This window comes from Capra hircus, chromosome 4, assembly GCF_001704415.2.
Source record: "Capra hircus breed San Clemente chromosome 4, ASM170441v1, whole genome shotgun sequence".
Lineage (NCBI taxonomy): Eukaryota > Metazoa > Chordata > Mammalia > Artiodactyla > Bovidae > Capra > Capra hircus.
This window is the reverse complement of record NC_030811.1, coordinates 65,059,715-65,203,893: the sequence shown is the minus strand read 5'-3', so window position 1 is coordinate 65,203,893 and position 144,179 is coordinate 65,059,715. Positions and strand designations below refer to the sequence as shown.

General features: G+C 37.0%; 1 non-coding gene across 1 annotated transcript; it reads left to right on the top strand.

The window, feature by feature from the left end:
* TRNAG-CCC lies at positions 7,259-7,329 on the top strand. Its single transcript has one exon. It is a non-coding gene; the product is annotated as a tRNA-Gly (tRNA).

The window sequence follows — 144,179 nt, the reverse complement described above, 5'->3', positions numbered from 1 at the left end:
ATAACAGTATATATCTATCACACAGGATTGCAAAGTGGATTAAACCAGTCAATTTACATAAAGTTCTTAAAACAACACCACCCTGCACATAATAATGATTCAATAAATATTAATTATTATCTCAAAAAGCTAGTGGAGGTGATGGAATTCCAGCTGAGCTACTTAGAATCCTAAAAGATAATACCGTTAAAGTGCTGCACTCAATATGTCAGCAAATTTGGAAAAGTCTTTTGAGGTCAGTTTTCATTCCAGTCCCAAAGAAGGGCGATGCCTAAGAATGTTCACACTACAGTACAATTGTGTTCATTTCACATACTAGCAAGGTAACGCTCAAAATCCTTCCAGCTAGGCTTCAACAGTATGTGAACAAAGAACTTTCAGATGTACAAACTGGGTTTAGAAAAGGCAGAGGAACCAGAGATCAAAGGGCTAACATCTGCTGGATCATAGAGAAAGCAAAGGAATTCCACAAAAACATCTAATTCTGCTTCACTGATTACACAAAAGTCTTTGACTGTGTGGATCACAAGAAACTGGAAAATTCTTAAAGAAAGGAAATACCAGGGCAACTTACCTGTCTCCTTAAAAACCTGTATGCAAGTCAAGAAGCAACAATTAGAACTGGACATGGAAAAACTGACTGGTTCAAAATCAGAAAAGGAGTACACCAAGACTGTATCAACATGCTTATTTAACTTCTAAGGAGAGCACTGATACATCATGTGACATGCTGGGCTGCATGAATCACAAGCTGGGATCAAGATTGCTGGGAGAAATATAACAACCTCAGATATACAGATGATACCATTCTACTGGCAGAAAGAAAAAAAAAAAAAAAAAAAAACAAAGAGCCTCTTGCTGAGGGTGAAAGAGGAGAGTGAAAAAGCTGGCATGAAACTCAATATTCCAGAAGACTAAGATCACGGCATCTGGTTCCATTACTGCATGGCAAAAAGAGGGGGAAGAAGTAGAAATAGTGACAGATTTTATTTTGGGGGGCTCCAAAATCACTGTGGATAGTGATTGCAGCCATGAAATAAAAAGGTGCTTGTTCCTTGGAAGAAAAGCTATGACAAACCTATCGAGCATATTAAAAAAGCAGAGACATCACTTTCCTGACAAAGGTCCATATCATCAAAGCTATGGTTTTTCCAGTAGTCATGTACAGAAGTGAGCTGGCTCATAAAGAAGGTTGAGTGCTAAAGAACTGATGCTTTTAAACTGTGGTGCAGAGAAGACTCTTAAGAGTCCCTTGGACTACGAGGAGATCAAACAAGTCAATCCTAAAGGAAATCAACCCTGAATATTCATTGGAAGGACAGCTGCTGAAGCTGAAGCTCCAATACTTTGACCACTTGATGTGAACAGCCAACTCATTGGAAAAGAGCTGGCAAAGAGTCACTCATGCTGGTACAGACTGAAAGCAAAAGGAGAAGGGAGTGACAAAGAATGAAACAGTTAGATAGCATCGCGGACCCAGTGGACATGAATTTAAGCAAACTCCAGGAGATAGTGATAGATGAGGGAGCCTGGCATGCTGCAGTCCACGCGGTCGCAAAGAGTTGGACATGACTTAGTGACTCAACAAAAGCAACAAATTATCCCTAGGATTGTGTTTCTGTTTCTAGGAATATTCATTTATACTTTCAAAGACATTACTTTCCCAGATTTTTCAAGTGAAAATGCTCCTATGTTCATGTTTCAATTGCTCTGTGCTCCAGCAAAAGCATGAGTCCCTTTTTTCTCCAAATCACAATTATGTAAAAATGTAATTTTCAATTACTTCATGTGTAATTTCCTATGACCTCATGTACTTTAAAGTGTATATTATGCCTTCCTTCTTGTAAAATGTGAACCAAGAGGTGCTTTGGGCATAGAAGGCAAAGGTAGTTTTTACTTAAAGGCTTAGTCATTTTGTTTAACTCTAATTCAAATATGTCCTAGATTTGTATATAAATCCAGTGACACTACACAGAATTCTGGGAACCTTACAGCACTATTCTTTTTTTTTTTTTTTTTTTTTTTTTTTGAGTATTTGTTTCTTTCAACTAGAAGATAAGATTTCAACCTTCTATTTACATTGTTCTTCTGATATGTCTAATACCTCTTCATTATTGTTCAGAACACTAGTGATTACTACTGCACCCAAACATCAATTAATGCTTGATGATGATTATGATATTATGTAGCCAAAACAGAAAAGTCCTTGGTTATTCTTTGTCTCTGTGTCATATCTTCAGGGCATATATAAACAGAACACTAGATCATCCCTTCAGACTGATTTGCCTAATAATCAGTAAAATTGATTTTCTACCCTGAATTTACTGTAACTTTTTGTTTCACCTAGGAAGCACAGCCTAAAGGTCATGAAGTTCTAGCTTTCTCTCCTCCATATAAATTAATAACACTAGCATTACCCCCTTCTATTTATTTATATTTAAAATACCTGATATTGTTGTTTTTCAGTCACTAAGTCATGTCTGACTCTTTGTGACCCCATGGACTGCAGCATTCCAGGCTTCCCTCTCCATCACCTATTCCTGGAGCTTGTTCAAACTGAGGACCATTGAGTTGGTGATGCCATCCAACCATCTCATCCTCTGTTGTCCCCTTCTCCTCTTGCCCTCAATCTTTCCCAGCATCAGGGTCTTTTCCAATGAGTCAGCTCTTCATGTCAGGTGGCCAAAATATTTTGGCCAAAGTATATTTTCTTTTACCTGACATGAGAGCTAAGAAAATAGAGACAGATTTAAATCCTTACTCTCAACAGTTTACATTTCTTTATATTTACTTTTCTTTTCCCTTCTTTTTCTATTTTTACAGCAATCACTTTGTGGTTTTTATTCCTGGACATTGTTAATGGCTGAATTCTAATCACCTGTTTAGAACAATGGGGTTGATCACAGGTAAGGATGAGATCTACAGAGCCTGAAATCCTATCCTCAGAAATTTTTCCCTTGTCTCCTGGGATCCATTTTAAGACAGTCTCATTTTATATAGTGTCACGTAATTGTTAAATAACACCAGGAATATACACTCAAATTTTCAAAGAGCTAGAATGAATCTTCTATCCATATAGACATAATTAGAATGATACATTTTTATGTCTCCCCATTTCCCTTAGATATATTTGCCATATTTCCCAAAAGAAAAGGAAACAAATCCTATGAAATCTGTCAGGGGGTTCCCAAAGGATATTCGTTACTTGCTTTAAAAGCACCATACTTCAGAGAAGCCTGTAGCTGTCCATAACTCAAAGAATTCCTCACTCAAAGACTAATGTCTCTGCTGCTGCACATCATTGTGATTTTGCCCTTATAATAGAGGATTCAGAGGTATTAAAGGGGTCTCAGTAAATTAGCATTCTTTTATGATCAATTTTAATTAATCATTTGAGTAAGGCAGTGTGCCACTACATACATCATATGGAGGAATTTATCACAGTGTCACTTGCTTATTAAAAATTATTATTTAAAAATGACCCTTATTATCATATTGGCTCCTTAAGGTGGAGGAGGGAAAGATATGAGGTAGAATGGAGAAAAGAAAGGAAGTGAGATGAATAGAAAGAAAATAGACAATAAAGACAGGGATGCATTATAATATTTAAACGTTAACAGTTTGTCTTTCTTTGTCACTCTTCATGCTTGGCAGAGCAAATGAACAAAAAAGTGGAGAAAAGCACAGTATGTTAAATTATTATGGATACATCACATAAGCAGTTTGTCGGATGTTTCTATCTCTGCAGGAAGACTGGCTTAAAACTGTGTGACCTATTCTTCAGATGTCAAAGATAAACTTCAGCAATTGTGTGATTCCTCCCACTCTGATAGAGATAAATATGTTCATATTTTTCTGAGCTAATCCTCCTTGTTGAGTGATAACATAAGACGGCATCCATATGACATACAGAGATTCAAGATAGGTAGACAAGCATCCGGCCATCTGTAATGCTGTCTTGCTGACTAGGTCATCTCGTTATCAGGGTCCTTTCAGATTAAATAAATTTGCTGCAAGTTAATGCAAAAATAAATCCACAAATCTGATTCCTCTAAGGCAGTGGTACCAGTCCTTTATTGCACAAAAAAAACAACATGGGAACATTTTTTTAAATGCTGATATCCATGTACTTTTAAATATAATTTAAATCAGTCTCTCGGGGTTTGGGGTCTGGACATCAGTATCCTTTTTGTAAAAGCTTTGCAAGTAATTCTAAAAGTGCAACTAGATTTAAGAAACACTGTTTAAAGCCTTTGAGAATAGTAAGTGTACTCAAATCTTGTCAAATTTGAACCAAATTTGAAAAAAATGACAAGGCATTTTAAGTGGATCAGAGATTGAAATTAAAATATATGTGTTTAAAAGTGAGACATTAAAACCAAAAGTAAAGGAACTGTAGGAGAAAACAACTGTGAACTCGACTTTCAGCAAATGATTGTTTGAATACTCACTAAGTACAATGGGTTATATTTTGGTTAAATGATAAATGTAGGTAAATAAGGTAAATAAAAGATCTCACTAGATAGAGTTACTTTACCATGGATAGTGACCAATGTTTTTACAAACACTTCCTGAACAAAGGATGAAGTGAGCAGTGAGTGTTGTAGGAAATGTAGGCAAATGTTAGGAAAAACATTTTGGAAGCAAGAATCTTCAACACTTAAGTGGAAAAAATAATTCTAAAAATGGTGACTCTTGCACAGAATGTTTAAAAATCAAGTAGACTCACATCTGTCTGATGGAGTCATCATGTGTTATAGTTATAGCACCCTATGATTTTCAACTGGTTTCTGTTTCTGAGCTCCTCCAAGTTTCCCCAAATCTACCAATTATTTACATTATTGAGAAAAGAGGAAATTCTACTTGTTGGTCAAAATCAGAATTCTAGGTTATATCCTTCTCTCTACACTTCATATCATTACCCTCAGTATAAATTAGCCCTGAACTAGAGATAGTGAATTATTTTGGTTGTTGTTCTTCATATTTACTTAGAAGAATGTATAGAAATATAATGAAATAATAATTTTTAAGTTGCTTGAAAAACTTAACGTACAGTTTACTTCATCTACAAGTTAAAAGAGCTTCCATGATGTATGCTGGTGAAATTTTAATTGCAATTGAATTTGTTTTGTTTTGTTTTCTGTCTCCTCTTTTTAAAGAATTCTAAGTAACTTGTAGATGAATTAGTCCTTATGATGTATCCATATTGAAAGGAGTATAGGTAAAGAGTCTTCCTGTGATGCAGGAGACCAGGATTCGATCCTTGGATCAGGAAGATCTCCTGGAGAAGGGAATGGCAATCCACTCCAGTATTCTTGCCTGGAGAATTCCATGGACAGAGAAGTCTAGAGGGCTACAGTTAGTGGGGTTGCAAAGAGTCGGCCACTAACACATACACATAGATGCTCACTTGATCTTTCACTGGCTTTCTTCTCCTTATCCACTCATGCCAAAAAAAAAAAAAAAAATGGAGCTACTAATACATGCCAGAAACTGTGCTAGATGCTAAAAATGCATGCATGTGCTCAGCCATGTCTGACTCTTTGTGACCTCACAGACTGTAGCCTGCCAGGTTCCTCTGTCCATGGAATTATCCAGGCAAGAATACTGAAGTAGGTTGCCATTTCAGTGGGTCTTCCCAACCCAGGGGATCTCCCCAACCCAGGGACTGAACTCATGTCTCCTGCAGTTCCCACACTGCAGGCAGATTCTTTACTGCTAAGCCACTGGGGAAGATCCTGATGCTAAAAAAGTACCATAGAAAAAATATTCTAGTGAGAAGAGACAGACTATAAACACATAGATAAATAATGCCACTTGGAAATAAGCCTAATAATTAAAATTAAGTAGGGTACAGCAATGGAGTCAAGAGCTGTGATTTTAACTGAGATGAACAAAGAAGGCCTCTATAAAAATAAGACTTTGGGGCATTGTCCTGAAGAAGTGAAGAGGCAAATCAAACACTTCTGTCAGATATTTCAGAGGAATATCTACAGAAAACCGCAAATACAAAGACTTGAGGCAGAGGATTGCTCTGTGTATTGGAGAAAGAGTGAGGATGTAGGAAGGTTGGACAAGCAAGGGAGTGTACCTGGTAAAAAGGGCAGAATGATTCTCTACTCAAACATATTTACTTGTGATAAACTATTCCTCTCTTCTATGATCTTCATCTTGATCCCTGTCTCTATAAATGGGCATTTGAAAAAAGCTTAAGAGTTCCTGATTTTAGTTTGATATATTAATGATATGAAAAAGAAGGATAATTCACACATTAACAAGAAACAAGCACATTCAAGAAGGATTGCTAAGAGTACATATGTAAAGGAGTATTTATACAGGAGCGGGTATCCAGAAGCTAACAGTAAGAAGCCACCACCTGCAGTGTAAGGGGAGAAATGATGTTACAAGTCTAAAAACAGGAGCTGTAGCCATGAAAGAGGGGTTGCTCACTGCAAGTTATAGGTTAGGCAGCCTCTGCAGATTGGAGACCCAAAGGAGAGGAACCAGGGGAAGTTGATGCCCAGTCTCTCTCTTCTCACACCCATCAGTGCCTCCTATTGACCCACTTCGCCTGGAACTCTAAAGGCAAGGAGCCTTGGTAACTTTGCTACAGAATTCTGCAGTCTCAGGCATAAGGTAGAAAGAGAATTGGGGATAGGTAAGAAAGGCAAATAGAGAGAGATCATCACATGCTATATGCACATTCATATTTTATCAAGCTTTTAGTCCAGAAGCAGTTACAGCAGTAATAGTTAACAAGAATCAAATATGTAAATATGCATGACTTGCAAGGAGGCAATAAGATATTCTTCTACTTGTTAAAGTCTATGAAGCTTCAAAGAAATTTAGACATTTTTAATTTACCACCCCAAAGAGGAGTTTGTGTACATGTACAAACCATGTATTATTTTTAAGCACGTATGTATTATGTCTATTATATTGCCTTAAGTGAAAATGAAGTCGCTCAGTCGTGTCCAACTCTTTGCAACACCATGGATTATAGCCTACCAGGATCCTCAGTCAGTGGGATTTTCCAGGCAAGAATACTGGAGTGGGTTGTCATTTCCTTCTCCAGGGGATCTTCCCGACCTGGGGATCGAACCTGGGTCTCCCACATTGTAGGCAAACACTTTACCTTCTGAGCTACCAGGGAAGCCCCTAAGGATTGAAGAAATTGCTGTTCCATTCAACTGAGTCATCTCAGACATCACTTGTTATTCAGGACCTCAGGTGTGTTTTGGAGGGTCCCTCCATAGGGGCATTAGTGGTTCAGTGGTAGAATTCTTGCCTCCCATGCAGGAGACCCAGGTTCGATTCCCAGTCAATGCATCATATGATGGTCCTGTTTGTTTGCGCTTCCCTTGTGACCCAGCTGGTAAAAAATCCACCTGCAATGCAGGAGACCTGGGTTCAATCCCTGGGACCTGGGTTCTATCAATGGGTTGGGAAGATCCACTGGAGAAGGGAAAGGCTACCCACTCCAGTATCCATTATTAGCCACCTATAAGGATGATTCCCTAGTACTTCAGAGGGCCAGATGTATACAGTTGTGTCTCATTCTTGTTATCTAAAAAGAAACTATATATTCTGAATACCCTATGCCAGACATCTCTGCAAATTTCCCATTAGATATCAAAGTAGTTGTATTGCCACAGACTGTGTTTGGAGCTATCACAATTCTACTCTCAAAACTCTTTTTTGGAGGCTATTAAAATAAGACGTGATATCATACATTGACACATGTTCATACTTTTCATTAATATGGGCTCTGGTCGACAAGGATTTGAACTGAACTTATTGTATCTTAAGCCATGATTATATTTCATTCATTACTATTCTTTTATTATAAAAGTTTCAGGCATACAGCTTGTAGTTTAACATCTGTATACATTAGTGTGGTCACCACCACCAGTCTAGTTACATCTATCACCATACAGCTGACTCTCCTTCACCCATTTTGCATACCCTCTCTCACCTCCTGCCCCTGTGGTAATCAATAATCTCTTTTCTGAATCTACAAAATTGTTTCTGTGCTATTTTCTTTGTTGGTTGGCTTTGTTTTGTTGCTCTTTTCAGATTTCATTGTGGAATCTAAAAAGAGTATGAGTAAAATCATAAAGCATTTGTCTTTCTTCATCTGAATTATTTCACTTAACATATCTCTACACCTAGCAAGGTAGACTGATATCACAAAAACTGTTTCTGCCTATGTCTTAGACCCCAGGGAGAATGTCAACTAGTTCCTGCCTCTCTGCCAGATGCTTCAACATTAGTAAGTGGGTCCGCTTCACTGAGGGTCCAGGTGTTTTCAATCTGGTGTTTTGAGCAAGCTTTTGAGTCAAGTGAGTTTGCATATAAGCCCCTTAAGAGCAAGTTTTATATTTGCTATAGTTCTATAGTTTCTTATACATATCCCCGATTGGTTTTCAAACCTAGGTGCTTTCTGGATCCTTCTCTCCTATGCTGGATGTAAGGGTTGAGGTATCTGATGTAGAGGTCAGATCTCTCACTCATTGGGGATAATAACTGTACCTTTGTGATCCTTCCTATTGTGGATTACCACAGCTGGGATGTGTTATTTTTTCCCTTGGCATGGCCATCTCTCTGTTTTTCCTATTCATCTCAATACTCTCCTTTTACCCTTTGTTGAAGAAACTGTTCATCCAGTTTTCAGGTCCTCTTCAGAGAAAATTACTCCATATGTAGTTGTAGATTCACTGTGTGTGTGGGAAGAGGAGAGCTCAACATCTGCCTATGCTACCATCTTGAACCCCTTCCTCTTGTGGTTTGATTTTAACCAGACAGTTTAGAACTTGGCAGGAAATCATACAGAGGGTTTTCTATTCTCCTAAGAATATTCTTCTAATATTTTATGATCCTTTATGTGGATGCTAATTCAGATCAACAGCTATACTGCTTTCCATGAGTGTTCCCATTTGTGCATTATTTAATGATTATATAGGATAAAAAAAAAACCATGAATTGCTTTTTTGATAACTTTCCAGAGTTAAAGAACAGCTGAGATGAGATCCCTTGCCTCCTGCCTACTAATAGGGCCAATGTTATTGATAAACTCCAGGAAAAAGGAATTATCAATACATTCATGATCACAGTGCTTTAAGATATGGTCCTCTCCACTCCAGAGGGTGTACATTCAAAGGCAGAAGACAAGAACTAAGGAAGAAAATTAGAATTAAATGACACCTTAGTTATTATCAATCTGCTTCAAAGATCAAAGATGCTCAGAATACACAGGACATCTGGATCAGAAAAAAATTGCTGATAGAAAAGACCCAATACTTCTGCTTCCCCTGAAAAGAAAATTTTGGAGTTGGAAGGAAACAAAGTTATCATGAATCTTCTCATTTCACTAGTGAGAACACCAAGGCTAATAGAGATCAGGCACCTGCTATATACTCTAAAGCTAATTGGTAAGCTAGCCACATTCAGGTGGCCTTCCGAGGACCAAAGCCTTAGACAAAGTGTCAGGATGAATGAAGTTTACTGAGGGAGTGATCTCAGAAGATATTTGAAACTGAATGAGGGATGCAGGAAAGGGAAAAAGCCCAGCAAGGATAAATCAGAGGTAAGCCTAACCTTCTCCTGATCCATGATGGTGCTAGAGCAGTAAGCACTTTGCAGAACTGATCCCAACTCAGGCAAAGCAGCTGGAGTTTTGCATCCATTAGTCATTGGATGTAGGCTACCTAGAGGTAGGAAATAGGAATAACTTCCCAGGTGGACCATCTCTTGGAGGCATGCTGTGAGCTATGTGTATCCAACTCTGAAATTGACAGGTAGTGCACCAGTCCAGTAACAGAGTATTGAGTAGGGCATCAACAGCATCTTCTATGGAACCAAAACCCTAATTCAAGTCTCCAGACTGCTACATACCTTCTGTTCAGCATATATATAATGTTGTTCATAGCTTTTTTTTTTTCTACACAGTATACCTTAACTCAATCTCTTATGCTTTCTTTCCTCTCATTCTAATAGTAATCAAGATAAGTCAAAAAATTACTAAATTTATTTCCTCCTGCCCCTTTCTTGCTTCAACTGCTCCGAGTTGTAAGAACTGATGTGCTCAGTGTCCCTGATACTGTTCTGGCATACTGCATTTTGTTGTGTCCTTGAATTAGTATGGGTTTTTGTATTGTGCTAATTTGTTGTTCAGCCAACCAGTCATGTCTGATTCCTTGTGACCTCATGGACTGCAGCATGCCAGGCTTCCCTGTCCTTCACCACCTCCCAGAGCTTGCTCAAATTCATGTCTGTTGAGTCAGTGATGCTCTCCAACCATCTCATCCTCTGTTGTCCCCTTCTCCTGCCTTCAATCTTTCCCAGCATCAGGATCTTTTCTAATGAGTCAGCTCTTTGCATCAGGTAGCCAAAGTATTGGAGCTTCAGCATCAGTCCTTCCAATGAATATTCATGACTGATTTCCTTTAGGATTGACTGGTTTGATCTCCTTACAGTTTTTTTTTTTTTTTTTGGTGTCTCACTAATTTATTTTTTTATTTTTTTTAATTTATTTTTTAAATTTTAAAATCTTTAATTCTTATATGAGTTCCCAAACATGAACCCCCCTCCCACCTCCCTCCCCATAACATCTCTCTGGGTCATCCCCATGCACCAGCTCCAAGCATGCTGTATCCTGCATCAGACATAGACTGGCGATTCAATTCTTACATGATAGTATACATGTTGATCTCCTTACAGTTTAAGGGATTCTCAAGAGTCTTCTCTCATACCCCAGTTCTAAAGCCTTAATTCTTCAGTTGATGAGGAATGGTCTCACATACACACATGACTACGAGAAAAACCTTAGCTTTGATTATACAGACCACTGTCAGCAAACTAATGTCTTTTATTTTTAATATCCTGTCTAGGTTGGTCATAGCTTTTCTTCGAAGGAGCAAGTGTTTTTTAATTTCATGGATGCAGTCACTATCTGCAGTGATTTTGGAGACAAAGAAAATAAACTCTATCACTGTTTCCACTGTTTCCCCCTCTATTTGCCATGAAGTGATGGAACCAAATGCCATAATCTTTGTTTTTTTGGACACTAAGTTTTAAGCCAGCTTTTTCACTTTCACTGTCATCAAGAGGCTCTTTAGTTCCTCTTCACTCTCTGCCATAAGGGTGGTGTCTCTGCATATCTGAGGTTATTGGTATTTCTCCTGGCAATCTTGATTCCAGGTTGTGCTTCATCCAGCTAGGTATTTCAAATAATGTACTCTGCATATAAGTTAAATAAGCAGGGTGACAATACACAGCCTTGACGTACTCCATTCCCTATTTGGAACCAGTCCATTGTTCCATGTCCAGTTCTAACTGTTGCTTCTTGACCTTCATACAGGTTTCTCAGGAGGCAGGTAAGGTGGTCTGTTATTCCCATCTCTTTAAGAATTTTCATAGTTTGTTGTGATACACACAGTCAAAGGCTTTAGTGTACTCAATGAAGCAGAAATAGGTGTTTATCTGGAACTCTCTTGCTTTTTCTATGATCTAATGAATGTTGGCAATTTGTTCTCTGGTTCCTCTCCCTTTTATAAATCCAGCTTGAACATCTGGAAGTTCTCAGTTCACGTACTGTTGAAGCTTAGCTTGGAGAATTTTTACCATTACCTTGCTAGATTGTGAAATGAGTACATTTGTGCAGTAGTTTGAACATTCTTGACAAATTCAGACTTAAATGGAAGAAAGTGGGGAAAATACTAGACCATTCAGGTATAATCAAATCCTTTATGATTATACAGTGGAAGTGAGAAATAGACTTAAGGGACTAGATCTGATAGAGTGCCTGATGAATTATGGATGGAAGTTCATAACATTGTACAGGAGACAGGGAGCAAGACCATCCCCAAGAAAAACAAATGCAAAAAAGCAAAATGGCTGTCTGACAAGGCCTTACAAATAGCTATGAAAGAAGGCAAGCAAAAAAAAAAACAAAGGAGAAAAGGAAAGATATACCCATTTGAACGCAGAGTTCCAAAGAATAACAAGGAGAGATAAGAAACCCTTCTTAGGTGATCACTGAAAAGAAATAGAGGAAAATAATAGAATGGGAAAGACTAGAGATCTCTTTAAGAAAATTAGAGTTACCAAGGGAACATTTCATGCAAAGATGGGCTCAATAAAGGACAGAAATGGTATAGATCTAACAGAAGCAGAAGATATTAAGAAGAGGTGGCAAGAACACACAGAAGAACTATACAAAAGTGATTTTCATGACCCAGATAACCACGATGGTGTGATCACTCACTTAGAGCCAGACATCCTGGAATGTGAAGTCAAGTGGGCCTTAGGAAGCATCACTACAAACAAAGCTAGTGGAAGAGATGGGATTCTGCTGCTGATAAGTTGCTTCTGTGGTGTCCGACTCTGTGTGACCCCATCGACGGCAGCCCACGAGGCTCCCCCATCCCTGGGATTTCCCCGGGCAAGAACACTGGAGTGGGTTGCCATTTCCTTCTCCAATGCATGAAAGTGAAAAGTGAAAGTGAAGTCACTCAGTAACAACCGACTCTTTGCGACCCCATGGACTGCAGCCCACCAGGCTCCTCCATCCATGGGACTTCCCAGGCAAGAGTACTGGAGTGGGTTGCCATTGCCTTCTCTGATAGGGTTCTAGTTGAGCTATTTCAAATCCTAAAAGATGATGTTGTAAAAGTGCTGCACTCAATATGCCAACAAATTTGGAAAACTCATCAGTGGCCACAGGACTGGAAAAGGTCAGTTTTCATTCCAATCCCAAAGAAAGGCAATGCCAAAGAATGCTCAAACTACCGCACAATTGCACTCATCTCACATGCTAGTAAAGTAATGCTCAAAATTCTCCAAGCCAGACTTCAGCAATACGTGAACCGTGAACTTTCAGATGTTCAAGCTGGTTTTAGAAAAGCCAGAGGAACCAGAGATCAAATTGCCAACATCCACTGCACCATTGAAAAAGCAAGAGAGTTCCAGAAAAAACATCTATTTCTGCTTTATTGACTATGCCAAACCCTTTGACTGTGTGGATCACAATAAACTATGGAAAATTCTGAAAGAGATGGGAATACCAGACCACCTGACCTGCCTCTTGAAAAACCTATATGCAGGTCAGGAAGCAACAGTTAGAACTGGACATGGAACAATGGACTGGTTCAGAATTGGGAAAGGAGTATGTCAAAGGTGTATATTGTAACCCTGCTTATTTAACTTATACGCAGAGTACATCATGAGAAATGCTGGGCTGGATGAAGCACAAGTTGGAATCAAGTTTGCTGGAAGAAATACAAATAACCTCAGATAGGCAGATGACACTATCCTTATGGCAGAAAGTGAAGAAGAACTAAAGAGCCTCTTCATGAAAGTGAAAGAGGATGGTGAAAAAGTTGGCTTTAAGCTCAACATTCAGAAAACTAAGATCATGGCATCCGGTCCCATCACTTCATGGGAAATAGATGGGGAAACAGTGGAAAGAGTGGCTGACTTTAACTGGGGGGGTGGGAGGGAGGCTCCAAAATTACTGCAGATGGTGACTGCTGCCATGAGATTAAAAGACACTTGCTCCTTGGAAGAAAAGGTATGACCAACCTAGACAGCTTATTAAAAAGGAGAGACATTACTTTGCCAACAAAGTTCTGTCTAGTCAAAGCTATGGTTTTTCCAGTAGTCACGTATGGATATGAGAGTTGGACTTTAAACAAGTCTGAATGCTGAAGAATTGATGCTTTTGAACTGTGGTGTTGGAGAAGACTCTTGAGAGTCCCTTGGACTGCAAGGAGATCTAACCAGTCCATCCTAAAGGATATCAGTCCTGGTATTCATTGGAAGGACTGCTGTTGAAGTTGAAACTCCAATACTTTGGCTACCTGATGTGAAGAGCTGATTCATTTGTAAAGACCCTGATGCTGGGAAAGAATGAGGGCAGGAGGAGAAGGGGATGACAGAGGATGAGATAGTTGGATGGTATCACCGACTCATGGACATGAATTTGGGTAAACTCTGGGAGTTGGTGATGGACAGGGAGGCCTGGTGTGCTGCAGTCCATGGGGTCACAAAGAGTCGGACACAACTGAGCAACTGAACTCAACTGAACTTAAACATTCTTTAGCACTGCCTTTCCTTGGGATTGGAATGTAAACTGACCTTTTGCAGTCCTGTGGCCACTGCTGACTTTTCCAAATTTGCTAGCATATTGAGGGCAACACTTTCACAGCATCATCTTTTCGGTTTGAAATAGCTCAACTGGAATTCCATCACCTCCACTATCTTTGTTCATAGTGATATTTCTTAAGGTCCACTTAATTTCACACTCCAAGATGTCTTGCCCTAGGTGAGTGATCACACCATCACGGTTACCTGGGTCGTTAAGATCTTTTTTGTATAGTTCTTCTGTGTGTTCTTGCCACCTCTTTTTAATATCTTCTGCTTCTTTTAAGTCCATACCATTTCTGTCCTTGATTGTACCCATCTTTGCATGCAACGTTCCCTTGGTATCTCTAATTTTCTTGAAGAGATCTCTAGTCTTTCCCATTCTATTGTTTTCCTTTAGTTCTTTGCATTGTTCACTTGGGAAGGCTCTCTTATCTCTCATTGCTATTTTTTGGAACTCTGCATTCATATGGGTATATCTTTCTTTTTCTCCTTTAGTGATCATCTTAAATTCACTTTCACAGCCTAGGTACCCACTTTATCACTTCTTCCTTAAAGCTACTGAACAAAGTATTTAGAGCGAATAAATCCACTCAAAAAGGAAATACTGAAAATGTAAGGAAAAAATGTATAAAAAGCTGGACCACAGGAGAAGAGTCAAAGAATCACACATCTTAAATACTAGAAGTGTGTGAGTTCATGCTGGCATACTTAAGTAGGTCATCTAATCAGTTGTTTGCTGTGCTGTTGGATATGAAGCATGATAAAGTAAGCAGGGAAGAAAGTGTATATGCTCCATCTCCATAATACTAGAGAAGAGAACAATTACAAGAGATCCTGGCCAACCACCTCCACAAAAGCAGTTTTAACCTCAGACCAATGAGGAGTGACATAGCAAACTACTGCTGATGTCTGAATAGCACAGGGCATTGAGCCAGATAAAAACTTTCCCTTTTTTGATCCTTGGACAGATCTGCTGAACCAGCTGAAACCTTGAGAGGACTGAGCTAACCTCTTCAAGAATAACATACAACAACAGAATGAGTTTACAAATAATTTAATTGTAGTATATACATAGTAAAGATCAGACAGCAACATACACTAGTAAATTTTAAGAGACTGGTACATTGTGAGAACTTGTCTGTATTATGAAGGATGCATCTTGTCTCAGATATGGTACTGTAAATGATAACTTGTTCTTAAGGTCTAAATATTATTTTGAAATTAGCTTTTCTTTCTTTTCTCTACCTTAGTGAATCATTAAACCTGAAATTAAACCTACGAGCAACTCTATCTATAAATCATTCTAACACTGAATTCATTCATTCCCAGCTCCTAGAACATTATTCATGTCCTTCTATTCTTTGCAACATACATAATTAAATTAATAAATTATAATTTAGGTTAGCCTATTATAAACAGAGTCGATTTAATGAGATCAGTCTTTAGAAGAGACCTATTCCTAGTACCTTCTTTTGTCCTTTCAAGAACATCAAACCAGTATCTGAAGTGGGTTAGAGGAGAGCCTGTGACACTGGACTGAAAGCCCAGTCCAACTCACACCTATCATTTTGGATGAGCTCCCAAACCTCTCAAAGCACTAGCTTTCCTACCTCTGAAAGAGAGTCATAACAATAGTTACCTCAATGGGCATTAGTCAAAATCTAATGAATTAATGTGAGCAATGCCTTCTGCCCCATACCTGACAGAGTAAGTGTTCAATAAATGATTGCTTATTATCATGTTTGAAGAAGAAGTTATACAATAGCTTTACTATATACTGCTCTATTACAGAAATGTAACTGTATAGTTAAAGTTGAAAGGAAATGCTCCTATTAATGAAAATTTTACATTTCCAGAATATAAAGCTGATTCTACTTCCTTGCATAAGATCTTTCAGTGAGTCCCCATAATCTGGCTGACCATATGCAAATGCTTTGTCATGCTACACAAACTCTCTCATCATCTCCCTTCTTGCCCCACTACTCCCTGGCTTTACCTACTATCACTCTGACTTGAATAAATGCAACTGCCGTATTCACAGTCCCTGAATATTCCATGCTATTTGTGTCTCTGCACCTCTGTCTATACTGTTCCCTTTATGTGGAAGGCCTTCTCTTTTCCTTCCTTTAATCTCCTGCCACATGTGCTCCTCCTTCATTACCCAACTCATAAATCTTTCCTTCTGGATAGTCTTTGCTGATGTTTCCCACTTTCTAAGCAAGACGAATAACCCTTCCTTTCTATTAGAATCAATTATCTTACCAGGCATTAAAAGCATGTGTTCACCTGTTTGCTCCTATTAAGCCATGAGTTTACTGCTCTCAGGCATGGACTTTGTTCTGTTTATTATCTCTCCAGCATGGAACATGATCTGTGACTTCTGTCACTAATATTTGTTTTAAGGAATGAATTTGTGATGAAACATATGAAACTTTTCATCTTTAACCTAGATGTTTTATCATCGGTGCTGTATAGATGGAGAAGTCGAGAGGCTACTGTAAAAATAAAACTGAAAACCAGAAGCAGGAGGCTTAAGTCCAAAGCCTGAGAACATCAGAGAACTCCTGAATTCAGGGAACATTAATCAATAGGAGCTCATCAAACACCTCCATACCTACACTGAAACCAAGCTCCACCCAAGGGCCAACAAGTTCCAGAGCAAGACATACCACACAAATTCTCCAGCAACACAGGAACACACCCTTGAGCTTCAATATACAGGCAGCTCAAAGCTACTCCAAAACCTTTGACGTCTCATAACCCATTACTGGTCACTCCACTGTACTCCAGAGAGAAGAAACCCAGCTCCACCCACCAGAACTCCAACACAAGCCTCCCTAACCAGGAAACCTTGACAAGCCACTGATACAACCCCACCCACAGTGAAGAAGCTCCATAATAAAGAGAACTCCACAAATTACCAGAATATTAAAAGGCCACCCCAAACGCAGCAATATAAACAAGATGAAGAGACAGAGGAATACTCAGCAGGTTAAGGAACAGGAGAAATGCCCACCAAACCAAACAAAAGAGGAAGAGATAGGAAATCTACCTGAGAAAGAATTCCGAATATTGATAGTGAAAATGATCCAAAATCTTGAAATCAAAATGGATCACAGATAAATAGCCATTGAGAAGATGCAAGAAAGGATTGAGAAGATGCATGAAAGGTTTAACAAGGACCTAGAAGAAATAAAAAAGAGTCAATAGATAATGAATAATGCAATTGATGAGATCAGAAACACTCTGGAGGCAACAAATAGTAGAATAACGGGGGCAGAAGATAGGATTAGTGAAATAGAGGATAGAATGGTAGAAATAAATGAATCAGAGAGGAAAAAAGAAAAACGAATTAAAAGAAATTAGGACAATCTCAGAGACCTCCAGGACAACATGAAATGATCCAACATTCGAATTATAGGACTCCCAGAAGAAGAAGACAAAAAAAAGACCTTGAGAAAATCCTTGAGGAGATAATAGTTGAAAACTTCCCTAAAATGGGGAAGGAAATAATCACCCAAGTCCAAGAAACCCGGAGAGTTCCAAATAGGATAAACCCAAGGCAAAACACCCCAAGACACATATCAATCAAATTAACAAAGATCAAACACAAAGAACAAATATTAAAAGCAGCAAGGGAAAAACAACAAATAACACACAAGGGGATTCCCATAAGGATAACAGCTGATCTTTCAATAGAAACTCTTCAGGCCAGGAGGGAATGGCAAGACATACTTAAAGTGATGAAAGAAAATAACCTACAGCCCAGATTACTGTACCCAGCAAGGATCTCATTCAAATACGTAGGAGAAATCAAAAGCTTTACAGACAAGCAAAGCTGAGAGAATTCAGCACCACCAAACCAGCTCTCCAACAAATTCTAAAAGATATTATCTAGACAGGAAACACAAAAAGGGTGTATAAACCTGAACCCAAAACAATTAAGCAAATGGTAACGGGATCATACTTATCAATAATTACCTTAAACATAAATGGGTTGAATGCCCCAACCAAAAGACAAAGATTGGCGGAATGGATACAAAAAAAAGACCCCTCTATATGCTGCTTACAAGAGACCCACCTCAAAACAAGGGACACATACAGACTGAAAGTGAAGGGCTGGAAAAAGATATTCCATGCAAATAGAGACCAAAAGAAAGCAGGAGTGGCAATACTCATATCCGATAAAATAGACCTTAAAACAAAGGCTGTGAAAAGAGACAAAGAAGGCCACTACATAACGATCAAAGGAACAATCCAAGAAGAAGATATAACAATTATAAATATATAGGCACCCAATATAGGAGCACCGCAATATGTAAGACAAATGCTAACAAGTATGAAAGGGGAAATCAATGATAATACAATAATAGTGGGAGACTTTAATACCCCACTCACACCTATGGACAGATCAACTAAACAGAAAATTAACAAAGAAACGCAAACTTTAAATGATACATTAGACCCGTTAGACCTAATTGATATCTATAGGGCATTTCACCCCAAAACAATGAATTTCACCTTTTTCTCAAGTGCTCATGGAACCTTCTCCAGGATAGATCACATCCTGGGCCATAAATCTAAACTTGATAAATTCAAAAAAATCGAAATCATTCCAAGCATCTTTTCTGACCATAATGCATTAAGATTAGATCTCAATTACAGAAGAAAAACTATTAAAAATTCCTACATATGGAGGTTCAACAACACACTTCTGAATAACCAGCACATCACAGAAGAAATCAAAGGAAATCAAAATACGCATAGAAACTAATGAAAATGAAAACACAACAACCCAAAACCTGTGGGACACTATAAAAGCAGTGCTAAGAGGAAGGTTCATAGCAATACAGGCATACCTCAAGAAACAAGAAAAAAGTCAAATAAATAACCTAACTCTACACCTAAAGCAACTAGAAAAGGAAGAGTTGGAGAACCCCAGAGTTAGTAGAAGGAAAGAAATCTTAAAAATTAGGACAGAAATAAATGCAAAAGAAACAAAAGAAACCATAGCAAAAATCAACAAAGCCAAAAGCTGGTTCTTTGAAAGGATAAACAAAATTGACAAACCATTAGCCAGACTCATCAAGAAGCAAAGAGAGAAAAATCAAATCAATAAAATTAGAAATGAAAATGGAGAGATCACAACAGACAACACAGAAATACAAAGGATCATAAGAGACTACTATCAGTAGTTATATGCCAATAAAATGGACAACGTGGAAGAAATGGACAAATTCTTAGAAAAGTACAATTTTCCAAAACTGAACCAGGAAGAAATAGAAAATCTTAACAGACCCATCACAAGCACGGAAATTGAAACGGTAATCAGAAATCTTCCAGCAAACAAAAGCCCAGGTCCAGACGGCTTCACAGCTGAATTCTACCAAAAATTTCGAGAAGAGCTAACACCTATCCTCCTCAAACTCTTCCAGAAAATTGCAGAGGAAGGTAAACTTCCAAACTCATTCTATGAGGCCACCATCACCCTAATACCAAAACCTGACAAAGATACTACAAAAAAGGAAAACTACAGGCCAATATCACTGATGAACATAGATGCAAAAATCCTCAACAAAATTCTAGCAATCAGAATCCAACAACACATTAAAAAGATCATACACCATGACCAAGTGGGCTTTATCCCAGGGATGCAAGGATTCTTCAATATCCACAAATCAATCAATGTAATTCACCACATTAACAAACTGAAAAATAAAAACCATATTATTATCTCAATAGATGCAGAGAAGGCCTTTGACAAAATTCAACATCCATTTATGATAAAAACTCTCCAGAAAGCAGGAATAGAAGGAACATACCTCAACATAATAAAAGCTATCTATGACAAACCCACAGCAAACATTATCCTCAATGGTGAAAAATTGAAAGCATTTCCCCTAAAGTCAGGAATAAGACAAGGGTTCCCACTTTCACCGCTACTATTCAACAGAGTTCTGGAAGTTTTGGCCACAGCAATCAGAGCAGAAAAAGAAATAAAAGGAATCCAAATTGGAAAAGAAGAAGCAAAACTCTCACTGTTTGCAGATGACATGATCCTCTACATGGAAAACCCTAAAGACTCCACCAGAAAATTACTAGAGCTAATCAATGAATATAGTAAAGTTGCAGGATATAAAATCAACACACAGAAATCCCTTGCATTCCTATACACTAATAATGAGAAAGTAGAAAAAGAAATTAAGGAAACAATTCCATTCACCATTACAACGAAAAGAATAAAATACTTAGGAATATATCTACCTAAAGAAACTAAAGACCTATATATAGAAAACTATAAAACACTGATGAAAGAAATCAAAGAGGACACTAATAGATGGAGAAATATACCATGTTCATGGATTGGAAGAATCAATATAGTGAAAATGAGTATACTACCCAAAGCAATTTACAAAATCAATGCAATCCCTGTCAAGCTACCAGCCACATTTTTCACAGAACTAGAACAAATAATTTCAAGATTTGTATGGAAATACAAAAAACCTCGAATAGCCAAAGCAATCTTGAGAAAGAAGAATGGAACTGGAGGAATCAACTTGCCTGACTTCAGGCTCTACTACAAAGCCACTGTCATCAAGACAGTATGGTACTGGCACAAAGACAGACATATAGATCAATGGAACAAAATAGAAAGCCCAGAGATAAATCCACACACATATGGACACCTTATCTTTGACAAAGGAGGCAAGAATATACAATGGAGTAAAGACAATCTCTTTAACAAGTGGTGCTGGGAAAACTGGTCAACCACTTGTAAAAGAATGAAACTAGATCACTTTCTAACACCCCACACAAAAATAAACTCAAAATGGATTAAAGATCTAAATGTAAGATCAGAAACTATAAAACTCCTAGAGGAGAACATAGGCAAAACACTCTCAGACTTAAATCACAGCAGGATCCTCTATGATCCACCTCCCAGAATTCTGGAAATAAAAGCAAAAATAAACAAATGGGATCTAATTAAAATGAAAAGCTTCTGCACAACAAAGGAAAATATAAGCAAGGTGAAAAGACAGCCTTCTGAATGGGAGAAAATAATAGCAAATGAAGCAACTGACAAACAACTAATCTCAAAAATATACAAGCAACTTATGCAACTCAATTCCAGAAAAATAAACGACCCAATCAAAAAATGGGCCAAAGAACTAAATAGACATTTCTCCAAAGAAGACATACGGATGGCTAACAAACACATGAAAAGATGCTCAACCTCACTCATTATTAGAGAAATGCAAATCAAAACCACAATGAGGTACCACTTCACACCAGTCAGAATGTCTGTGATCCAAAAATCTGCAAGCAATAAATGCTGGAGAGGGTGTGGAGAAAAGGGAACCCTCCTACACTGTTGGTGGGAATGCAAACTAGTACAACCACTATGGAGAACAGTGTGGAGATTCCTTAAAAAATTGCAAATAGAACTTCCATATGACCCAGCAATCCCACTTCTGGGCATACACACCGAGGAAACCAGAATTGAAAGAGACATATGTACCCCAATGTTCATCGCAGCACTGTTTATAATAGCCAGGACATGGAAACCAGCTAGATGTCCATCAGCAGATGAATGGATAAGAAAGCGGTGGTACATATACACAATGGAGTATTACTCAGCTGTTAAAAAGAATTCATTTGAATCAGTTCTGATGAGATGGATGAAACTGGAGCCAATTATACAGAGTGAAGTAAGCCAGAAAGAAAAACACCAATACAGTATACTAACACATATATATGGAATTTAGGAAGATGGCAATGACGACCCTGTATGCAAGACAGGAAAAAAGACACAGATGTGTATAACGGACTTTTGGACTCAGAGGGAGAGGGAGAAGGTGGGATGATTTGGGAGAATGGGAATTCTAACATGTATACTATCATGTAAGAATTGAATCGCCAGTCCATGTCTGACGTAGGGTGCAGCATGCTTGGTGCTGGTGCATGGGGATGACCCAGAGAGATGTTGTGGGTGGGAGCGGGGAGGGCGGTTCATGTTTGGGAATGCATGTAAGAATTAAAGATTTTAAAATTTTAAAAAAATCAGGACTGATGCATATACACTACTATGTATAGACAGATAACTACTAAGGACCTACGGTATAGCACAGGAAACTCTATACTCAATATTCTGTAGTGACTCATATGAGAAAAGAATCTAAAAAAGAGTGGATATATGTATATATATATTAATTGATTCACTTTGCTATACCTCTGAAACTAATACAATATTGTAAATGAAAATTTACAATAAAAATTAAAAAAAAAGAAGACCCCTCTATATGCTGCTTACAAGAGACCCACCTCAAAACAAGGGACACATACAGACTGAAAGTGAAGGGCTGGAAAAAGATATTCCACGCAAATAGAGACCAAAAGAAAGCAGGAGTGGCAATACTCATATCCGATAAAATAGACTTTAAAACAAAGGCTGTGAAAAGAGACAAAGAAGGCCACTACATAATGATCAAAGGATCAATCCAAGAAGAAGATATAACAATTATAAATATATATGCACCCAATATAAGAGCACCACAATATGTAAGACAAATGCTAACAAGTATGAAAGGGGAAATTAACAATAACACAATAATAGCGGGAGACTTTAATACCCCACTCACACCTATGGACAGATCAACTAAACAGAAAATTAACAAAGAAACGCAAACTTTAAATGATACATTAGACCCGTTAGACCTAATTGATATCTATAGGACATTTCATCCCAAAACAATGAATTTCACCTTTTTCTCAAGTGCTCATGGAACCTTCTCCAGGATAGATCACATCCTGGGCCATAAATCTAACCCTGATAAATTAAAAAAAATCGAAATCATTCCAACCATCTTTTCTGACCATAATGCATTAAGATTAGATCTCAATTACAGAAGAAAAACTATTAAAAATTCCTACATATGGAGGTTCAACAACACACTTCTGAATAACCAGCACATCACAGAAGAAATCCAAAATATGCATAGAAACTAATGAAAATGAAAACACAACAACCCAAAACCTGTGGGACACTATAAAAGCAGTGCTAAGAGGAAGGTTCATAGCAATACAGGCATACCTCAAGAAACAAGAAAAAAGTCAAATAAATAACCTAACTCTACACCTAAAGCAACTAGAAAAGGAAGAGTTGGAGAACCCCAGAGTTAGTAGAAGGAAAGAAATCTTAAAAATTAGGACAGAAATAAATGCAAAAGAAACAAAAGAAACCATAGCAAAAATCAACAAAGCCAAAAGCTGGTTCTTTGAAAGGATAAACAAAATTGACAAACCATTAGCCAGACTCATCAAGAAGCAAAGAGAGAAAAATCAAATCAATAAAATTAGAAATGAAAATGGAGAGATCACAACAGACAACACAGAAATACAAAGGATCATAAGAGACTACTATCAGTAGTTATATGCCAATAAAATGGACAACGTGGAAGAAATGGACAAATTCTTAGAAAAGTACAATTTTCCAAAACTGAACCAGGAAGAAATAGAAAATCTTAACAGACCCATCACAAGCACGGAAATTGAAATGGTAATCAGAAATCTTCCAGCAAACAAAAGCCCAGGTCCAGACGGCTTCACAGCTGAATTCTACCAAAAACTTCGAGAAGAGCTAACACCTATCCTCCTCAAACTCTTCCAGAAAATTGCAGAGGAAGGTAAACTTCCAAACTCATTCTATGAGGCCACCATCACCCTAATACCAAAACCTGACAAAAAGGTACTACAAAAAAAGAAAACTACAGGCCAATATCACTGATGAACATAGATGCAAAAATCCTCAACAAAATTCTAGCAATCAGAATCCAACAACACATTAAAAAGATCATACACCATGACCAAGTGGGCTTTATCCCAGGGATGCAAGGATTCTTCAATATCCGCAAATCAATCAATGTAATTCACCACATTAACAAATCAAAAAATAAAAGCCATGTGATTATCTCAACAGATGCAGAGAAGGCCTTTGACAAAATTCAACATCCATTTATGATAAAAACTCTCCAGAAAGCAGGAATAGAAGGAACATACCTCAACATAATAAAAGCTATCTATGACAAACCCACAGCAAACATTATCCTCAATGGTGAAAAATTGAAAGCATTTCCCCTAAAGTCAGGAACAAAACAAGGGTGCCCACTTTAACTGCTACTATTCAACAGAGTTCGGGAAGTTTTGGCCACAGCAATCAGAGCAGAAAAAGAAATAAAAGGAATCCAAATTGGAAAAGAAGAAGCAAAACTCTCACTGTTTGCAGATGACATGATCCTCTACATGGAAAACCCTAAAGACTCCACCAGAAAATTACTAGAGCTAATCAATGAATATAGTAAAGTTGCAGGATATAAAATCAACACACAGAAATCCCTTGCATTCCTATACACTAATAATGAGAAAGTAGAAAAAGAAATTAAGGAAACAATTCCATTCACCATTATAACGAAAAGAATAAAATACTTAGGAATATATCTACCTAAAGAAACTAAAGACCTATATATAGAAAACTATAAAACACTGATGAAAGAAATCAAAGAGGACACTAATAGATGGAGAAATATATCATGTTCATGGATCAGAAGAATCAATATAGTGAAAATGAGTATACTACCCAAAGCAATTTACAAAATCAATGCAATCCCTGTCAAGCTACCAGCCACATTTTTCACAGAACTAGAACAAATAATTTCAAGATTTGTATGGAAATACAAAAAACCTCGAATAGCCAAAGCAATCTTGAGAAAGAAGAATGGAACTGGAGGAATCAACTTGCCTGACTTCAGGCTCTACTACAAAGCCACTGTCATCAAGACAGTATGGTACTGGCACAAAGACAGACATATAGATCAATGGAACAAAATAGAAAGCCCAGAGATAAATCCACACACATATGGACACCTTATCTTTGACAAAGGAGGCAAGAATATACAATGGAGTAAAGACAATCTCTTTAACAAGTGGTGCTGGGAAAACTGGTCAACCACTTGTAAAAGAATGAAACTAGATCACTTTCTAACACCCCACACAAAAATAAACTCAAAATGGATTAAAGATCTAAATGTAAGATCAGAAACTATAAAACTCCTAGAGGAGAACACAAGCAAAACACTCTCAGACTTAAATCACAGCAGGATCCTCTATGATCCACCTCCCAGAATTCTGGAAATAAAAGCAAAAATAAACAAATGGGATCTAATTAAAATGAAAAGCTTCTGCACAACAAAGGAAAATATAAGCAAGGTGAAAAGACAGCCTTCTGAATGGGAGAAAATAATAGTAAATGAAACAACTGACAAACAACTAATCTCAAAAATATACAAGCAACTTATGCAACTCAATTCCAGAAAAATAAACGACCCAATCAAAAAATGGGCCAAAGAACTAAATAGACATTTCTCCAAAGAAGACATATGGATGGCTAACAAACACATGAAAAGATGCTCAACATCACTCATTATTAGAGAAATGTAAAACAAAACCACAATGAGGTACCACTGCACACCAGACAGAATGTCTGCGATCCAAAAATCTGCAAGCAATAATTGCTGGAGAGGGTGTGGAGAAAAGGGAACCCTCCTACACTATTGGTGGGAATGCAAACTAGTACAACCACTATGGAGAACAGTGTGGAGATTCCTTAAAAAATTGCAAAATAGAACTTCCATATGACCCAGCAATCCCACTTCTGGGCATACACACCGATGAAACCAGAATAGAAAGAGACACATGTACCCCAATGTTCATCGCAGCACTGTTTATGATAGCCAGGACATGGAAACCAGCTAGATGTCCATCAGCAGATGAATGGATAAGAAAGCGGTGGTACATATACACAATGGAGTATTACTCAGCCATTAAACAAGAATACATTCGAATCAGTTCTGATGAGATGGATGAAACTGGAGCCAATTATACAGAGTGAAGTAAGCCAGAAAGAAAAACACCAATACAGTATACTAACACATATATATGGAATTTAGAAAGATGGCAATGATGACCCTGTATGCAAGACAGCAAAAAAGACACAGATGTGTATAACGGACTTTTGGACTCAGAGAGAGAGGGAGAGGGTGGGATGATTTGGGAGAATGGCATTGAAACATGTATACTATCATGTAAGAATCAAATCACCAGTCTATGTCTGATGCAGGATACAGCATGCTTGGGGCTGGTGCACGGGGATGACCCAGAGGGATGTTGTGGGGAGGGAGGCGGAATGGGGGTTCATGTTTGGGATTGCATGTACACCCATGGTGGATTCATGTTAATGTATGGCAAAACCAATACAGTATTGTAAAGTAAAATAAAGTAAAAAGAAAAATTTAAAAAAAAAAAGTGAAAGAGGAGACTGAAAAAAAAAATAATAAATAAATAAAGTAAAGCCTAAGTCATTACAATTACCTCAAGGTATGTGTGACCAGGATGCTATTGCTTCATGAACCTCATTTACTCTCACTTCCATTTTCCACCACATCACTCCACTCATACTGGCCTCCTTTTCATTTTTGGAACATACTAAGCATACACTTGCCTCAGAGCCTTTGCACTTTGCAGCTCTCTCTAACTGGAAATCTCTTTAGTCACCTATCAACACAGCTCCTTCCCTTACGTTGTTTGACCCTAGGCCCCAATATCAGTTTATTTTAGAACCCTCTCTGTCAATCCATATAAAATAACCCCAACAACAACAATCATGCCCCAGTTCACTCAACTTTCTTATTCCTCTTCTGTACTTTTCTTCCTAGCACTCATTTCTATCTTATTAGTAGTTAATATATTTACTTTTGCATGTGTTTATTGCTTGTCTTTTTCATTTGTATATAAGCAACTGATAAGTGTATTAGTATTTTTAACATTATGCTCAATATTGAATAATATTCTCTTCTTTCTGGCTAATTAATAATTTTGGTTGAACTTCGGCCACCTCCATTTCTTTTCCATTCTTTTCTTAACAGAAAAAACATCCAATGGGACAAAACTGAGGAATGTAAGTTAAGGATCCATATTTAGAATGCTATTCTTTTTATAGTATGAAGGCAGAGGGCTTTAGGAAACTTTACATAGTAGGGAATGAGTCTTTGGGTCTATTTTTTATTCCTACATACATCACCTTTCCCATCATACCATTTTCCTTTCTCATCAGGTAGTCATTACTTTGTATTTTTTCTCCCCAGTTTGGAATTTTCAGTGATGTCACATCACTCCCCCATTCTGATCACTGGTCACTTTCTTCTATATTAGACACTCTCAAGAAAGAGCTTCTTTCTTTCTTCCTACTTTAGAGACTTTTCTCAGGAAGCATCAGAAACTCATGCATGCTAAATCTTGAGAGGATTTGAATTTTGCCAGAGATTAAAGTCTTAAAATAGAACAGTGAAGTTATACTGTAGGTTATGAAACACCAGCAAGAATGAGCAGGAGCTAAAAATTTTTATGTTAGTCTTGTTAACCTTGAAATTACACTTCTAGGGGGTCATCTCTGCAGTGCTACATACTAGGTAAAACAGAAAACTAATTAGCTATCTCAAGAGTTGAGCTCTAGCTTTTGCTAAATATCAAGCATATAGTGGACTCCATGAAGACATGTATTATTTCTTCAATTAAAGATTTTTTTGTGTCTTAACAGAAATTTAACCAACTTTAACGGAGAATTTCACAAGGTCTCTGGGTCTCTACAATCATGATTTTACTGAGTTTTCTTGTTTAACAGCTTCCTTGTTATTTTTCCTATACCTTCCATGTCTTCTCCTGGTCCAGAATTTCTAGAAAACTTCTAAGTATGTAGGCCATAATAAACTGACATATTTTCCATAGGCAATGGGAACATTTTTATAGAACTTTTGAAAGTACTTACATATGATTACCAAATGGGCCCTCATATAGGGAAGTTGAGTGAGTCATCCAAGGCCACTGAACTGGCTAGTGACAAAAGACGGATGAATCATCTTTTGATTCACATAGAATACCCATCTATGTGAGGGAAGGCTCTTGGTGCTGTATTATCCTCATATACAGGATGATGTTACTGGACTACCATTGTCAGGACTCACACTTTGAGTTGCAGTTCCAATATGGATGGATTTGCTTTGATCCACTCACAAATTCCTAGCTTTATTCATGACCCACAGTATATGCTTTTTTAAAAAATATTCATTTAATTATGAAAGTCTAATACTTACAAAGATGGAAAAGCTCTATACAGTCAACAAAAACAAGACCAGGAGTTGACTGTGGCACAGATCATGAACTCCTTATTGCCAAATTCAGACTTAAATTGAAGAAAGTAGGAAAAACCGGTAGACCATTCAGGTATGACCTAACTCAAATCCCTTATGATTATACAGTGGAAGTGAGAAATAGATTTAAGGGCCTAGATATGATAGATAGAGTGCCTGATGAACTATGGACGGAGGTTCGTGACATTGTACAGGAGACAGGGATCAAGACCATCCCCATGGAAAAGAAATGCAAAAAAGCAAAATGGCTGTCTGGGGAGGCCTTACAAATAGCTGTGAAAAGAAGAGAAGTGAAAAGCAAAGGAGAAAAGGAAAGACATACCCCTTTGAATGCAGAGTTCCAAAGAATAGCAAGAAGAGAAAAGAAAGCCTTCCTCAGCGATCAATGCAAAGAAATAGAGGAAAAGAACAGAATGGGAAAGACTAGAGATCTCTTCAAGAAAATTAGAGATGCCAAGGGAATATTTCATGCAAAGATGGGCTCGATAAAGGATAGAAATGGTATGGACCTAACAGAAGCAGAAGATATTAAGAAGAGGTGGCAAGAATACACAGAAGAATTGTACAAAAAAGATCTTCACAACCAAGATAATCACGATGGTATGATCACTCACCTAGAGCCAGACATCCTGGAATGTGAAGTCAAGTGGGACTTAGAAAGCATCACTGTGAACAAAGCTAGTGGAGGTGATGGCATTCCAGTTGAGCTATTTCAAATCCTGAAAAATGATGCTGTGAAAGTGTTGCCCTCAATGTGCCAGCAAATTTGGAAAACTCAGCAGTGGCCACAGGGCTGGAAAAGGTCAGTTTTCATTCCAATCCCAAAGAAAGGCAATGCCAAAGAATGCTCAAACTACCGCACAATTGCACTCATCTCACATGTTAGTAAAGTAATGCTCAAAATTCTCCAAGCCAGACTTCAGCAATACGTGAACCGTGAACTTCCAGATAGATGTTCAAACTGGTTTTAGAAAAGGCAGAGGAACCAGAGATCAAATTGCCAACATCCGCTGCATCATTGAAAAAGCAAGAGAGTTCCAGAAAAACATCTATTTCTGCTTTATTGACTATGCCAAACCCTTTGACTGTATGGATCACAATAAACTGAGGAAAGTTCTGAAAGAGATGGGAATACCAGATCACCTGACCTGCCTCTTGAGAAACCTATATGCAGGTCAGAAGGCAACAGTTAGAACTGGACATGGAACAATGGACTGGTTCAGAATTGGGAAAGGAGTATGTCAAGGCTGTATATTGTCACCCTGCTTATTTAACTTATATGCAGAGTACATCATAATAAACGCTGGGCTGGAAGAAGCACAAGCTGGAATCAAGATTGCCGGAAGAAATATCAATCACCTCAGATATGCAGATGACACCACCTTTATGGCAGAAAGTGAAGAAGAACTAAAAAGCCTCTTGATGAAAGTGAAAGAGGAGAGTGAAAAAGTTGGCTTAAAGCTCAACATTTAGAAAATGAAGATCATGGCATCCGGTCCCATCACTTCATGGGAAATAGCTGGGGAAACGGTGTCAGACTTTCTTTTTTGTGGCTCCAAAATCACTGCAGATGGTGATTGCAGCCATGAAATTAAAAGATGCTTGCTCCTTGGAAGGAAAGTTATGACCAACCTAGATAGCATATTCAAAAGCAGAGACATTACTTTGCCAACAAAGGTCTGTCTAGCCAAGGCTATGGTTTTTCCAGTAGTCATGTATGGATGTGAGAGTTGGACTGTGAAGAAAGCTGAGTGCCGAAGAATTGATGCTTTTGAACTGTGGTGTTGGAGAAGACTCTTGAGAGTCCCTTGGACTGCAAGGAGATCCAACCCGTCCATTCTGAAGGAGATCAACCCTGGGATTTCTTTGGAAGGAATGATGCTAATGCTGAAACTCCAGTACTTTGGCCACCTCATGTGAAGAGTTGACTCATTGGAAAAGTCTTTGATGCTGGGAGGGGTTGAGGGCAGGAGGAGAAGGGGATGACAGAGGATGAGATGGCTGGATGGCATCACTAGCTTGATGAACGCGAATCTGAGTGAACTCCGGGGGTTGGTGATGGACAGGGAGTCCTGGCGTGCTGCAATTCATGGGATCGCAAAGAGTCGGACACGACTGAGCAACTGAACTGTATGATTACAGAAGATCAGAAGTGGCCAAGTGTTTTGATACCATATGACAGGATTTTCTATCCAACTGATTTAAATTGAGAGCTGGCATTCTGAGCAGCAATCAACAGAGCACCAAGTAATGAGTTCCAGGAATACCTATCCAATTAGACAGGCCTGTGCTTACAGTCCTAACCGGTGTTTAGTCTTTGTTTTTGTAATGAAGTTTGTTGTTGCTAAAATATTAAAATGTTTTAATGTATTTTTTATCACACAAAGGTTTCTTGGTGAAGGGCATGGATTTTTTAAAGCAATTAATAAATTATGAAATTGTTTTAAAAATATTTTATGATGACTGAGGTGATCAAGTCAAAATTGCTTTTATGCATCATGTTTTTAAAACCAACATTTTACCTCATTATTTTTGACTCCTAATCCAGTAAGGACTCTAGGAAAATAGTTAACTGTAAAGGAAACACAGAGGGCTTCCCAGGTGGTTCAGTAGTAAAGAATCCACCTGCCAATGCAGGAAACTTGGGTTCGATCCCTGAGTTGGGAAGATATCCTGGAGGAGGAGTTGGCAACCTACTCCAGGATTCTTGCCTGGATAATCCCATGGACAGAGGAGCCTGATGTGCTACAGTCCATGGGTTCACAAAAAAGTCAGACACGACTGGGCATGCACGCACACAAAGCAAGCAGAGGAACTGAGGCAGAAAAGCTAAATCAGTATTAAGACTCCTGATTGAATTACTGAACAAGCCTGTGACAAAGCATCCTTTTCCTTTCCTAATCCTCCCTTTACACTTGCCATTTGTTAGCATGGGTCACTGCTGTCACAATAACTACTATGTATTATGAATGCTATCCGCAGGTTGAACTAAATTCCTATGAAACCTTCATTTGGAGATTTGGGCCATGTCTTCATTTCTCTGGGGTTGTGCTTAGATGTGTTGCCATGTAATTTGGGAAGGTAGGGAGATCAAAATGGTCCCAAATGTGTCTTTATTTCAGGCAGTGATCTGCAGATAGGATATGTTGTGTTTTCAATAAATACTTGATAACCAACACATATTTACTTAATGTTATCTTTTTCTGGCATGCGTGCATGCTAAGTCACTTCAGTTTTGTCTGATTCTGTGATACCCAATGGATTGTAGCCCACCAGGCTCCTCTGTCCATGGGATTCAGAGATAGAGAGAGTCTATATAATAAGAAAAGTTTCTTGGATTTTTGTTTTGTTTTCTAAATTAATTTTTATTGGAGTATAGTTGCTTTGTCACGCCATGTCACTTCCTACTATACAGCAAAATGAATCAGTTCCACACAAACATATAACCCAGGCCTTTTTTACTTTCTTCCCATTCAGATCACCACATTGCATTAAGTAGATTTCCCTGTGCTATACAGCATGTTCTCATTAGTTATCTAATTTATACATATTATCAGTAGTGTATATGTATTATCAATCCCAATCTCCCAATTCCACAACATTATCTTAATGAATTATCAAAATGCAAAAAATCACATAGATTATTTGGAAGGGTAATATTAATACTGTTTCTGCTGCTGCTACTACTGCTAAGTTGCATCAGTTGTGTTTGATCTGTGTGTCCCCATAGACAGCAGCCCACCAGGCTCCTCTGCCCCTGGGATTCTCCAGGCAAGAATACTGGAGCGGGTTGCCATTTCCTCCTCCAATATTAATACTAATACTCACACACACAGATCTTTTCACTGCTACCTAAACTCTAACCTGTCCCCTTATATTCAGAGATCAGGGGAAGATAAATGCCTACAGATATAGTCTTTTCTTTTTCAAAATTTTTTATGCAATTTTAAAGGCTACTTTCCATTTATAGTTATTACAAGATACTGACTAAATTGTCCATGTTGTACAATATATTCTTGTAGCCTATCTTACATCCAATAGTTTGCTCCTTCTGCTCCCACCCTCCTATATTGCCCACTCCACCCTGGGAACCACTAGTTCTATTCTCTATATCTGTGAGTCTGCTTCTTTTTGGTATATTCACTCGTTTGCTCTATTTTTTAGAATCCACATGTAAGTGATATTATCTAGTATTTGTCCTTTTCTGTCTGACTTATTAAACTTAGCATAAGGCCCTCCAAGTACATCCATGTTGCTACAAATGGCAAAATTTCATTATTCTTTTTATTACTGAAACATAGTTTATTTACAACACTAGTTTCAGGTATACAGTAAAGTGATCCAGTTATACATATATAAATATATATATTATTTTTTACATTCTTTTTCATTATAGGTTATTACAAGAAATTCAGTATAGTTTCCTGTGTTATACTGTAAGTCTTTATTGGTTATCTATTTTATATATAATAGTGTCTATATTTTAACCTCAAACTCCTAATTTATCCCTCTCCACCCTTCCCTTTGGTAACCATAAATTTGTTTTCTATGTCTGTGAATCTATTTCTGTTTTGTAAATAAGTTCATTTGTATCCTTTTTTTTTTAAGATTCTACATATAAGCAATATCATCTGGTATTTGTCTTTCTCTGGCTTACTTCACTTAGTCTGATAATCTCTAGGTCTATCCATGTTGCTGCAAATGGCATGATCTCATTCTTTTTTATGGCTGAGTGATAGTCCATTACATGTGGTGGAGGCATATATATATATATATATATATATATATATATATATATACACATACCACATCTTCTTTATCCATCTATTGATGGACACTTAAGTTTCTTCCATATCTTTGCAATTGTAAATAATGCTGCTATGAACTTTGGGATCCATATATCTTTTCAAACTCATGCTTTGGTTGTTGGTTTTGTTTTTTTTTTTAATATATATATACCCAGAAGTGGAATTTCTGGATCACATAGTAGTTCTATTTTTATTTTTTGAAGAAACTCCATTGTGTTTTCCAAAGTGGCTGTAGCACTTTGGATATAGTCATTTCTTGACTATTGGCAGAAGATAATTTCAAATTAAACCAATTTGTTCTTTTCTTACTCCCATGACATTTAGTGTAGATGTCACCCATCATATCATATATTGGAACCTCTTTAGGAAATAAAGGGAAGGAGACTTAGCACTGGACACTATGAAACACATTTTGCCAAGTGTCTTCCATGGAGCAAAAGCATTAGAATCACTGGTTATCAAAGACTAAACAACCAGAATGAAACAACTTGAACCAGATTTTTCAAGGCTAGAACCCAGTAACCTGCATTTTAAATAAGTTCCTGAATGAGTCACATGCTAGAGAACTACTGACTTGCTGGAGGGTAATTTATAACTCTCATTCTGCTCACTGCCTTTTAAAAGAGTTTAAAAAAGGAAAAGATTAAAGTAAAGGAATTCACTGAATCTATTTGCAGAAGCGTTGGGTAAACAGTATCCAATGGAGCAAAGCCTAAAACAATCTAACTATGGTACAAATATAAAGTAAGGTAATCCTTTCCATAAATATTCTTAAAGACATATGTCTCCTGTTATAAAAATATCTTTGTGAGTAATAAACAAAAATTGAGAATGGAAAAGTTGGCAAGGAAATTTTAAGAAACAATTGATCATTGACCACATATAACAGATCACTTCCCCTACACATTTTTGTTAACTTTTGCTCAATGTAAATCAAAAGTCCACATGAATGTCATTTAAAAACTGTATATTTTAAAAGTTTGCTTCCTGACTTTCTAATCTAAAATCCTAGGTGTGAAAATAATTAGCTTTTAATTGGGGAAATTCATCAGGTTATATATTGAATTAGATAACCTTAATTCTTGGCCTGAGTTAAGATAAATAGAAATACAGTGTATTAACAAAAACAAACAAGGCAATTGGAGGGGGGAAGAGACAGGGGATAGAGAAATAAATGGCTAAATTTACTTGGAAATACGTATTAAATACTTCACATCTACCCATAAGAGATTTCAGAGTACTATTTTCCAAGGAATAAAATCATCCTGAAATATTTTTCTGTGGTAGAATTATGCAAAGGAAAATAGTACATGTTTGCCTTTGGGGTGGGTATGGCCGGAAAGCATTTAAGAAAATGAAACACTTCGCTTGCCCTAAGCATTGACTGTAATAAAATCTTGGTACTTATGGGTTTAACATTCATAGTTTTGAGTACTGTAGAGTGACCTTGGTCCCTTGCATTCAGTAATCTGTAATTTTGATGAGAAACAATTACATGTGTTGAAAGGGAAGAATATCACAGCGAGTCTTGCAGTCCATTAAGGCACCTGGGCAGCAGCTGAGCAATGAAAACATGACCATAATTATACATGTGGAATAATACTTATGCACCATCCCCCACTACCACATCAAAGTTAGTTTTTAAACCTGGAGCTGATTATACAGAGTGAAGTAAGCCAGAAAGAAAAACACCAATACAGTATGCTAACACATATATATGGAATTTAGAAAGATGGCAATGACGACCTTGTATGCAAGACAGCAAAAAAGACACAGATGTGTATAACGGACTTTTGGACTCTGAGGGAGAGGGAGAGGGTGGGATGATTTGGGAGAATGGCATTGTAACATGTATATTATCATGTAAGAATCAAATCGCCAGTCTATGTCTGACGCAGGATACAGCATGCTTGGGGCTGGTGCACGGTGATGACCCAGAGTGATGTTATGGGGAGGGAGGTGGGAGGGGGGTTCATGTTTGGGAACGCATATATATCCGTGCTGGATTCATGTCAATGTATGGCAAACCAATACAGTATTGTAAAGTAAAATAAAGTAAAAATAAAATTAAAAAAGAAAAAAAAGAAAAAAGAATAATAAAATTGGTGATAGAAGTAAATAAAAAGTCAAAGAAACAGATAGATCTTTGCAGGAAACAATTTTTAAAGAATAGCATTTCATTGATAAGAAGAAATGTTTATGTGCCATAAACTCCTGGGCATAGCATAATCATAGCATAATTATTAAACATATAGACCTTGGAACCAGACTTCTTGAGTTTTAATCAAACTGATTTCTGGCAAATTCTCAGCAGTACCTGCTTATTTTTCTCATCTCTAAAGTGAGAATAATGATCTCTCAAAGTGTTATAATGAGGGTTGAAGTTAGTTAATATTTATAAAGGGTTTACAGTAGTACTATGTAAGTATTTGTTTAAATAAATTCAGATAGAATTAACATGACTATTCCAGCTAGGACAGAGATAGCTCATTAAATGAGAGAGAAAGTCTTAGCAACATGTGAAAAGTCAACTTTCATAGCAGACATGTGTAGCATAATGGAAATATGACTTTCAGGAAATCCAGGAGTAGATAAACAATATATTTTTTTTAATTCTGGGAGTTTTTATAAGGATCATCCTCTCTAAAGAGCAAACATCCACTATATTTTACATTGAACTGATAAAGACAATCAACTATTTCAATGGGGAAAAGCTTTATGTGTCAAAAAATATAAAACAACTTCACATAATACTCAACTGATAAAAAATAATGGCATGTATCTGTCTTGGGGATTCATACAAACTTTTATTCCATAGTAACATCATCTATGAAACAAGTATATTGTCTTGATCTTCTTTTTTTTTTTTTTTTTTGCTTTTTCAAGTGTATTCCTTGGCACTTGACAAATAAATGAACCTAACCATAACTGTAATCATAACTTGACTATATATACTGTATTTCCTCAAGAAGCTGTATGAGCATAAAACATACATTCTCCCCTTCTATCCTGCAAGGCTGTCAGTGAGGCTGGCCTTTAAATAGGACTCTGGTGCACTCCAATTTACAAGCAAGCATTACTTATTGTTGGGAATGCTCTCTAAAAATGAAGAATGCAGGTTCTGTGCTATTGGGAAGAATAAAGCAGCTTTCAAAGAATGGTGACCCAACAAACCTGCTGTCGTTATACTAAAATAAATGGGAGAAATTCAATTAAACTCACAGTCTGAAAGGTAATTTAAAGGCCTCTTTCTTCAGCTTGGTGTGTATAAGCGCTCAATTTTTATTCTTCACTTTGCTAGGATCAGTAATATCAAATACATAATAGAACCTGCAGCTAAATGCTTCTTTTGATCAGAGCAGACTATTTCTATGATTCTACACTCATAAACTACCCAGCCCCCAGTGTCAAACTGCAATTTCCCTCTTCAGCAATTTACCTTAAGATAATTATTTCCCTGCAGTTCTGTTTAAATTCCAATTTTAACAGGTCCATGTGGCTTGTTTAAAAAAAGTGTAACTTGAGATATAAATGATACATGGTGGTTGATCTCATTTATCTTCATCACCAAGGTATCTCATTGCTCTTTAGAGGCAAGGAAAAAGTAAATGTCATATGAGATACTAGATTTCTCTCAGTAGTCATAGGGTGCACATTATTACTGCTCTTTCTCTACTCTGGGACTGAAACACTTTTAGAAAAATATTCTGAGTGATATAAAATAGGGAAATGATTTAAACTGTGATCCCTGCTAAATTCCTGTTTTCATCTCTATGCAGTTAAATCATTAGCACCAGGGCCAAATGGCTACCATCTCTTTGGGCTGTTGGCTGCCTACTTGGTTCCACAACTGCCAATGATGTGCTGCTTGAAAGACCAAGAAGGCAGCTGAGGTCATCCTGCCTTTGAGGTCTAAGCAAAATTTAATGTTAATTTTAATGTCTTTCCTCTGCTCCTGATGATTTCTAGGACCTAAAATTTCCTGGCCACATTTGGCTTTAAATTTTTTCAGTTTCCAGTGGATTCCAAGACTTCTATCTTGTAGTCATTCTCTTCCTTCTGCTCTGTGAAAGCCCAGATCTGGAATTTCTCCCTTTCTCCAATATTTTCCCAACTCACTCACTCAAGGTTATCATGTTGAGTACTAAAGGTTTGGAGGACCAGAGCTTTAAGTTTTATCAAATTTGAATATTTTACTACAGACTAGACACTGACCAGCTTTCTCTCTTCTAGAAGGCTTTTTCTCCTTTCAGATCCCCTCCATTTATTATGTACATCAATTTAGCTCATCACTGCCTATGCAGTCCAAGACTTGACACTAAATGTCTGCAGATCCTGAAAGCAAGGGTCCCATTCTTTCCATTCTTCAGTAGCACCTAAGAACTAGTTGATGGTTTGAGGGTTTAGAACTTTCTTTCTCCCATACCAGTCTCTACACATGCTTTCCTAACCATTCCCTGCTCCCATATATATATATGGAAATTCCCTGCTCATATATATAATATATGTGCAAACTCTACCATTCACAGGGATATTAAGTCCATCTGGGACCATTAAGACCAACAAAGTGGTTTTACTCCTTTGACTTAACCTGTCATGTCTGTTGAAAATATTTGAGGTGGTCCAAAACTAATTGACCATGTCAAACAAACAACTAAGTAAATGACTAACTTGGTCCTCCTTCCTTTCTCTCCCTCCCTCCTTTTCTTCTTGCCTTCTTGCCAGAACAGCTAAAACCAAAGTTTTACCAAAACTCATGCTCATTTGTGAGAATGAAGGAAATCTGGGTCAATAAATTTATACTCATAATCATGAAACTTCCGGGTCCCTTCCAGAATACTACTGTCAATATTTTTTTCTCTAAATCCATAAAGCCTAGATTCAGGTACTGTGTTATATATCTTTGTGAATTGAATTTCAATCTCTGACTCCAAAGAGGTAAAATAAAATTTGCATTGTTTATGAATGCAAATATTTAAAACTGCACATAAGTTAAATATCTTATGCTCTTTGTGTGCCTAGGCCATGAAATATAAAACAGACCCAGAATAACACTGGCAAAAATAATATTTCTCTAGTCCTGCTCCTCTTTGCTTAGTTAAAACATATATATATATATATATATATACATATATATATATATATATATATATATACACACACACATACATATATGCTTCTCAAATCCCTTCTAAGTAATTCCAGAAGCCACCTCTCACTTTGTTCTCAAGAGCGACCAGACAGGAATTTTCATCCCTTTTCCTCAGGCCCTACTTCATGGAGCAATGTCTGCTACTGAAGATTCTGATGCCAAAGCCAAAGGTATCATGATTTGTGCTTGGGCTCCCTACTGTTCTACTGTCCCTTGATTCCAAATGTAGATAAGCATGGCTTCCTGTTCAGACATCTATCGTGTGCTCAAACAGTACCCCTTCTCCCATTTTGAAGTAAACACTTGTGATATAATCAAGTAAGGTTTATTGCCTGATACTTTATCTATCTTGCTGTGATTTTAGTGAAGTATCTCTTCTTTTTAAATTCTCAAATATAATTTCCTTTCTGTAAGACACATAGTGTGTTAGGCTGGAATCCAACTGCAGATGCTGTTCCCACCTCCAACTGGCTCACTGCTTACCTTTCTCTTTATTTAGGTAAGGTAAGTCCTATACCTCTCAAAGGTCCCTAGACATCCTTCCTCTCCATAGAACTCTGAAAATATGCAGACCTTAAATTAGTAAAGCAAAGACTCAAGCTGTGAGCCTACCTGCCATAGATTTGTCAACAGGTAAACACAGGATAGGGCAAAAATAGAAGCTGGAGATCAAGTCTTTCACTTGTTCTAAGACCCTAAATTTCCAGTTCTTGGAAAGAAGGATGATATTTTTAATGCTTTCCCTCTCTCCCTCCCTTCTCATTTTATGTCTTTCTTTCTGATTGTCTATGCTAAAGAGTACTGGCTTTTAAATTTTTCCTACAAAAGGTAAAGATCCAAAAGGTCCAAAAATAAACTTGATCAGGAGGAATGGGTACTAAGTCAGTATTAACACTCTAAGCCTGAGTAACAGAGGATCTTCAAAAACAACTTTAGTTTCAGTTCATGGTTAACAGCTGCACAGTTTAAAGAGAGCCTTCCAATAAGAAATCTGGGTGCTTAAAACCATGTGCTAGTGACTAATAGCTAATGACTATTTTTGTAATTTTCTCATTAGTATCAGTATCTATTAAGAAAATAGGTGATGGTAAGAAATAAATAAAATAAAATATCATCTGTACAGAATGTTTTTAGCCCCTCAAACTTACTCCAGAAACATAAAATGGCATCTGACTTACACGGTTGCTGGGAACATAGAAAATAAGCTAGCAGGGCTCATTGCTCTCACTCTTTTGCTTCTCACAGTGGGACTACTTTCTGAGAACAGTGAGCATTTGGCATGCTGCCCTTCTCAAGAATAAAGTGCATCCTCAACTGTCAGTTGCTGACTGGTGGGCTTTGAAGCTAGGTGAGATCTTTGCACTTATGAAAAGGTAATTTGGTGATGCACACTTTTCTCATAGTTTTTAAATCACTTCCTTTTATTCTTTTTCATTTTTCCCCAGTCATATGTTTCCTTTGATCTACTTTGAGGAGAGTTTTTCTTCCTAATGTCTCTTAACTATCAACAAGTCCCCCTCAAATGAGCCCAGAGATTAAGCCTTGATTATCTTTAGCATTGTAAGCTCAGAAAAAAGTGGTGGGAAGAGGAAGTAGCCTAAAATCAAAGCTTTCAAAATGCTTCACATTAGCCTGGCATCACTGTGAAACTGTTTAAACAGTAGAAGTTATAAAGAAAGTTATCTCTGTGTCACTGTAATATATCTATGTTTCTTCTCTAATGTCAAACACACTAAAAATGTTTTTATTTCTTAGTTGATTTATTTATTTTAATTGGAGGCTAATTACTTTGCAATATTGTAGTGGTTTTGCCATACATTGACATGAATCAGCCATGGGTGTACATGTATCCCCCATGCTGAAGTCCCCTCCAGTCTCCCTCCCCATCCCATCCCATCCCTCAGGGTTATCCCAGTGCACTGGCCATGAGCATCAAATCTAGATGTCTCATGCATCAAATCTAGACTGGCAATCTACTTCACATATGGCAATACATATGTTTCAATGCTATTCTCTCAAATAATCCCACCCTCGCCTTCTCCCAGAGTCCAAAATTCTGTTATCTCTGTGTCTCTTTTGCTGTCTCACATATAGGGTCATCATTACCATCTTTCTAAATTCCATATATATGCATTAATATACTGTGTTGGTGTTTTTCTTTCTGACTTACTTCGCTCTGTATAATAGGCTCCAGTTTCATTCACCTCATTAGAACTGATTCAAATGCATTCTTTTTAATAGCTGAGTAATATTCCCTTGTGTATATGTACCACAGCTTTCTTGTCCATTCCTCTGACGATGGGAATCTAGGTTGCTTCCATGTCCTAGCTATTGTAAACAGTACTGAGATGAACACTGGGGTACACGTGTCTCTTTCAATTCTGGTTTCCTCAGTGTGTATGCCCAGCAATGGGATTGCTGGGTCGTATGGCAGTTCTATTTCTAGTTTTTTAAGGAATCTCCACACTGTTCTCCATCGTGGCTGGCCTAGTTTGCATTTCCACCAAAAGGGTAAGAGGGTTCCCTTTTCTCCACACCCTCTCCAGCATTTATTGTTTGTAGACTTTTTGATAGCAGCCATTCTGACCGGTGTGAGATGTACCTCACTGTGGTTTTGATTTGCATTTCTCTGATAATGAGTGATGTTGAGCATCTTTTCATGTGTTTGTTAGTCATCTGTATGTCTTCTTTGGAGAAATGTCTGTTTAGTTCTTTGGCCCATTTTTTGATTGGGTCATTTATTTTTCCAGAATTGAGCTGCATGGGCTACTTGAATATTTTTGAGATTAATTATTTGTCAGTTGCTTTGTTTGCTATTATTTTCTCCCATTCTGAAGGCTGTCTTTTCACCTTGATTACAGTACTCTTCGTTGTGCAAAAGCTTTTAAGTTTAATTGGGTCACATATCATAGTTTTGCTTTTATTTCCATTAGTCTGGGAGGTGGTTCATAGAGGATCCTGCTGTGACTTATGTCAGAGAATGTTTTGCCTGTTTTTCTCTAGGAGTTTCATAGTTTCTGGTCTTACATTTAGATCTTTAATCCATTTTGAGTTTATTTTTGTGTATGGTGTTAGAAAGTGTTCTAGTTTCATTCTTTTACAAGTGGTTGACCAGTTTTCCCAGCACCACTTGTTAGAGAGATTGTCTTTTCTCCATTGTATACTCTTGCCTCCTTTGTTAAAGATAAGGTGTCCATAGGTGCATGGGTTTATCTCTGGGCTTTCTATTTTGTTGCATTGACCTACATTTCTGTCTTTGTGCCAGTACCATACTGTCTTGATGACTGTGGCTTTGTACTGCAGTCTGAAGTCAGGCAGGTTGATTTCTCCAGTTCCATTCTTCTTTCTCAAGATTGCTTTGGCTATTTGAGGTTTTTTGTATTTCCATACAAATTGTGAAATTATTTGTTCTAGTTCTCTGAATAATACAATTGGTAGCTTGATAGGGATTGCATTGAATCTATAGATTGCTTTGGGTTGTATACTCATTTTCATTATAATGATTCTTCCAATTCATGAGCATGGTATATTTCTCCATCTATTTGTGTCATCTTTGATTTCTTTCGTCAGTGTTTTATAGTTTTCTATATATAGGTCTTCTGTTTCTTTATGTAGATTTATTCCTAAGTATTTTCTTCAATTTCTCTTTCTGTTTTCTCATTGTTAGCATATAGGAATGCAAGAGATTTCTCTGAGCTAATTAATAACTAAATGATAGAATTACAGAAGTGTTTATACATTTTTCCCTTCAGTTCTATTTTTACCTTGGCAGTCTGACTGGTATGCCTTTGCATGTTTACAATATTCTTCCTTTTTTATTTGTAGTCTCAAGAAACTGTAATGAGTCTGTGTCTATATATACCAAAACAAGTGATAAATTAAAAGACTAATGTCATCAGTTTTTTGGACAGCATTTTACCTATGACAAAATGAACTGATTAAACAGCTATGTGTTTAAAAGAAGAAAAAATAGAGCCAAAGTTTAAAAAGTTAAGAATAATAAAGGACTCATTTTCTATTTCCTAATATGCTGGATCATGGAAAAAGGAAGATAATTCCAGAAAAACATCTATTTCTGCTTTATTGACTATGCCAAAGCCTTTGACTGTGTGAATCACAACAAACTGTGGAAAATTCTGAAAGAGATGGGAATACCAGATCACCTGACCTGCCTTTTGAGAAACCTTCCTGCAGGTCAGGAAGCAACAATTAGAACTGGACATGGAACAACAGACTGGTACCAAATAGGAAAAGGAGTACATCAAAGTTGTATACTGTCACCCTGCTTATTTAACTTCTATGCAGAGTACATCATAATAAACGCTGGGCTGGAAGAAGCACAAGCTGGAATCAAGATTGCTGGGAGAAATATCAATCACCTCAGATATGCAGATGACACCACCCTTATGGCAGAAAGTGAAGAGAAACTAAAAGGCCTCTTGATGAAAGTGAAAGAGGAGAGTGAAAAAATTGGCTTAAAGCTCAACATTCAGAAAACGAAGATCATGGCATCCGGTCCCATCACTTCATGGGAAATAGATGGGGAAACAGTGGAAACAGTGTCAGGCTTTGTTTTGGGGGGCTCCAAAATCACTGCAGATGGTGATTGCAGCCATGAAATTAAAAGATGTTTACTCCTTGGAAAGAAAGTTATGACCAACCTAGATAGCATATCCAAAAACAGAGACATTACTTTGCCAACAAAGATCTGTCTAGTCAAGGCTATGGTTTTTCCAGTGATCATGTATGGATGTGAGAGTTGGACTGTGAAGAAAGCTGAGCGCTGAAGAATTGATGCTTTTGAACTGTGGTGTTGGAGAAGACTCTTGAGAGTCCTTTGGACTGCAAGGAGATCCAACCAGTCCACTCTAAAGGAGATCAGTCCTGGGTGTTCTTTGGAAGGAATGATGCTAAAGCTGAAACTCCAGTACTCTGGCCACCTCATGCGAAGTGTTGACTCTTTGGAAAAGACTGATGCTGGGAGGGATTGGGGGCAGGAGGAGAAGGGGACGACAGAGGATGAGATGGCTGGATGGCATCACCAACTGGATGGACATGAGTTTGGGTGATCTCTGGGAGTTGGTGATGGACAGGGAGGCCTTGAGTGCTGCAGTTCTTTGGGTCGCAAAGAGTCGGACATGACTGAGTGACTGAACTGAACTGAACTGAATATTGCTGTAAATAAATAGGCCATATTGAAAGTGTTGAAATTATCATTTTTATGAAATAATTTCAAAATGCTAATCTAGGGATTATACATATTCTATTGTTTGTATGTTCAAAACACAAATGATATATTCTGCACACTTTGTGCTTTTGTCAATGTAATTGAAACTAATCTCTTCCTATTCACCTAACATGGCTAACAGTTAAAGTTAGCTCAATAATACTTGGGCCTTCCCTGGTGGTTCAGTGGTAAAGAATCTGACTGCAATGCAGGCAGCCACAGGAGATGCAGGTTCAATCCCTGGGTCGGGAAGAATCACTGGAGAAGGGCATAGCAAGGCACTCCAGTATTCTTGCCTGGAGAATCCCAAGGACAGAGAAGCATGACTGAAACAACTTAGCACACATGCATGCAATAACTACTTTCACCAGGCTTAACTGGTGGCTCAGTAGTGAAGAATCTGCCTGCCAATGCAGGAGACTCGGGTTAGATCTTTGGGTTGGGAAGAACCCCTAGAGGAGAAAATGGCAACCCACTCCAGTACTCTTGCCTGGGATAATCCTGTGGACAAAGAAGCCTGGTGGGTTACAGTACATGAGGTTGAAAAAGTGTCAGGACTTAGCAGCTAAACAATAACAACTATTGTATCTTACATGCAACACTTTCATAAAAGATACAGATATTTTAAAGTATATGTAATAGTAATTTCAGGCTTCCCTGGTAGCTAATCTGGTAAAGAATTCACCTGCAATGCAGGAAACCCAGGTTCAGTTCCTGGGTTGGGAATATCCACTGGAGAAGGTATAGGCTACCCACTCCAGTGTTCTTGGGCTTCCCTGATGGCTCAGACAGTAAAGAATTCACCGGCAATGTAAGAGACCTGGGATTCATCCCTAGGTTGGTTAGAGCCCCTGGAGAAGAAAATGGCTACCCACTCCAGTATTCTGGCATGAAGAATTTCATGGACAGAGGAGCCTGGCAGGCTATAGTTCTTGGTGTCCCACAGAGTCAGACATGAGTGAATGACTTTCACTTTCAATAGTAACGTCGAGTGGAGAAACCTGGCATATATCCTCTTAACAAACTAATAAGTCACTTTGACATCACACATACCCAGTATGGTGTGACAAGAGCACATCACCTCTGTGGTATTCTCCAAACTCTACAGCTTCAATCTATCCATGAGAAAATATCAGGCAATCCAAAACTGAGGGTCAAAATACTTGACCAGTACTCTTCAAAGCTATCAAAACCACGAATGATAAGGGAAAGACCAAGAAATAACTACAGGTCGGAAGAGACTGAGGAGATGCAATGCCTAAATGTAATGTGGTATTTTGGGTATCCCCCCCAAAAATGTTAGAACAACAATGGAAATTTGAGTGAAGACTAGTCTAGTTAATAATATTGTCAGTTCAGTTCAGTTGCTCAGTTGTGTCCAAATCTTTGCGACCCCATGGACTGCTGCATGACAGGCTTCCCTGTCCGTCACCAACTCCCAGAGCTTGCTCAAATTCATGTCCCTATGGACATGATGCCATCATCATCAGTGATGCCATCCAATCATCTCATCCTCTGTTGTCCCCTTCTCCTCCTGCCTTGAATCTTTCCCAGCATCAGGATCTTTTCCAATGAGACAGTTCTTCACATCAATGGCCAGAGCCTCAGCTTCAGCATCAGTCCTTCCAGTGAATATTAAGGACTGATTTCTTTTAGGATTGATTGGTTGGATCTCCTTACAGTCTAAGGGATCTCAAGAGTCTTCTCCAACACCACAGTTCAAAAGCATCCATTCTTCAACATTCTGCTTTCTTTATGGTCCAGCTCTCACATCCAAACATGACTACTGGAAAAACCATAGCTTAGATTAGACAGACTTTTGTTGGCAAAGTAATACTCTTTAATATGCTGTCTAGGTTGGTCATAGCTTTTCTTCTAAGCAGCAAGTGTCTTTTAATTTCATGGCTGCAGTCACCATCTGCAGTAATTTTGGAGCCCAAGGAAACAAAGTCTGTCACTGTTTCCATTGTTTCCCCTACTATTTGCCATGAAGTGATGAGACCAGATGCCATGATCTTAGTTTTTGAACGTTGAGTTTAAAGCTAGCTTTTTCACTCTCCTCTTTCACTTTCATCAAGAGGCTCTCTAGTTCCTTTTCACTCTCTGCCACAAGGGTAGTATAATCTGCATATCTGAGCTTATTGATATTTCTCCCAGCAATCTTGATTCTAGCTTGTTCTTCATCCAACCAGGCATTTTGCATGATGTACTCTGCATATAAGTTAAATAAGCAGGATGACAATATACAGCCTTGGCGTATTCTTTTCCCAATTTCAAACCAGTCTTTTTTGTTCCATGTCCGGTTCTAACTGTTGCTTCTTGACTGCATACAGAGATCTCAGGAGGTAGGTAACACCAGAGATCTCAGGTCTGTTATTCCCATCTCTTTAAGAATTTTCACAGTTTATTGTGATCCACACAGTCAAAGGCTGTGACATAGTCAATAAAGCAGAAGTAGATGTTTTTCTGGAACTCTCTTGCTTTTTCTATGACCCAACAGATGTTGGCAATTTGATCTCTAGTTCTTCTGCCTTTTCTAAATCTAGCTTGAACATCTGAAAATTCTCTGTTCATGTACAGTTGAAGCCTGGCTTGGAGAATTTGGGGCATTACTTTGCTAGCATGTGAGATGAGTAAAATTGTGAGGTAGCTTGAACATTCTTTAGCATTGCCTTTCTTTGGGATTGGAATGAAAACTGACCTTTTCCAGTCCTGTGGCCACTGCTGAGTTTTCCAAATTTGCTGGCATATTGAAGGTAGCACTTTCACAGCATCATCTTTTAGTATTTGAAATTGTTCAGCTGGAATTCCATCATCTCCACTAGCTTTGCTCATAGTGATGCTTCCTAAGGCCCACTTGACTTCGCATTCCAGGATGTCTGGCTCAAGGTGAGTGATCACACCATCATGGATGGTTATCTGGGTCCGGTCTCTTTTGTATAATTCTTCTGTGTATTCTGGGCTTCCCTGGTGGCTTAGCTGGTAAAGAAACTGAGTACTACGCAGGAAACCTGGGTTTGATCCCTGGGTTGAGAAGATCCCCTGGAGAAGAAAATGGCTACCCACCCCAGTATTCTGGCCTGGAAAATTCCATGGACTTTATAGTCCATGGGGTGACAAAGAGTTGGACAGGACTGAGCAACTTTCACTTTCTGTGTATTCTTACCACCTCTTCTTAACATCTTTTGCTTTTAAGTCCATACCATTTCTCTCCTTTATTGTGCCTATCTTTGCATGAAATCTTCCCTTGATATCTCTAATTTTCTTGAAGAGATCTCTAGTCTTTCCCATTCTATTGTTTTCCTCTATTTCTTTGCATTGATCAACGAGGAAGGCTTTTTTATCTCTCCTTGCTATTCTTTGGAACTCTGCATTCAGACGGGTATATGTTTCCTTTTCTCCTTTGCTTTTAGCTTCTCTTCTTTTCTCAGCTATTTGTAAGGCCTCCTCAGACAATGATTTTGCCTTTTTGCATCACTTTTTCTTGGGGATGGTCTTGATCACTGCGTCTTATACAATGTTACAAACCTCCATGCATAGTTCTTCAGGCACTCTATCAGATCTAATCCCTTGAATCTATTTGTTATTTCCATTGTATAATTGTAAGGGATTTTATTTAGGTCCTACCTGAATGGTTTAGTAGTTTTCTGTACATTCTTCAATTTGTCTGAATTTTCCAATAAGGAATTCATGATCTGAGCTACAGTCAGCCCCCAGTCTTGTTTTTTCTGACTGTACAGAGCTTCTCTGTCTTCAGCTAAAAAGAATATAATCAATCTGATTTTGGTATAATGGTATTATACCAACATTCATTCCTTAGTTGATAAATGTATAGAGTATTTAAGAAATTGACTTTAAAGGAAGCTAGTGAATGATATACAGAAACATTCCATTCTACGTGTTCAACTCTTCTAAAAGACTAAAATTATTTTGAAATGAAATGGATTAAAAATGAACTATAACTTTGAGAGCTTATATAAGTTTGTTAATTCAAGATATTTAAATAAAATATCTAGAGTGATGAAAGAAGGTCAGTTTTGGTGTCTATCTATCCGCAGCTAGATATGAAGACAGGATATACACACATAAACATATATACACATACACACACATTATCTTCCTCATTAAGCATGAGATGGCAGGGATGAGAGGTGTGTTCTGCTTTAGTGTAGACAATAAGATGCACACATATAAACTAAAAACTTCTGATAAAATCTGAGAAGTCAGTTTAATATTCATGATATTTCTCTTTCCTAAGCCCATTAGCATGCTTGTCCATAATGTACTAGTTCATCTATATCAGTGACATCTGTAAAGGTAGTAAACAAACTGTAAACAAACTGACATCTCTGGTCAGTTTGTTCCCTCTGAAATTCTTATCCAATTCCTTATCCAATCTGGCTTTGCAAATACATAAAATAATCTGTGTTGCATCACATTATTTAAAGCAGCTTCCAATGACATTCACTGACTTTAAGAGTGGCTTAACTGTTCCGACATCTGATACAAATGGTTTCTTTAATTGTCTTCAGATCAGGCCACCATCTTTGAGTCTAACGGTTGCTTATTATCATCTGTTTAGCAGTCTGCTCTACTTTTCTTTCGTCTGTTCAGGCTTAAGCAAGCTTACTGTTGAGCAATTGGATTCCTTACTATTTCTAAAACAGGTTTTATTTTATGTAATTTTACACAGCCAAACTACTCCCCTGGCAGTAACCACCCCGCTAGATCCAAGCTCATTAAGCTCACTGGTAATAGCAGAGGAGGACATTTAGCCAAGAATCTTTAAAGTGTTGACACTTTAAAGTGTCAGAACACAAAGAAGCAAATCCTCAGGATACATGTTTCTACCTGTTTACCTTCCAGGACTGAATGACCAATTCAGAAAAACTGGAGGTATTATCTCATCTTCTATGATATTTATTCAGTGGAATTTAAAATGTTATTAGGAAGGAGATTTTAACCATAAGTGCCATATTCTAGCCATGCATAGGGACTATAAAATTGTAATGTTTTTCATAAAGCCACAGAAATCTCTTTATAGCTCAAAGATTAAATTAAGATTAGTTTGTGTCCATTTTAGGGGGCAATGGTGGGCAGAAGATGGAAGTGACTGCTCACTTTTTACATTACACTTTACAGCTTTCAAAATGATCTGGTTATATGTATGCATGCAAAGAATTTGGGAATAAAATATTTTAGGAATTCAGCAAATGACTGGCAGCTTTGAAAGAACACATTGATGTAAGGATATTCTATTACACTACTTACATTCAAAAGAAGACTGGAACAATCTCATTCTCTTCTCTAAGACTGGAAAAGAAACTGCATTCTTTTTTTTTTCTTTTTCTTTTAACAAGATGAGATAAGAAGTCTGAGACATGAAAAATATAATGTCATCTATGAAATAATACTCTTTTCCTCTGCCTATATCACATAAGAAAATAATGATGCTGCAAATGTCATTTGTCTTCCATTTTGTCTTGCATTTTATGCTTAAATTCTCATATAAAATCACAAGATTTTATACTTAAAATTTCATTAGATTTTGGTGTAATACAAATACAATAAAAAGAATCAATACTATATATTTCATCAAAATAAGCATGTGATACTTGAATTGATTCAATAACTTTCTGGGAAAACACAGAAAGACATTTCATGGGAGCAGATTTATATACTTAGAGTATAGGCCCATATAACTGGAATACAGTGCAAAGAAACACTGCAGGGACATTCTTCCAGAAAAGAACGTCCTAATAGTGTATGGTCTTATTACGCTGTTGGCCTATTTTACCTGGGGGAAGTAAACTAAAATGGGTCTCATGTATTCTATGCTTTATTCATTAACAGTGAGCACTTCATCTCTGTGCCAAAAGCGGAACCAACCAATCTGCCTAATATTCCTTACCATGTTGCCTTTAAAAGGGACTCATAGTCCTATAAATAAATAATATGACAAGTAAATGGTGATTTAGTAGCCAAGTAGTGTTCAACTCTTTGCGATCCCATGGACTATAGCCCACCAGGCTCCTCTGCCCATGGTATTCTCCATGCAAGAATATTGGAATGGGTTGCCTTTTCCTTCTCCAGGGGATCTTCCTGACCCAGGGATTGAACCCATGTCTCCTGCACTGCAAGCAGATTCTCCACCACCAAGCCACCAGGGATTCCAAGAAATAAATAAGACATAAAGTTATCAGGGAACTGGTAATAAAATAGATTACTAACATTAAATAAAAGAAATTTACTATATTTCTATTACACTGTTGGTCATTGTGGCATAAATGGCTGTGCATGTGTGCGTGCTCAGTCATATCTGACTCTTTGCAACCCCATGGACTGTAGTCCACCTGCCAGACTCCTCTGTCTATGGAAATTCCAGGTAAGAATATGGAGTGGGCTGTAATTTCCCACTCCAGGGGATCTTTCCGATTCAGGGATCGAATCCATGTCTCCTCCCATTTCCGGCACTGGTAGGCAGATTCTTTACCACTGCACCACTCCAGAAGTCATAGATGACTAATCTCCAACAAAATGTTTTATTTCCCTTGCATATGGAAGATTCAATTCTGTGAGCTATTAACTCACCCATAAACTACATTTCCCAGATTCCTCTTGCATCCAAGAACCACTGGTTTAGCTCTTACTCGTGGATGTGGGCAGATATGTTTGTCACCTTCATGGTACAGTTTTAAAAACACAAATGTTAATTATCCACTAACTCTATGTCTTTTCACCTAAAATCCCCATGGGATTTAAAAATCACAAGATGGAAGGAGTGTGGATCCCAGAATTACCACATGGAGGAAACTCCAGCCCACCAGAAATATTTATGAATGTGTGCATGCTAAATCGCTTCAGTCATGTTCAACTCTTTGAGACCTTATGGATTGTAGCCCACAAGGCTCCTCTGTCTATGAGATTCTCCAAGCAAGTGTGGGTTGCCATGCTCTTTTCCAGGGAATCTTCCCAACCCAAGGGTCAAACTTGCATCTCCTACAACTCCTGTATTGTAGGCAGATTCTTTACCACTGAGCCACCAGAGAAGCCCAGGAATATTCATAGAGATCCATTAAGTTTATGAAACATAAACCACTAAGTTGTGAGAACTAAAATGTGAGTTTCAGCACATCACATTAAAATTCTAAGGTTTAGCTGTTACAGCAACTAGCATTACTCTATTTTACATAGTCAGGTATTGGCTCATGAACAGATGAAGATACGTGAAAAGAAGTCAGCATCTGTGATAATTATGTCCTACAAAGGTGTCAGAGTAAGGGAGACACAACAAATAGAAAACAAACTCTCTTAGCAGATATTGTTTGAGTTTTTATGCCTGATATTCTGAGCAGAAGAAAAATACAAGTCCACAATTACTGGACCTGCAAGCAGATTGAAATAATGCTCTTTCTGAGACAGGAAAAATAACCAAACATGAAGTTTTTAAAGGGAGTAAATTAATTAAATTAGAAATAACGGCTGTCCACTCATTAGGAAAGATTCTAACGAGAGGATTAGAAAAAATTATAGAAGGGATATGTAACCTGCAGTGACTTGCCTGGGTATCCATTGCTATAGATTTCATTTCCTACACATATACAGTTCCAGAGTCATGGCAGGAGTGGGCAGAGGGGACGGTCAGAGAATCACTCATATTCTTCTTAAAGGCTGCATCTTAGTCACAGAGAAATTCCCTCTCTGTTAAAACATCAGTTAATAATGACATGTACTTAATTTCTCTATATTTCTCCATATGCTCCCTCCATCTGTACACTTTCAGTTTCTTTTACATCACAGAAATTTGTGTAAGCCTGTATTCAGCACTAAAGAGGTATGGGTTGGCTATTTCTGTAGGATTATTCTCTCACTCAGCAGTGATGGCTTGAATATAGGAGCTTTGTCTTATTCTTCTCTGTATCCCCAAGAGTCATTTATTCATAAAATATTCATGGAACATCTACTATGTGCCAGACCCTATGCTAGGTACAGAAGATAGAAAGGTGAACAAGACCACAAAGTCTCTAACCTTTTGGATATTACATTCAACAGGGGATTTAAAACATTGAATTATTTCAAGATAAAATAATTTCTATGATTAAAAAAAGAACAGAAATAGGGAATAATAGAAGAGAGGCTTCTTTAGGTAGGGTAATCAAAGTATGTCTCTCTGAGAGAAGAAATTAAAAGATGGGTCTGAAGGAAGAGAAATATCTATCTATGTAAAAAGCGTGTGTGCATTTTGTAGTGGGAAACAGCTAACAGAAGAAAGAGTATGTGCTGGGGCTCTGAATCAGGAAATGCTTGGAGTCTTTACATAATTTTAAAAGGCCAGTGAGTGTGAATGCAATAAATGAAGAGAGCATGGTCTAGAATGAGGTAGGGAGGTAGATAGTTTTAGAAACTATAGTAAGAAATTTGGATTTTATTTTAAGTACAATAGAAGACCGTTGCAGTGTTAAACCCTAGTGCCACCTAGGAAGCCCAATGTTGCCCTGGTGGCTGCCAGTAAAGAATCTGCCAGCAATGCAGAAGACTAGGTTTGATCCCTGGGTCAGGAAGATCCCCTGGAGAAGGAAATGGGAACCCACTCCAGTATTCTTGCCTGGAAAATCCCATGGACAGAGGATCCTGGTGGGTCACAAGAGTCAGACACAACTTAGCGACTAAACCACCTGACATTACCTAATTTGAATTTTGAGAAGAGCACTTGTGTGTGGGTAATGGATTGGTATGTCAGAAGATTCAGCAGATTTTTTAACTGATCCCAAATGAGAGATGTTGAAGACTTAGACCAAGATGAAGGCAACAAAGATGGAGAGAAGAAGGCAGATCCAAGATGAATTTTAGCCATTTATTTCACAGAATGTACTGAGGACCTGAACGTAAGCACTGACAGTGTAAGGAATCCAGGATAAATCTCAGACTTGAGAAGCTACTTATAATGAGGAGATGGGGAAGATGTGTTATTGTATTGGGAGGAACAGATCGATACAGGTTGGGGAGGGTGGAGTAGGAAGAAGTCAAGAGTTCTATTACCATGATTTGACAAGTGAATCAGATATCCAATAGCAGATATCAAGTAAACAGTTATAGGCTAGTCTAGAGTGGAGGAGATCTGAGTTAAGTCAGACACCTGGGACTACCAGCATTAGACATAATTGAACCTATGAGAATTATTCATAGGTAATTGAGGGGTAGAACATATGGAGAGAATTCAACATCATTTAGAGTATTTCATACACATTCGTTGAATAAGAAGGAGAATCCTGACCTCATTGCCAGTGCCCATGAACAGATCCCTGACTCTACATCCTGCTTGCTTCACCCCGTACCTGCCACTTTTCCTTTTTGTATGCCAATTGCCTACTTTGATTTTCACATAGTGTCTGCTGTCTAACTTCCCATATATTCCATCCATTCCCTCAACTCCCTCATATCTAAGGAGGCCCTGCAGAACAAGTAGATTTACTTCCTGATGCCAGAATTTCTGTTTGTTATATTTTGATCTGATTTGTTGTGCCTTGCTAATGGCGTAATTTATATTCTGATAAGAGCAAAGACAAAAAATATGTGCCCAGATGGCTCCCAAACTAAGGGAGGGGTGAGATCTACTAGCAAAACTGTATAAAGGAAAAAGATAAAAAGAATAGAATAGGGTCTAGAATAACCAGGGTACTAGTATGTGTTTGGATATTTAAAGGAAAAAAAATTTACAGGTTGAAAACATGATTGAATATACCTCATAAAATTCTGTGCCTTCCATTAGAAGTAAATCACTTTGTATATTCTTAAGCAATTATGTGACTTTAACTTCTTTTAATTGAAGCTTTTAAGATCTTAAAGGCTGTGCTTCACTTCTCAATCAAACATAGTATATGTTTAAGGAAAAAAGATGCATAAAAGTTGTCTGATATAAAAGTACATATTACTCTTCACTGGCATTTTTTGTTAAAAACTTCACTGTAAGTGGTCTAAATTTTTGAACATTAGCTTTACCTCATTACCACAGAATCATGATCTTTTGAAGGCAATTGAGAGTACTATTAACCTGAAGAAAAGGATGTCATCATTTTCTGATTGATTATCTCAGTTTTCAAAAGTCAGTCATCCAGAACCAGTGTTTCTAATAAAATTTTCAGAAACGAGATTTGATCTATATTTTCTTGGCTTTCTGAATACAAAACAGACTTTGTGGGATGCATGCCTAGTGAGTCATCCTTGTTTTTCATGAAAAATATGATTTTCCAGTACTGTAGCATTTTGCTCTTTACTGATGCATTTGCATAAAATGAATATATTACAACTTGGATGTTGTGATTTAGTTAATTATGACAGTCACACTGATGCCTTGATGATTTCATGAATCTGGAATGAACCCAAGTTCTTTAAGGGTCTTACCTCTAATATTAAGAATTCTTATAGAGTGAATCTTTCTTAATTGTATTTGATTATGTTAACATTCTCTGAGTCCTGGAATGGACAAGTTTACCATGGATATAAAAAGTATAAGGTCTCACTTTAGCAGCAAAGCTGCCATGGAAGAATATGGAGCAGCACATAAAGGAATGACATGAAGAAATTGAATGTACTGTTGTATTATTTTTCCCACTCAATGCGTTTTAATACTTATTCATTGGTTTTCATTTAAGCAAATTTCAAATTAGTAGTCATTAATTCACATTTTCAGTATTCTTGTACCATGGACATACATAAGCACACAAAGAAGTCTAGCCACTGACCCAGTTGTTAATAACATTAATATGTACAGAATATCTCCATAAGACCTCACTTGCCTCTATGCCTACACTCATTCATTTATACATTAAATAAAATTTCTTGAGTACTTACTGTGCTCTAGGCACTGTCCAAGGAATTGTGGATATAACAAAGTCCCTGCTTTCATGTCTCTTTAGTGGAATAGACAGAAAACTAATTCAATAAATAACTGCTTTTAAAATGTTATGAAGAAAATAACTGGAATGCTGTGATAAGGCATATTGGTGACCAACACTGAACATTCCCCTCTTCTTAACCAAGCTTTAGACCAGTTTCCTTCTGACTATAGTCAGCTGAATTCCCTTTCCTTAGAAGATTTACTTTAGAAAACTTGCAATTGCAATTCTTTCTCAGCCCCTTTGAGATGAAAATCTTGCAGCCTCTGACCAGCTTTACAACCCAAGGATGTCTTCATCAAGGACCTGGGGTGTCCCTTTGAACTGCAATGATCAAGAAAAATAGATGCCCTATCTTCCAGGCTCTGTTGGAGGGTAGGAGCCTAACTTCACCAGTGAACACAGCCTGACAACCCTTCTCACCCAATTTCCACCAATAGCTATCCATTAGCTCACCTCAGAACTTAAACACTTTCCTGCTTTTTGTTTCAATGGAGTTCAATCTCTCTCCTTTATTGCAATAGTCTTGAACAAGTCTTCTTTGTCTAATTTCTCAGTGCAATTTTTCTCTGACAATAGGGAGAAGGAAATTCTGCCATCTCCTTTAAGTAGAATGAAGAAAAGGTGTCCATAAAGGGAAGGCCTTTAAGCTCTGACCTAAATAATGAAAGCAGCAGCAATGTGTGGGATCAAGGAAGAGCAAGTACTTCAGGCAGATGAAGCCAGAAGCATTAAAGCTCTGAGGCTCAAAAGAGCTTGCTATGTTCTCAGAAGACCAGGGTGGCAATGACATAGGAGTGAAGAGACAGTGGTGCAAGACTGATGGCAAGCAGTGACCAGGTCACACTGTATCTTATAGGTCAAGGTTGAAAGGTTAGATTTTATTGCAAGAGTATTGGGAAACTATTGAAAAGTTTTAAGAAAAGGAAAAATATGACCTAGTTTGGGTCAAAAAGAAAAAGTCCAGCAGCTCCAAGGAAGATAAATTGGATGCAGTTAAAAGGGGTTCCCAGTCATGGAGTCAATCTTTCAATCTTCACTTTGGAAAATATAAGTACTTTCAAAGAGTTTAGATCTAAGAAATACAGGACTTGGGAGTTTAGAGAACTGGGAATAAATGTAAGATTGATTTTTCCCTAAAGATAATTTACTTGGCATTTGGTCTTCTAAGATAAAAGCAAAGAGAATTTAATTAAAATTAAATGTTTATTTAACTATATTAAACCAAATGCAATGGTAAACTATTCCAGTTATACCAAAGAGCACTAAACATGTGTTAACTGATTTCTATGTTGATGGAGCTCTCTCACAAGATGTATGGACCTGACTCACTCACAATTGTGCTCTAAGAGATTCAGATATTCTTCTTTGTTTCTAATTTCCCCCTACCCCTACCACTAATCCAGTTAATGAAAAATGAAGGAGCAGGCATTGTTAGCACAACAGTCTACATAACTGTTTCATGAATTTGGGAACTATAGACAAACTAAATCCAACCTATGGTTCATCCTGCCTAATGCTGCTTTTCACAGTCCCACTTAGAACAAAGTGCAAAGAGAACACTTTCTTTTATGACACTGACCTCTAAAGTTTAAGACTCAATTTGACCATTCAAATTTCTCTAGCTGGAAATATAAGATGTAATTTCATGTAGTAAGTGTACAATGAATGTGGAATGATGATTAAATGAATGAATGAGTAAAATAAATAATACTCCCAAGATATTACAAAAAGAACATCCATCTTCTGTAATCAGAAAATAGTGAACCAATAACTAAATGAGTTCAGCCATTCACAAGAGTAGCCCATTTCAAAAGATGCCTTGATTTGTTAAATAAATTTTAATTATCTACTGCTGGTTCAGCAAACTTTCTCCCTAAAGGGCTAGACAGGAGACATTTGGACTTTGCAAACCAAAGTCTGCAAAGTGGCTACTATTCAACTCTGCCATAAATGACTGTATTCCAATTAAACTTTATTTATGGACATATAAATTTAAACTTCATATAATATCCATGTGTTCTGAAATATTCTTCTTTTGCATTTCTTCAATCATTTAAAAGTATAAAAGCCATTCCTGGCCCACAGGCTTTACAAAGCAATCATCTAACCAATTTTCTGACCTCCTGATCTCCCTAATGTCAGGCACTGGAGAGACCATGGTGTGGAAGATAGTTTTGTAAATGTGGTGATGATGGGTCTAAGAAAGAAAGTGAAAGTGAAGTTACTCAGTCATGTCTGACTCTTTGCAACCCCATGGGCTGTAGCCTACCGGGTTCCTCCATCCATGGGATTTTCCAGGCAAGAATACTGGAGTGGGTTGCCATTTCCTTCTCTAGGAGATCTTCCTGAGCCAGGGGTTGAACCCAGGTCTCCCACATTGTAGGCAGACACTTTACTGTCTGAGCCACCAGGAAGTTCCGATGGGACTAAGGTATCCACCAAATCCTGTTTATTTGATCAAGGATTAACTTTAGTTAGACCAGTAAAATGCAATCCTGAAAATTTTGTGTTAGGTTCATTCAAGTCTAGTACGAAGTTGTGACAGTCTTGATAAGCAACAAGAAGTAAAGAATAATTTCTGAAGGAAAGTTACACAGTTCAAAATAACCTGGAGTTAAAACTCCTCTCCGGGGCCTCCCCACCATTCTCAGGGCCTCCCCACCATTCTATGCAAAACAAAGAACTCTCTCACCCAAAGGGAAAAAAAATAATGGACATTAAGGTTGATTACATCCAGCTCCCAGCCAGTCCAGCCTCTGGCAGATCTCCAGAATTCCTTGCCCCAGCCGTTTAAGAGATAACTACTCCCAACAATCTTGGAGAAGAACAGGCCCCCTTAAGACAGTAGATTTCCACATATATGCCTATATATACTTACTCTTTTCTTGGGTTAGTGCAACAGCTCACTAATCTGACTGCTGCCCCTTCTCGCATTATTAAAGGTGAAGCGTTCCTGTAAAGTGCTGGTCTCATTCTTTTTCCGAACCTCGCCTTCTCTAACTCCCTTACTCTACAGTTTCAACATATTTAAAAGCCTCGTAAGGGGGAAGCACTTTTATAAAGGAATTCTCTTTTTAGGAAGAAATGATATAGAAAGAAGCAAAAGAAAGTTTTCAGTCTGACTTATGACTGAAATATCCCTACATCTGTTAACCTCCTTTGATTCTAACATCACGTTCATTAAGAAACTTCTGACTTCCAACTCAGTTTCCCAGGTATTCTGATATTACAAAGGTAATATGCTCAGTAGCAGATATAATTATTTCTACCACTGGAAATGAACTTCCTCAGTATGAATTAACAAACTGGTAAGCTTGGATAGTTTCAATCAAGTCCCCAGAGTCTTCTATGTAAAAATAACTTCCTAAACATGGAATACTGAGAACCAGATCCTAACTCCTTGCTGAGCCCACAAAAGTAGTGATTTCCCTTGAGGCCCTGCCTACACAGCAGGGACAAAGCTTTTAACTGCCAAGTTCTCAGTCAAGCATTATGTTTCTTTCCTGCAAAATTTTCTTTTAAACACTCCTTATATTTATTTCTCATTTGTTCTGAGAATATTTTAATATGTATCTCTATAAGAGCTCTTTATAATCATAACCACAATACCATTGCATGCATGTATGTATTCAGTTGTGTCCAACTCTTTGTGACCCTGTGGACTATAGCCTGCCAGGCTTCTCTGTCCATTAAATTTTCCTGACAAGAATACTAGAGCAGATTGCCATTTCCTACATCAAACCTATGTCTCTTGTGTCTCCTGCATTGGCAGACGGATTCTTTACCACCATACTACAATACCACTACTATACTTAAATTCAGATTAATGCCATAATATCAATGAATATGCAGTGTTTGATTTTCAGTATCATAAATACTTTAAATTTATACTTTTCTATTTTATTTACATTAATATATACATTTTTTCATTATTCTATGTATGCATGCATTTACAGAGAAACAAATGATTACTCTCTACAGTAGAAAATAAAGTTCTGTAAAATTTAACCTAAAGCTCTTTTTTCTAGCCTCAACAAAGGCCTTTCTCTGTAGTAAACAGAATGCTGGACTGAGAATCAAGAGATCAGTTTTGGGGTTTTCTCTGCCACTTAATATATGAGATTAAGAAATCAAAGGATCTCTCTAGGACTTATTTCTTCACCTCATGAAACAAGCAGGTGAGTAAGTAGATGCTCTCAAAAAGCAAAATTCTTGGGCTTATGATTCTGTAAAAGTGCCCTGTCTGAACTCTTTATAAATATTTAGACAGGTGATATCCTTCTCAAGTTTAGGATTTGGTCAAGTGAAGAGTGAAAAATGTGTCATCAATCTTTAAATGGAGGGAGTCACATTCATCTGGGGCTCAGCTGGTAAAGAATCTACCCACAGTGTGGGAGACCTGGGTTTGATCCCCTGGAGAAGGGAAATGCTATCCACTCCAATATTCTAGCCTGGAGAATTCCATGGACTGCATGTCATGGGGTCACAAAGAGTTGGACACTATTGAGCCACTTTCACTTTCACTTTCTTTTCACATTCACTTGACTATTCACATACTCTGAGTATCTTTTCTAATTTACTAAATAGTGATCCCTCCTACTCCTTAGTTTAGACAGCACAGAAAGAGCTACTTTAATCAAAACATCAATGTTAATGGTTAAAATAACTGGATCTTTTCCTTAAAACTAAAGAATCTTCTAGAAGAGAAAGCAAAAACAAAATCAGTGTTAACAATATGCATATTTAAGGCCTTCCTTTTCTTTAAACTTTAGTCATCAAAATAAACACCCCCTAATTGTAAAAAACAAAAATGAGATATATGATGCATCCTCACAACTAACTTCATACTTTCTACATGTGCTTCAATAAAGGAACTTGATATTAAAGTTTCTCTCTTGCAGTTTAATATCTTTTTCTACTATCTTCTTCTTATAAGGTAAAGACGTTTCTCTTTTAAATGCAAAGATTAATTATAGTTCAAAGGTTTTAAGAAATCAACCTTCTAGTGATAATTAAAGGTTACAGTTTAGAAGAAGACTCACAACATACCCACTTAAAGGCTAATTATGAAGACATAAGAAGTGATCTATAATCAAAGCTAACACTTACAAATATAACTAATAAAACAACTATTTCTAAAAAATGTATTAAAACATAAAAATTTTATCATGATTTAAAATTAAATATAAAGCCTTTAAGTATATTCCAATCATTAACTGAATTGCACAATTATTTAAAAGAGATTTCAGTCAATCGCCTATGCCTATCTCTATGATTCATACAGAAATAAGGAAATGAGTATCCAATATTACTGTCTGTAAAAGCTGTATTTTTTTCTTATTTTTACATAGTCCTTCAATTTAGAAGATAAGTGCTATAAAAATGACTAAAAAGTAATTTAGTGAATTTGGTACAACATAAGTAAAACTAAAGAAACATCCTAACATTTGTTGAGGAGGAGCTAAATCTGAGGTACAAGAAAAAGAGGAGCCAATAATGATATCATGGTTCTTGGTGTGAACAACTGGAAGGATGGAACTGCCACTTACTAGACAGGGAAGAGTGCCAGTGTAGCACATTTCAGGTCAACACCTAGGAGTTTAATTTTGAAGAATATGAAATATTTTTTAGGTATACACATGTGAAGGACCAAGTAGGCAGCTAGAGATAAAAACCTGGGAGTGAGGGAAAAGGTCAGGGTAGAAGGTATAATTGTGGGAACTGTGACCCAATAGATGGTATTTGATTCCATAACAGATGTGATCGCCAAGCGTAAATAAGTGTAAATACAGGAAAGGACCAAGGAGCCAACATTAGGTATTCTTTATTTAAAACTCAGAGACATTGACAGTGGAGACTGAGAATGAATCACCCATGTGAAAGGGGTACAGCCAAGAGAGTGTGGTATCCTGGAAGACAAATGAAGGCAATATCTGAGGGAGGAAGGAGTGCTCAGCCCTACTGACTGCTGATAAGTCAATGAGAATAAAGACAGAATTTTGACTTTACTTTAAAAATATATCCAAAATATGACCACATCTCACTACACCCAAGTGATCACTTTGATCCAAGTCGTCAGCATCTCAGCATTAGCTTCTGAACCAGTCTCTACGTTTCCACCCCTGCTCCCAACAATGTATCATCAACACAGCAGCCAGAATATTCTTTAAAACAAAGTTTGGCCACGTCACTTCTCTACTCAAAACTCTCTAAAGACTTCCTATCTTATTCAACGTAAAGTCAAAGCCTTACAATTACCTTCAAGGTTCTATGCCCCCTGGCACTTCCTAAAGCTAGATTGCCTCTTTGCTGTTCCTTGAACACACTATTTATACTCATACCTCAAAATCTTTTTATTGGCATTTATGGTTCCTTCTACATGGAATGCTTTCCCCCTATATATCAACATTGCTTACTTCTTCACACTCTTTAAGTCTTTGCTTCAACTTAGTCATGCTGCTGCTGCTAAGTCGCTTCAGTCGTGTCTGACTCTGTGCGACCCCATAGACGGTAGCCCACCAGGCTCCGCTGTCCCTGGGATTCTCCAGGCAAGAACACTGGAGTGGCTTGCTATTTCCTTCTCCAATGCATGCAAGTGAAAAATGAAAGTGAAGTTGCTCAGTCGTGTCTGACTCTTCGCTACCCCGTGGACTGCAGCCTACCAGGCTCCTCCGTCCATGGGATTTTCCAGGCAAGAGTACTGGAGTGGGGTGCCATTGCCTTCTCTACAACTTAGTCATGAGGTCTTTCCAAAATATTTAAAAATTTACCCCCTACCATCCTACAGTCCTCTGCCCTTCATCTCTGCTTTATTTTTATTTTTGGTATTATCATTTATTCATTTGTATTTGTCTGACTTCCCTCACTATGATATGAGTTCCAGAAGGCACATTTTTTTTTCTCTTGCTCAAGCCATAATTTTGTACCAAGAACATGCCTAACACATAGTACATACTCCGTAAGAAAAAATAGCTGAATGGGCTTATCCAGAATTTTGAGGGACACTCTATATTGTGAATTCATCCTATTTTAATCTGCCATAGTCCATATTTTCCTTTGATTTATATTTATTGGTCTTTTAATTAGCTGCAGGTGTCTAAAACATAAAAACATTCAAATATTTTCCTGGCTACCAATCCATATGTTCTGTTCCTAAGGGTACAGACCAAGCATACATTGGATAGGTCTTGGCTCCAAATCTCTACTTTGGCACTGTGCAGAAAACAGTTACCACAGCTGACCTAAGACTGCTATTTTTAGAAAGGCCTGCTTGCAAATTTTACACTCAACTGGTATTATGGGAAGTTAGATTTTGGGAGATTTCTCACTGCCCTAACTGATAAGAATGGTGCACTATGCCTAAATTGGTTGAGCAAACAATATGGTTTATGTAAAACACCTGCTTTCCTTCTGGAAGTCTGGAATGCCCAGAAAAAGCTAAGTGACCAATCTCTAAGAAAAAGCCTGGAAACTGAATGTCTAATGAACTTCCTTGGTAGACAACACTTCACAACTCATCCCTGGGGCAATTAAGCTTGTCATGTATGTTTCTTGAGGGAAAGAATTCTGGATTTTGCCTAGTTTTCTCTATACACCCCTCATGAACCATTTCCATTTGGTAATTTTGCTTTGTATTCTCTCACTGTAAAACAAATAATAGCCATAGGTATGACTATATGCAGAGTTTTGTGAGTTCTCCCAGAAAGTCATCCTAAAGGTGTATATACACCTGGGAGTGAATTCTTTGTGTACATCAGAGTACAAACACTCTTAGGGGTTATAATAGAATTCTGCCTACCACAAAATCCTAATGCACAAAGCTCATAAACTTGAGATTTTGTAACATTTCTAATCCTTGGGAAGGGTGCTGGAGGCTCCCTATCTTGTCATTCACGAACCCTTACTGCATGCCTACTATGAGCTCAACCCTCGTGAGCTGAGCGAAACAATAAAAGAGCTTGTGGGTTTTATTTATTTTGCTTCTCTCCTTTAAGGTTTTTGTCAAACTGAACTAGCCTACTCCATGGATCCTTCTGCAGAGGCATCCTCTTATCAGGAAGCAGTTCACAGAACCAGTCACATGATAGAAATGGTGAAAAAATAAACTGTGTTGAAGAGAAGAATCCCTGGGAACCAAGAGCAGCCTAGGCTCCAGAGCCAGCTCCACTGTAACTCCTTTACAGTTTTCTAAAGTGAACAAGTGGGTGGCTCTTGACACAAATTAGGCCTTTTTTTCTTTCTTAAGACGTAGAGCGAGGAGGTATCTTTCAGGTTTCCTTGCTGGCTTTTAGAATCTGTTATTAATACCAGTCTTTGTATTTGAAATAATGTTTGTTAAAGGAAGTGGTATGCCATTTACATTTTATATATTCTCCTAAAGCCCTATTTCTTTCTTTAATTCAGAAAAACTGTCCTGCCATTGTGGGCTTCCCCAGTGCCTCAGCAGTAAAATATCCACCTGTAATGCAGGAGCTGCAGGAGACATGGGTTCAGTCTCTAGGTTGAGAAGATCCCCTGGATGAGGGCATGGTAATCCACTCGAGTATTCATGCCTGGAGAATCCCATGGACAGAGCAGCCTGGTGAGCTACAGTCCATAGGGTAGCAAAGAGTCGAACACGACTAAAGCAGCTTAGCACAGACACATGTATACTGCCTTTGTAAAAATGCTGATTTGTCTATCACATGCATTCTTATTCAGGTCTAATCACTGTTCTTCAGGTAAAATAAAATTTAAGAGACAAGCACAAATAATCAAGGAGATAAGTCCCCTGATGTACACGAATGGACTAAAGTGATTAGGATTCTTGGGCCTAGAAATACAAAGTTTTAACGAATATATTAAGTACTATGCCAAGTTTATCTACCAAATTCCTAAGTTTTCAGTGGTAATCACATGAATTGAAAACAAGTATTAACTTTTTGAGAGAATTTAGCCAACATTATTTCCTGTATTTCCCTATACACTAGCTTCTAAAAGAATCTGTGCATTTCCTCTTTCTGTCACCAGCTTGAATATGTGCTTAGTAAATAAATAAATACATTTTTGATAAACAGATTTGGATAAGAACTAATAAGTTCTTAACAGTGTTTGGAAAAATAGAAATCCCAAAGAAAGGCAATGCCAAAGAATGTTCAAACTACCACACAATTGCATTCATCTCACACACTAGTAAAGTAATGCTCAAAATTCTCCAAGCCAGGCTTCAACAATATGTGAACCATGAACTTCCAGATGTTCAAGCTGGTTTTAGAAAAGGCAGAGGGACCAGAGATCAAATTGCCAACATCCGCTGGATCAGGGAAAAAGCAAGAGAGTTCCAGAAAAACATCTATTTCTGCTTTATTGACTATGCCAAAGCCTTTGAGTGTGTGGATCACAATAAACCGTGGAAAATTCTGAAAGAGATGGGCATACCAGACCACGTGACCTGCCTCTTGAGAAACCTATATGCAGATCAGGAAGCAGCAGTTAGAACTGGACATGGAACAACAGACTGGTTCCAAATAGGAAAAGGAGTACATCAAGGCTGTGTATTGTCACCCTGCTTATTTAACTTCTATGCAGAGTACATCATGAGAAATGCTGGGCTGGAAGAAGCACAAGCTGGAATCAAGATTGCTGGGAGAAATATCAATCACCTCAGATATGCAGATGACACCACCCTTATGGCAGAAAGTGAAGAGGAACTCAAAAGCATCTTGATGAAAGTGAAATTGGAGAGTGGAAAAAGTTAGCTTAAAGCTCAACATTTAGAAAACGAAGAACATGGCATCTGGTCCCATCACTTCGTGAGAAATAGATGGGAAAACAGTGGAAACAGTGTCAGACTTTATTTTGGGGGGCTCCAAAATCACTGCAGATGGTGATTGCAGCCATGGAATTAAAAGACGCTTACTCCTTGGAAGAAAAGTTATGACCAACCTAGACAGCATATTAAAAAGCAGAGACATTACTTTGCCAACAAAGGTCCATCTAGTCAAGGCTATGGTTCTTCCAGTGGTCATGTATGGATGTGAAAGCTGGACTGTGAAGAAAGCTGAGTGCCGAAGAATTGAAGCTTTTGAACTGTGGTGTTGGAGAAGACTCTTGAGAGTCCCTTGGACTGCAAGGAGATCCAACCAGTCCATTCTAAAGGAGATCAGTCCTGGGTGTTCTTTGGAAGGAATGATGCTAAAGCTGAAACTCCAGTACTTTGGCCACATCATGCGAAGAGGTGAGGCATTGGAAAAGACTCTGATGCTGGGAGGGATTGGGGGCAGGAGGAGAAGGGCACGACAGAGGATCAGATGGCTGGATGGCATCACCGACTGGATGGACATGAGTTTGGGTGAATTCTGGGAGTTGGTGATCGACAGGGAGGCCTGGTGTGCTGCAATTCTTGGGGTCGCAAAGAGTCGGACACAACTGAGTGACTGAACTGAACCTTGGTGGAAGAAAGTAAAGGGAAGCTATGGTAAGGAAGCAATAAGGGACATGACTGAGCGACTGAACTGAACTGAACTGATACAAAGATTAAAGGGAACAAATAGTTTGCTTTGGGCAACATCATCAATAAGCGTAATCATGTATCCCCCTCAGCTTCAGAGAGGAGTTTTCTAGGTACAAAGTTTTGACAAAACTATGGAGTGATATTAAAGAAATACCCAAACGCTGATTTTATTAAATCTAATTATTTTTTACTAGCATTTCAGAGTCGGAAACAACTGAGCGACTGAACTGAAGTGAACTGAAGCATTTTCAAAAAAGAAAAGTTTCATACTTCAAATAGATCATGACATGTGTATTTCCTGTTTCTACCTGTGTCAGATGTATTTGTCCTCTTTACTATAAAGTAACACCAAATGTTGGAAAAGACAATGGCACCCCACTCCAGTACTCTTGCCTGGAAAATCCCATGGATGGAGGAGCCTGGTGGGCTACAGTCCATGGGGTCACTAAGAGTCAGACACAACTGAGCGACTTCACTTTCACTTTTCACTTTCATGCATTGGAGAAGGAAATGGCAACCCACTCCAATGTTCTTGCCTGGAGAATGAGGGAGCCTGGTGGGCTGCCATCTATGGGGTCACACAGAGTTGGACACAACTGAAGTGACTTAGCAGCAGTAGCAGCAGCAACACCAAAGGTAAATCAAGAGTTCAATTGGTTAGTCTCCTCAATACCATTACCTTTAAATCTTCAATAAAATCAAAATATTCAGCACAGTTTGACCCACCAAAAACCTATTCTTTTTATCTAACTTCAAATTTGTCATTCAAAAAGTAGAGTAATTTGCCAATGGTTTAACATTTGCTTTGCTATATCCTATGTTTAAAACAATGACCTATCTTGACACATTTTGTCTTGAGTTTAATAGAAGTCAAACATTATTTTATGAGTTAATTTTCAATATCTGCCCTATAGAAAACCCCTCATATGCCATGGTAAGGCCTAAATAAAATATTTTAAATTCTTGAAGGTAGCTTGATAGAATCTAGGTCATACAGTATCTTTTTGTTCCACATCTCTTATAATTCAATGTCTACAGTACAAACTTTAAAAAGGACACTTATTCTAGAATAGGCCATGTTCTGCAGAGCAAAGCAAAAATCAAGTGTTAGCAATTTTTATGCACAAGTACAGATATTCAAAACCAGTACTTTAGTTTACCCAATTATTTTAAATTTTAAGAGAAGAGGCTTGATGCCACCAATCTATTTTCCTAGAGCCTTCATAAGAAAGAAGGTGGATCTTAGGGGTAGGTATTTCTACCACCACTGTGACATGGACTGAAAGTGAAAGTGAAAGTTGCTCAGTCTTGTCCAATCCTTTGTGACCCCATCAACTACACAGTCCAAGCAATTCTCCAGGCCAGAATACTGAAGTGGGTACCCTTTCCCTTCTCCAGGGGATCTTCCCAACCCAGGGATCGAACCCAGGTCTCCCACATTGTGGCAGATTCTTTACCAGTTGAGCCACGAGGGAAGCCCAAGAATACCAAGTGGGTAGCCTCTCCCATCTTCAGTGGATCTTCCCAACCCAGGAATCAAACTGGGGTCTCCTGCATTGCAGGTGGATTCTTTACCAACTGACCTATCAGGGACGCTCTAGACTAGTGACATGGACTAGTTTGCTCCAATTGTATCTGCAAAATGGGAATAATTAAAAGAGTGTTACTCCTGCTACTCAACTTTTCTCACACTATTCTCCCTGAAAATATCCACTAATTCCTGTATTTTTAAATGATTATCTACATGTTAATATTGTCAATCCACAGCTACTGTCAACAAAATTTCCATGAGTTCCTGACACCTATGAAAAGTTAAAGTGTTAGTTGTTCAGTCATGTCTGACTCTTTGCAGCTCCATGGACTGTAACCGGCCATGCTCCTCTGTCCATGGAATCTCCAGTAAAAATACTGGAGTGGGTAGCCATTCCCTTCTCCAGGGTATCTACCTGACCCAGGGATTGAATCTGGATCTCCAGCATTGTAGGTGGATTGTTTACCATCTGAACCACCAGCCCAACTTCTATATCCACTTTCTATTGGTCCTAAACATTTTAATATCCTATAGTTTCCCAGATGACTCAATGGACATATAATCCACCTACCAATGCAGGAGATGCAGAAGCTGTAGGTTTTATCCCTGGGTCAGGAAGATTCCCTGGAGTAGGAAATGGGAACCCACTCCAGTATCCTTGCCTGGAGAATCCCATGGAGAGATAAGCCTGGTAGGCTACAGCCCATAGAGTTGCAAAGAGTTAGAAATGACTAAAGCGACTTAGCATACACAAGCAATCTTTACAAAGATGTAGAGAATTTTTCACTAGGCCCAATTTTTGTTCAGTGAAAATAATGAATTTTGCTTTCAGAGAGGCAGTATCTTTGGAGAAGTTAGACAACTGTGTGCTTTAATCATAGCCCCATTACCCTCTAACTAGCTCTGCAGACAGACATTTTAAGTCTGACCCTGGAAGAGGGTAGGCCTAAAGGTTCCTGGCAAAGGGATCTTGGTATTTATTTTTTCTGGATATTGATGGCTACAGAAGCAAGAGAAAGTTTGAATATTGATTCTGAAAGACCTTTTGAGGGCAAATTCAACAATCAGAGAAAAGTGAATGAATCAGAGAACCGGCCAAAATGTTGGAAGATTCCTAGGAAGGGTCATAGAGAAATTTCTGAACTTTGTCTATGTCAACATAGCCATAGAGTACATTGTACAAGGTGGTTATTAAGGGTGAAGGGTGCAGAGGATGAAGAGAAAAGCTGATGCCAAAAGTTCATGACCCACTAGAAGTAAACATACAGTGGTTTTGCTTAGGTTGCTGGCTTAAATAAACAACATAAGTTATAGGGTCACAATGAAGAGAAACAAATGGGGCAAGGGAAAGACATAAGTTTTCTCTGAGTTTAAAAAAGTCTATCTATGAGTCCTCCAAAACATGCGAGTAATTACTAGGGGACAGTAACATTTTGGGAATAGGAGTAATAAGAAATACTGAAAGAGTTGAGAGAAGTAAAACTAGTATACTAGATCTCAGCAGAGAAACCATATAAAAAGCTTTCAACTAATTTGTAGAATCTTAAAAAAGCTATACTCATAGAAATAGAGAAGGGCTGGAAGGTAGGGGAATTGGGCAGATATTATTAAAGGATATAAATTTGCAAACAGAGGTGAGTAATTTCTGGAAATCTAATGCACAGCAGAGTGATTATAGTTAACAGTATTGCATTATATGCTTCAAAGTTACTGTGGGACTAGATGTTAAATGTTCTCACCACAAAAAGAAATGATAATTCCATGATATTACAGAGATGTTTGCTAACACTGTGGTGGTAATAATATTACAATACATATTTGTATCAAGTCAACACACTGTATACCTTAACACAGTTTTATATATGTGCGTGTGTGTGTGTGTGTGTGTGTGAACCATATCTCTATTAAAAAACAAAGTTTGTTCAATGCAGCAAAGAGAATTGGTAGTTTTAAGTGCAAGAGATGATGTTTGGCAAAAACCAACACAATTTTGTAAAACAATTTTCCTTCAATTAAAAATACATACATTTAAATTTAAAAAAAAAACATCTAATTTGTCATAAAAGCAGTGACAGGGGAGTGACTGGGGGGCAATCAATCGAACCATGGTAAGGAGCAAATGAGAAGTAAGCAATAGAGGTAAAGGTTGTAGAAGGCTGGCAGGAGAGAAAAGGAAGGAGTTGCCTTGGTAGCTTGAGGCATAAACAAAATTATAAATATATTTCTGAAGAGTGCCAAAAAGTATTGAGCAGCTTTTGAAGCTGAAAAATAAAAAAGGAAAGGGAGAAACAAGAGAAATTTAAGGTGCAAGAATATGATGAGAAGGTCTCAGAGCAATACAGAGATTGGAGGCAAAAATCCAGTGAGGTCAAAAGAATAGGAATAGCTGAGTTCCTGCTCTCAAAGACAAGATATAAAAATATACCTAAGTTTGTACAACCAGCATCTCTTTTCCTTTAGGATGATTCAACAATAATGCAAACTACCTACAAATGTTTAACTGACTTAACTCTTTCATTTGCATTTTTATTAAAAATGCTATTCAGGACATTATATTTTGTTTCATTTTAAACAGCAAAAATGTTAATAGATTTGAATTTTATAATGGTTATCATAAGGTTAATCTTACAAGATAAATAACCTTCATGGAATCTTTGTAGTCATTTTTATCTCAATAGTTCAAGGCTTATTATAAGATTTTACCAACTATCCCTTATATAGCTGAATTTTTCTGTTAATGTAAAAAAAATTAAGAGGGAAAACCACAGCTTCACTTCCATGAAGATTGCAAAACCAATTCTCTCATTATTTATTGCCATTAAAAACTTTCATTCTATTTTTTAATTAATATTTTCCCAATAAAAATATAGATTATGAGCAACAGTTTATTACACAGTATAAATCCAGGAACACAATGTAAGGCTGAACTTTACTCACTGCTATGTGAATTTATTTAGCCCTGGATAATTAACAGATGGATTTTCTATAATCAGTGTTTATTATACTTTAATGCTTGCTAAAATGAATAAGTATTTTATACATTATTCCAACTAGATATATAACCAAAAGGTAAAAATTCACTCAATTGATAATCTAATTAAAATTCCATATTAACAGTCGCTCTCTTATATTTAAAAGAAATAAGTATTTCAAAATCTAAATAGCTTAAGATATACATGTTCGCCACACAAGTTTTTGCACATTTGTTTCATAGAAAAAATACTATATAAATTATAGAAAATGTTTTTAGAGCTTCTATTGCCAGTACTCATTGATTAACTCATTTATTGTTCACAATGACTATCTAAAGGGGGATTTGTTATCTCTGAAACTGAGTGCCCCAACAAGTTTATGATTAACTACAAGCTTATGATTAACTAAAAACTTACTCCCATTCTTGTCTGCACCTGTTCCCCCTGAAGATTGAGAAGTATCAAAGAGGGGACTGCAACTAAGCAGGACCCAATGAGGCCTTCCTAGGACATGCCTCCTACATCATGTCCTTTGCCTGCATCCTGTTAATAGAAAAACTAGCCTTCTGAGTTGTCCCCAAGTGCCAAAGAAAAAATTTAATAAGATAAGTGAGAAAATGCAGAAAGAAAAGAAAACAAATAAGACAAAATAATAGCAGAGCCATTAAGCAAAGTTAAAGACCTTTAGTTCCTCTTCAAGGGTTATAGATAATATTCTGAGCCATATCTTTGAGCTATTTTTCAAATACTGAAATTGCTGCCAGGTGGAAGAAGTTAAGTGTATGTTGACCACAAACACATAGACTCCAGACTGTTTGGAACAAGAAGATTGATTATGTTCACTCTCAATCACATCACTACCAATCAGTCAGAAGAATGTCCATAAGCTGACCACATACCCCGCAGCCCTCTCCCTCATCCTGTCTTAAAAACCTTCCCCTGAAAGCTACTGGGGAATTTGGGTGTTTTGAACATTATCCATCCTTATTCCTTTCTCGGCCTTACAATGAACTGCACTTTCCTTCATCATAACATGGTGTCAGAGATTGGCTTTAGTGTGCACATGCAAGCATATCCAAGTTTGGTTTGGTAACATCTCCCATTTTACAGATGAAAACATCAGAAAAAGAGGTTAATTTTTCCAAAGTCAAATACCAAATGGATGACAGAAGAGTGCAAACACAATCTGTTTGACTGCCAAGTCTAGTACTACGTCCACCGTGCTATTCTATCTTCATTGTCTTTGACTATGGGTTAAATTTCTGGCTCAGGTTAATCCCAAGTGACCCTCCCAAAAAATTCAAATAATAAGTCTGTTTTACCTAATTTCAAACAGGTTGTTGAAATGAGTCAAATATTGCATCATCTGAAACTGTGTAGGCAAGAACTTATCTAGGCCACAAATGGACCATAACTTGAAAAAAAAAAAAAAACTTCTCATTTCAATAAGCAGGTATTTGGATTTGAATTCATGTTCCTATGAAGATTACATTAAAACCTTCAAGACCTAAGGACTATCATTTAAAATATAAATATACTGAAGAAGTAATTTACCTTACCCACCCTTGGAAGTATTTGAACAGATAATCTAATACTTGATTCATTGTGTATCTATACCATGTTAACCTCTTTCTGAAAAAAAGCTTGTGAAACTCTCAAATACCAACTTCCAATGGAAGATATTTTCATGTACCCAAATCAGGTCCCAGCTCATTGCTGCCTTGGTAACAATGAACCCCAAAGCAATGTTTTGTGAGCATAAAGGTGAGTCTCTGTGGTATCTCCTCTACTAGCCACAAGACAGCTTAGTTCTCTGTACAAGTTGATCATCCTGTACATTGAAGTTGGAGAAATATGAGCAATCAAGGTTTCTAATGTTGCCAGTGAGCAAATCTAACTTGATCTTTATTAGTCTTGCACATACATTCTATTATTTAATTTCTCAAGAGTTCTGAACAAAGTCATTTTCATTTTATCTTTAGTCTATTTAAGGAACATTGAAAGAGCTGTCATGCGTCACAAGCTCTGAACCATTTGAATTTCCCAGACATTTTCCTTATATCTACTGGTTATAATCTAACATCCACAGCAGTATCATACCTTAAACTAATATTTAAAATAGTAGACAAAATACAGGCGAAAACTTTCTTTCAATCCATAAACTGCTGATAATGATTCCTTTAGTAGGGGAAAACAAAATTTATATCAATGAGAAAACAAGCTCATTTTTCTTTGTACTGAAGAGTGGGGAAAAGAGAAAAAGTGAGATTTTGAGCCAAGCCACTGTTGAATAAAGCATTTCACCAAACTTTTGGGTATAAAAGAGAAGCCCAAAACTGAGCTTGGAGATTGGACTAAAGGGTTCTGAATTGATCTTTAGGCTAGAAATTAAAGTTCAGTTCAGTTCAGTTGCTCAGTCATGTCCGACTCTGCGACCCCATGACTCAGCATGCCAGGCATCTTTGTCCATCACCAACTCCCAGAGTTTACTGAAACTCATGTCCATTGAGTTGGTGATGCCATCCAGCCATCTCATCCTCTGTTATCCCCTTCCCCTCTTCCCTCAATCATTCCTAGCATCGTGATCTTTTCAAATGAGTCAGCTCTTCGCATCAGGTGATCAAGGTTTTGGAGTTTCAGCTTCAGCATTAGTCCTTCCAATGAATATTCAGGACTGATATCCTTTAGGATGGACTGGTTGTATCTCCTTGCAGTCCAAGGGACTCTCAAGAGTCTTCTCCAACACCACAGTTCAAAAGTATCAATTCTTCAGCACTCAACTTTCTTTATAGTCAAACTCTCATATCCATACATGACTACTGGAAAATCCATAGCCTTGACTAGATGGACCTTTGTTGGCAACATAATGTCTCTGCTTTTGAATATGCTATCTAGGTTGGTCATAACTTTCCTTCCAAGGAGTAAGCATCTTTTAATTTCATGGCTGCAGTTACCATCTGCAGTGATTTTGGAGCCCCCCAAAATAAACTCAGCCACTGTTTCTACTATTTCCCCATCTATTTGCCATGAAGTGACGGGACCAGATGTCATGATCTTAGTTTTCTGAATGTTGAGTTTTAAGCCAACTTTTTACTCTCCTCTTTCACTTTCATCAAGAGGCGCTTTAGTTCTTCTTCGCTTTCTGCCATAAGGGTAGTGTCATCTGCATATCTGAGGTTATTGATATCTCTCGCAGCAATCTTGATTCCAGCTGTTCTTCATCCAGCCCAGTGTTTCTCATGATGTACTCTGCATAGAAGTTAAATAAGCAGGGTGACAATATACAGCTTTGACGTACTCCTTTCCCTATTTGGAACCAGTCGGTTGTTCCATTTTTAGTTCTAACTGTTGCTCCCTGACCTGCATACACGTCTCTCAAGAGGCAGGTCAGGAGGTCTGGTATTTCATCTCTTTAAGAGTGCCTGAAGAACTGTGGATGGAGGTTCATGACATTGTACAGGAGCCTGGGATCAAGACCATCCCCAAGGAAAAGAAATGCAAAAAGGCAAAATGGTTGTCTGAGGAGGCCTTGCAAATAGTTGTGAATAGAAGAGAAGTGAAAGGCAAAGGAGAATAGGAAAGATATACCTATTTGAATGCAGAGTTCCAAAGAATAGTAAAGAGAGATACAAAAGCCTTCCTCTGCGATCAATGCAAAGAAATAGAGGAAAACAATACAATGGGAAAGACTAGAGGTCTTTTCAAGAAAATTAGAGTTACCAAGGGAACATTTCATGCAAAGATGGACACAATCAAGGACAGAAATGGTATGGACCAAACAGAAGCAGACGATATTAAGAAGAGGTGGCAAGAATACACAGAAGAGCTATACAAAGAAGATCTTCACGACCCAGATAATCACAACGGTGTGATCACCAACCTAGAGCCTGATAACCTAGAATAAGAAGTCAACTGGCCCTTAGGAAGCATCACGACAAACAAAGCTAGTGGAGGGAATGGAATTCCAGTTGAGCTCTTTCAAATCCTAAAAGATGATACTGTGAAAGTGCTGCATTCAATATGCCAGCAAATCTGGAAAACTCAGCAGTGGCCACAGGACTGGAAAAGGTCAGTTTTCATTCCAATCCCAAAGATAGGCAATGCCAAAGAATGCTCAAATTACTGCACAATTGCACTCATCTCACACACTAGTAAACTAATGCTCAAAATTCTCTGATCCAGGCTTCATCAGTACGTGAACCATGAAATTCCAGATGTTCCAGCTGGTTTTAGAAAAGGCAGAGGAACCAGAGACCAAATTGCTAACATCCGTTGGATCATCAAAAAAGCAAGACAGTTCCAGAAAAATATCTACTTCTGCTTTACTATGACAATGCCTTGACTGTGTTGCCACAACAAACTATGGAAAATTCTTAAAGTGACTAAAGTTAGCAAAAAATAACTAAAACACTTTTTTAAGTACAGGCACATCTAATATTCAATTATGAGTTCTTCATCCTACAGTTTAAAACCCTTTTGATAAGTCCAAAAAATCAAGGCTCACTCTCTACACTTGAAAACTTGACCTAATGAGACCATGGACATGAATGTGTGTGTGTGTGTGTGTGTGTGTGTGTGTGTGTGTGTGTGAGCTTTAAGGAAAGGAATAGAGATCTTTCTGAGCATATCATGGGGCAGAAAAAAGAAAGCAAAGTGATCCAAAACCTAGGAAAAATAATTTGTAACCAAAGACATCTAGAAGAAAGGTATACAGCCCCCTTGGGATTCAGGCACATTTCATTTGGATTTTAAGGAAAAGAGCCTCTTGACAGTCAACTGAGTGACTCCATAAAGCCCACTATCTGTAGCACTATTGTCTCATCTACTACAAATTTGAATTATACAAACAACTGCATACCTAATACCAGGATGACAAGCAGATATAATTCATTTATATTCATCAGTTCTGATTGATTATGTTTTAGAAGAATATCTAACAATATTATTTGAAAATGAAAAATAAGTCATACTAAATTTATTTTTAAGTCCATCATCCACCTAGCCTAATATTATCTCTCCTTAATACAGAGTTAGAAATTAGAAACAAACTATTTGTCCTAAATTACATACTTTAGAGATTTAATTATTTTTAGTCAAACTAAACATGTTCATTTTCATTCTTCAGCTCAATATACTTGTGTTTGTGAAAAAGAAAATCAAGAGTGACTGAAGCATCAATAATCCTTTCCCCTAACTTTATATTCTTTCCTCCTTTTATTTTCAGAAATGTTTATTAATTGTATCTCATGTGTCAGGAACATTATATGCAGTGGAAAGTAGATTCGGGGTAGGGTGTCTCTGTAGATCATCAAGGGAAGGCTAACTCTCTCTACCTCCCACTAAATGAAACTTACACACAATACACATCAGTCTCATGGCTTTTTCACTACGCTTATATTGGCCTAAGTTTCTACAAAAATCTCTTTCACAAGAGTAGCTCAAGTATCTAAAATCTTTTCTCCCTCCTCTGATCAAAAATTATAGTGAATTTCTAATTGGTACATTTATATTTAGTCTTTTAGAATGATGACAGGGATATGATCAAATGCTCAAAATCTGGGTTCCAAAAATCACTGGATTATTTTAGTTCATTATTTTCCAATATTACTTCAAAACTGAACAATGACAAGAATCACTTTATATGTTTATATGAAAGAGCCATTTAAAACTTTGGACCGTACTCCCTCCAAACAAAGGGAAAAAAGTAAAATTCATATTCTTCAGGATGCTGTTATTAGAGATGCCAAAATGAGTTGCTGTAATGGCACAGATACACTCAGTTTTTAAAAAATAACTACAAGATATAGTTGAATCATCTTAAAAACACTATTTGAGATATTTTCAGAGAACTGAATTGTGTTCTTATTCATATAATTACCTAAAGCAAATGTTTCCTTAGTGGTCAGTGAAGTAAACACAGCCCTTCCATGTGAAGGCAATGGTTCATATTCACGTGTCTTCAAGCCAGAAAAAAGTAATCTTCACAAAATCCCAAACTCATACATTTACGTTTCACCTGGAAATTAGATATCCTATAAAAATACCCTTTGCTACTAGCTCTTGTTAAAAGAAGTGACAAATAACTCTCTTTCTGATTTTCAACACCTGGAATAAGCCATGATTATATCTCTTCTCTAGCTTTGAATCAAGATTGATTTAAGTAAAATTATCTCTGTCTAAATTGGTTACTATAGTGGTCTCATAAAAGGGACCAAAAAGAATTTTCCTTCTTAGATTTAGTGTTTTTAATCTTTTATAAGCACATATGTTTAAGTTACCATTGTGGTAAACAAAATGTGACATCCAAAGATGTCCACATCCTAAACCCAGAAACTATGAATTTGTTAATTTACATGGCAAAAGCAATTTTTCAATTGTAATTAAAGACCTTGATGTAGGGAGATTATCCTGAATTATCCTGAAGGTTCTTATAAGAGGGAAACATAAGAATAAGTCAGAGAAAGAGGTGAAAAAACAACAGCAGAGGTTGGAGTCAATACATAGTAAGGAATGCAGGCAGCCTCTATAAGTTGTAAAAGGCAAGGACAGATTTTCTCTTCAAGCTTCCAGAAAAACACAGTCCTGTCAATTCTTTTTAGACTTTTGACCTCCAGAAATGTAAGAGAATAAGTGTGTGTCCCTTTAAGCCACCAAATTTATACTAATTTGTTACAGAAGCCACGGGAAATTTATACAACCATATCAACATTTTAAAATCTGAATATCTTTTTATTTTTATTCAGATCACATTCCACAAAGTCCGCCAGCATTTTACAACAGAATGAACTCTGACATCACATTTCCAGGAAAATATTATAATGTTTAAAATTTGTAGCAAAATAACTACAGATATCATGATTACTTTTACCTAGTTTAACTTAATAAATACTCATATCATCTGTATCAGTCATATATATAAATAAAAACTCAACCTGTATGTACCATTTTCCAGACACAGATGTGTATAACGGATTTTTGGACTCAGAGGGAGAGGGAGAGGGTGGGATGATTTGGGAGAATGGCATTGTAACATGTATACTGTCATGTAAGAATCGAATCGCCAGTCTATGTCCGACGCAGGATACAGCATGCTTGGGGCTGGTGCACGGTAATGACCCAGAGAGATGTTATGGGGAGGGAGGTGGGAGGGGGGTTCATGTTTGGGAACGCATGTACACCCGTGGTGGATTCAAGTTAATGTATGGCAAAACCAATACAGTATTGTAAAGTAAAATAAAGTAAAAATAAAAATTAAAAAAAAAGAAAAAAATAAATAAAGATGAAATAATAGCAAACTAAGATGTTGTCCAGCTTTCACTAGGGATACATTCCAATAAACCATTTCTCTCTCCATTTCTAATAGTAATGAAAGATTTTCCTTTAAAATAGGGGGCAAATTTTCTTCATTCACTGGAGAAAAAAAAAAAAAGACATTTGTATAAGACCACTTTTTTTTTAGAATGACAATGATAGCCTCTCATAAGCAGAGTAAATGCATAAATATGTCTCAACAAAAGTAACTGAGGTTGGTAGTCATTCAAAGAAGCTTGCATTCTTTGCAGTGACATTAAAATATTGTATACTCCTAAAGCTAAGATAGCAATGTTTTAAATATATGTTAAAACCCTTTGAACATGCATAACATAAAAGGGATCACAGTTACAAGAGCATAAAGCATTCAATCCTGAAGTGCTCTGAATTTAGTCAATGAAAAAGAGAAGAGATTTAAATCTTGAATGACTGGGGGTATTTTTTAGGGAAAAGTTGGGAAATGTTAGAATATTGAAGTGAACAAAGATGAGACAATTTATTGCCATTGGTAAGAGGGAAAAAATGATACTCTATGAAGAGAAGCAAATGTGTTTCTCAAAATGAGTAACAATTCTAAATTCAATGGTCAAATTGGTATCCATGACCAGAACTAATTACAAGGACTAGATAGAAAATCAGTAATATTTTGAAGGGCTACTGCATTTTTCTGGTTGCTTTTTCCTCTCACTATTTTAAAAACGTAAGTGTACTGAACTTTTGTACAGTTTTTTATTTTGTAGCAGATTTATTGTTGCCCCACAGAGGAATGTCCTTATGTTTTTGGAAGATACTCTTTGATCTTTAAGGTTCTTTCTGGGATCAAATTCTTAGGTACCAGTTATGCAAAAAGCACTTCAATTCAACTACTTTATCTTGGTCAAAAAATACAATTTAGACCTCAACATAGTAAAGGCCATATAGTAGCTTTATGCAGATAAGTTCATAGCAAACTTTATTCTTAATGGAAAAAAATGAAAGCATTCCTCCTAAGATCAGGAACAAGACAAAGGTGTCCACTTTCACCACTATTATTCAACATAGTTTTGGAAGTCCTAACTATGGCAATCAGAAAAGAAAAAGAAACAAAAGGAATCCAGATCGGAAAAGAAAAAGTGAAGCTCTCACTGTTTGCAGATGACATGATACTATGCATATAAAACCATAAACATACTATCAGAAAATTACTAGAGCTAATCACTGAATTTAGCAAAATTGCAGGATACAAAATCAATACACAGAAATCACTTGTATCTCTATATACTAATGATGAAAAATCAGAAAGAGAAATTAAGGAATCAATCCCATTCACCATTGCAACAAAAAGAATAAAATATTTGGGAATAAACCTACCTAAGGAGACAAAAGAACTGCATACAGAAAACTATAAGACACTGATGAAACAAATCAAAGACAACATAAACAGATGGAGAGATATCTATGTTCCTGGGTAGGAAGAATCAGTACTGTGAAAATGACTATTACCAAATGCAATCTACAGATTCAATGCTAGCCTTATCAAATTACCAATGGCATTTTTCAAAGAACTAGAACAAAAAATTTCACAACTCATATGGAAATACAAAAGATCCCCAAATAGCCAAAGCAGTCTTCAGAAAGAAGAATGGAGCTGGAGGAATCAACCTTCCTGACTTCAGATTACACTACAAAGCTAAAATCATTGAGACAGTATGGTACTGGCACAAAAATATAAGTATAGATCAACACAACAAGATAGAAAGCCCAGAAATAAGTCCACACCACTATGGGTAGCTTATATTTGACAAAGGAGGCAAGAATATACAATGGGGCAAAGACAGCCTCTTCAGTAAGTGGTCTTGGGAAAACTGGACAGTGACATGTAAAAGAATGAAATCAGAATATTTTCTAACACTATAAACAAAGATAAATGCAAATTGGATTAAAGACCTAAATGTAAGACCAGAAACTATAAAACTCTTAAAGGAAAACATAGGCAGAACACTCATAAATTAAAGCAAGATCCTCTATGACCCACCTCCTAGAGTAATGGAAATAAAAACAAAGTAAACAAGTGGGGCCTGATTAAACTTAAAAACTTTTGCACGGCAAAGGAACCTATAAACAAGGTGAAGAGATAACACTCAGAAAGGGAGAAAATAATAGCAAATGAAACAACTGACAAAGGATTAATTTTCAAAATATACAAGCAGCTCATACAACTCAATGTCAGAAAAGCAAACAACCAATCAAAGAGTGGGGAAAAGATCTAAACATTTCTCCAAAGAAGACAGACAGATGGCTATCAAACACATGAAAAGATGCTCAACATTGCTCATTATTAGAGAAATGCAAATCAAAACAACAATGAGATATCACCTCACACCAGTCAGAATGGCCATCATCAAAAAGTCTACAAACAATAAATGCTGGAGAGGGTGTGTAGAAAAGGGAACCCTCTCACACTATTGGTGGGAATGCAAATTGATACAGCTACTATGAAAGACAGTATGGAGATTCCTTAAAAAACTAGGAATAAAACCACCATACGATCAGCAATCCCACTCCTAGGCACATACCCTGAGGAAACCAAAACTGAAAAAGACACATGTACCCCAATGTTTATTGCAGTACTATTTACGATAGCTTTAACATGGAAGCAACCTAGATGTCCATCAACAGATGAGTAGATAAATAAGTAGTGGTACATATACACAATGGAATATTACTTGTCATTAAAAGGAATTCATTTGAGTGAGTTCTAATGAAGTGGATGAACCTAGAGCTTATTATACAGACAGAAGTAAGTCAGAAAGAAAAATATCATATACTAAAGCATATATACGGAATCTAGAAAGATGGTCCTGATGAATCTATTTGCAAGGCAGCAATGGAGAAACATAGAGAACAGAGTTATGAACATGGGGAGAGGGAAGGAGAGGGTGAGATGTATGGATAGAGTAACATGGAAACTCACATTACCATATGTAAAATAGATAGCCAGTGGGAATTTGCTGTATGTCTCAGGGAACTCAAACAGGGGCTCTATATCAACCTAGAGGGGTGGGATGGGGAGGGAGATGGGAGGGAGGTTCAAGAGGGAGGGGACATATGTACACCTATGGCTGATTCATGTTGAGGTTTGACAGAAAACAACAAAATTCTGTAAAGCAATTATCCTTTAATCAAAAAGTAAATAAATTAAAAATATATATTATTTGGAAGTGGAAGTTTAATAAAGGATTAGCCATGTGTACTCTGTTGTATTTATCCCAGAAAATGACCTCTGCTTTTGTTCCTAATCCTTACCAGAAGTAAACATAGAGATCTAAATGTCTTGATGAGGACATTTAGAACAAATGTGGAAGTCACATGGAAACCAATTTTAGGAGAAAGGGGAAAAAAATCCAAAATCTAAATCAGTATGTCACCATTAGAACAACTGTTCACAACTATCACAAAAGTATAAATCAGTTATTGAGAATTCTCTCAATTTATGTTGGATGAGCATATGCATGTGAAATTCAGAGAGTTAACCAAGCTATTAAAGATAATTCTTTACAAAGCACTTTCACATTATATAACTGATTCTCAAAACCACCTTCTTAAATGTATATTACTTAGAACTGGACATGGAACAACAGACTGGTTCCAAATAGGAAAAGGAGTAGGTCAAGATTGTATAGTGTCACCCTGCTTATTTAACTTCTATGCAGAATACATCATGAGAAACCCTGGGCTGGAAAAAGCACAAGCTAGAATAAAGATTGTCAGGAGAAATATCAACAACCTCAGATATGCAGATGACACCACCTTTATGGCAGAAGGTGAAGAGGAACTAAAAAGCCTCTTGATGGAAGTGAAAGAGGAGAGTGAAAAAGTTGGCTTAAAGCTCAACATTCAGAAAACGAAGATCATGGCATCTGGTCCCATGACTTCATGGGAAATAGATGGGGAAACAATGGAAACAGTGTCAGACTTTATTTTGGGGGGCTCCAAAATCACAGCAGATGGTGACTGCAGCCATGAAATTAAAAGACGCTTACTCCTTGGAAGAAAAGTTATGACCAACCTAGATAGCATATTGAAAAGCACAGACATTACTTTGCCAACAAAGGTCCACCTAGTCAAGGCTATGGTTTTTCCTGTGGTCATGTATGGATGTGAGAGTTGGCTGTGAAGAAAGCTGAGCACCAAAGAATTGAAGCTTTTGAACTGAGGTGCTGGAGAAGACTCTTGAGAGTCCCTTGGACTGCAAGGAGATCCAACCAGTCCATTCTGAAGATCAGCCCTGGGTGTTCTTTGGAAGGAATGATGCTAAAGCTGAAACTCCGGTACTTTGGCCACCTCATGCTAAGAGTTGACTCATTGGAAAAGACTCTGATGCTGGGAGGGATTGGGGGCAGGAGGATAAGGGGATGACAGAGGATGAGATGGCTGGATGGTATCACTGACTTGATGGACATGAGTCTGAGTGAACTGTGGGAGTTGGTGATGGACAGGGAGGCCTGGTGTGCTGCAATTCATGGGGTCACAAAGAGTCGGACACGACTGAGTGACTGAACTGAACTGAACTGAAACCTAAATAAACTGAGCCCCAAAGAACCTAATCCAAAGTCACATATCCAATAATTATAAGTATCCAGAGGGAAACTCATACCTGGACTTTAGGACCAGATTTCAAATTTCAGTTATAATTCATTTACTAGTAGGTTGTTTTGATCTTGTGGGATATAGCTAATGCTGCCAATTCAAATGCCAAGAATAACCGCACAATAACCAACAACCACACAAAGTTGTTAACTTAGAGAAATACTGTGAGAAATTAAAGAAAAAAGGTGAAAATGCTTTGAAAATAGCACTCCCTAAAATAATAGCCCAACTGTTAGATGGACTCAAGCTTAAGACCAGAAAATTAGATTGAACAATAAAGACAGGTTGCCTTTCATAGGTGACCTGAGATGAATGCTTCATTCTGATATCACAAATAGTTCTGTGATAGAACTATTTATGGCTGGGTAGTCATAAGCCCCATCGACGACATTGATAATGACATTGAAAAGTGATAAACCAAAAAAACCTTTATTTTATGAAAGGACATACTCTCCTGAGTTGGCTTTATGCTCTGTTATTAATATTTCATCCAAAGACAGATGGATCAGTTGTGGAAAACTTTGTTGTGGGCCAATGACAAATCTTCCAGGTGATGTTTAGGGGTCAGGGACCTTCACAGAAGGAATAGAAACCGTGACTGGGGTGAAGGGGAAGACTAGATTTTTTAGAAATACAGTTCCTTAATCCATTTGTCTCTATTCAATGTCAGGATCAATAAAAATAAATGTCACAACCAGTTTGATTCAACCAGTTTTAAAATAAACACTAGATTCTAAAAATACAGAAAGACTGCCAATTAGTTTTTAAAGGGGAAGAAGAGAAATTAAAAGGATCATTTGATAAGAAAGCATTGCAATAATTATAACAATGCATATTATTATCTTTTTTATTTCTAATCACTGTTCATTCTGTCTGGTTCATTTAACTGGTTATTTTTAATTACAACACTTTTTCAAATTTAGTTTAATAAAATACAGTGATATCAATTAAAAGCAGTGAATCAGGGAGAAACTAATGATAATAGATAATGCAATTGTCCTGGTTAGTTGATCTAGGAGAACGTGCTAAATTGGTATGAATAGGAATGCATGAAGATTTCAAAAAGAAAGTGAACATGAGTACAATGCTATCATTTTTTTCTTTCAGGTATACAAATTAAGTACCCAGGGTATATTATCATCAGGTCAGAACATGAAAATTCACCAGTAAGAACACTGAATAACAGTCATAAAGTACTTAAGTCATAGGTAACTCTTGGTCCTGAGATTTCATTTCTAAAGGTAAAAGTATTTTAAAATGTCAATTGGGTATGGTCACTATTAGCATAAGGACATAGTTACCATTATCATGAGAGTATAAAATATTACTAATTAAAAAGGGGATGTACTTAAGCTCACATTTTTCTTATTAAAAAAAGAATTCATACACTGACCATAGTCATCATGAAGATTCTCTGTCCTTCTACTTCAATAACTTGCCTCAGATCTCAATGTGTGTGCGTGCTAAATTGCTTCAGTGATTTCTGACTCTGCGACCCTATAGACTATAGCCCACCAGGCTCCTCTGTTCATGGGGTTCTCCAGGCAAGAATACTGGAGTGGGCTGCCATGCCCTCCTCCAGGGGATCTTCCTGACCCAGGGATTGAACCCCTGTCTTGTGCATTGGCAGATGGGTTCTTTAACACTACTGCCACCTGTGCTATGCTGTCCTGTGCTGAGCTTAGTCGCTCGGTTGTCTCCAACTCTTTGTGACCCCATGGGCTGTAACGCACCAGGCTCCTCTGTCCATGGGGATTTCCCAGGCAAGAATACTTGAGTCGGTTTCCATGCCCTGCTCCAGGGGATCTTCCCAACCCAGGAATCGAACCCAGGTCTCCTGCATTGCAGCCAGTTTCTCTATCATCTGAGGGAAGCCCAAAATCTCAATATAATTGTTTAATAAATGGGGAAATCCCTGCTCCCTGGAATTCACCCACTGTTTTGCCAGAACTAGGAGTAAGGCTAGCTAAGAGTCCTCCCACTTAGGTAATGCATATATGTTGGCTCCAATAGAGCCCCCTCAGTTTAGGTCATTAATAATATAGTGTCTTCTATATATACAGCTGAAGTTCTGATTATATATCAGTGGAACATGCTCTCTAAATTTATTTTTTCTAGTAGAGGCAATATATTTATATTAACCTCAACTGTACTTTCTCTCCAAAGCAAGATAGCTGATCAGTGTTGGAAATGCAATTTGTGGTTCACATCAAGCTAACAAATATGTCTTGACTCAAGTGCCAACTGACATGTTTCAGTATTGAAGCCCAGTTAAAAAAATATTCCATAACTGATAATCATTGTCTGCCAGGATCTCAGGAGGGAAAAGTAATAGTAAATGCACAGCAAAACTTATTTGTCATTCCTACTGACATCCCAAATCAACTCATCATACCGATTTTATTTTTATATTGTTTTAGTAAGTTGAACCTATCAGTCAGTTCATGAAATAACATTGATAACTATCCAGCAAAGATATGACAGGTCACTAAAACACTGAGAACCTAACCATGGAATTTTTGAGATGTTGATTCAATATTAAAAAAAAAAAACCTAGAGATATACAGCCTTAATTTTCTCTTAGAAATATTAGGGAAGAATGACAGTTAATTTTAATCCAATAGAAAGAACAATCATGTTGATGTATGGCAAAACCAATACAATATTGTAAAGTAATTCGCCTTCAATTAAAATAAATAAATTTATATTTTAAAAGTTTAGTTCCAAAGGTTACTACTTCATCAACAATACTAGCATTGCTAAATTTTATTCCCATTTGTTTGTGTGTATGTTTTCTTTTTCAAAGTTTCAGATCATCACAAGGCACACAAAGCACAAAGTAGCTTAATCTAATTCTAAATAAAGATTTAGAATTCTTAGGAATAAAAAACTATCAGTAAGCATTAATATGCCTTACAAAATTATACAATTTGAATTGGAGGAATATAATAGCCACCTGAGGGTAGTTTTTTAAATATAGAATTATTTTCACACCAAAATACAGTTAATAAAAACAAATTTTCATGCTTATTTTATTTAAATTTGGGAGGAGGAATAAAAATGGTGTTTTATTTCAAAATAAATGAGAATATTGGGATTTAAAGCCTTCTCTGCTTTCTTCCTTTGTTGCAATCTATATATGGAGTTGCTCTGTTTTATTTTCCAGTCATCCACTTCATTTTTTCAGCCTCCATACCGCCATAAAGTTGTTCAAGGGAAACAAGATCTTTATGCATCCAAACAAATCTCAATCTCAGATTTTACCCCTAAGGCTATCATACTTAAAATCCGCAATCTGAAGACCAAAAGAATTTGCCAGTACCACACTTCATTTACAAGAATGATTACATCAAAAGTATAACCTAAAAATTTCTACCTTGCCTCTGATGACAAGAAAGCAATAACAGCATATTCAATAAGAAAAAAAAAAAGAAGAAAATTCACAACTAATGCTAGTTATATTATGGTTCCTATTTTCTTTATATTCTATTTTTAACATGACTATATTACATTTAAAATGAAAATTTTATGTCTCTAACAATATTTTTTAAAACATTGAAAATGCTGTTTCTAAAAATTAGTCTTAAAAATATGTCATTGGATATGATTTTATTCTTTTTAAATCATTCTCTCAAAAAGATAAGCTAGTTCTAGCCTACTACTCCTAAACTGAAGTATGAAAATACCTTAAGGATTTCAAGAAGAGCATGTCAAAATCCATCTGGTAAGCCAGAAATATTCATTAGAAGTGGCAAGATTGGTTCCTTTTTAAAGGCCACATTTTTAATAACTTTTTACTAAATGTATCTTATAATTTTAAAACAAGAAAGTTATACATTAAGGTTGAATCATGACAATTTTGTTTTCTTTTTGTCAATCCTATGATGAGAAATATAAATATTCCTAGAATTTATTCAGGTATAGGTTCTCTCAGATCTCAGATGGTATCACACATGTCCCAGGCAAGATGGCAAACTTTTCAGATGAAAAATTTTTGAAATTAGTTACTGGAAATTGACAACTTCCCAAGTGATAGTCAGCTTAGAAACTGTAAGCCTGAAACTCATCACCAGTTTTCTCAATTTACTGAATATTTACTGTAAAACTTTTATAAGTAGACATTTCCTAGGTACTGGAGACATAAAGAACTATGAAACACAGACTCTTTCTATTACTGTCCATTTGGTAGTTGCATCAGTTAGGCTATTTTCATTTGCAAGAATCAGAAAATTCAAGTAGTTTAAAAATTAAGATATTTTATTATTAATATCAATGAACAGATTTCAATTTTGATCAAGAATTTAGGCTGGCTTGATTCTTATGCTATATTTTCTTGTAGTGGTCAAAGGCTACAGTATTCCAGGTTTATATCTACATGTCACAAAAAAGAGCTCTTCTACATTTTTAACCATCAAAGCTCTACTTGAATATGATTTGACCAAACCAAATAATCACCATGGCTATGAATATATCCTGTGCTGATCTGCTTAGCTTTAGTTACTGCCAATCCCTGAGCCAATTTTTAAGATTATATCAACTGGCAAATATCAATCATTGTCAATCACTGAGGCTTGACTTGAAGCTAGTATCACCTGCATATCATAGATACCAACCAAAGGCAGAGACTCAAAGGTATGCTGGGCAGGAAACAAGTTTTATGAGAGCGGTCAATACACTCTCAATGTATTGTAACAGTGAAAAGTAACAATAGTCGTCAATAGAATGATGTCACAAAAATACTATGAACAATTCTGGAGGCCAAAGTCTTACATATGTTTTGGGTTTTATGACTTTGTTGGCTTATAAAGCATTGAATTTAATTCACAACTGCTGAAATAAATAATTATTTTGTAGTTTAGAAAGACAAAAGTACATATGAGAGACGTATTGTTCTGGAAAGGAATCAGAAAAAGACCTTGAAAGGATTAGTGTGATGATACCTTGGCTTGCATGATTGAGGAATAAAGCATTCTAGTGGAAGAAATAGTTCAAGCAAAGAGAAGTGCAAAACACAGAACTTATTTTGAAGAATAATCTAACCTTAGATGATAAGAATCAATGCCTTAATCACATGTTATCTCTTCAAAGTGACTATGAACACAGACTCCTATTCTTGCAAGATGATGCATTAATGATTAACTGAGGCTTGTAGTTTTTGCTGCAATTACACTTTCCTACCAAGATTGAATTAAAATTTAAAATTACACAGAAACTGCACACACAACATATTTTTATTTTTACAATATTTTCAAGGAATATTTGACAACATATTCACATAGGCCATCCCATGTATATTGTTTTAGCCAAACAATACTGCAGCCACCTGGTGCTTAGAGCTGAATCATTGGAAAAGGCCCTGATGCTGAGAAAAAATGAGGGCAAGAGAAGGGAGTGTCGGAGGATAAGACAGTTGGATAGCATCACTGATTCAATGGACATGAGTTTGAACAAACTCCGGGAGACAGTGAAGGACAGGGAAGCCTGGCATACTGCAGTCCATGGGGTCACAAAGAACCAGATACGAATTAGCTACTGAACAACAACATAGCAGAGATACTGAACGTTATTTTATTTAAAATCTTCCACTCAAGGAAGCCTGGAACTCTCTAGATCAATGACTTCCATATAGATACGACCACCTTATAGTTTATTTTTGTTGTTTTTCTAAAACAAGTTGGCTACTAAAATTGCAAAACAAGTTGGCTAATAAAATTACTTAGCATAATAAATTGTAAAGTACATTCTAGATAATATTGTCTCAGAAACTGTTATCAAGTTGAGTCTATCTGAGTTTCTTTTTTTAATTTATTCATGACCATGGAATTCTCCAGGCAAAAATACTGAATTGAGTTGCCATTTCCTTCTCCACATACATCACATGGAAATGACAAAACTGAAACTAACTTTTCTCTCATTTTACCATTTAATATTGTTTCTTCCTACCAAATCACTGCTCGAAAAGTGACCACCTGGAAAATAATTCAGTTAATTGATTCCCCAAATATGCTCTTCCAAGAATTTAGGATATATGTGTAAGTTTCAATTAACAGCAGTCGAACTATAAACAATCCTATTGAGGGGAAAATTAGAACTACAAGGAAACAAATTTTCGTAATTGATCAAGAAATCTACATCACTTTCAAAGTAATGCGCAAGATAATTTGTCCAGTCCTCCATTCATTTACATAACAAATTGTTTTTGAAAGTTTACTATATGCCAGGCATGATGCAAGATATGGGGTGAACAACAAAACTAAGACTGATTATTGTTTCTGCTCCAACACAGGTGACACTAGTTGGAGAATCAAAAAGGCCATAACAATACTAGCAGTTACATGAAATATGCAGGAACATACAGTACAGGTAACTAACTTGGGATTATAGAATTAAAGAAGCTTATCCTAGAATTTTTTTTAAATCTCAACGCTGAGAAATAAACAATGATTACAGTTAGCCAATCAAAGAAACAGGATAACTATCAGAAATAAGGAACAGAATATGCAAGGGCCTAGAAGCTAGAGAGCATGGTATAATCAGGAAATTTCTAGAACCTGAAAGAACTTATAAAAGGGGATCAGCCAGGCTTTTATTATATTCAATAGGTCACGTCCTACCATATTAAAAAGGAAAAAAAAAAATTAATAGAACTAGCCAACCATACCAGGAGTGTAGAGGGAAGTAGATATCATTCAATTCTTTCATATTCTACTGGCTATAACAGCTAGTGCTTTTTACTGCTAAAATTATTCTTCATTGGTTCAAGAAATTAAATTTAATTTCTTGTAATTATTTAGGGAGGGGCTAAAGCTTTCTGTGCTGTGCTTAGTCGTTCAGTCATGTCTGACACTTTGTGACACCATGGACTGCAGCCCATCAGGTTCCTCTGTCCATAGGGATTCTCCAGGCAAGAATACTGGAGTGGGTTGTGATTCCCTCCTCAAAGGGATCTTCCCAACCTAGGGATCAAACCCAGATATCCTGCACTGCAGATGGATTCTTTACCATCTGAGCCACCAGGGAAGCCCAAGAATACTGGAGTGGGTAACCCATCCCTTCTCCATGGGATCTTCCTGACCCAGGAATCAAACCAGGGTCTCCTTCATTGCAGGTGGATGGTTTACCAGCTGAGCTACAAGGGAAGCCCAACTAAAGTGTGGACAAGTACTAAACGAAGACAATAGAGCCAAATCTGCAATCACCCACTGACCAAAGAATCAAGTCCTATGGACATTTGTTCAATCTTGATACAGATATTTGAAGGTACAGACCAAATATGAACAAGTCTAAAGATAATGGACTGATTCGTTTCTTTAAAATTCTGGACCTCTTAGAGAATCACTGATCCAGCCTACCACCAAACAACTAGATTAGTCTAATGCTTGTCCCAAACCTTTTTATCTATCAAAATAGAATGAGCCCTCTTTTCTTCTCTAATATTATATTTTGAACCCCCAAATTATATAGAATCTACCAAGTTACTTTAAAAGATTAAATATAAGTTCTTAAACAATTGATCTCTATATTAAAATCATTTTTAAATAAAATAAAAGTCCATTGTAAAGGAATAAACAAATGTATATCATTATCTTCAATTAAGAAAAAAATAAGATAATGATAGACTTGAGACACAATTTAGTCTTTACTTAGAGCTCCAGATCTCATTTTAAAGATCTCACAATACTTCAAATTTAGTTTTGATATATAAACATGTAGTCATTAAAACTAAATTACCAAATAAGTTGTCTTCATAGATTTATATCACCTCATGGAAGTAGACAAGTTACACTTAGTGTTGTGCTTAGCTTCTGAAAGCTGACTGATAAAATTTCAGAACTTTTGCAAACATGTCAACAGCAGCCATGGATTAAGTATTTATACCATATAAATTAGCAAATTTTACAAATTAAAATTGCCCCTACCCCAAGAACCAGATAGTAAACATTTACCAACACATGACTGGTTATATGCATTGGGAAGCATAAAAGAAAGCCAATCGCATTCGTATTATACAACTGTTTATAAATCACATATGCTAATGAAATGCAGCTTAAAAAAAAAGCATTCTCAGTACCTTCCCAAGGTCACTTTATAAGACTGAATTAAATTATATTCTTATTGTCCAAGGCTCCCCTCGCCCCAACTACTATGCAATATGCAATGCAAATGACGACGTTAAAAAGCTTTATTTCCAGATTTGTCTTTTCAGAAATTATCTAATGTGATTACTCCAGAATTTTGTGGTTTCAACCTATGTTTATCTGTAAATTTTATTTAGGCCACTCAACTATCTGTCAAGTATATCAACCTGGGAAAGAACATTGACCTTTCTTGCTAAAATTTAGACAAATATATATATATATTATATAATATATACAATATATACTTATTATAATATATTATTATTATATTATATTATTATATAATAATATAATACAATAATTATTATATAATATAATATATTATAATATATAATATATAAAATATAATATGTAGATATATAATATATATAATTATATATAATATAATATATAATAATATATATTTTATATATTAATATAGTATATAATATATTGAAAATATTATAATATTAATATATTAATAAATTTAATTAATAATATTAATTAATAATATAATATAATATTATATAATATAACAATATATAAATTATATATAATATATAATCTTATATATAATATATATAACATATATTATATATAATATATAATTATGTATTATATATTATACAATGAAATATATATAATATAATAATATATTATATATTATATTATAATATATTATTATATTATATTATTATATTACAATATGTTATATATAAAATATATAATTATATATTATATAATATAATAATATATAATATAAGATTATATATATAATCTTCTAAAGCTATAAAATTCAAACTTGGCAGGTCTTTAGATCTTAGTGAATAAGGAAAATCAAGCCAACTCTTGGTAAAGCAGTTAGTAATTCTTAAGCAACAATCTTGAAATGACATGTAAAAGTTTTTCTCTAAGTTTTAAGGTCAGGTGAGAAGATAAGGCTACTGCCATTGAGTTATACATTATATTAATATGCTGTAACCCAAAGCATAGAAAGCCAGCTATGCAGCTCACTTGGGCTCAGGTCAGATAGAAATGCAACAAATGGATGATTAAAAAAACTTAAAATTTCACTGCTTTACTTGCACTCATTCTTCATAAACTCAGAGCACAGTATTGAAATAATCAAGATTTAGTCCAACAGAAGTTCACCAATTCTGAGAATTATCAACTTTAGAAATTCTCTGGAAAATAGATTACCCCTAGAGTACATTAAAAAAATTAAGTGTCTTGCTGCTCATGATTTCAAAAGTTCTTTTCCTACATGAAGGACTTTAAAGAACACCTTTTAAAAGCATAATATATTTAAATAGCCACCCTAAAAAGCAGTCCTGATACTGTATGGAAAGGTCATCTTAACAAACACTAGCATTAAAGGATAACTCTCTCTGAGACATGTTGGCATGCACTACCTCATTCAGCTGTACATCTGGTCAACGAGGAAATGTCCAGGTCTTTATAAAAACCACATACACGTAGGAGTAACCCAGTCTACCAGAGAAGGCAATAGCAACCCACTCCAGTACTCTTGCCTGGAAAATCCCCTGAATGGAGAAGCCTGGCAGGCTGCAGACCATGAGGTCGTGAAGAGTCGGACATGACTGAGTGACTTCACTTTCACTTTTTACTTTCATGCATTGGAGAAGGAAATGGCAACCCACTCCAGTGTTCTTGCCTGGAGAATCCCAGGGACAGCAGAGCCTGGTGGGCTGCCGTCTACGGGGTCACACAGAGTCTGACACAACTGAAGCAACTTAGCAGCAGCAGCAGCAACCCAGTCTACTAATAAACCCATTAAAGGTATCCTTCATTGCTGTAACAGTGCTTTTGACCTCTAACATTTCTTTTTATACTTTTCTTAGGATTCCGTTTTCTGCTCAAATTACCCATCTTTTCTTGTATGCTGTCTACTTTATCCACTAAAGTCCTTAGCATATTAGTCAGTTGTTGCTGTTCAGCCACTAAGTTGTGTCCGACTCTTTACAACTCCATGAATTGCAGCATGCCAGGCTTCCCTGTCCTTCACCATCTCCTGTAGCTTGCTCAAACTCATGTCCACTGAGGCAGTAATGCCATCCAACCATCTCATTCTCTGCTACCACCTTTTCCTCTTACCCTCAAATCTTTCTTAGAATCAGGGTCTTTTCCAATGAGTAAACTCTTCACATCAGGTGGCCAAAGTATCATATCGCTTCAGCTTCAGCAACCCTCCTTCCAATGACTACTCAGAGTTGATTTCCCTTAATATTGACTGGTTTGATCTCCTTGCGTCCAAGAGACTCTCAAGAGTCTTCTCCAGCACCACAGTTCAAAAGCATCAATTCTTTGGTGCTCAGCCTTCTTCACAGTCCAACTCTCACTTCCATACATATCTACTGGAAAAATTATAGCTTTGACTATGTGTACCTTTGTCTGCAAAATCACATCTTTGCTTTTAAATATGCTCTCTAGGTTTCTCATAGATTTTCTTCCAAGGAGCTAGATTTTCTTCAAATTTAATGGATACAGTCACTGTCTGCAGTGATTTTGTGCATGCATGCATGTGTGCTAAGTTGCTTTCAGTCATGTCTGACTCTGTGTGATGCTATAAACTGTAGCCTGCGAGTCTCATCTGTCCATGTGATTTACCAGGCAAGAATACTAGAGTTGGTTGCCAGGCCCTACTCCAGGTGATCTTCCCAACCCAGGGATTGAACCCACATCTTTTCTATCTCCTGCCTTGGCAGGTGAGTTCTTTACCACTAGAACCACCCAGGAAGCCCCAGTGATTTTTGCTGGAAGCCCAGCAAAATAAAATCTGTCACTATTTCCACTTTCCCCCATCTATTTGCCATGAAGTGATGGGACTAGATGTCATGATCTTAGTTTTTTGAATGTTGAGTCTTAAACCAGTATTTTAACTCTTCTCTTTAATCTTCATCAATAAGCTATTTAGTTCCTGGGGCTCGACAGAACTGGGCTCAGCAGGACATTTATTGTATCCTGTGGATTATTAACGGGAATGTTACCAGTGTTACAGGGAATGCTACAAGAGTGTTTCAGATCCATTAAACCTCCTCACTCTCCTCCTAGACAAGGGAAGATGCTCTTACTGTATCTCTAAGACCCTAGGGTCCTCAGAGGAAAGGCCATGTGAAGACACAGCTAGAAGTTTACCATTGACAAGCTGAGAACAGACCTCTCACCAAAACCAATCCCACTGGCACCTTGATCCTGACTCTAGCCTCCAGAACTAGATCAAGTTCTGAACCTTTGAAGTGAGACCACTGACTCCAAGACCCTAGACTACCAGAGAACTAACCCTCAGTTCGGTTCAGTTCAGTTCAGTTCAGTTGCTCAGTCGTGTCCGACTCTGCAACCCCATGAATTGCAGCATGCCAGGCCCCCCTGTTCATCACCAACTCCCAGAGTTCACCCAAACCCACGTCCATCGAGTCGGCGATGCCATCCAGCCATCTCATCCTCTGCCGTCCCCTCCTCCTCCTGCCCACAATCCCTCCCAGCATCAGGGTTCTTTACAATGAGTCAGCTCTTTGCATGAGGTGGTCAAAGTATTGGGAGTTTCAGCTTCAGCATCTGTCCTTCCAATGAACACCCAGGACTGATCTCCTTTAGGATGGACTGGTTGGAGAACTAACCCTGCTGCTGCTGCTGCTAAGTCATTTCAGTCATTTCCGACTCTGTGCGACTCCATAGACGGCAGACTACCAGGCTCCCCCATCCCTGGGATTCTCCAGGCAAGAACACTGGAGTGGGTTGCCATTTCCTTCTCCAATGCATGGAAGTGAAAAGTGAAAGTGAAGTCGCTCAGCCATGTCTGACTCTTAGTGACCACATGGACGGAGAAGCCTGGTAGGCTGGGATTTTCCAGGCAAGAGTACTGGAGTGGGGTGCCATTGCCTTCTCCGGAGAACTAACCCTAGGGAGTATCAAATAGTGAGAACTCACACAAAGAAAACCAGTTTAATACAAGACCTAGCATCACCCAACTACCAGTAGCACCCTGTGCAGGACACCTCATCTAAACATCAAACGAAACAAAAATATAAATCCAATTATCAGCAGACAGGATTACCATCTCACTCAGCCTTGCCCATCAGAGGAAAAACAAACATACAAAAACTCTGCACAAATCTCACCCTATAGGATGCTTACACAAACCACAAACCACTGGGCTAATCTTAGGAGGGCAGAAACCAAAAGGAAGAAAGAATTCAACCTTGAAGCCTGGGAAAAGAAGACCTACAAAAAATAAAAATTTTTCATTAAAAAAAATAATGAAAAGGCAGAGAAATACTACACAAATGAAGGAACAAACTAGAAACATAGAAGTCCAAATAAATGAAGAGGAAATAGGCACACTACCTGAAAAAGAATTCAGAATAAAGATAGTAAAGATGATTAAAAACTCTGAAAACAAAATGGAGAAAATTCAAGATGAATTAATAAAGATCTAGAAGAATTAAAGAATAAACATGCAGAGAAAAACAACACAATTACTGAAATCAAAAATATTCTAGAAGGAATCAATAGCAAAATATCTGAAGCAGAAGAATGAATCAGTGAGCTGGAAAGTAAAATGGTGGAAATAACTTCTGAAGAGCAGAACAAAGTAAAAACAATAAAAAGAACTCAGGATAGTTTCAGAGGCTTCTGGAACAATATCAAATGCACAAACATTCGAATTATAGGGTTCCCAGAAGAAGAAGAGAAAAAGAAAGGATGTGAGAAAAGTTTGAAGAGGTTATAGTTGAAAATTCCCCCAAATGGAAAAGGAAATAGTAAATCAAGTCCAAGAGGCACAGAGTCCCATACAGGTTAAACCCAAGGAGAAACATGCCAAGACATACAAATCAAACTAACAAAGACTAAACACAAAGAAAAAATATTAAAAATCAAAAAAAGAAAAAGCAACAAGTAACATACAAGGGAAACTCTATATGCTTAACAGCTGACCTTTCAGTAGAAACTCTACAGGCCAGAGGGAATGGCAGGATATATTTAAAGTACTGAAAGGGAAAAATCTACAAACAAGATTACTGTACCCAGCAAGGATCTCATTCAAAATTGATGGAGAAATAAAAAACTTTTCACACAAGCAAAAGTTAAGAGAATTCAGTACCACCAAATCAGCTTTACAACAAACATCAAAGGGACTTATACAGTCAAGAAATACAACAGAAGAAAAAAGATCTACAAAATCAACCCCAAACAATTAAGAAAATGACAACAGTAACAAATATAAAAATAATTACCTTAAATGTAAATGGATTAAATGCTCCAAGCAAAAGACACAGACTGACTGAATGGATACAAAAACAAGACCCATATATATGCTGTCTACAAGAAACCCACTTCAGATCTCAAGACACTTAAAGGCTGAAAGTGAGAGGATGGAAAAATATATTCCATGAAAATGGGAAGCAAAAGAAAGCTGGACTAGCAATCCTCGTATCAGACAAAATAGACCTTAATATAAAGAAGATTACAAGAGATAAGGAAGGACACTACATAATGATCAAGGGAGCAGTCCAAGAGGAAGACATAACAATCTATGCACCCAACATAGGAGCACCTCAATACATAAGACAAACACTAACAGACATGAAAGGAGAAATTGGCAGTAACACAATAATAGTAGGAGACTTTAAGACCCCACTCACACCAATGGACAGATCATCAAAATAGAAGATTAATAAGGAAACACAAGTCTTAAATGATACATTAGATGAGATGGATCTCAATATCTTCAGGACATTCCATCCAAATGCAGAATAATACACCTCCTTCTCAAGTGCACATGGAACATTCTCCAGGATAGACCACATCTTGGGTCACAAATCAAACCACAGTTAATTTAAGAAAACTGAAATCATATCAAGCATCTTCTCTGACCTCAATGCTATGCGACTAGATATCAATTACAAGAAAAGAAAAAACTGTAAGAAACACAAACACATAGAGATTAAAAAATATGTTTCTAAATAACCAACAGGTTACTGAAGAAATCAAAAGGGAAATCAAAAAATGTCTAGAAACAAATGATAATGAAAACACAACAACTCAAAACCTATGGGATGAAGCAAAAGCAGTTATAAGAGGGAAGTTTTATAGCAATACAATCCTACCTCAGGAAACAAGAAAAACATCAAATAGACAACCTAACTTTATACCTAAAACAATTGGAAAAAAGAACAACAACAAAAAAAAATTAGTAGAAGGAAAGAAATCATAAAGACCTGAGCAGAAATAAATGAAAAAGAAATGAAAGAAACAATAATAAAGACTAATAAAACTAAAAGATGGTTCTTTAAGAAGATAAAGAAAATTGACAAACCTTTAGCCAGACTCATCAAGAAAAAAAAGAGAGAAGAATCAAATCAACAAAACTAGAAATGAAAAAGGAGAGGTCACAACAGACAATGCAGAAATACAAAGGATTATAAGAGACTATTATGAACAATTATATGGCAATAAAATGATAACCAGGAAGAAATGGACAGATTCTTAGAAAAGTTCAATCTTCCATGACTGAACCAGGAAGAAATAGAAATTATGACCAACCCAATTACAAGCACTGAAATTGAAGCTGCGATAAAAAATCTCTCAAAAAACAAAAGCCCAGGACTAGACGGCTTCACAGGAAAATTCTATCAAACAGTTAGAGAGGAGCTAATGCCTATCCTTCTAAAACGTTTTCAAAAAACTGCAGAGGAAGGAACACTTTTTAACTCATTCTATGAGGCCACCATCACCCTGATACCAAAACCAAAGACAACACAAAAAAAGAAAACTACAGGCCGATATCACTGATGAACATAGATGCAAAAATCCTCAACAAAATTTTAGCAAACAGAATTCAGCAACACATCAAGAGGCATGATCACACCATGATCAAGTTGGATTTATTCCAGGAATGCAAGAATTCTTCAATATATGCAAATCAATCAATATGATACATCATATGAACAAACTGAAACATAAAAACCATATGATAATCTCAATAGATGCAGAAAAAGCCTTTGACAAAATTCAGCACCCATTTATGATTAAAACTCTTCAAATAATGGGCATAGAAAGAACCTACCTCAAAGTATCAAAGGCCATAGATGATAAGCCTACAGCACACATTATCCTCAATGGTGAAAAAAAGCATTCCCCATAAGATCAGGAACAAAACAAGGGTGTCCACTTTGACCACTATTATTCAACGTAGTTTTGGACAATGTAGTTAGCTACAGCAATTAGAGAAGAAAAAGAAATAAAAGGAATCCAGATCAGAAAAGAAAATTAAAGGTCTCACTGTTTGTAGATGACAGGATACTGCACATAGGAAACCCTAATGATAGTACCAGAAAAAATACTAGAGCTAATCAGTTAGTTTAGCAAAATTGCAGGATACAAAATCAATACACAGAAATCACTTGCATCTCTATATACTAACGATGAAAAATCAGAAAGGGAAATTAAGGAATCAATCCCATTCACCATTGCAACAAAAAGAATTAAATATCTAGGAATAAATTTACCTAAGAAAATAAAAGAACAGTACACATAAAATTATAACACACTAATGAAACAAGTCAAAGATGACATAAATAAATAGAGAGATATTCCATGTTCCTGAGTAGGAAGAATCAATATTGTGAAAATGACTATACTACCAAATACAATCTCCAGATTCAATGCGATCCCTATCAAATTACCAATGGCATTTTTCAAAGAACTGGAACAAAAAATTTCACAATTCATATGGAAACACAAAAGGCCCCAAATAGCCAAAGCAGTTTTGAGAAAGAAGAACGGAGCTTGAATAATCAACCTTCCTGACTTCAGATCACACTACAAAGCTACAGTCATCAAGAGACTATGGTATTGGCACAAAAACAGAAATATAGACCAATGGAACAATATAGAAAACCAAGAAATAAACCCATGCACCTAGAGTTATCTTATTTTTGACAAAGGAGGCAAGAATATTACAATGGGGCAAAGACAGCCTCTTTAATAAATGACACTGGGAAAACTGGAGAGTTACCCATAAAACAATGAAATTAGAACATTTCCTAATACCTTACACAAAGAAAAGCTCAAAATGGATTAAAGACATAACTGTAAGACCAAAAACTATAAAAACTCTTAGAGGAAGACAGGCAGAACACTCGATGACATAAATCAAAGCAGGATCTTCTATGTCCCACCACGTAGAGTAATGGAATAAAAACAAAAGTAAACAAATGGGATCTGATTAAACGTAAAAGCTTTTGCAGAGCAAAGGAAACACTAATCAAGGTGAAAAGACAATGCTCAGATGGGAGAAAATAATAGCAAATGAAACAACTGACAAAGGATCAATTTCCAAAATATACAAGCAGATCATACAACTCAATGCCAGAAAAGCAAATAACCCAATCAAAAAGTGGGGAAAAGATCTAAACATTTCTCCAAAGAATACAGACAGATGGCTATCAAACACATGAAAAGATGCTCAACATTGCTCAGTATTAGAGAGAAGTGTAAATCAAAACTATATGAGATAACATCTCACACCAATCAGAATGGCCATCATCAAAAAGTCTACAAACAAAAAATGCTGGAGAGGGGGTGGAGAAAAGGAAACACTCTTGCATTGTTGGTGGGAATGTAAATTGATGCAGCCTCTATGGAAGATGATATGAAGATTCCTTAAAAAACTAGGAATAAAACCACCATATGATCAGCAATCCCACTCCGAGGCATATACCCTGAGAAAACCAAAATTGACAAAGACACAAGTATCAGTTTGTTCATTGCAGCACTATTCACAATTGCTAGGACATGGAAGCAATCTAGATGTTCATCAACAGATGAATGGATAAATAAGTAGTGGTACATATACACAATGGAATATTACTCAGCCATAATAAGGAATGCATTTGAGTCAGTTCTTATGAGGTGGATGAACCTAGAACCTATTATACAGAGTGAAGTGAGTCAGAAAAAGAAAGATAAATATCATATTCTAATGTATATATAGAGAATCTAGAAAAATAGTACTGAAGGATTTATTTATAGGGCAGCATCGGAGAAGGCAATGGCACGCCACTCCAGTGCTCTTGCCTGGAAACTCCCATGGATGAAGGAGCCTGGTGGGCTGCAGTCCATGGAGTCGCTAAGAGTCGGACATGACTGAGCGACTTCACTTTCACTTTTCACTTTCATGCATTGGAGAAGGAAATGGCAACCCACTCCAGTGTTTTTGCCTGGAGAATCCCAGGAATGGGGGAACCTGAGGGGCTGCCATCTATGGGGTTGCACAGAGTCAGACACAACTGAAGTGACTTAGCAGCAGCAGCAGTGGAGAAATAGACATAGAGAATAGACTTATGGACATGGGGAGAAGGGAAGAGAGGGGGAGATGTATGGAAAAAGTAACATGGAAACTTACATTACCATATGTAAAATAGATAGCCAATGAGAATTTGCTGTATGGTTCAGGAAACTCAAACAGGGGCTCTGTATCAACCTAGCATGGTGGGGTGGGGAGAGAGATGGGAGGGAGATTCAAAAAGGACTGGATATATGTATTCCTATAGCTGATTCATGTTGAGGTTTGACAGAAAACAACAAAATTCTGTAAAGCAATTATCCTTCAATCAAAAAATAAATTATTAAAAGAAAAAGAGGCGCTTTAGTTCTTCTGTGATTTCTGCCATTAAAGTGGTATCACTTTAATGTATATTCAAGGTTGTTGATATTTCTCCTGGAAATCTTGATTCCAGCTTGCACTTCACCCAGCCTGGCATTTTCCATGATATACTCTGAACAGAAGTTAAACAAGCAAGGTGACAATATATGGCCTTGACATACTCCTTTCCCAATTTGGAACCAGTCCTTTGTTCCATGTCCAGTTCTAACTGTTGCTCCTTGTCCTGCATATAGGTGTCCCAGGAGACGGGTAAGGTGGTCTGGTATTCCTATCTCTTAAAGAATTTACCAGTTTGTTGAAATCCGCACACAGTCAAAGGTTTTAGCATAGTCAATGAAGCAGGAGTAGATGTTTTTTTGCAATTCCCTTACTTTTTCTATTATCCAGAAGATGTTGGTAATTTCATCTCTGGTTCCTCTCCCTTTCTAATTCCAATCTGTAAACATCTGGAATTTCTCAGTTCATGTACTGCTGAAGCCTAGCATGAAGGATTTTGAGCATAGCCTTGCTTTGTTTTATATTCCCAATCTGGTAATTCCAATATCCCTGCCATGTCTGGTTTTGATGCTTGCTGTCTCAAATTATGTTGCTTTGCGTTTGAGTATGCCTTGCAGTTTGTTTGTTTGTTTGTTTTTTCTTGCAGCTGGACATGATGTACTGGGTAAAAGGAACTGTGATAAATAGGCCTTTAGAAATGTGGTAGTAAGCAGTGGCAGGAGGGCAATCATTCAATAGTCCCATAATTAGGTCTCAGTCTTTTCGGGGTACAAGTCTTTAGAGCTTGTACCCCTAGACTGTGAACTTCACAAATGCTTCTCAATTCCCCCTCCATCTACCCATAAAGTGGGACAGGATTGCTGAAGTGGGCTAAAGTTAGATATTTCTCTTCTCTCATATGGAATCTAGGGCTGCCTGGAAAGGAATCAAATCCCTCCTGCAAAGTTAGCCTCTGATAAAAACCCCAGCAAAGTAGGCTCCAAGTATTTAGTCTCTCCTGAGGGCAGGCCTTCTTAAGAACAGAGTGCTATGGTAGTTTCATATAGGTTCCTTTCTGTCTTTTCCCCCTGGAAGCATAAGGAGTATTTTCTCTATTTATGGAAAACCTGATCAAGCTCCTGGAGATAATTCTCCTTATAGAATAGAGGACTCTTATGACCGGGTCCTCTAGAGTGTTTAAATTCTGGAGTTGTCCACTGAGTACCCAGCAATCACAGTTCAGGCTTTCCTACCTTGACACTAGTTCCCACATAGTTTCCACTTATAAGTCTATGCTCCAGGAAGCTGTAACTCTTTGTATCTGCCTATCTGTCTCTTGGGTCTTGGGCACAGAATTTATTCTTTGTCATTCCCTGTCTTACAGATCCAAGAAGAGTTGCTTTTTGTCTGCTCGATTTTTCACTTCTTGTTAGGATGAAGTGGTGACTTCAAGCTTCTTATAAGCAGAATAGGAAACCAGTGGAGCAAACTAATTTAGAGGTCTTTAGAGACAAAGGGAAAACCTATAACTTGACATAGATTTACTCTTCAGGTATGAATTGCCTTTTAGGGGAAAAAAATCCACCTGGCCTTTGCCAAGATAGAATCAGATGGAATTGGAAAGGGAAGGAAAAAGGATAGCATCAGAAATGAAATAATAATAACAGATATAATATTATATACCTATACTATTTTATTTAATCCTTACAATAATCTGATGAAATAGGTGTTTTATCTCCATTTAATAGATGAGGAAACTGAGGCTTAATAGCTTGAGCAAGATCACAGGGATAATAAGCACAGCAGCAAAAATGGGGCTCTTTACCACTCTGTAATACTATGTTGCCAAAGTTTTCAAAAGAGTTAAAAAGGAACTAAATAAAAAGAATTACTATGGTAAGATTTTTTAGTAAATTCCTCAGCTTGTTATTTTCCTTATCCTGTCTGTTTCTCTGTAATAATTAGCAGCAAAGGACATTAGAAACTGGTTACAATAAGACATATTTGTTTTGAAGTTTAGATACTACTCAAGAACCAAGTTTATAGAAAGTTCTCCCAAGGTGAAAAGTAGATGATGGTCAAATTAACAGGGTAAAAAAAAAAAAATAGGCTCATTCCTTAGGAAATATAAAAAGTAGTCAGAAGAATATGGGACATTCATGTGGTCCAGGATATGGAACCTGAGCCCAGGAGTTAAAAGTCCTATAAAAGTTCCCCAAAATAAACAGTCCTCTATACTGTTTCAGCATCTCAGTCTACAGTTGGACTATCAATTTATTTCTTAGGTCTGTGCATTAATCCATTCCTCCAAGTCATTCATTATCTGTGTTATAGTCCTGACTAATGTATTTGTGAGCAGGCATTCTTGCAACATACGGTTCCTTTCAGCCTTGAAGCCCTTCTTTATAAAATTACCCCTCTCCCAAGTCTGTTACGCGTTCACAACTGAGATGCAAACACGGACAAACAGGGAGCGACTCATAAAGACAGCCACTGAACTAAGAACCCTAACGTTCATAGTCTTGGGGTTAGATAGCCCTAATTAGGCATAGCTCCCACTTCCTCCTCCCCTTGCCATTACAACCTATTGGAAGAAAGGCAGAAAGGAGGGAATGAGGGATAAAAGAATAAGACAAATTATTAAAAGTTACCAAATACCTTCCATATTTCAGATGCTGTGTTTTGACATGTCTGTGGGCTTTAAGTTCATTTAATAGTCACAAAGGACCTCAGACTTCCCTCTTGTAGTTTATTTTCCTTTGTCTTCAGAATTGAATATCCATTGCATAAAAAGTATATTTGAGTTAGCTTCTGATCAAGATAATATAATAAGTTTATGCTTTGATATTCCCCTCTGCTTTAATTACACAATGGGAAAAGTAGAAAAGCAGAAAAATAAAAGACATAATTGAAATCAGGTAAAATGTAAGCAGCTCTGTGGTCAAGCTCAAAGCTGGAGAGTTTTAGAATCAAAAACAAGCAGTTTGCCCAAAGTTCTACTCCTATAATTGGTACAGATCAACACTCATGAAGACAGAGACTAAACCCTCCACTATTCACTGGCAACAAATAGGGGAATTTGAGTGTTCCCAAATACGTGAACTGTGAACTTCCAGATGTACAAGTGGTTTTAGAAAAGGCAGAGGAACCAGAGATCAAACTGCCAATATCTGCTGGATCATCGAAAAAGCAAGAGAGTTCCAGAAAAATATCTATTTCTGCTTTATTGACTATGCCAAAGCCTTTGACTGTGTGGATCACAATAAACTGTGGAAAATTCTGAAAGAGATGGGAATACCAGACCACCTGACCTGCCTCTTGAGAAACCTATATGCAGGTCAGGAAGCAACAGTTAGAACTGGACATGGAACAACAGACTGGTTCCAAATAGGAAACGGAGTACATCAAGGCTGTGTATTGTCACCCTGCTTATTAAACTTCTATGCAGAGTACATTATGAGAAGTGCTGGGCTGGAAGAAGCACAAGCTGGAATCAAGATTGCTGGGAGAAATATCAATAACCTCAGATATGCAGATGACACCACCCTTATGGCAGAAAGTGAAGAGGAATTAAAAACCTCTTGATGAAAGTGAAAGTGGAGAGTGAAAAAGTTGGCTTAAAGCTCAACATTCAGAAAATGAAGATCATGGCATCTGGTCCCATCACTTCATGGGAAATAGATGGGGAAACAGTGGAAACAGTGTCAGACTTTATTTTGGGGGGCTCCAAAATCACTGCAGATGGTGACTGCAGCCATGAAATTAAAAGACACTTACTCCTTGGAAGAAAAGTTATGACCAACCTAGATAGCATATTGAAAAGCACAGACATTACTTTGCCAACAAAGATCCGTCTAGTCAAGGCTATGGTTTTTCCAGTAGTCATGTATGGATGTGAGAATTGGACTGAGAAAAATGCTGAGCACCAAAGAATTGATGCTTTTGAACTGTGGTGTTGGAGAAGACTCTTGAGAGTCCCTTGAACTGCAAGGAGATCCAACCAGTCCATTCTAAAGGAGATCAGCCCTGGGTGTTCTTTGGAAGGAATGATGCTAAAACTGAAACTCCAGTACTTTGGCCACCTCATGTGAAGAGTTGACTCTTTGGAAATGACTGATGCTGGGAGGGATTGGGGGCAGGAGGAGAAGGGGACGACAGAGGATGAGATGGCTGGATGGCATCACCGACTCGATGGACGTGAGTTTGAGTGAACTCCGGGAGTTGGTGATGGACAGGGAGGCCTGGTGTGCTGCAATTCATGGGGTTGCAAAGAGTCGGACATGACTAAGCAACTGAACTGAACTGAAAGAGTACTGAAAACATATATCTGATGCCTCGCCACATGAACAGGTGCAAAAGGGGAGAAAAGCTGCTTTGGCCATGTCTAAGACTGTGTAACAAGTGTCATCAGTCTGCACAATAGAAAAAGTTACAGTCACAATGTCTAAAACACTCAGGGTCCTGGGAGATACAATTGAATTCTGGTGGCAATAATCCACTGTAAGCCTCTAGCTTCTGTCAGCTTGTTTAAGTGGCCATATTAAGATAAACATTTCTTAATGTTGCTTTACCTTTAAGTTCTTAATTAACAGAGATGTTAATTAAATAATGGTTTCCCTTTGTTCTCATGGGACTCCATATCATTTCTTTTGGACTATCATCAAGGGACAGGAAGAAAGTTTAGAAAATGTCTTAAGCACCAGAATGCCAGTATTTTTGTTTTAATTCCCTGAGCCCAAATTTCCACAGGCAATTAAAGAGAAGCAGATGACGCATGCACATACAGTGGATTGCATTACAGAAGAGGAACTCTGAGTGTAGGGAACCCAAATTGTTATAACATGTAGTAAACATGGCTGCTCTTCACTCTAGATGAAGACATATTATACTGGAAAGTAAGAAAATCTGTCCTTTGCACCAGAAGGAAATGCTGTCTCTAATATCCAATCATGAACTTGATAAGCATCCATTTATGTCCTAAATAAACAGCAGTCAGTGCCTCATGAAGGATGTTCAAAAACATGAAGGACCCATGGCTAATTGTCTTCCAACAAATAAGTAAAAAGATTATCAATATCATTAGTGAACTGTATGATATAATATACCCATTGTTGTTTGTTGTTTAGAGGCTAAGTTGTGTCTTGACTCTTTTGCAACCCATTGGACTGCAGCCCTCTGGGCTTCTCTGTCCATGGGATTTCTCAAGCAAGAATACTGGAATGGGTTGCCACTTCATTTTTTGGGTGTCTTCCCGACCCAAGGATCAAACCTGCATCTCCTGATTGACAGATCAGGTGGATTCTTTACCGCTGAACCATCTGGGAAGTCCAGTTACATTGGGTTAAAAAATTAAAGTCTCAAAACAGAAAGTGTTGACTGAAGTATGTTGTTGTTGCTTAGTTGCTAAGACATATCTGACTCTTTTGTGATCCCATGGACTGTAGCCCACCAGGCTCCTCTGTCCATGGGATTTCCCAGATAAGATTACTGGAATGGGTTGCCATGCCCTCTTCCAGGGGATCTTCCTGACTCAGGAATAGAACCCACATGACTTACATCTCCTGCATTAATAGGCAGGTTCTTTACCACTAGCACCACCTGGGAAGTCTGTGTTAATCTCTATATATAACCATAACATTTTTAAGCTTCAGTCTATATGTAAATCTAGGAAAATAGTAAATGTTACATTCAACATCTCACTGCTCCCCAATCCATTCAGTTTAGTCTATAAGACCGTGATCATCCTCTTTACTCTGCCTTTAATATCATTCCATTCTCCATGGCTTATCTGTTATTTTCCTTTGCAGCCTGTATCAAGGCCTATTTCCATAATGAGGTTTTCCTAAATCTTATCACTATGCTTTGCTCTAAGAAGCTTTGTCTGAATAAAAACATATTACTATCAATGACCAATAATAATTTCAGTGTCATATTTTATGGCACTCTATAGTTGAAAATCATTTACACATTATGTCACTCATATGACATTCAGGTGAAGATGAGCTACTGTGCAGAACTAATTTTATATCTGCTGACTCTAATATTTTGCATCTCCTCACACACTCAGCACTAAGATCTTTCAAAAAGTTCACATTTAAAGGTATACCTCAATATTGTTTTTTATAAGTATTTTCCTGGTAGAAGGCTTTTTTTAAGACTGAAAACCAAAAGATGTTTTATTTGCAAACATAAACTCATCAGTGATAATAAAAATGAAACATCTTGTGAAGTCTTGCCTGTGCAGCATGTTCAGTGGCCCTGTTCTGTCCAGGTACAACATAATCTGGTTGCCTAATAATGGGTATATATGTAACAGTCCATAGAAAAACTCTGAGAGGGTAGGAAATGGTCAGTTACAACCTTATCTATACTACACAATTCTTCTGACATACAGAAATGAGCATTCTAACAGAAAGACCCTATGCAAGATGATGGAGGATCCAATATAGAAAGATCCAATTAGAAGGATTCTATACACAAGCCTCTCACTTGCCAAGGGAGACCCACTCTGGCTTAAACCTAAATTTCTCTATACACAGTTTCCCCACAAGTTGGATTCACATGCTTAAAAGCCACAATCTTGAGGAGTCCTAATGGCCAAGGATTAGAGACTATGCAGGACAGGGGAAGATGAGAAGAGCAGAACTGCTCTCTTCCTTTTTCACTACAGAAATCCCATTACATACAAGCTTTGTTTTTAAGGCCTAAATGTTAAGACTACTTAATTTAATCAGTTCCATGTAGGGGAAGACATATATTAGAAATTTCAGCAAATGAAGAGAACTACAAATTTCTATTATCAAAAAAGACCTATTCAATAGCCATTTATTAATAATATTAACTCTTTATTCTGCTTTCTGTTACTGTTTGTCTATCAGTGTGCATGATTCCTTATATTTCTGGTCTTTGCGATCCCATGGACTATACAGGAATTCTCCAGGCCAGAATACTAGAGTGGGTAGCCTTTCTCCAGGAGATCTTCCCAACCCAGGGATTGAACCCAGGTCTCCCACGTTGCAGGTGGTTTCTTTACCCGCTGAGCCACAAGGGAAGCCCAAAAATACTGGAGTGGGTGGCCTATCCCTTTTCCAGAGGATATTCCCAACCCAGGAATCAAACCAGGGTCTCCTGCATTGCAGGCGGATTCTTTACCAACTGAACTATCTGGGAAGCCCCATATTTCTGCTTACTTTGCAAATTACTTATAATAAACCATGTACTTTATATTTCTTCAAAATCTCTAATATAGCTATTTTAAAATTAGTTTAAAATATACGAATTTTTAAAAATCTTTTTCTTCATACAATTTTGGCTGTAGGAAGGATTAATAATTTTCAATGTCAGAAACCTGTTTCTAACTGTTAACTTTTATAAATAAGAGGGTGATTGGGGAAAAGAGAAAATAAGTGGATACCAGGTTGAATCCGAGTTCCAGTGAAAAGGATAAGGTAGCAAAAGACAAAAAACAAGAACAGATGGGAGGAATGAAATAAAAAAAGAGCTGTTAGCCAACCAATATGAATGCAGCCAGGTTAGATATAAATACAAATGGGACTAAGATATACTGTGTAGGTAAATTCTTCATCTTGTAACAGGAAAAAATTGATACAGCTCTGTGCAACATACCATATGTAATTGGATTTTCCCAATAAATTAATAAATTTTTATAAACTATAGATCTCTGTTAAAAATAACAGAGATTATAATGGAGATAAGGACATTATATGTGTAAAAGGGACACATTACTAACAGGACTACTTAGAATGCAAACAGCAAGCAAAATCAGACTTCTGTGACATTCATGGATTAAACTCTAGGTAAAGAGAAGAAAATAAATTGGACTTTTGGCATTCACAAAAACTCTGGACTGATATTTCTTAGCCTTAGATAGCTGAACAGAATCATCCAGAAATTTTTTTAAAATCTAAAACTTACTTCAGAACTATACAAAGTTGAATTAGATAAATATGCAATTTTACAGACCCGTCCATGGATTTTTAGTTTGTGTCTTATGATTCTGCTTTCTCTGTAATGTAGGTTATGATGATATTTACAACTGTCTACTATGGAAAAAGCAGATAGAAGTGGTAAATGATTAGAGTTCTTAAAGAAGTTGTATTCACTTCCACCCTCACCTCATTTTGAGCCTCTGGTTTAGGCATAAAAATGATGAAAAACTATTAAATTAGCATGATGAGGAAAGTCACTTCTAAAAATTAAGGGACTTGAATTCTAATGTATGTCCACACTTATTTCTTGGGGTACAATAAAGTCCAAAAGCTCAGAAAAGAGTACTTCAATGAATGGGAACTCAAGACACCATAGAACAGACTCACATCTTTCTCAATAAAGTTAATATTATCTACATTCAATGATAACAACCATGAGCATCTCTTATGCTCAGATTTTGAAAGGCTCAGCTTTTGAAAGGCTGTAAAGGTAAAGTTATTAAGACTGACTTTTCATCAAAGGAGGCCAATGATTTCAGTAGTACAAAACTATCCATGTTGTTGAAATTCCAGTCTCTACACTTGATTGCACTAAAGATGATGAATTGGAGAACAACGAGTGAAGAAGCTGAACGTTTGGAAGTTAATAAACAAATATGACTACTTGTGATAATTTATGTAGGAACATGGTCAAAGTTTAAATGAAAAGACAGGTTGAGACATATGGTAAAATAAATTCCTTCAATACAGGGCAATAATTTTGTTGCAGAATCTTGGGGGTTAGCAATTGTTTTTCTGACCAGAGGTATAAAATGATAAAAGCAATATATAGTACAAATTGTGGGGATTCTTTTCAATTCATAGAATCCATAAAAACATAACCTGTTTCCATTAGGACTTTTGTATACATCAATCTTTGTCCCCAACAAATCAGAAAAACAGAAATAACCAAAAGGAATCATAAATGGTGAAATTTATATATAATACTTTTCAAGTTTCCATATAGCATAATTAGTATAAACTGAGCCATCCCTGAAATTTGACTATAAATGTCATTTCCAAATAATTCATTTAATGATATTATCAGTTATGAGTTCCCAGATTACATATGACCAAAGATACTGTACTTAAAGCTATAGAAATTATTAACATTGCTTTTATGAGATTATTACAAAATATTCAAGGGTGTATTGACTAACACAAAGATTAATAAGGCTAAAGACAAATAAACATGTAAATACAGATGCTTATATAGAATTATTCCTATAAAAGAAAGAAGTCAACTATCTATTAATTTGTTTTTTATCTTTGCTTACCTAAATTTGGACAAAAGTCAAGAGACTTTTTGGTAAGGTTAAGAAATAATGATCATGAATATCTCTTTCTCTGAAAAAAAATTATATTTGTCACCTAACGACATTTTCCCCTTAGCTTTGGAAGATTTTATAACTAGTCTTTGGGAGAAAACTCTCAATTTTAAGAAAATTTCCTTTTTTCATTTAAAATTAAACACTAAGTCAACCAATCCAAGCACTATAGGAATGATGTGAGGCCCTTAGTTTTTGCATATAATGATATGTATGTGTGGTAAGAAATTCATCTTTGCTAAATCTCAAGTTTTGTTTCAGAAGATAACTGTCTGATTTGGGCATTGTTCCCAGAAGTTCCTTTGAGGGGAAATGACATATTTCAAAACTGCAGAGTTCCAGTTGTATTTGGTTAAAATAATGATTTTAGAATGGAGGATTTCTGTGTCTGTTTAAAGAACTGTTCTGTGTGTCTGAGTCAAGAGATACCAAATTATACGAACTCCAGGCTGTATATAGTTACAGCTAATAATAAACACAAAGTGTTGAGTTGTAATATCAACTAAATGTATTCACACATCCTTATCTGAGTTTAGGACAGTACTTTCCTCACCAAAAATAATTAAAACCAGAGAGCTAGGTAGCACAGTTGGATTTAGGACAAATGTGTCACTGAAAAATATCTAATACTTCTACCCTGAAGCAGAAAGTAGTGTCTCCTTAAAAATAAAATTATCTTATGGCAGCAGGATATACGATTATACCATAGTCTCTGTTGTAGTTGTTGTAGTATCCACTTTTAAAAGTGAATTAAGAGAAACAGAAGAGAAAAAAAAAAAAAACACCCAGAAGAAAAACAAGGACAGAGTCCAGCAAGGCTGAAAGATGTAATTGTCTTTCTACATGACACCAGGATTTTTCACAGCAAAGACAGTGTTGAAATATCTGTCATGATAAATAATATTAGTTTAAATTCAGCACTTGACCCAATATTGTTTTAAGTTGCATACAGAGTCAAGCACTTTGTAGTAAAAGTGGAAGTAGAATGTTAGGAACACCCTTAAAGGACTTTAATTTTTCAGATATAAAAGTCACTTAGAATGTATTATGAAACATCAAACTCTTTACAGGTTCTAAAAAAACAAAAATGGCAAGGTATTAGACAGACTCATTTCTATACCCACTTAATCAAAAGTTTGGTTAAAATTCTATTCTCCATTGTCAAGAGAAAAATGTTGAGGATAAAATAAGTGTACAAGTCATGTTTTAATAAGCCACTAGCTTCTCGAAGACAGTTTTTTTTTTTCTTTGTTTGTTTTTAAAGGCAGCTCAGAAGAAGAAAGAGACTGAACTTAATGGTGCTAACATTGTTAGGAGGGCTGGTCCAACATTACTGGTGTTGTTCTCACTGTAAAATAAAGGTATTCTTATATTTTAAAAGGAAAAATAAAAAGATCAGCTTTTCAGTTTGAAAAAACAGCCAAAATAATTACATTCTATATATTTTTTCTCTATTGTACACAAGTAAAATCACTGCAGATGGTGATTGCAACCATGAAATTATAAGACGCTTACTCCTTGGAAGGAAAGTTATGACCAACCTATATAGCATATTAAAAAGCAGAGACATTACTTTGCCAACAAAGGTCCATCTAGTCAAGGCTATGGTTTTTCCAGTGGTGATGTATACATGTGAGAGTTGGACTGTGAAGAAAGCTGAGTGCCAAAGAATTGATGCTTTTGAACTGTGGTGTTGGAGAAGACTCTTGAGAGTCCCTTGGACTGCAAGGAGATCCAACCAGTCCATTCTGAAGATCAGCCCTGGGTGTTCTTTGGAAGGAATGATGCTAAAGCTGAAACTCCAGTGCTTTGGCCACCTCATGCAAAGAGTTGACTCATTGGAAAAGACTCTGATGCTGGGAGGGATTGGGGGCAGAAGGAGAAGGGGACGACAGAGGATAAGATGGCTGGATGGCATCACTGACTCGATGGACACGAGTCTGAGTGAACTCCGGGAGTTGGTGATGGACAGGGAGGTCTGGTGTGCTGCGATTCATGGGGGTCACAAAGAGTTGGACACGACTGAGTGACTGAGCTGAACTGAACTGAACCATATGAATACTACGTTATCCATATATTCACATTGTGAAAACTGGGTCATTGAAAGCTTTTTAATGAAACTTTTTAAAATTGATAAAGATTAGTTTTTTATTCCTCCTCCTTTTCATCATCAGTGACCTTGTAATTGTATGCAAATTTTTTACTTTATTCAGAACAAAATAAGTCCAAATTTTTCAACTTGACTTTTGATTTTGGGGAGTAAATTATTTTTCTTTAGGGAGACTGTGTGCATAGTTTTTGCTAAATAATCATAAATTAAAATACTGAGCAATTAACATATGGCAGAGACTGTAGTTTATCTTATTGAACTCTTACAAACAGCCTATGAATTGGTAGCATTTCTCTCCCTAATCTAAATATGAATAAACTGAGACTTAACAAGATTAGGTAACTTGCCTAAAGTTCAAGCTAATAAATAGCATATGGAGGATTGGAACCTTTTCCTTCTGAGACCTGAGTCATCACTCTTAGTCACTTAAACATGACCCTTCCCTTCAAAAATAAACATCCCTTTAATCTAACAAGTATCAACGACTGAACAATATACCATACAGGAGCAGACCTTGGTAAGATAAGAGGTGTTGCTTAGGTAAAAGGTGTTGCTTACTTTGTGTATGCAATTGCTGGAAAAATCTAATCAACTCAGGTATATTGGTAAAAGATCACTCAGAATATTATTTAAAATTTTCTAATTGAGAACAGAACCTACATTATAAAATCCATGTTTTATGTAACTTTAATCAATACACATACTCACATATATAATAAAATTTTTTAAAAACACATATAATAAAATAAAAAACAATAGACTGTGGTTCTGTTCTGAATCATGAATCCCCATCACTTGCCAGAGGAGCTTGTGAAATGTCTTTCCTATTCCCTAAGGGAATCACTTTATGATAGCTTTTTCTATATTATGCCCAGACCCACTTGAGTATATCACACTGGTTCATGGCTTGTCATTATCTCTGCCAGTTCACTCAGATCAGGTTATATCTGATATATCAGACCTGTTATACCTGATGTATATTCTGTTATATCAGGCCTCATTTGCTAAACAGTGTAGCATCTTTTTACAGCTTTGTAACTGCTCAAAATTAAATTTTTAAAATACAGACTTCAAGTATTTCTATTCCTATACAAAGATTCATATAATGCATCAACTTCCAGAGGTACAGCTATTTTCCAACTCAAATCTTAAGAGTTACATATTTTAAATATAGTTTCTTTTTCTTTGCAGAACTGCAAAGAAAAAGATTTTATAAATCTTTCTGGATTTGGAAAGTAAGAGAACAAATTCCAGATTGAATGTTACATGAAGGTTGCTCCTTAGTGCTTTCAGCTCAAGTGCCATGACAACCTTGTTGCTGTAATCAATTGTAAGGTTTCTCATTAACAGTATTAAAAATGTGTTGTTTATGGGGCTTCTCAGGTGGCACTAGTGGTAAACAACCAGCCTACCAATGCAGGAGACATAAGAGAAGCAGGTTCAATCCTGGGTCGAGAAGATACCCCAGAGGAAGGCATGGCAACCCACTCCAGTATTCTAGCTTGGAGAATCCCATGGACAGAGAAGCTTGCTGGGCTAGAGTCCATATGGTCACAAAGAGTCAGACATAACTGAGGCAACTTAACACGTATGCATGCATATGTTGTTTACAGTAATGAAACTTCTCAGTCTCCTTTTCCAATTGTTCTGATAAAGCCCTTTCCTTTATCCAGTTTGTAATTGCTAAAAGTTATATATTTGCTTGAGTTTTGTACATCTCTCCCATGAGACTATAAGTTGCCATGGCTATCCTTTCGTTAGTACATTCCCAGTGCTCAACAAACCATCCATTCTCTAACACTGTCTGGGCATAAAAAAGAATGAATAAATCTTGTCCTTTATTGTTCTAACATCCACAGATAAGTTAGAGAAGTAATTCTGAGATATAAATCAAAACCTTGAATTTATATTAAACTTTTCAGTGGCCTCCTACCTTCTAAAGTAGGAGCCTAAAACTTCTTATTACTTTGCCAACAAAGGTCCGTCTAGTCAAGGCTATGGTTTTTCCAGTGGTCACATATGAATGTGAGAGTTGGACTGTGAAGAAAGCTGAGTGCCAAAGAATTGATGCTTTTGAACTGTGGTGTTGGAGAAGACTCTTGAGAGTCCCTTGGACTGCAAGGAGATCCAACCAGTCCATTCTGAAGGAGATCAGCCCTGGGTGTTCTTCGGAAGGACTGATACTAAAGCTGGAACTCCAGTACTTTGGCCACCTCATGCGAAGAGTTGACTCATTGGAAAAGACTCTGATGCTGGGAGGGATTGGGGCGAGGGGGCAGGAGGAGAAGGGGACGACAGAGGATGAGATGGCTGGATGGCATCACTGACTCAATGGACGTGAGTCTGAGTGAACTCTGGAGTTGGTGATGGACAGGGAGGCCTGGCGTGCTGCAATTCATGGGGTGGCAAAGAGTTGGACATGACTGAGAGACCGAACTGAACTGAACTGAAAGCTCTTGAAAATATGCAAAATCTTTGACTACTGGACGTATCCCTATTTCCAGCCTCCTTTTCTTCCTATATGCACTCAATTCCTAATCCATGAATCCAGAAATACTGGAAGTTACATAAATGTTCCAAACCTTCACATTATCCCAAATTTTGGACATGCTATTACATACACCTTAAAAGCTCTGCTCTCCACCCAATCCTTAGCCCCTGAAATATGATTACGTATGTCTACTTCAAGGAGTTGTTCAAGGTTTCTGTGTAATTTTTCAGTGATGCATTTCCTAATGCTCTCAAATATAATTAGATTCTCCTTTGCTTATGCTTCCATTGCATTTTGTCATATTATAATTATAGAAATTATTATATTTATTCATGATTTACTTTAGCTTCTACTTTCCTACCAGTCTAGGATTATGACCACATAACCATCTTAAGATCAGAAGTTGTAGGCTTCATCTTAGTGTTATCAGTACCTGAGTGCCTATATTACAAGACATCTTCTATAAGGATGAATGAATGAATGAAGGGAGGTCTCACTGTTAATTAATGTTCATGCTCATTTCAGTTCAGTCATGTCTAATTGTTTGTGACCCCATGGACTGCAGCATACCAGACTTCCCTGTCTTTCACTAACTTACAGAGCTTGCCCAAACTATGGTCCATCAAGTCAATGATGCCATCCAACCGTCTCATCCTCTGCTGTCCCCTTCTCCAGCCTTCAATCCTTCCCAGCATCAGGGTCTTTTCCAAGGAGTCAGTTCTTCACATGAGGTGGCCAAGGTATTGGAGTTTCAGTTTCAGCATGACTCCTTTCAGTGAATATTCAGGACTGATTTCCTTTAGGATTGACTGGTTGGATCTCCTTGCAGTCCAAGGGACTCTCAGGAGTCTTCACTCACACTACAGTTCAAAAGCATCAATTCTTTGGTGATCAGCTTTCTTTAAAGTCTAATTCTCACATTCTTACATGACTACTGGAAAAACCATAGGTTTGACTAGATAGACCTTTGTTGGCAAAGTAATATCTGTGCTTTATAATACACTGTCTAGGTAGGTTATAGCTTTTCATCCAAGGAGCAAGCATCTTAATTTGATGGCTGCAGTCAACATCTGCAGTGATTTTGAGCCCAAGAAAATAAAGTCTCTCACTATTTCCATTATTTTCCCATTTTTTTGCCATGAAGTGATGGGACCAGATGCCATGATCTAGGTTTTTCAAATGTTGACTTTTAGGCCACATTTTACACTCTCCTCTTTCACTTTCATCAAGAGGCTCATCAGTTCCTTTTCACTTTCTGCCATAAGGGTGGTGTCATCTGCATATCAGAGGCTATTGATATTTCTCCCAGCATCTTGATTCCAGCTTGTGCTTCATCCACCAGACATTTTGCATGATGTACTCTGCATATAAGTTAAATAAGCAGGGTGACAATACACAGCCTTGATGTACTCCTTTCCCAATTCAAAACCAGTCCATTGTTCAATGTCCAGTTTTAACTGTTGCTTCCTGACCTGCATACAGATTTCTTAGGAAGTAGGTAAGTTCAGTTCAATTCAGTCCAGTCGCTCAGTCATATCCGACTCTTTGCAACCTCATGAACCACAGCATGCCAGGCCTCCCTGTCCATCACCAACTCCTGCAGTCCACCCAAACCCATGTCCATTGAGTCGGTGATGCCATCCAACCATCTCATCCTCTGTCGTCCCCTTCTCCTGCCCTCAATCTCTCCCAGCATCAGGGTCTTTTCCAATAAGTCAGTTCTTCACATCAGGTGGTCAAAGTATTGGAGTTTTAGCTTCAACATCAGTCCTTCCAATAAACACCAAGGACTGATCTCCTTCAGGAAAGAGTGATTGGATCTCCTTGCAGTCCAAGGGACTCTCAAGAGTCTTCTCCAACACCACAGTTCAAAAGCATCAATTCTGCACTCAGCTTTCTTTATTGTCCAACTCGCACATCCGTACTTGGCCACTGGAAAAACCGTAGCTTTGACTAGACGGACCTTTGTTGGCAGAGTAATGTCTCTGCTTTTTAATATGCTGTCTAGGTTGGTCATAACTTTCCTTCCAAGGAGTAAGCGTCTTTTAATTTCATGGCTGCAACCACCATCTGCAGTGATTTTGGAGCCCAAAAAAATAAAGTCAGCCACTGTTTCCACTGTTTCCCCATCTACTTCCCATGAAGTGATGGGACTGGATGACATGATCTTCATTTTCTGAATGTTGAGCTTTAAGCCAACTTTTTCACTCTCCACTTTCACTGTCATCAAGAGGCTTTTTAGTTCCTCTTCACTTTCTGCCATAAGGGTGGTGTCATCTGTATATCTGAGGTTATTGATATTTCTCCCAGCAATCTTGATGCCAGCTGTGCTTCTTCCACCAAGCATTTCTCATGATGTATGCTGCATATTAGTTAAATAAGTACAGTGACAATATACAGCCTTGCCATACTCCTTTTCCTATTTGGAACCAGTCTGTTGTTCCATGTCCAGTTCTAACTGTTGCTTCCTGACCTGCATACAGATTTCTCAAAAGGCAGGTCAGGTGGTCTGGTATTCCCATCTCTTTAAAAATTTTCCACAGTTTATAGTGATCCATATAGTCAAAGGCTTTGGCATAGTCAATAAGCAAAAATAGATGTTTCTCTGGAACTCTCTTGCTTTTTCCATGATCCAGTGGATGCTGGAAATTTGATCTCTGGTTTCTCTGCCTTTTCTAAAACCAGCTTAAACATCTGGAAGTTCACGCTTCATGTATTGCTGAAGCCTGGCTTGGGGAATTTTAAGCATAATTTTACTAGCATGTGAGATGAGTGCAATTGTGCGGTAGTTTGAGCATTCTTTGGCATTACCTTTCTTTGGGATTGGAATGAAAACTGACCTTTTCTAGTCCTGTGGCCACTGCTGAGTTTTCCAAATTTGCTGGCATATTGAGTGCATCACTTTCACAGCATCATCTCTCAGGATTTGAAACATCTCAACTGGAATTCCATCACCTCCACTAGCTTTGTTCATAGTGATGTTTCCTAAGGCCCACTTGACTTCCCATTCTGGGATGTCTGGCTCTAGGTGAGTGATCACACCATCGTGATTATCTGGGTCATGAATATCATTTTTGTATGGTTCTGTGTATTCTTACCACCTCTTCTTAATATCTTCTGATTCTGTTAGGTCCATACCATTTCTGTCCTTTATTGAGCCCATTTTGGCATAAAATGTTCCCTTGGTATGTCTAGTTTTCTTGAAGAGATCTCTAGTCTTTCCCATTCCATTGTTTTCCTCTATTTCTTTGCACTAATTGCCGAGGAAGGCTTTCTTATCTCTCCTTGCTCTTCTTTGTAACTCTGCATTCAAATGGGTATATCTTTCCTTTTCCCCTTTGATTTTTGCTTCCCTTCTTTTCACAGCTATTTGTAAGGCCTCCTCAGACAGCCTTTTTCTTTTTTCTTTTTTCCCTTGGGGATGGTCTTGATTCCTGTTTCCTGTACAATGTCACGAACCTCTGTCCATAGTTCATCAGACACTCTATCAGATCTAGTCACTTAAATCTATTTCTCACTTCCACTGTATAATCATAAGGGATTTGATTTAGGTCATACCTGAATGGTCTAGTGGTTTTCCCTACCTTCTTCAATTTAAGTCTGAATTTGCCAATAAGTAGTTCATGATCTGAGCCATACTCAGCCCCCAGTCTTGTTTTTGCTGACTATATACAGCTTCTCCATCTTTGGCTGCAAAGAATATAATCAATCTGATTTTGGCATTGACCATCTGGTGCTATCCATGTGTAAAGTTGTCTCTTGTGATGTTGAAGGAGGGTATTTACCACAACCAGTGGGTTCTCTTGGCAAACCTCTGTTAGCCTGTGCCCTGCTTCATTTTGTACTGCAAGGCCAAATGTGCCTGTTATTCCAGGTATCCCTTGACTTCCTACTTTTGTGTTCCAGTCCCCTATGATGCAAAGGACATCTTTTTTGGTGTTAGTTCTAGAAGGTCTTCAGGTCTTCATAGAACCATTCAACTTCAACTACTTCGGCATTAGTGGTTGGAGCATAGACTTGTATTACTGTGATATTGATTGGTTTGTCTTGGAAACGAACAGAATTCATTCTGTTGTTTTTGAGATTGCACCCAAGTACTGCATTTCCAACTCTTTTTTTGACTATGAGGGCTACTTCATTTCATTGAAAGGATTCTTGCCCACAGTAGTAGATGTAAATGGTCAACTGAATTAAATTCGCCCTTTCCAGTCCATTTTAGTTCACTGATTCCTAAAATGTTGATGTTCACTCTTGTGTTCTTCTGTTTGACCACCTCCAATTTACCTTTATTCATGGCCTGACATTCCAGGTTCCTATGCAATATTGTTCTTTACCTATCGAAATTTAACTTCCATCACCAGTCACATCCACTACTGGGCATCGCTTTGGCTCTGTCTCTTCATTCTTTTTGGAGCTATTTCTCCTCTCTTCTCTGGAAGCATATTGGGAACCTACTGACCTGGGCAGTTCATCTTTCAGTGTCTTATCTTTTTGCCTTTTCACACTGTCATGGGGTCCTCAAGGCAAGAACACCGAAGTAGTCTGCCATGCTAGGACAGCTGAAAAATCTTTCTATCCTCATTGTTTTGTCTGTAGGTTGGAAATAAACTCAACCTAACTCAGAGGACCATTCTAACAAATGGATTTAAACACACCCTCTAAATTGAATGTTCTACAAATACTAACTCAAGACATTTACATATTAAAGGCAATTTATAGTCATGAATTTATCAGAGAGCCTGCAAACAATACAATTTTAAATTGTTCATCACACTGTACAATGAAGAGATGATTCTTTTTCTGATGAAAAGTAGCATCATTACACATCCTGAAGCCTCTAATTAAATTAGTCACACTCTGTACTTTTTCCCTTTAATGGATTAGAAATTGTATATGCCAATTATAAATGTTTAGTGATTATTCTTATACACTCAGCTTCCCTACTTGAGTACAGTTTCACTATTAATTTTAAGACTTGGTGTTATTCTACCGGCATAGAAGACATTATGTAGGCCTTTCCATTGAAAACAACTAAAATTCTGGATAAAATAGGAAAAAATATGCTTAATGCTTGATTGAGACAGCACAGAAATAAGAATAAGACTCTACCACAATTGGTTCAGTTCCACTAAGAACAAAGAGTTAGAAGGCCACAAGAGAATGCTGCTTTCACAAAAATAATGAGAGAAGGACAGATAATCAATAACATCATAATTTTTCTAGAGTCCATCAGAAAGCTGAGTTTTCCAGGCAGCCAAGGAAACCGAATTCTACAATGACAAGCCTAGAGGAGTAGAGATAGGACTTACAAACTGTTTCACCTATGTCAGAGCACAGGAGAAAAGGGTGGTCATCAAACAAGCAGATACAAATGAATAAGCTAAAATTTTAACAAATTTTTAAAGGACCAGTATGGGGAATCTGTCAGTTGTAATATCTCAGAAGACAGAAACAAAAGGAGTCTGCATTCACTTGCAAGCTCTTTTCCATGGCTTTCCCCTAGTGCTCCTGAGAAAGACTGGCAAAGAGAGAGAGACTGGAGAGAGCCCTCCCCACTTGGAACAGGCATTTAGTATAAAACCTACTATTGAACAAAGTCTCTTATGTTTCCCTATGCCTTTCTTTCTATGGGCAAATATTTTAAGCTACTTGGAGAAGCCCAGCAAATTCTCTCATTTCCTGGAATACAGGTAAAAACCCATTATTTTGACATGGGAGTAGAATAAAACCCAATAGTGTTGAGATAGAAATACTCTCCAGTTACAGAACACAGGCAAAATACTGTACTGCTGCAAGAGGTATACAAACAAAAGCTCTATACTCCTGAGTGAAGGGCAGGAAAGACTCTTGAACCCAGGATTCAAAACCAATAGCAAGGAGAGATTAGCTAGCATTAAATAAGGGTCAAGAAATCATCTCTGCCCTAGACTAACCACAATGACAATGCAGGGTATGGCTAGCATGGGACAGAAGAGAAGCAATGAAAGCAAAGTTCCGCGCCTGAGGTCCAGGGACACAAAGCCTGCCAAATACTGAAGATGGACAAGCACAGGAAAAGAAGAAAACCCTCAAGATCCTTAACATAAGGCTATCACCAAGTAGCAAGCAACAGTGGCCTATCACAAGAGAAGGGGTAAGAACATAGACAAAGGTTCCACTCTATGGTTCAGGTGTGCAGAAATTTCTAAAGCTGAAGTACACGGAGGATTCTGAGAAAAACACAAGGAAACTCCTTCCAGTCATTAGATTAAATTTGAAGCCTAGATTGCACTGAAGGTAATCATAATGATAGATCCTAAATTGTGCTCAATTCCTGACTAGACTGATGCATATTAATAAAATGAATACTGAATGCATACTGAATAAGAGGAATTTCTAGGAAAAACACTGTTAACATTGGTCTCTATTATCCTATATATTACAACATTTTTTTATCATAAAATTAAAAAAATGATGCTGCTGCTGCTGCTAAGTCATTTCAGTTGTGTCCGACTCTGTGCAACCCCATAGATGGCAGCCCACCAGGCTCCCCCGTCCCTGGGATTCTCCAGGCGAGAACACTGGAGTGGGTTGCCATTTCCTTCTCCAATGCAGGAAAGTGAAAACTGAAAGTGAAGTCGCTCAGTCATGTCCGACTCTTAGCGACCCCATGGACTGCAGCCCACCAGGCTCCTCCGTCCATGGGATTTTCCAGGCAAGAGCACTGGAGTGGGTTGCCATTGCCTTGAGACACATTAAAAAAGGAAGAACAATGACTCATTGTGAAGTGATAAAGCAATCAACAGATTCACACTTAGAGTTGACCCGCAAGTTGAAACTATCAGATAGTGGATTTAAAAGTAACTAGTCATGTTAAATGATCCAGAGAAAAAGATAGACAATATGCATGAACAGATAGGGGATTTCATCACAGAGACGGAAACTACAAGAGTCTAATGGCAATGTTAAAAATAATAATAATAAAAATAAACATGGTAACAGAGATCACAAATTCCTTTGGTGTACTCATCACTTAAGTGCAAATAGCTAAGGAAAGAATCAGTAAACCTGAAGATAGAGCAAAATAAATCATACAAACTAAAAGAAAAAAAAAGACTGGAAACAGAATAAAGGATATAAGAGCTATTGGAAAACAATCTAATATACATTCCACAAACAAAACAAAACTGAATGTACCTAGTCAAACTGCCAAAAGACAAAGAGAAAATCTTGAAGGCAGGCTGAGAAAAATGAAACATTTCAGAGGAAAAAGAGATAAAGTTTACCACAGACTTTCTTTTTTAATCAGAAGCTAAGCAGGTTAGAATACAATAGCATATCTTTAAAGCACTGAAAGAAGAAAATATATTGATTCTGAATTCCATTCCCAACATAAGTATTATTTAAAACTGACAGCAAAATAGTCTTTTTTTTAATAAAATAAAGATTAATTCATTAGCAATACACACCCACAGCAAGAAATGTTAAAGGAAATTCTTCAAGCAAAAGAAGTGTAATACCAGAAGCAAACCTGGATATAGACAAAGAAATGAGAAGTGCCAGAAATGATCAAATAAAGGTAATCATTAAAGACTTTTTCTTATTTTTGATCACTTTAAAGATAAATCGACAGTCTAAAGCAAAAATAGTAACAAGACTGTATGCAGAAGTAAAATGCGTGACAACCACAGAATAAAAAATAAAAGACCAAATATAATGGCAATGGTACAAGCTGCTTAAACTTTACATGGAGTGATACAGTAATATGTGGAGGTTGTGATATGTGACACATGTATACTGTAAACCTTAGAGCATTCACTATATATGTTTTTAAGTGTATCAACTAATAATCCAATAGTAGAAACAAAACATAATCATAAGAATATTCAATTTTTAAAAAGCAAAGAACAGAAGAAACAAATAGAAAATAGATTGTGAGTATAAATTTTTAAAAAACAACATAAGTAACAATAACTACACTACATGAAAATGATGTGAAAACTATAATTAAAAGGCAGAAATTGTCAGATTGGACAATGCAATAAGAACCACATAAAGAAATTATGAAACACTTTAAATATAAAATAACAGAGGGGTAAAAAGTAAAAGGATGGAAAAGATCTGTCATGCAAGCACTATGCAAAAGAAAACTGAAGGGAATATACTGTCAGATAAAAATAGACTTCAAAACAAGGAATAGCACCATAACTTACTTAGAAGGAAATCAGTTCATCAAGAACTTATGAATTATATAGACTCATTACCATTGTATAGATCATAACAATCTTAAATGTTTATGCACCTAAAAATAAAACTTAACAATGCATCAAAGAATAACTGACAGAACTGTGGAAAAATAGACATATCCATTTTTATAGCTGGCAACTTCAACATTTTTCTCTTAGTAAAAAGCAGAAAAAGTAGGAAGAAATTCACAAAGATATAGTAGACCTGAAAAACACCATCAACCAAGTTAACCTAGTTGATATTTATAGGGCACTCAAGAATACACATTATTTGCAAATACAATGGAATGTTCACCAAGACAGATCATATTTTGGGCCAGGAAACAAACCTTAACAAATTGAAAAGAATTAAAATCATGCAAAGTATGTTTTCAGACTACAATGGAATGAAACTTAAATTAAAAACAAAAAGAAATGTGAAAAAAAATCAGAAATTAAATAACACATCGTAAATAATCCGTGTGTCACAGATAATCATGAGAGAAATGAAAAAAAATATTCTGAATATAATGAAAATAGAAACCTGATACAACAAAATTTATGAGCTGCCATAAAAGCAGTAAGTTTATAGTAGTATATTCTTACATTAGAAAAAGGAGAAATAGACCAAATAATATAAGTTTTCATCTTGAGAAAGAAGGGCAAAATAAATTCAAAATAAGTACAAATAAAGAAATAAAGATAAAGGCAAAAATAATGCAATACCAAGAAGAAAAACTTAGTGAACCATATTGTGTCATAAAAGTAATTTTTCAATGCCATAGTACTTAAATCAAGCTCGTGCATTACTATTAAGAACAAAAAGATTAAATGACAGTGCTTATTAATTATAATTTCCACATATAATAGAATATGCTATTTCTACATTTATGTGCAGTATTATCTACTGACATTTTTTCCAAGCAATTATTTTAAAGAAAGAGTATATATATATCTCCAGGTAATATATCTTTTACCAGCTTGTTTATACCTTTTCTAAAATTATGGTAGGATTAGTGATGGGAAAGGTAGTTTCATGCATGCAGTCTTTTTTTGACATCCCACCACCCCTCCGTAACCCCCAACCACAGTCACATAAAAATGGGCCTTGGGCCTCGAACACTTCCGTACCAAGAGATAAAAAGCCCTCACAGTCTAAGCTGGACTTATCACCTTGTGTGAGAATATCTTTCCATATTACAAGCTTCACTTCATGGCAAATAGATGGGGAAACAGTGGAAACAGTGGCTGACTTTATTTTTCCGGGCTCCAAAATCACTGCAGATGGTGATTGCAGCCATGAAATTAAAAGACGCTTACTCCTTGGAAGGAAAGTTATGACCAACCTAGACAGCATATTACTGTCAGAGACATCACTTGGTCAACAAAGTTCTGTCTAGTCAACGCTATGTTTTTTCCAGTGGTCATGTATGGAGGTGAGAGTTGGACTATAAAGAAAGCTGAGCGCCGAAGAATTGATGCTTTTGAACTGTGGTGTTGGAAAAGACTCTTGAGAGTCCCTTAGACTTCAGGGAGATCCAACCAGTCCACCCTAAAGGAGATCAGTCCTAGGTGTTCATTGGAAGGACTGATGTTGAAGCTAAAACTCCAATACTTTGGCCACCTGATGCAGAGAGCTGACTCATTTGAAAAGACCCTGATGCTGGGAAAGATTGAAGGCAGGAGAAGGGAATGACAGAGGATGAGACGGCTGGATGGCATCACCGACTCAATGGACATGGGTTTGGGAGGACTGCAGGAGTTGCTGATGGACAGGGAGGCCTGGCGTGCTGCGGTTCATGGGGTCTCAAAGTTGGACGTGGCTGAGCGGCTGAACTGAACTGAACTGAACGGAACACATGTGTGTGTGCATGTGTGCTAAGTCACTTCAGTTATATCCAATTCTTTGAGACTCTGTGGACTGTAGGTTGCCAGGCTCCTCTATCCATGGGATTCTCCAGGCAAAAATACTAGAATGGGTTGCCATGCCCTTCTCCAGGGGATGGAACTCTCTTCTCTTATAGGTCCTGCACTGACATGCAGATTCTTTACCACTAGTGCCACCTGGGTACCCCAGAAGCCCAATACCTGCTCTTTTTTTCTGTGTAAGCACTTGGCCAAACCCACTGCTATATATGTCCTCTGTGGAGAGTGCACATGGTCCTTCCTCATAAGGTATGAGAGGGGGACATATAGGCCAATTTCCTTTCATTTGGTGCTGGGAAATACCAAATGACCATGGAGGAATGATACTATTGAAGCAACATCTCCAAAATAAAGTTATATGTCACTTCCCAAATAACACATTCAGTAATGGAGAAGCACATCTAAATCTTTGGGGAGGTAATCTGATATTTATTAAAATATATTTATTAGTAATCTATAATATGCTATACATTTAGCAATGTCCATCCACAAACCTCATTCCAGAATATATCCTAATTTATGGTCCTCTTCAAATGACTGCTATCTCCATTCTACCTTTATCTTCAGCTACTTTCATTATGGAATGCTCTGTGTGCTCAGTCATGTCTAACTCTTTGTGACCCTTTGGACTGTAGCCAGCCCAGCTTCTCCATCGATGCGATTTTTCAGGCAAAAATACTGGAGTGGGTTTCCATGCCCTCCTCCAGGGGATCTTCCAGACCCAGGGATCAAACCTGCGTCTCCTGTGCCTCTTGCACTGCATGTGGATTCTTTACCTCTGAGCCATCGAGAAGCCCTTCACTCTTGAAGCATGGCTTAAACTAAGACTTGAGTTTCTGTTCACCCAAAATTCAACTTTATATCTTTCAGATTCTGATAAGAATTTATTCTTTCAAATTCTTATGCCTAATTAAATGCTCACAGTAGTGTATTTACAATTCCCTGTTTATTAATCCAGAATTAAACCCTATCTACTTTGAATTTCCAAACTGCATTGTTCATATCAGCCTTAATAAAGGCTATATCATTCTTCCTTGTATCACAGTCATTTTTCAAAATGATTTGTATTTTCTTTGTGGAAAATTCTCCCCATCTACATTCAGTACTACAATCTGAATTGGCTTCATAAACTGTTTTCCATCCACATTTTAATGTAGGTGTGCCCATATGATAAAAATCTCATAAAAGGGAGGCAAACAGAAGTGAGCAATTTCTACATAATGATTTTAAAAACAGTGATATGTTAGTCCTTCCACCCCTTCTTCTAGCATTCTATTACCAGAATGTGGTGTTGTTTGTGAAATACTTTATTCCTAGAGATGATAAGGCAACTAGATAGATAACTGGGTCCTTGATATCAAGAACCATATCAACTGTGAATCACTTAGATTATAATCTGAAGAATAAATACTACTTTTCATCGAAGCCACTGCTATTTTGCTTTGTTAAAGCACTTAAATAAATTTCCATTAAAATAAATATGTCCTACAAATTTCTTGGAGGTAGGAATCATATCTTCTTTTTAAATCTATTTTATTCACTATCTTTCTTAGCAGAATGATTTATGCATAATGAGTATTCAATAAATATTTGTTGCATTGAACATACTTCCCCAAATGTTCACTAGATAACATCTTTATATAAGCAGACTAGTCAATGGCACCCCACTCCAGTACTCTTGGCTGGAAAATCCCATGGATAGAAGAGCCTGGTAGGCTGCAGTCCATGGGGTCGCACAGAGTCAGACATGACTGAGCGACTTGACTCGCTTTTCACTTTCATGCATTGGAGAAGGAAATGGCAACCCACTCCAGTATTCTTGCCTAGAGAATCCCAGGGATGGGGGAGCCTGGTGGGCTGCCATCTATGGGGTCGCACAGTGTTGGACACGACTGAAGCGACTTAGCAGCAACAGCAGCAGTCACCAAAGGAATAAAACTGAATCACACAGTAGAGAAATAAAGATAAGTCTTCTTCTGTAAGCCTTGCACAAATTGAAAGCTTATTATAAGAAAGTGGAGAGGGGCAGGAGGAAGGGAAAGGAAAGGAGGAAAGGAAAGGAAAGAAAGGAGAGGAAAGAAAAGGAAGGGAAGGGAAGAAAAATCACTGCTCTTTCACATGACCAAGTTTTAGGTGATTTGTTAAGCAGCACTATATAACCAGAACAATTGTAATTATACTCATCCTCTTTATATTCTTATTAAAGTAACTTTTGGAAATTCCCTGCCAGACTGGTGATTAGGACTCCAAGCTTCCAGTGCAGACCTGCAGGGGGCATGGATTCAATCTCTGGTCAGGGATCTAAGAACACTTAAGATATGTATGGCAAAAAAAAAAAAAAAAAAGACAATCCTTGCAAATGGTACCTGTCATGTAGTAAGCACTCAATAAATTCTAGCTATTATTTTAAAGTAACTTGTAAACACAAATGAGTAAGATGATTATTTGAAGTCTTATACTCTGCAGTTCAAAAAATCATAAATTTGTACCAAATAGTTACTAAGTATGTGGAGAGACGGTTCGAATAAATGAAGCTCAGGGGATTGCTATTTTGTATACTATTCTGATGGATATAGGACACTGTGCATTTGCCAAAACCCATAAAACTTTGCAATAACTTAATATATGCAAACTGTGGAAATTCTGAAAGAGATGGGAATACCAGACCACCTGACCTGCCTCTTGAGAAACCTATATGCAGGTCAGAAGGCAACAGTTAGAACTGGACATGGAACAACAGACTGGTTCCAAATAGGAAAAGCAGTACGTCAAGGCTGTATATTGTCACCCTGCTTATTTAACTTACATGCAGAGAACATCATGAGAAACGCTGGGCTAGAAGAAACACAAGCTGGAAACAAGATTGCCAGGAGAAATATCAATAACTTCAGATATGCAGATGACACCACCCTTATGGCAGAAAGTGAAGAGGAGCTAAAAAGCCTCTTGATGAAAGTGAAAGAGGAGAGTGAAAAAATTGGCTTAAAGCTCAACATTCAGAAAACGAAAATCATGGCATCTGGTCCTATCACTTCATGGGAAATATATGGGGAAACAATGGAAACAGTGCCAAACTTTATTTTTGGGGGCTCCGAAATCACTGCAGATGGTGATTGCAGCCATGAAATTAAAAGACGCTTACTCCTTGGAAGAAATTTACGACCAACCTAGATAGCATATTGAAAGCAGAGACATTACTTTGCCAACAAAGGTCCGTCTAGTCAAGGCTATGGTTTCTCCTGTGGTCACTTATGGATGTGAAAGTTGGACTATGAAGAAAGCTGAGCGCTGAAGAATTGATGCTTTTGAACTGTGGTGTTGAAGAAGACTCTTGAGAGTCCGTTGAACTGCAAGGAGATCCAACAGTCCATTCTGAAGGAGATCAGCCCTGGGATTTCTTTGGAGGAATGATGCTGAAGCTGAAACTCCAGTACTTTGGCCACCTCATGAGAAGAGTTGACTCATTGGAAAAGACTCTGATGCTGGGAGGGATTGGGGGCAGGAGGAGAAGGGGATGACAGAGGATGAGATGGCTGGATGGCATCACTGACTCGATGGACATGAATCTGAGTGAACTCCGGGAGTTGGTGATGGACAGGGAGGCCTGGCGTGCTGCGATTCATGGCGTCGCAAAGTGACTGAGTGACTGAACTGAACTGAATTGAAAGATAATCAAACATTTAGGAGTTCTGAGGATCTTAGGATGGAGTACAGAATGTAACAAAAGATCTAACTGTACTACAAATTATGAAGCACCCCCACTGAAAGAGATGGGGCAAAAGGTGCTAATAAAAGTTTGTCAACTTCTGTATCTTCTGTACTCTGAATAATGCTCAACACCCAAGGGACATCATTAGTATGTATTGAATTAATTAATTAAATAATAGAAAGATATACTTGAAAGGAAATGTGTGCTTCAGTCCATGTGATTGTTATGTCTAATTGTTAACTCTATCTTAACCAAGACAGCTTAAAACAATAAGTAATATGCCAAAAATATGTTTAGAATTATTATAGACCTATGTTTCAACAATTCTTGTAGATGTAGATTGTTTTCATTTAAAAAGCATTCATTTTTAAATACAGTCAAATCTTATTAATTTAGATTATACTAATTTAAGATTTATGACAATTAAACCTGGAATACAACAATAACAAATACTACTGTTAATCAAATTAGTAGTGTAGACAAAGTTAAAGGAGATGATATTGGGTTTCTAAATAACTTGATAATCATTTTTATAGATTTTTAACAAATGTTTACATAAATGGATACTCTTAATTACAAGTCATTCTCATTAATTCTTTAAATAAAGACCCATAGGAGTTCTCCTTGGAATAGTTTAAAAACAATGTGTTTAAATAACTGTGCATTCTCTAGAAAAACACAGCTGTATGTCTTCAAGAAAAGTCTAATCATTCAGGCTTTTTATGAATACAATGTAGTCCTTCCTTCCATTAACCCAAAATCTTGAGTCTTAAAACATTTGGCTTTAGTTTCTCTGCTATGTTTTGTTTTGTTTTGTTTTGTTTTTTTTCAATTTGCTTGAGCTGTAAAATAAAACTCCTTACACTACTTTCATAAATTAAGACCTTCACACTACCTAAGGTGATGAAAGAGTCTAGAACTGATGAAGAAAACTTATATACAGCTTAACAATACATTTTTATCATGTGCTTTAATTGCCATTTATTTTGTATCTCCATGGAACAAAACTTGGAAACAGCTACTACTGTAAATCAGTTCTTTAAATTATTTTCCATTATATTAAAATTATTTAGGTTACCTGAATATTAGTCCAGTCTATTCTGTTGGATGAATCTTACAGACTCTGAAATCAAAGAAAAAATAATGGCACGCTTTCTTAATATCTATAATATTTTTAACCAGTTTTCATGTTCTATAAATCAAAATTGTTCTAGAAAATAAACTACTTAATATGGAACCATGACCCACTACCAAAAAGGGTAATGGGTTTACTCTGTATGCAGTCATCCTCTCTGTTTTCATAAATGGATTTTATTGCTATACTCTACATGTTTGATTACAGACAAATCTTCCCTTTAATTAACAATGTAGAATCTGAACTGCAAATAATGAAATAGTAATTTATGGCCAGCATCCATTCAGATGGTACAATCTTTAGACTGGTATATGCCAATGGTTGTAAATTATTTTTAATATCATGCCTACATGGAAAGTATTCTTTCCAGGTTCTTGACAAGAGGTACAATTTTTAATTGTCTTATCAGAAAATCCTAATTAAAAGCCTATGTTAGAGAAACAAATATTTATAAATAGCTCCCCTAAATCTAGAGCTCTCAGGATTTGGGGACACAGATCCTTTGGGAATGTAGTAAGACATTTGGACCGTCTCCTTAGAGAAAACCTCACATGTAGATCTATTAAATTTTACATGTAGATCTATGAAAGTTCAAATGAAATTTCAGAAATTTTGAAGGTCCTTTGAAGTTCATATAGTTCCCAGGCTAAGAACTTCTGGACATATATGCTAAAATTGACCCCTAGAGCACTATTCAAAGAGTTGTATACTTAGATGTCATTATTCTTACCATTTGTAGAATTTCTTATATTGTTTGCTGCTGCTGCTGCTAAGTCACTACAGTCGTGTCTGACTCTGTGTGACCCCATAGACGGCAGCCCACTAGGCTCCCCTGTCCCTGGGATTCTCCAGGCAAGAACACTGGAGTGGGTTGCCATTTCCATCTCCAATGTATGAAAGTGAAAAGTGAAAGTGAAGTCGATCAGTCCTGTCGGACTCTTAGCAATCCCATGGACTGCAGCTTACCAGGCTACTCCGTCCATGGGAGTTTCCAGGCAAGCGTACTGGAGTGGGTTGCCATAATATCATGCTATTCTTTACTTTCCACTTGTGCTCATTTCTACCACTATTTCTAGCTCAAGTCCCTGTTGTATCTTATTTCTAGGCTCTTATGATAACCCTTCTCTTCATTCTATTTTTTCTTCCTTCAAATCTGTTACAAACAACAATCAAAGTGATATAAGATTACATCACCACTCAATGTAAAATCCTTTAAATGTTTTCCATTGCATTCATAATGAAATCCATATTCCTTACAAAGTTGACAAGGCCCTGAATGTCCTGATTCCCAATTATTCTACAGCTTCACCTTTTAGTAGTTTTCCCTTTCCCAGGACACCCTAATTACACTGCTCTTATTTCAGTTCTTCAGTGGTATCATATTTTCCCCTATCTTTATGTATACTGTTCTTGCTGCCTAAGATGTTCTTTTTGACCCCTTAAGCTGATGAGTTCCTTCTTGTTGGCTTAAACATCACTTTTGGAGAGAGGGCTTTCTAACAAATCTCTCCAGTATAAAATAAGTCCTTCAAAACATTTTATAATTTTCATTTATGTGTAGGAATATTTATTTATGCTTTCCTCCCTAACTAGATAGTAAGCTCTATGAAAGTGAGCATAATTCATATGAAATGGATACACAGCAGTGTCTTACACAAATGACCTCTCAATAAATTGAGTATATAAAATAGTAATAAAATTATATAATTTAAGAACAAAAAATATGCAATTCTTTATAAGAGACATTATAAGGATAGGATGTTATCTACTGCAACACAAAGTTTCCTACATATGAAGAGTCTTGGAAAAGACATCTGATCAATATGTTTGATTTGCCATGCTCCAAATGTATAAAAATGTTAAATAAATTGTAGTCAAAATATTTTTAATATATGGTCTAATTTGAATAAATTAAAGAAAAAAGGAAGGAAGAAAAAATTCCATGTTCCAGAAACAAAATGTATTTAAAGCAATAATTTGGAGTAAAAGCCAAATGGTTCATTAAGATCATAGAATACTGATCTTAATGCCAGAGACTGAAAATTTAATTCTTGTACATGAATGTAGCAGAGATCTCTGGGCAATACAAAGTAGAAAGTTGTACTTTAAACCCATATATAAAGCCAAGATCTATAAAGGCAACCCTACCAATAAACAGAATTGAGAAATTCTGTCTCCTATCTTCTGTTTACTATCTATTCCCAGCATGGATGAAAATACAGTTTTTCAAAAAAACTGAAATTCTAAGCTAAAAAGGTCAAAACACTGATGTTTGTCTGCTGCTGAAAACCAAAGAAAAGGAGTAAATATTTATTAAAATTTCTAGCAGAAAGTTGAATCAAACACCTTGGTGTTTACTTCTGCAGTCCAGGATATAACCAGTCCTCTACAAAAATTAATCACTACTAAAAATGAGCTCACAGTCACAAAGCATAAGTTATATGAGTAGTACCCAGAGGAAGAGAGAGATAATAATACAGATGGAAAAATTCTAACTTCAAAAAATGAATGAAACAAATATATATAAATTATAATTATATAATACTATATATAACATAAGCAAATAATATAATCTGAAAGGTTAATTTTAATTACTACATATAAATTTCAAAGAGGTGAAAGAACAAAAACTGTAAAGCAAGTACAGTTATATGAAAATAGCGGATGGATTTGAGAACAGAGCCAAATAGAGATTGCAAAATTTACCCATAATATACAGTTATTTAAATTAAAAAAAAATTCTACTGGATGAATTCAACGGGTAGGTTAATGACCAGAATAGACAGCTAAAGTGGAAATAAGGTAATAGAAGTTATAGCTGAGAAAATTATATGGAATGCCATGCAATAATTTAAAGAGATAGAAAATAGGAATGATAGGATAAAATTCATGGAGGAGGCAATGGCAACCCAATCCAGTACTCTTGCCTGGAAAATCCCATGGATGGAGGAGCCTGGAAGGCTGCAGTCCATGGGGTCGCTAAGAGTCGGACATGACTGACCAACTTCACTTTCACTTTTCACTTTCATGCATTGGAGAAGGAAATGGCAACCCACTCCAGTGTTCTTGCCTGGAGAATCCTAGGGACGGCAGAGCTTGGTGGGCTGCCATTTATGGGGTCTCACAGAGTCGGACACGACTGAAGCGACTTAGCAGCAGCAGCAGCAGCAGCAGCAAGATAAAACTCAAGAAGGATGAAATACAAGGATACAATTGGTTCAAATAAGGATTATGAGAAAGCAATGATACTAGGCTAAAGTTTTCCAAAATTAAATTTTAAAAATTTTTAAACATTCTCAGATTGAAGAAAACCACCACATACTTAGCAGGACTGATGAAACAAAATGTAAAGAGTATTTGAAGGAACTTTAAGAGTATAAATTATACAAAGAGTATAAATTACAAGGGATTATTGTTAAAGGAGCATATCTGCAGGAAAACAATAGATTCCTTCCAACAGAACTATATAACAGACAGAAGATATTTTATTAATATCAAAATACAGAAGAAAAATAACTGTCAAATCCAGAATTATGAATCCAGTTAAAAAAGAAATTCATAAAACAGTCAAAATAAAAACTATTTTTGACAAACATGGACTGAGAAACTTTACACATTACAAAACATAACACTGAAAAACATAATAAAGGAAGGAAATTAATTCTAGACGGAAAGAGTTGAATATAAAAATCAGTGATAACTAAATAAATTACAAGGTAGAATAATAAATCTAAATATAAAAAAGTATAAAAACTATTAATTGGGGAGAGGTTAAAAACAAGGTGGAAAACTGGTCAACCACCTGTAAAAGAATGAAACTAGAACACTTTCAAAACCATACACAAAATAAACTCAAAATGGATTGAAGATCTAAATGTAAGACCAGAAACTATAAAACTCCTAGAGGAAAACCTAGGCAAAATACTCTCTGACATAAATCACAGCAGGATTCTCTATGACCCACCTCCCAGACTAATGGAAATAAAAGCAAAAATAAACAAATGGGACCAAATTAAACTTAAAAGCTTTTGCACAATGAAGGAAACTATAAGCAAGGTGAAAAGATAGCCTTTCAAATGGAAGAAAATAATAGCAAACAAAGCAACTGACAAAGAATTAATCTCAAAAATATTCAAGCAGCCTATGCAGCTCAATTCCAGAAAAATAAATGACCCAATCAAAAAATGGGCCAAAGAACTAAAGAGACATTTTTCCAAAGAAGACATACAGATGGTTAACAAACTCATGAAAAGATGCTCAACATCACTCATTTACTCATTATCAGTTCAGTTCAGTTCAGTCCCGTCTGACTCTTTGTGACCCCATGAATTTGCAGCACACCAGGCCTCCCTGTCCATCACCAACTCCCGGCGTTCACTCAGACTCACGTTCATCGAGTCAGTGATGCCATCCAGCCAGCTCATCCTCTGTCATCCCCTTCTCCTCCTGCCCCTAATCCCTCCCAGCATCAAAGTCTCTTCCAATGAATCAAGTCTTCGCATGAGGTGGCCAAAGTACTGGAGTTTCAGCTTTAGCATCATTCCTTCCAAAGAAATCCCAGGGCTGATCTCCTTCAGAATGGACTGGTTGGATCTCCTTGCAGTCCAAGGGACTCTCAAGAGTCTTCTCCAACGTCACAGTTCAAAAGCATCAATTCTTTGGCGCTCAGCCTTCTTCACAGTCCAACTTTCACATCCATACATGACTACTGGAAAAACCATAGCCTTGACTAGATGGACCTTAGTTGGCAAAGTAACATCTCTGCTTTTGAATATGCTATCTAGGTTGGTCATAACTTTTCTTCCAAGGAGTAAGCGTCTTTGAGAAATGCAAATCAAAACCACAATGAGGTACCATCTCACACCAGTCAGAATGGCTGCTATCAAAAAGTCTACAAACAATAAATGCTGGAGAGGGAGCGGAGAAAAACGAACCCTCTTACACTGTTGGTGGGAATGAAAACTAGGACAGCCACTATGGAGAACAGTGTGGAGATTCCTTAAAAAACTGGAAATGGAACTGCCATATGACCCAACAATCCCACTGCTGGGCATACACACTGAGGAAATCAGAATTGAAAGAGACATATGTACCCCAATGTTCATCTCAGAACTGTTTACAATAGCTAGGACATGGAAGCAACCTAGATGTCCATTATCAGACGAATGGACAAGAAAGCTGTGGTACATATACACAATGGAATATTACTTAGCTATTAAAAAAGAATGTGTTTGAATCAGTTCTAACGAGGTGGATGAAACTGGAGCCTATTATACAGAGTGAAGTAAGTCAGAAAGAAAAACACCAATAGAGTATATTAACACATATATATGGAGTTTAGAAAGATGGTAACAATGACCCTATATGCAAGACAGCAAAAGAGACACAGATGTAAAAGACAGACTTTTGGACTCTGTGGGAGAAGGCAAGGGTGGGATGATTTGAGAGAATAGCATTGAAACATGTATATTACCATATGTGAGATAGATCACCAGTCCAGGTTTGATGTATGAGACAGGGCACTCAGGGCCAGTGCACTGGGATGACCTTGAGGGATGGGATGGGGAGGGGAGTGGGAGGGGGGTTCAGGATGGGGAACATGTGTACAACCATGGCTGATTCATGTCAATGTATGGCAAAAACCACTACAATGTTGTAATTAGCGTCCAATTAAAATAAATAAATTATTTTTTTAAAGGTGGTATGACAATAGCACAAAAGGTAAGAGTAATATAATTCAAAGAAACATGAAATATTACTGAGAAAAAATAAAGGCCTAAATAAATTGAGCATTATGTCATGAATTGTTAAACTCAACTTTGTAAATATTTTAAGCCATCCCCAAATGCTGTACAAATTTAATGAGATTCCATTCAAAATACTAGCCCTTTTTTAAATCAGCATAACAATTCAAAATTTGATGGAAAAGCAAATGGGTAAGAATAACCAGACAATCTTAAATAATACATAGAACAAAATTGGACTAATCTACTTATCAAACTCGCTTTAAAGCTATAGTAATTAAAGTACTGCCATATTGGTTCAAGGATATGCAAAAAGGCCAACAGAACAGAAGAAACAGTCCTGAGACAGGCCTACATTTATACAGGCTCTTGATTTATGGAAAAGATAGCACTCCAGTACAGTGAAGAATAGCATCATCTTTTCAGAAAATGGTACTAGATTAATTATATATCCAAACCAGGAAAGTAAAATGATCCATGTTATACACCACTTATAAAAAAAAATCACTTCCAGGTGGATCATAGATTTAAATGTGAAAGTTAATGCAGCCTCTAGAAAATAAAAATTTTAGTGTAAGGAAAGATTTTGTAAATAGGACAAAATGATAAATGGGACTACATTAAATTAACTTCTGTTATGAAAAGTCACCATTAAGAGAATGAAAAGTCAAGGAGAATATATTTGCAATATATTCAAAATTTATCTGAAAATGGACTTGTATCCAGATCATATATATTAACAGAATTTCAACAAATCAGTAACTTTTAAAAAAAAAACCCACAGTTTAAAAGAGTCAAAGCACTTTAAAAGGGACTTTCCTGGTAGCGCAGATCGTAAAGAATCTTCCTGTAGTACAGGAGGCCCAGGTTCAATCTCTGGATCTGGAAGATCCTCGGGAGAAGGGAATGGCTACCCACTCCAGTATTCTTGCCTGAAGAATTCCATGGACAGAGGAGCCTGGCGAGCTACAGTCCATGGGATTGCGAAGAGTTGGATACAGCTGAGTGACTAACACTTTCAGACTAAAAAGGGTAAACAAACGGCCAATTTGAAAAGGTGTTCAATATTGCTACTGCCGCTGCTGCTGCTAAGTTGCTTCAGTCGTGTCCGACTCTGTGCGACCCCATTGACGGCCTCCCACCAGGCTCCCCAGTCCCTGGGATTCTCCAGGCAAGAACACTGGAGTGGGTTGCCAATTTCCTTCTCCAATGCATGAAAGTGAAAAGTGAAAGTGAAGTCGCTCAGTCGTGTCCGACTCTTAGCGACCCCATGGATTGCAGCCTACCAGGCTCCTCCGTCCATGGGATTTTCCAGGCAAAAGTACTGCAGTGGGGTGCCATTGCCTTCTCCAACAACTACCACACACCATGCTAAAATGAAAAGACTGGCAACACCAAATATTGGAAAGGATGTGAAACAACTGATACTATTGAACACTTTTTTTATGTAAGAGTATAAATTGAAATAATCACTTTTGGTAGACTGCTTGGCAATGTCTAGTAAACGGAACATATGCTTCCTTATGTTATAGTAATTCTGCTGCTGCTGTTGCTGTCGCTTCAGTTGTGTCCGACTCTGTGCGACCCCATAGACGGCAGCCCACTAGGCTCCCTCGTCCCTGGGATTCTCCAGGCAAGAACACTGGAGTGGGTTGCCATTTCCTTCTCCAATGCGTGAAAGTGAAGTGAAAGTGAAATTGCTCAGTCGTGTCCTACCCTCAGCGACCCCATGGACTGCAGCCTACCGGACTGCAGCCTACCAGGCTCCTCCGTCCATGGGATTTTCCAGGCAAGAGTCCTGGAGCTGGTGCCATTGCCTTCTCCGTATAGTAATTCTATTCCAACAGAAATGCATATATGCAACCAAAAACGTATATAAAAATTTTTATAGCATTTTTGCAGTATCATTGGTATCATGCTGACATAGCTATTAGTATCAGCTATAAAACTGGAAACATCACAAATACTTCCTCAATATTAAAGTAGGTAAATAAAAATACATATCTATACATTGTAAAACTTTACAACAGTGAAAATAAAGTCTACTGCCACATACAAAAACATTGATAAGCCATACAAATAATATTGAGTAAAAGATGCCAAATACAAAAATTATTTTATTTACTCTATTTTTACAAAATTTAAAACCATAACTTGGTCAAAATTCATCAATGAGAAAAAAAACTGGTTACATTTGAGAGAGGTAGTGACTGGGAGAGTATACAAGGGTCTCTGGAGTGCTATAAATATTATTTTTCAGAAATACTCTATTTCTGATCTGAATAGTGAATACACAGCTGTGTTCACCCTGTAAAATCTTTATAAAATTTCACTGAGCAAGTGCCTTAAGACAAGTTTATTTTTCTCTATGTATATTTCAATTAAAAGTTGAAGAAAAATTATAGCACCAAAAATGCTAAATAAAAATACATGGAAGATAGTAACAGAAGACTTACTGTTATACTGATATAATGTGCTTGTGTTATTCCAAATGAGGACAGAAAGACTAAAATGTTAAGTATGCATAATAAAATTTAAGGGTAATAGTGACAAAAGAATACAAATAGAATGTAAAACTTACAAGCTAAGACTACAAAAATAGGAAAAGAAGGAAAACTCTATGTGTATGATAAAAGAAAGAAGATAATAGTACAATAACTATAAGTGAAAAAGCGACAAGAGCTTGGGCAAGATCAGCTCAGTTCAGTCGCTCAGTCGTGTCTGACTCTTTGCGACCCCAAGAATCGCAGCATGTCAGGCCTCCCTGTCCATCACCAACTCCCGGAGTTTACTCCGGGCAAGATAGAGGCCCTCAAAGCTACAATCTCAATGAAATGATGAACTTAGAAAAATATCTACCTACAGGTAAAAGTAATAGGAAAACTTTTCAGTCTCCTCCGGGGCTTTGGATTCTGGGATGCTGATGCAGCAGGCAAGGAAGTCACCTTTGATAATTTTGGCAATAGTTTCACCTTTGTGTGTGCACTCAGTCACTTCAGTCATGTCGGACACCTTGCAACACTATGGACTACAGCCCTCCAGGCTCCTCTTGTCCATGGGATTCTCAGAGCAAGAATACTGAAGTGGATTACCATGCCCTCCTCCAGGGTATCTTCCAGACCCAAGAAGTGAACCCACGTTTTCTGTATTGCAGGAAGATTTTTTACCCACTGAGCTACCTGGAAAGCTCCAGTTTCACTCTTAGTTAGTGGTAATTAATTTAAAGGATCTCATACTGGGGTCTTCCAGGTTACCCAGCTGAAACTAATTCAAATCCTTTCTATAGGTATGATCTCAAGCTAGGTCACTGAAATGGGCCTAACTGAACATGCACTTACATTCCAAAATGACCAAACATGAGAAAATAAGGCACCATGAGGAAGAGACAGCAAAGAAAACACACTATGAAATTTCAAAAAATTCAGATATTGGAATTATAAGAAATAAAAATTTTAAATGTACTTAAAAATGATTAAAATAAGTAAAAGATGAATGTGAAAACATGACTAAGAGACAAGAGACATTTTTTTGGTCTGGCAGGTTTTTTTAAAAAATAGATGGAATTTCTAGAAAAGCCATAATTGTCAATATCAAACACTCAATGGACAATTTAAACAGCATAATAAAAACAACTGAAAAGAGAATTAGTAAATGAAATAATGAGACACAGGACATTAAAAAGGTGGAAGAAATTGGCATTTAAATAAAACTGAAGAATATAAAAAGAAGGCCAATATATGGGGGTTTTTTGCCAATATATGTTTAATCATAGTTTCAGAGTAGAAAAAAAAATTGGAAATCATCATTCTATTGGGATTTTATGCTGCTTAAATAAATATAATAGTTTTGAGAAAAGCTAGAACCCAGGGAAAGCGTTAGTCACTCAGTCATTTCCAACTCTTTGTGACCCCATGGACTATAGCCTACCAGGCTCCTCTGTCCATGGAATTCTCCAAGCAAGAATATTGGAATGGGTAGACATTTCCCTTTCCAGGGGATCTTCCTGGCTCAGGGAATGAATCCAGGTCTCCTTCATTGCAGACAGATTCTTTACCATCTGAAACACCAGGGAAGCCTAGAACTTAGAGAATGCCCACCAAACTATCTGTACAAGCCTTCTATGGTTCCATAGAAAGCTGATAGAAGACACAAGACTTCCAGACCACAGAAAAAGACTTGACGGCAGCAAAATAATGCAAGGATTATCAGTCTAGTTGCAAAGATTCAGCAAGGAGCAGCAAGCAGAGATAGAGTAAACCCACACATATATGAGGATGTACTACATAGGAGAGGGCTTCCCTGATAGCTCAGTTGGTAAAGAATCCACCTGCAATGCAGGAGACCCTGGTTCAATTCCTGGGTGGGAAGATCCACTGGAGAAGGGATAGGCTACCCACTCCAGTATTCTTGGGCTTCCCTTGTGGCTCAGCTGGTAAAGAATCTGCCTGCAATGCAAGAGACCTCGGTTTGATCCCTGGGTTGGGAAGATCCCCTGGAGAAGAGAAAGGCTACTCACCCAAGTATTCTGACCTGGAGAATTCCATGGCCTATATAATCCATGGGGTTGCAAAAAGTCAGACACGGCTGAGCAACTTGCATTTTCACTTCACTTTCACTGTAGGAGGAAGCCTGAACTTAGAGAATCCATTGCTTTTATGACAAGAAGTAAGCACAACTTATTTGTCCAGAGGCCTACCTCATGTAGAACAAGAACCTCACTTTTCAAGACTGTCTTCAGCATACATTAATATATATGTGTGGAATCTAGAAATACGGTATGGATGAACCTATCTTCAGGGCAGGAATAGAACTGCAGACATAGAGAATGGACATTGGACATGAGGTGCAGAAGGGAGGATGGAATGAATTGGGAGATTGGGATTGACATATATACACCACCATGTGTAAAATAAATAACTAGTGGGAACTTGCTGTATAGCTAAGGGAGCTTGGCTCGGTGCTCTGTAGTGACTAGATGGGTGGATAGGGGTTGAGGGTGGGTGAGAGGTCCAAGGGGGAGGAGATATATGTATACTGATGCAATTAAAAAACAATTCTGAGAAGCGGATCAATCAAGAACTTTCAGTTTTGGCCTAGCAAGACTTAGCAAGACATGGAGATGCACAAGAGGTTCAAAGCAGACAGACCCTCAACATCTCATCCCAACATAAAAATAATTTACTAGAAATAAAGAAAAGACATTATTCCTCCAATGCAGCAGTCATAATGAATTTAGGAATTCCTGATTTCTTTTTTTTACCGCTGCAAATTCCTAAGTTTTTTGTCTGATCATCAACTCATTTTAAAGTGTTTTATGTCTGTTCAATCACATTTAAAATTTACATTTAACACTAATTTTAAATTTTCAGAAAAATTACTTATAATCTAGCTTTAGGAATAAGGCAACAAACAAGATAATTTCAAATTAAGCTAAGTGATGGCAGGAACTAAACAGAACAACATGAGAATATGATTGGGACTAGAATGAGCACTTAGATAGGGAAGTCTGGAAATAACCTTTCTGAGAAGGAAACTTTCATGAAATGTCCTAAAGGACAAAAAAAAGAATCAGCCATTATAAAAAATAAAAACAAAGTTCAAAAACAATAATTGAGGAAATAGTTTTTTGCAAGGCTACAACAACAAAACTCAAAAGCTGGAAAGACTTTACATGTCTGAGAAACAGAAACAAGGAAGAAATTACATTAACAAGGCTAATCCACAACTTTGGAGTATAGTGAGCAAAAGAAAGTCACAATACGGTAAGGAGAGGTAGACAGGGCCAGATGGCATGGAGCGTTGGAACTCATGGCAACATGTGATTCCATTCTAAGTATAATGAAGAGAGTTTTGAGCAGGGACATTAGATGATGACCTATATTTTAAATGATCCTTGTACTGAGAACAAATTAAAGACAGGAGTAAAAGCAAAGAGACCAGTTACAAGGCTACTGAAGCAGTTCAGGCAAAAGACAATGGTTGCTTTTTGACAATAGCAGCAGTGAAAAGAAAAAAAGTGAAGACATTTCATATATTTTTAAGATAAGATCAATGCAATTTTATGGAAGAGAAAGAGCTAAATCAAAGATGAAACAGTTTGGGGGATAGATGGTAATTGAACTGGGAAGACAATGAATGGAGCAGGTTTGGGTGTGAGAGATGATTAGCAGCTCAGTTTTTAGACATTTTAAGTTTGAGATGCAGAGGAGAAGTCCAAATGGAAATAGCAAAGATGTTGCTGAATAAATGATCCTGAAGCTCTAAAGAAATACCTGGATTATAAAGATACTTCAGAAGCTCTTGGCACAAAGACAATATTTAAAGTAATGGTGATTAATGTGATCAGAAAGGACATGGTACTCAAGAGGAACCAATATGCCTGCCTTCCAGCATCTGAAGGTTAAGCACTGAGGAGCACCAGCAAAGAACATGGTGAGTCACTACAAGAAGCAAAAGGAAAACCACAAGTGGTGATGTCCTTAAAACTAAGAAAAGAATGAAGAGAATCCTGTTGTATCTGATGGTACTGAGAAGTTTCTATTGAATTCCAACAAACTGGATATCACTGAGACTCTGAACATAATCAGGAGTGGAGTGGTGAGGCCAGAAGCTGCAGCGTAATTATTTAAAAAGTAGCCAGCCACAGGAAAAGAGTAACACCTCTGATCTCTATCGGCAGTGAATCTTCATGTTTAGACAATGCTCCATATCTCTTTCAAAATTTCTGGTACTACCACCGTGATATTAAAACTGGGAATTTATGGCAAACTTCTTAATTTCGAAGTGATTCTTTCTGTAAGAAGTCTAATTCTTCCTTTGGCGGTGCTTGTGTGCTAAGTTACTTCAGTATGTCCAACTATTTGCTACCCTGAGGACTGTAGCCCGCCAGGCTCTTCTGTCCATAGAATTCTCCAAGTAATAAAACTGAAACTTATAACTGCAAATTAAAAGAGATGTCAATGGAGTACACTTAAATTCAATTTCATTTTTATAAGACAGTGTATTCTAAAATATTAACAGAAATGTTATTCTTACTGTAAGAAAAAAAGATGGAGTAAATTATTCTGAAATCTAGCCAATCTGAAATTCATAATCACTTCATTTGTATGCGATTAAAGCAAATATTTTGGTAGGTTTAAAAAAGTCATTATTGCTTTTAGGAAAGAAAAATAAACTAATGCTGAGATTAAGAGCAGAAGAGAAACTGAATCATCCAATCAATATCTAAGGTTATTTATGTAAATATATTCCAAAGTTATCAAGATCATGCAAACTAAACACCAAAAGAAAAAAATATATATATATATATATCAGTCTAGCAAAATTAGATTATCATACACTGCTTTACCAGGATTTACTAATAATTTAGAAGTTTGACAGTATTTCTTAGTCTTGCTCATGGGGCAATAATGGGGTGACTGGAGGCAGTGGTTTTCTTCTCTGTGTCTCCTGTAACCAGCAGATTCCTTATTCTGCCACTTTATCTTGTGTAAATCTGAACTCCTTACTTAATCTTTTGAGTCTCACTTTTCTCCTTTAAAATAAAGATTTATTTATTTATACAACAGACATTTGTTGAACCCCTACAATTTACCAAAATTAGTATCTAAATCATAATATCCATGTCATAGTCTGAGAATAAAAATTCCTGACAGAGTTAGTACTCAGGCATCATATTAAATATCAAATTGATATTTTTATGTGGACAAAAAACTGATATTTTTTCCTATATCAGGGTCTTTACACAAGCTGTTTACTCTGCCTTGAATACTCTTCATCTCCTTATGCCCCAATTTCACTTGACTAACTTATATGAATCCTTCTGATACCAGTCTTCCCTGCTCCTCTCATACTACATGACGTCCCTAAGTTATAAAATATTCTAGTACCCTGTGCTTTTTCATCATACCATTTATCACAATTATAATTATTTGAGGAATTATTTACTTATTGTTTGCCTCCTCATTATTTTATTTACTTTGGTTAGGACATTATCTTGAGTAAGTGAATGAGCTGGAATTTCATTAGAGAAAAGGATGAAGGGGACTAATTCAAAGATGATTTCAAGCTTTCTAGATTGAACAATGTTGTCATTAATAAAAGAAAATAAGAGATAAGGGGGAAAAGATCATGAGCTTTTGTTTTAAACCTGCTGGAACAAAAGGGCCCGAAGAGAACATGGTCGGGGGCAGGGGCAGAAACTCAAGAGACAGCTGAAAATATGATAAGAGATGAGAACTGAAGGTTTTATGGGGTATTTTAGCCTGGGAGATTGTGAAGGAAGGCTAAAAGCAGTACGTTGAAGAAAACAATGACGCACATGTCAAGGGTTGTATAATGGTTAATTTGATGGGTCAGGTTGGCTAGGCCATGATACTCAGCTACTTAGGCAAACAACAGTCTAGATATTTCTGTGAAAGTGTCTTTTCTTTTTAGATGAGAGTAACATTTAAATCAGAGTGCCTCCTAGAATGTGGGTGGGCCTCATTCAATCAATTGAAGGCCTTAATAGGAACAAAACCCCTTGTACTCCCCAAAAGAAGGAATTCTGCCAGCAGACTGCTTTCACATTCAAACTGCAACAATTCCATTCTCCAGCATGCCAGCTAACCCAAAGATTTGGGATTTGCCAGTCTCCACAACTGTATAAGCCTATTCCTTGTTTTAAAAAAAAAAAACTCTTTCTCTATCTAGACAGAAGGATAGATGGATGGATGGATGGATGGATGGATGGACGGACAGGCAGACAGACAGATATATATAGAGAGAGATATAAACATTCTAATTGTTTCTGCTTCTCTGGAGAACACTAATGAATACAGGTGATTTTGAAAAGAGTAAAAGGGATAACTGATTTAAAATCAAATCACAAAAGAAGCAGAAAGTAAAATTCAAACGAATGACAATCAATCCAGAATCTGTGGTTGTGAATTTTGAATTACTGATGATCTATGCCTGTGGCAACATTAGTATATAGGGGTTTCCGTGACAGATCTTTCATGAAAATAGAAAATAAAGTAAAAGAAAGGGTAAATTTAGGTGCTAGTTTGACTGATGAAATATTTACTCATAACTCTGTAAGCCTTAGGCAAAAGCAAGCAAGAATCTCTAGACCAAAATATTGAGGACTTTGTAACAGAATTTGTAATGTGAAGTAAACTAGACAGTGAAGCCAGTGACGGAGACAACTTCAGTTCCATTCAGCCATAAGCACATGGGAACTGCTGAGTCTGAAGTCCTTTTTCTGCCTGGTGTCCTAGATTTCAAAACAAAGAACGAGTGGCACAAATGTGGCAGAACATTGTAAGACTTGAATGGATGTTGCTAACCATCTACTCCAAATACTTTGTGCTCCTATAAAGTAAGTTCATTTTCCCAAGATGTTAGGTGACTAACCCAAAGTCATACAGGTACAATTTTTAGAAATAAAAAAAATAATAATAAGATACTAGCAGATCTTTTACAAAACAGTCTTATATTGCCAAAGATGAATTTAGGTAAATCCCATACAATTGGAAGAATTCAATGAACATATAGTATTGGATATAGAGCCCCAATGCTCACTATCATCCAGTAATATTCTAAATTTTTGTTGCCTTAATAATATGTAGATATATGACAAATAAAAGAATGAATATCATTTTCTAATTCACAAAAGACTTGCAATACTCTTATTTTACTTACATCATGCTCAGGTGAAACGTAATGATTCTCTAAGGTCATTAAGTTCAGAAGACTTGAACTGGAAGCCAGGTTTTCTGACTTTTATCAGCACCCTTTTTGACACATTCCTATTTAGACCTAAAGTCATATAATTAATCTGTATGACAGGATAAGACCTCAGGCTTGAGCAATGTGGACAAGTGGTTTAATTTCCTGGCTGACTTGATAAAACAGGACAGTTAAACAAAAAATAAAGCCTCTAACCTGTTTTATTATTTGGGTTTTGGAGTCTTCAACATCACCAAACTATTAAGTAAAAGCAGCCAAGCTTTTGTATTCCTGATTTATAAGAAACTAAGACATAATTTTTTCTCAGAAGAAGTGCAATGAGTAAATGCAGAAGTAAATCTGTATAAATGAAGCATATGTTTTTATAGCATTCAAAATCTTATTTCAGATTATCAGAGAATATGAATCCATTCTTAAATTTTTTATTTAAAAAAAAACAAGTTATTCCCTTGTTTCCTAATGAAGCAATAAATCCTTCAGGACAAGGCATATCCAGAATATGACACTTTGCCTTCAGATTCACATGGCATTGTGATAAATCCATCAGTATGTGCAGTGATGACAGAAGTGATAAAGAGATCATCATGGTTTTTACTGCCTATATTTTA